The sequence below is a fragment of the Neolamprologus multifasciatus genome, chromosome 7 (assembly GCF_963576455.1).
Source record: "Neolamprologus multifasciatus chromosome 7, fNeoMul1.2, whole genome shotgun sequence".
Lineage (NCBI taxonomy): Eukaryota > Metazoa > Chordata > Actinopteri > Cichliformes > Cichlidae > Neolamprologus > Neolamprologus multifasciatus.
Window position 1 is genome coordinate 44,231,423 of NC_140445.1, and position 144,179 is coordinate 44,375,601.

At 38.9% G+C, this 144,179-nt stretch overlaps 3 protein-coding genes across 12 annotated transcripts in view; 2 read left to right on the plus strand and 1 right to left on the minus strand.

The window, feature by feature from the left end:
* The first annotated feature begins 2,225 nt into the window (after positions 1 to 2,225).
* On the plus strand, positions 2,226 to 117,217 carry LOC146515035 (alpha-1,3-mannosyl-glycoprotein 4-beta-N-acetylglucosaminyltransferase C-like). 10 transcript variants are annotated; one of them, XM_085165620.1, is made up of 7 exons: positions 2,226 to 2,805; positions 26,802 to 27,161; positions 53,982 to 54,052; positions 66,740 to 66,823; positions 112,678 to 112,829; positions 114,141 to 114,288; positions 114,962 to 117,217. In XM_085165620.1, exons 5-7 carry the CDS (start codon positions 112,701 to 112,703, stop codon positions 116,116 to 116,118), a joined length of 1,434 nt encoding a protein of 477 aa, XP_085021746.1. In that variant the 5' UTR covers positions 2,226 to 2,805; positions 26,802 to 27,161; positions 53,982 to 54,052; positions 66,740 to 66,823; positions 112,678 to 112,700; the 3' UTR covers positions 116,119 to 117,217. The 10 variants fall into 10 exon arrangements, 8 of the variants coding, with proteins under 8 accessions (XP_085021746.1, XP_085021748.1, XP_085021745.1 ...); XM_085165622.1 differs by having other exon boundaries at positions 26,802 to 27,043; positions 53,982 to 66,323; XM_085165619.1 differs by having other exon boundaries at positions 26,802 to 27,043.
* A 14,675-nt stretch (positions 117,218 to 131,892) lies between these two features.
* Positions 131,893 to 137,460, minus strand: nts (neurotensin). The gene is made up of 4 exons (XM_085165275.1): positions 137,100 to 137,460; positions 135,710 to 135,771; positions 133,517 to 133,714; positions 131,893 to 132,959 (listed from the first exon to the last, which is right to left on the minus strand). The coding sequence occupies exons 1-4, from the start codon at positions 137,158 to 137,160 to the stop codon at positions 132,816 to 132,818; spliced, it is 465 nt and encodes a 154-aa protein (XP_085021401.1). The 5' UTR covers positions 137,161 to 137,460; the 3' UTR covers positions 131,893 to 132,815.
* Positions 137,461 to 141,187: 3,727 nt separating this feature from the next.
* Positions 141,188 to 144,179, plus strand: part of rassf9 (Ras association domain family member 9) — a 13,861-nt gene continuing 10,869 nt past the window's right edge. The window contains exon 1 of the mRNA XM_085168267.1: positions 141,188 to 141,382. Coding sequence (XP_085024393.1) covers positions 141,336 to 141,382 — 47 coding nt within the window. The 5' untranslated portion in view covers positions 141,188 to 141,335. The remainder of the gene's footprint in view (positions 141,383 to 144,179) is intronic.

Genomic DNA, 144,179 nt, shown 5'->3' on the forward strand with positions numbered 1-144,179 from the left:
ATCTGACACACTCACCTACTTTTAAGCAATAAATTGCATAAAGATACCAGATGTAGCACAAATGATACAAATAAATCCAATTTTTTTTTTTTTTTTTGCATTTGTCAGAAGGTTCAGGTAACACTCAGCTTTTCATATTTAGAGTTCTTTAGCAATTATTTCATGGTTCACACTTTTAAGGGCTAATATGTGGACATGCATGTTAAGAAGTCCTGCCTGTCAGTAGAATATTTCAACACTGCTGTCAGAAGTGAAATACAAAAAAATACAATATTCGGTGACAAAAGATTATATGCGACTCATGAGATACCTTACCCGCATCATCTATCAGTAACCATTTAATTTGTTTCAAAATGGATTAATATTTCAAATGTTTCTGTGGTTCATTTGTTATATACAGTGAAGCAGTTGTTGATGACCGCTGTTGGGGTTGGTGTTAGTCCCTCTGCTGTGTTCGTTCCTCATTTATTATATAAGAGGCTGCTGTAAAGGACCAGCAACAGGCTTGTGTGAATGCATAAAATACAAGGCAGATCCCCTGTGCCCCTGCCACACTGCAAGCATGCCCCTGTGTTAGAACTAAACATGGAAGGCTGTTTACATTATTCTAAGAACCTCCAAAACTGTGAGAGGGGAGGGATATTTCACGTCAGTGTAAGAGTCTCTACCACATCTTTCTGCATTCTCCTCTGGTCTGTTTAGCTGCACAGACCTACAGCACCCTGTCTCTGGTTTAAAAGTACTAGTCTTTGGTGACTTTCCTGGTTAGGAGTCAGATAGTTACCATAAGAATATCAGTCAGTCACATATTATATGAACATATTATATTCTCATAATATGTGAGGGGATGAAATTATAACCACAGAGAAGGCAATTCTAATTTTTCTTGCTACTTTATTTTAATCGGAAAATGATGAATTTTACAAAAACAAAAAAAAAGAGAAGTGCTTGCATCAGTGAACTTTATTAAAAAATGTTTTTTAAAAATGTACCAAAATACACTGAAATGCATTTCTTGAGTAAAGACGTCCTATTTTCCACATTATATCTGCTGGAAAATGAATGAAAACTTTGCCAAAGCCCAAATGTTAAGAGATGTACTGTTATCAAGCTAAACTTCCCACCGTTTTTGTATCACTTGCAGCGCTGATGTGATTTTGGAATATAGTACTAAGTAACAGTGGCTGGTTTTCTTTGTGTACCACAAAATAAATATTTACATCAACAGTGATACATAACTAAATGCTATAATGAAGGCATTTTCATGCACATTTACACCCCAGTATTATTCAGGAGGCTCAGTATTTCCATTTGGGCCATGAAAACAGTGTTTCCCATCTGGTATAAGCTCCCTTCACAATTACGTGCTGGGAAAGGCTCAGGATATCCTAATGTTATTTTGCTGTCACACTAAGTTCTCTATCCATAATAATATCCAAAGTATTCAGCTCAATTATGTGTGCTGAGGTATTTGTGATTAGGATATGAATATGCATATAAACAGCTTAGCCCAAAAATGACCTCAAATGGAGCGTGAGCTGGTACCCAGTATTTTCTCTGAGTGACTGTGTTCTTTCGTGCAAAGTCATTTTCAGTGAAAATTTCCAATCAGCTTGACTTAATAGGCCCACCATGGATACTTGTGATTATAAACAGGCTAATATTTTCATGCTGCATATTTCTTTACTGATTAATGTCAGGGCTTTCACGCTGATATCAAAGTCACATTTTATGGATGATTAATTTTCTGCTTAGATATTGAGCAATTTATACATATAGTCAGAAGTCTGAAACTATACAGGCTCAAAACACAATCAAATTATTTTTCAATTTGACAGCTGTCATCATAAATCAGTTAAAGATGGTTTGAATCCTTTTTACCACTTATTAATGTATTGCGATTTCACTTATTGAATAGATAGATAGATAGATAGATAGATAGATAGATAGATAGATAGATAGATAGATAGATAGATAGATAGATAGATAGATAGATGATATGAATATATGGAAAATGGCAAAAGATAGTGCTTTCCAATCTAGGGCTCAGGGTCTTTTGGTTATTTCTGAGAGGTCACTATCAAATGAGATCTGAATTGATTTTTTTCACATAGAGCAATATGGCTCTAACTTTGGTTAACGATTTCTTCTCTAACCTGGCGCATTCTACAGCATGTAGAGGGTTTCTAAGGAAATTGCTGTTATTTGTTAAACTTCTCCTCATCTCTGTTGGATCAGAGATGGGATCTCCTAAAATGTTATCAGCGCCCCTGGACCCGAGAGTTATAGCCTGTGAGGTATGTCTCATAATCGGTGCATTTTGAATAGGACACATGCACTCTGTCTTGCGATAACGGCTGAATCCTGGAGCGTTCGTGCCACGCATGCACCGCTGGAGCGCACGAACCCAGTCGCACCGCCCTCCTGTCCGCCTGCTGCCGGGAGGAGCTGAGGAGAGAGCAGACCGGAGCGCAGCGGTACCTTAGGGATGTGTTATGTTTTATGCTTAGAAATAACCTTCGAAATTGGCAAAGTTTGTCTTTTACTAGAGCTAAAAGAGAATATCAAACTGTGTGAGAGAAAAAACAAATGTCCATCGGTCGTTAGAGAAATTTCTTACGGTGCCTGCCCGCCTCCCTGGGCTCTGTCGTAGGAGATTGCGAAGCGCATCGGAGCCGGTGTCCGCGCCAGTCTAACCATCAGAAGATAAGAGAGAAACAGAGAGAAAAACAAAGAGATCGTTGGCTGTGCAGAGCCTTAGCTGACACCTGCCTTCGGTCTACGGTAGAGTCTGCCGGTGTGGAGGTGAGTGAAGATGTCATGTTTGTGGGATGTTGGGTGGTTTGATATCTAGTTGAGGTGACGGATGATGAAGGTAAGGCAAAGTGGGTGCACTGATAACTGTACCAGCACGCTTGTTCTGGTTCTTATCAAGCTCTACACAGCATGTCACCGAGATGCGGACCAAGTCATAACTTTTGCACATTACAGCCTCCCTCGCTGCACAGGCGTCACAGCATGTGGGGTTGCGTGTCTGATAACATCAAAAATGCAATAAGTCACACTCGGAGAGCGTGTGTGCAATTTCTATCCAGCCTAGCAACCAGGCAGCACCAGAGGGAAGGAGTTCACATCTTTAACTGTCTTAAAACACGCTGTGGGAGGCTTTTATTTTATTATTATTTTTTTTAATCTAAAGAAATCATTTCTCAAACCGCCACATAAACATCCGTGACATGCGATGTCATAGCTTCGGGCTGTGCCATATTTAAAAGATCATGGCTCAGGATTCGGTAATATTGATATTAGGTTAATAAACCATAGCCATCTATTGGAATATCAAGCACGTTTTAAATTGTTCAAAAAAAATGTAAAAATCTTCTAGAAAAGGCTTGTTGTTATGAAGGTTTGGTATTTTTGTAAAAAAAACAACAACAACAAAAACCCAAAAACAAATTATTATTATAAATTAAATGTCTTTGGACTATTTTCTGACCAAACTAAGAAGTTTGGACAATTTCTTTTGTGTGTCTTCTTGTAAACTTCTGCACATTTTAAAGACTTAGTCATTGTGTAACTGTAGTATTCAGTAGGTTATATAATTACATTTTAATTGGCTGAAACTGTTCTGCAAATCAAAACAGCATTTGCATCACCTGAATAATATAACTCAACAAAAGGAGCAATAAATATGAATATGAGTGTATTATTTCAAAGCATGAACAACTTTGTCCCATACTATGATATCCACAATAAGAAAAACACAAGATGTGATTGCACTTCTGAAAGGCTGAATTAAAACTCTAACAGTAAGGCTTCACCAAAGGCATGCATTGTCCTTAAAGTCATCAAAGAATTGCATCATCTGCTAGAGTTGTTCATGGCCTGCGGTGCGAATGACAGCTCCATGGCTCATCTGAAAGGCCTGTAGCAAAACAGCAGCTCATTACAAGAGCAGCGGCTCGGGCTTCCTCTGGCGGGAGGCTGCTGGCTCATTAGGGGTCACAGAGGGGCGAGTCTCCCACTATGAGCTGCAGCTTGTTACCACAGCACTTTGTGAAATCACTGGTATTTGGAATGAATTCATTTTTACAGAAAAACTGAAGAGACGCACAAAAACCAGTATAAAACTTGTGCTATAAATAGCTTTCAGTTTAAAGCTACAGTAAAAATGAACAAAACCCCAATGTGTGTACACATATATATATATAATTCATATATAGACACCTCTCTTCTAAATCCCTCCCATCAAACAAGCATGTCTAATGAATGTGAAAATAAAGCCGATGCAATTGGCTTCACAGAATGTTCAACCCAGTGTGCGACTATCTTTATTCCATTTGTATTCTTTATACTTCTTTATTTTACTCATCTGATCTGGTCTGAAAAGACCTGTAATTGGCCAGCCTGACACTACATTTTTCCTCAAGTCTGAAAGTAGAGCCCAAAGGAGGAGAGAGAGTCGACTTCTCTCTAAGGCCTCTTGAATAACATATTGCTTCTCCCAGCTTTAACAAGGCATCTTTGGTCATGTGTGTAGGCTTTGAATTAGATATATGGAACAACAACAACAACAAAATAGTTAGAACACTTCATCACTTCATCATGACATTAAAAAGAAAAATAAATAAATGAAGAAATTATCCACTTACATACTGTAGGAGATGCTGCTTCTGATTGCCCCATTCCTCAGTGTAAATATGTGAAGTAGGACATTTCTGATTATTCAGTGTATAATGTTGCAACTGTTATCAGCACGAAAATAAAATAAAATAAAAAAACACTGTCAACCAGAAGGCAGCAGAAGAGACATGGCCAACTCCACAGAAGACATCAAATACAAATCACAGTGTACATACATTTACATAAGATGTCTGACTGGTCACTGACCCACTGTTCAAGCCTAGTACATGTAGACTTCATGAACCTAAACTTTACACTGCCCTGTTTGGTACAGTAATACTAGGCAAATCTCACTCTTAAGTGTGAGCATGGAGTAGAAGTCTGGCTAGAACCAACAATGGAACTACACCCCCCCCACCCCCCCCCCCACCTGCTCCACTCCTCCGCCTCCACCAGTTTAAAAAATTACTAGACTCCTAAAAAAAATGAGTCATGCTTTTACATTCATTTTTACTGTCCAAGCAATTTAAATAAAGTCATACTTCTTTAAAAGGATAGAGAAACTGTGTGCTCAGGCAGAACGTAAACCTAAAATGCTCTAATCCTTTCTGCTTTCTGAATGGAATTACATGCAGGCTTATTTCTGTTGCCCTGCCACAGTTAATACAGACGTTCTATGTAGTGAAGATGGAAGTGTCCATCCTAGTAAGACATTTACACTTGAATCCATTCTCAGCTGTTTTTTTTTCCAAACATTGTCAGTATAACTTCACTCTTACTGTAGCTTATTTGAGAATTTTCTAGAACTGGCAAGCGCAACTGAAAATGCTGTGAGGATATCCCTCCTATCGTTAGACTGTTTTCAGCTTCCAAAATAAAAGAGGCGTTAATTAGATTTTTAAAAGAGTTACTTTATCCCTGTGTAAGATGCACTGAACTTTTAGCTGTCTGGAGACATTGAAAATTGCCACAGCATCCACTCAGATAGTCTGGGCAGCCACTCACTTGATTTATCCGTGAAAGGTTAGACAAATGCCATAAATAATTGTTAGTCTGCCTCCTGACCATACTATTCCCCCTAGTGACTTACCATGTTGATTTTCTGAGGTGGCGCAGGTCATGAATTTCCGGGCAGCTCGAATCTATTGGACAGCCACTGAGCTTTGCTGTGACATGAAGGATGTGAGGCGTAAGCGTTGGAGTATGAAGGCTGCTTCAGTGATAGTGGGATCTTAGCTCTGGTATATGTTCAGTTGCTGTGAAGAAAAATCTTAATGTCAGTGCAATGACTGAATGACTGAGTTGCTGACTGGTTTCCTGGCTGGCTGAATGAGTGAAAAAATGGACTTTACTTACAGCATGCTTTACATCGATGCCAAGATTAGCACAGGAAGGAGATGAAACACTCCAGGCATGAATCCAGACTGTATATTCATACACTCAGAGATGCACTGATGTTGCTGTCAAGTGCTTAACCGGTTCAGTGAGCATTGTGATGCAAAGCTTGAATATCATGTTTATTAAGAGAGGAGAGGAGGGGTCTCTGGCAGTGGGTATAATATTCAGCCCCATGTGCTCAGCATAATGTTTTCTTTGTTTTGTTTTTATATCAGAGTGTTTAATTGAATTCACCTTAAATGTTGGCAGCTGTTCCTGGAGTTAAATGCAAAATTCAAAAAGGACGTTTTATTTTAAATTGTACAGGACTTGGATAGATGTATTTAAGTTGCATGACATAAAAAGTCCCAAACAAATTAAAGCTATTTGAATCGAATCCACTTGCGGTTACATGTGTTAAAAATTTTTTCCACCATAGCAGAAAGAGTCAGCTTTAATGTGACAGTACTGAGCTACAAAATAGTTCAAGCAAGAACAGCTTATTAAATCCATACCAGGAAAAATACTTATACCTATTAGCTGAATTAAGTCTTATGTTTGGAGATTGACCCAAAACTCAGTGAAGTGTTCTTTGCCTTTGTCCTGTCTACAACTATTTTCCTGCAGTTTTTCTCCTTGTGCTGCTCATTTATTATAATGTGACTTCTGGCCCAGTGGTGGCCAAGAAGAGTCATGCTCACAGTTTATTGCTGGATTTAGATTAATGAAGATAGACTATTCTTTTTATAGGAAAATTTAGGTATTTCTAAAACTAGGCCCATTTTTTGGCATTTTTCATGGTCTAATATATTACATGGACCAAAAAACCTTTGGAATTGGTTCTATATTGCGTCCTGTCAGTGTAATCCCATGGAACAGCTGTCCATGTCAAAGTAAAAGTACGTGTTTTTTGCAGTGACGGACTCAGATTGTTGAGCCAAAACGTCAATATTATGGAAAGCATTACTACAGAGATCTGTCTAACATATTTCAGAAGTCAAGCTCATGTAGAAGTCTTGCTCTGAAATCTCACAGGAGGTGAGTTGTTGCAGGAAGACAACAAGACAACAAGCTAAATGTGAGTTAGAGAGTTGCAGAGAGCCAAAAGCTCTCTGCAAAGAGAAGTGGAAAGGTATATATATATATATATATATATATATATATATATATATATATATATATATATATATATATATGTGTGTATATATATATATACATATATCTGTGTGTGTGTATGTGTATATGTGTGTGTGTGTGTGTGTGTGTGTAGAGGGACTACAGTAAAGTCAAGTTAGAGTAAAAAACAAATTGCATGTGGCTACTCTTTTTCAAAATTGTGGCAAATATAGCAATCAATACTGGTTCAATATCCTATTAGCAATTTACAAACTTTGGCCCCAAAACAAGAAATACCAAAATTTTCTTTAAGGATTTATCTGTTGTGTTTGGAATATAGTCATCACCCAACAGTGCCTCTTTGTAATTCTGTTATACAGCCTATTGGGTTTGGCTTGTAGTACCATAATGTATAAAACATTTAATTCTAATGAAAACTGTGCATATTAAAAATCTGATGCAATGACTAACCATACTCTTATACTCATCAAATCAATAAAAATAACCTGGAGTGCATTGTCTCCCAATTATCATTTAACAGTATAAACCCAAGGCAACAGTTCGCCACAACAACACAGATTCCCATCCTAATGATAGTAGTGTTTACGTATGAACCCAAAACATGTAACCCTCACTGCTCATCACTGCCTTTGTTACCTGTTGAAGTTGTGGCTCTGGCTGCTGAACTGGGGTCAGCATTCACATAGCTTTATTATCACTTTGCGCTCTTGGCTAGCTTGGCTAGTATGTTAGCGTACTGTCTGTGCATATGCTTGCAAAGAGCTCAAGTTATGATTGCAGGACAATGCAGTTGCTTCCACCCTTAATGCTGTTTGCCCTTTATCATTGTGCTGTTGTGCTTTTGTGCAATGAAAGTAAAAGTAATGTCCATATTTCCACTCCTGAAAAACTGTAGACCACCCCACTATTACCCCCGTCCTGCACATGAAATGAAATCAGGTGATTGAAGCAGAATGAAAAAGGCAACTTTGTTTGATGTTTTTTTGCTTTCTATGCATCCATCATGCAGGTAACTGAGAAGCTTTTCTAATGCAAGTAACAAATTGTAACTGTAGTGTAATTAGTAAATTTTGTACATTAATGCATTACATTACTGCTTTACTGAAGAATGTGATTACACCCAACGCTTGCTTCATAAAAGGATGTGAATACCAAGGAGTCTGGAAAGCGGCTTAAAAAAGATCTCAGTATGAAGCATTACACTGTGGGGAACATCATCTACAATTTTCAAACAACTGCTAGTTTGTTCAGAAGTGGAACCTCAGTCGTTTCAAGGGCAAACTATTCTGTAGGCACTCTGCTACTGTTATTGTTACCAAACATTCACAACGAAGATATGCATGGGTGCCAGTAAAAGGTTTTTTTTAAGTAATGTGTTCTAAATGGAATGAGCACAGAGACTTTCTGTCACAACAACATTAGACATGTTTGCTGTGGACCAGAAACTATTTTAATATGTGAGGTCTTCTTTCCTAAAGTTGAAATTGATCAAGAAGTGTACAATTTCTTTTAGGGATATAATCATTCTAAGCACATTAACGATGTAAGATTATGACATTTTCTAGTCAACATCGTACCTCTTGTGGGGGATGTTAAAATGTGTAGCACAAGCACGAAAGACTTTAAATATTGCACATAGCTAAATTATTTTTTCAGGTTAGTCAGCAATTTCATGTACTTACTTTGTCACATGTCTCTAAATATTCATTTTTTAAATGCATCAGTTCTGTTTAAAGTGTATGAAATTACTTTAGCGGTGTGTTTTATCCTAACAGTTAGAGAGCATTTTAGAGAGCAGAGCTGAGATGTAATATACAGTGTATTAGAGTTGTAAGAGACTTCTTGCTATCTCTGATAAAGACTGTAGAGATGATAATGGGCACTAATGTATTGCTAGACAGCAGCACCGAAGTGCCGAAGAATCAAAGCAAGACAGTGAATTCCCTTATGAAATATGCATCAATGACAATGAAATAAGACCAAAGGCAAGCTGTGTTTGTTTGGAAAATAGGGTGGAGTGCTGGTTGAAATAGGTTGCATAACCATGCCATATTGCCATTCCTTTTTTGAAAAACTTCACACCAGCTGCTGATGAAGACACAAGCAGCTTTGATCAGCAAGAGTAGGTGCACTAACGTTGACAGTGCAGATGTGGACCTGAAGGCAACTGACGCTGCCTGTCTTCTTGATTTATTTGTTTATTTATCCTAAAATAGTTTCATTGCTATACATTTCTGTTTGGAAATTCAACCGAGGTAAATATTTTAAAGTTGAGTTTGATTGGTTAATTTTGTCCTAAGAAGTTTTGCTTTACTTTTTACCACTTTAAAGTGGTAAAAAGTATCGTGGGCCAGCTTGTTTTTTTAATATTCCGAGTGAATCATTTATATACAAATGCTGCCAGTTTATGCAGGTGTTATGCAAAACACATTCCAGGACACACTAAAGCTTTTATGAACTGCTTGTAGATTTTCTCCTAATAGGGTCACAAGGATTACCAAATAAATGACTGAAGAAGTGGCTGCATGTGCTGGTATTTTCAGTTAATAGGTCTGAGTGAGCTATTAAAAGCTGCTCACTAAAAGCTCAGATTGACAAAAGGAGCAAACTGCAAAACTCAGCATATGCACAAGGTGCCTTGGGAAGGAAATTCAAATAGCACAGTTGATGCACCTGCGATTGAAGCTGTTCGTTGCCATCACTAATTTATCAGTGTAATTTCAGGTAACACAGGTGTTCAGACAGTATGTGTAAGTCTGAAGACTTCTGCTGGATTTGGTTCATAATGTGCTTCTGTAAATCTTCCTAAAATATTTTGACACATTTCTAACAGAATAATTTGAATAATACAGGTCGCTGGTTCGAGGCACAAATTCCCTTTTGGGGTTGTGTTAGGAAGGATATCTCAAACCCAAATTAAAACATGTGAAGTCACTCGCTGTGGTGACCAGGGAGCAACCAAAAGGAGCTTTACAAATAAATACATTTAGTAGGTGATTGTTACACAGTTATATTTGACATCAAGTCTTTAGCAATGTAATTGACAATGACACCTGAAGCCGTTTGAATTTGATATATTTGATTTCTTTTTCCCATTTAATAGAACAATTAGCATTGTAACACTAGTTCATTACTAAGTAACAACATTTAATAACATCAGTCACTATGTACCACTGTGCACTACTTTCACTGTCCAACAAACAAAATATTTTCAGTCCTTAAAGGGTAAATTTTAAGGGATTAAAGAGCTGGCCTCTACATCCCTATTCAGTGAGATTACATTGCTGGATTTAAATAAATATCCAACTGTGATGACGCTGGTTGGAAAACTTGATGTTTTGAAGATTACCCTTAGTATTTAGGGCCTAAACCAAAATAGAAAATGTGTTTAAACATGCCCAGCACCAGGGGAGTGGTTTACATGTCATATTCTTTACACAGCAATTTAAAACAAAAAAGAAGTGCATCTAATGGTTGGAAGGATACTTGAATGACTTGAACACATCAAACCTTAAGAACAAATCAAATCAATAACTTCTGTTATTTTTGATCTGAGGATTACATTAAAAATCACTGATTTACCTTTTATTATTATGCCTAATGACTGATATACGAACAATATATTGTTTTTGTGGAAAGAAGATTTGATGAAGAAATCATAAATGGACACATTTCCTTTACGTAAGAGCTGTTCTACCAATCACACTGCTATTTAACTGCTTACTTGTCTCTTTTTTGAAAAATATGATTTCCCTGTTTGAGCCAGTTACAGGCCACACATACCTCCAGACCTCTTGATGCTGACAGATTTGTTCAGTTGCCAAAAGACTGATAAATGCGGGAGATTACTCGATAGCCTTTCATTTATGCCGTGTATATCTCCAGATACGCACACACATACACAGTGTCAACAGGGTGTCTCTAAGAAAACCTAATATTGCTCCTTCTGCAAGCTTCGCTACTTTAGGTACACATCTGCCGTCACCCTTTAAATTGAGCTCATGAATTATGGATGTCTGTCCCGCTGCTTCAACCCCTAAACTGTAATTAGTTTTGCCCAACACTTCTCATCATGACACACTTTGTGAGCTGCAAAAACAGAGAGGGGGCAGGGTTGAGGGGGTGTGAATACATTGTTCCTTTAAGACAGCAAAACAGGAGACCGGAGGAGAATAAAGTGGAATGAACCAATAAGAAGCCATGGTTTGCAGAAGCTGTTAGTGACACCTTGACGAGGAGAGAGGAGAGTAAGGCTTTAAGGGATAAAGAGGAAGGTGTGGTGGGACTTTTGGAGTGTGGGTGAGGGCTCTTGAGCTAGTCAGGAGACAGACTGGAGGGGGGGATGGAACAGAATAATGAAAGAAAGAATGTCCACGTGCAGAAGTGAGAACACAAAATTATTGCCAGGCTACTCACTGCCATTACAATGAGTGTTTATCCCACTTTTCTGAACGCCAATTATCTGTTCCCGCATGAATCATGGAGATCATTTAGACTGGTGGCGTGCACAGAGCACCAGCAGAGCTCCCTCACGATACAAACACGGTAGGAATGACTGAGTGCACAGGTGCAGTTACATGGTTTAGGCAGGTGAGTGTGTGCTGATTATTTTCATGATGGTGCTGCTCCATATGTATGTTATTCCCAGTCTCGTTGTCTTAACAGAGGAATATCCGAGTGCTCTCTGGCTGTGTGTCTCTATCTCACACTGTGCCTCTGCTCCCTTTCAAATTAAAATCCCTGATGTTCCTGTGGTGTTCAATATTCTGCTCCTCCACTCTGTATTTTCCTTTTGTTTTTTCCTGTTTTGCCACTGACATTGCCAAGATGTCATTATGTCTGATCCAGACGTAATAAGTCATCTGAGACATATGGTGCTTTCCATGCTGCAACAGTTAACCTGCATGGTCGTGCTGCGCTGTGCAGTGTTTGATGACCCAAGTTTTTAGTCTCAGAGTCATGTGCTCTGTTCATCAAATTAATTAAGATGCCTTATTTTACGTCCAACATTTACCTCTGCAAACATGGCTGGAGGCATAAATACAAAGCTGTATCATCGCGTCATATTTGCCTTGTCGTTCCAGTGAGGTTTCTTCATGTACCTCAAGCTCAGCCCCTCTTACCCTGACCTGTACTGGCTCATTCCATACATCGAAAACTTCATTTAACTTTGCTGAAGTTACCAAACAGGTAAACCTCTGCTGTCTCGCCGAGTCCTTTAGCAATAGCAATGAATTGCCTTCCTGGCCTGCTTGACTCTATTTCATACTATTGTCGGCTCATGGTGATTAACTGCCTGCGCTTGTGGCTCGGGTGATTTCTGCTTTGTGTTGAGAGCTGGGCTGCGACCGGAGGACAGGCCTGTGAGCAGGGGACGGCTGCCAGGATTGGAGGGTCAGCTGATCAGCTCTGAGGTGCGGGAGATTTATGACCCCCCACAACAAAGCTGTGTCTGCTGAGGGACCATAAACCATAAATCAGGAAGAAGTGGGTCAGTTTGGGTCAGTGCTCATCTGCTTGCTGCAGATCTGCTCGCTGTTTTCCTAAAAGTGTTTTTTTTCTTTCTTTTTTTTTTTGCAGATGACTTTGTGACATTATAAGTGACTTCCAGCCTTTGCTCTTCAACAAGGCCTGCTATGTTAATCGCAGTTTTATTTTCTCCGCTGTTAAATTCACAGATTTTTCAACTGTCAATCACATTTACTAATGAATTCCTGTTTTCTATTTTAAAAACCCAATAAGCTTCTCTAAGTGAATCACCCCTAATCCTTTTATTATCTCAAGCTATGTTAACACTGTTGGCCTTTAGTCTCTGCTCGTCTTAATCATCCTAATTACACAATGTTTGTCTTTTAAGAGGGTGATGAGAATGAAATGGCATGGCATTGAGGCAGTGACTTGTTACTGATTGTACAAGAGGCATTATACCATCCTCTGTCTGAATCCAGTCTGTTTGATTCTGATCGCTGGTTTGACTAGTTTTGTGATTTGTCTTCCTAAGGGCAGCTAAGGCCAAAGTGAAAAATTGATTTTCTGCAGAAGGATTAGTGGTGGGGTTATAGCTATAGGCATGCATTACATTACAATTGATTTATGCGGCATCTGCACACCAAAGCAAGCAAAACAAATTCTTTATTAGCAGTTGTATAAGACCTTTATTTTACAAAAACATGCACAGGCGTGGAGACGACTGTAGTCTTTACTGTCAAGGCAGTGGGCGATGAGTATGGGAATAGCAATGAATAACTTGAAGCTGTGTTTTCGAAGTTCAGACAGCTTGAGTAGGGAGATAAATAATCTCTGCCAGGAAGGACGGATCTTAATTTATTTGTGTCTGTATTGTTGCACAAAGAGGCATTGCAGACTGCTGCTGGAAATCAAACAAATGCAAATGCTGGCTGTGGAATGGAAATGACTGTGAAACATCAGAAGTCTCTCAGTATGACTGCCATAACAGCAGGGATTTGTACTTTTGTTTACGACAACACTGATAATATTTTCTCTCATTTTAGTTTGAACAGGAATTAAGCGTGAATGCAGAGCGGGCTGTGTTAATGTTTTTCACTGTTATCCTATCACCTGACATGTTTACATTATGTATGGTATTGTCATGTGCATGTGTACGTGTTATGAGAAGAGAAATATTGAAAAAATGTTGCTTTAAATAAGTGTACATAACAAGTGTTGCTCATATCTTTAAAATGAAAAAAAAAATCATTTTCCAAGCAAAATGTTAATTTTTAAAATATTTGAAAAGCTACTGAAATGATTAGAGAGTGAAGTTTTGCTGCTATGATTGCTTTTACTGTCAGAGTTGCTATAATGAGTAACACAAATGCCACAGCCAAGTCTCCAGGGTCAGCTATTTGGCCAGTGATTGCTTTATTACTGCAGTCCATTCTTATAGTTATCAGTAGTTTGGATGTAGGACTTTACTGGAAAACTGTTTTCTTGCCCATTAAAACGAATTCCCACAGCAGTTTAGCAGCATTATTATATGGTAATGTACAGCTCGAAGCTGCAGTGCTTTTATGACCATCTCAACAGTGAAGAGTAAATGAGAAAAACAAAATGGTAACATGTGCACTTGGCAATTTATCATTTTAATGTGCGTTCTCTGAATAGCACACTTGGCTTGTCCCTGCTGAACACTTTGGAACCTTAATCTGGTTTTAGAAGTAGTTTACATATTTCTCCTAGGTGTACTCTTTATTTCAATGTAAAGATCTGAATTTAACTCACCGACTACAACTGAAATGAAAAAAAAAATACTGAAGGATTTTTTTTTTCAACATAGCAGGAGAGTTTACGTTTAATGGGGGAGAATTTTCTGTCACTTATAATGATCATCAGACCACATTGAAAACATGTACAGCACTATTCACTATTCTTGAGCTACCCTTTGTTTCTTTATGTTTTCCTTGAAAAATGGGAACTTGGTGCTGTAGTTTATTGAAACATGCAATCATACAAGGGAATACAATATATATGGCTAAAACAAAGTTGGTACAAGACTAATGAGCTTGAAAGTCAATATTTGGTATCGCCACCTTGTTTTTTCAGTATATCCTAATAATTTTCTTTGGGATTAATAAAGTATTCTGATTCTGATTCTGAAACTCTGTTAGACAAACTTTCTTCTCATTTCTTCAAGTAGTCTTTAGAAATAGATTCTTGAAGGATATTCCGAAGCTCTTCTTCAGATTTTGTCTGCCTTTTTTGTGTTCACTGCCAAGACGATCCCACGCTGCTCTAGTAATATCTGGGTGGGGGCTGGGGCTGGATGTTCACAGTGTTTCATTGCGTGCATTTTCTATCCAGATATGCCTTTACTGCATTGGCAGTATGCTGAAAAAAAACATTGCCAATCTGACATTTTCTAGATGGTATTACACGGTGGATTAAAATCTGATGTCATTTTTCTACAATCATAATTCTGCCAGTTTTCACAAGATCACCATCATCACTGGCTGAAAGCAGCCACAAACCATGACAGAGCCTCCACTGTGTTTTACATATAGTTGTAGACATTCGCCGTTGTACTTCTCTCCTGACTTCTTCTGTACATATTCAGCCAAAATGTTCAAATTTGGATTCTTCTTCCATTTATTGTGGTATTTGGTATAGCTCAGGCTATTTCCTTTCCTTAAGAATGGCTTCTTGACAGGCACCATCCAACTGAGACCATTTCTGATGAGGCTTGAGTATTCAAAAATACTATTTTATGGCTGTCAAACATTGTTATCCTCTTGCCATTTCTCATGGGTTCAGCTAATGAAAGGGGGACAAAATGTGTTTTTTGCAGCAGGCTGCTATTAACAAAGTTCCCAATTGGTACTTTGCTATGTTTTTTGTTATGTGCAGACAAAGCACACCGACTTGAGTTAGGTTATTTTTCTTGAACAATTCATAGGTCAGTTTTGTAAGTGGCTTAACAAGCAAGGAAAACATTCTTCTGAAAATGGTCGGTTACAAGGACTGCACTGAAAACCAGTCAAAAAGCAGCAAATATCCAAAGACAAGCATTGAACTTCAGACTTCAGATATCCTGGAGAATAATTTTTTTCATTGTGCTTTGAATTTAACGTCAGCCCTGCATCACTTCTATGGGTTTAATTCATAGAACATCATAAGGCATCATAATTTCTCCCCAGACAGCCTTGAATGAGCAATAATGTCATATGCGGCAAAGTGATGGCCTTATGCTTAGTGGGGAATAAATCATTGTGCCATTTTAAAATTACAGTGTAAGACAGAGCTGCCAGTAGTCACTTATCTAAAGAATTTTAGGTATTTTTGGACACGTTAAAGCCATGTCTTTCCAAAAGGACATTACAGTGCATTCCAAATAAGTAGCTAATGAATTGAAGTTATTTTAATCACAATTTGTCCTCAGCTGAATGGATCAGATCGACAGGTCAGGTATTATGCACAGCACAAGACTTTAAAAACCTCTGTAGGAACTGGGAGATAAGATAAATGGCTATAAAAGCCTCATTTCAGTACATTCCTGCACAATTGAGCTCAGATTTGCTGACAGATTTTAGCATTACTTCTAATGAAAGTGAAGCAGAACAAAAGGAAGGAATAGATGTAGTTCAAAGTCTTCATAGTTGTTATTCTGTGATTAATGGATTTCTGTTTTAACATTAAAATTAAATGTGAAACAGACTTTACCAATACTATGCTGGGGCGATCGGGGCTCAAGAGTTGGGAGTTCGCCTTGTAATCGGAAGGTTGCCGGTTCGAGCCCCGGCTCGGCCAGTCTCGGTCGTTGTGTCCTTGGGCAAGACACTCCGCCTACTGGTGTTGGCCAGAAGGGCCGATGGCGCAATATGGCAACCTCGTTTCTGTCAGTCTGCCCCCGGGCAGCTGTGGCTACAACTGTAGCTTGCCTCCACCAGTGTGTGTGAATGGGTGGATGACTGGGTGTGTAAAGTGCTTTGGGGTTCCTAGGGGGGACTAGTAAAAGCGCTATACAAATACAGGCCATTTACCATATGAAAACATTTACAATATTGCAAAAAAAAAAAAATTTGACGGGTAATGTTTGCAAGATTCAAATAATTATAGCCATCACAGGCATCTGTTACCTTCTTTGATGCTGTGAATGAATTGGAAGCCTTTAAGGTATATCTTAATTTATAAGTAATTTACAATATTGAAACTTAATGGGAGTATAGTAGTTAGTCAGTTTCACTCATGAGTGCCAATTACGCACGCTCAGAACAGATATCCAACTAAAGTTCCACTAAATGCCTGGACTACTCATTAGACGTGAACACACTGTGCGCTGCTGTAGAAGAATAACAGCAATAAATATATAGCTATAAGTAGGTAAAAATCAATCATTAAATCCAAGACGGCCAATTGGTGAGCTCAAAACTAAATCAACTCTTACTGAATACTAACATTAATAGTACTAGATCTCTCTCTTTTGTTCGTTGTTAGATTTAGTGTCATCTTCTGCATCTTAAGGCTTTGTGACAAGCAAACCATGGTAAGCCTAAACGCATCTTAAGCTGAATTTGCTACAGATTTTAACAGAATACAGTCAGAAAAGTAAATAATATCATGATGATAGAGAACATGTATAAAGTTAGTATACAGCTAAATGGATGATCAACAGGATATATGAACTTTATGGTGTTGTTTCTGTAATTAGATGAGTGCATAGATACCCACAACAATCGGTATGGCTCTGTCTACAGTGAAAATAGCTAGAAAACATGTTTTTGGCATCAATTGCCCCTGAAAGAAAAAGGCCCTTTAGCTTATGCTAATTCGAGTGGTCTGAGTGGTGTATGGGCTGTGTCTTTCGGTTTTAGAAAATCTAGTTGATGATGTGAGACTTTGGGCAATCACAGGTATTTTCAGAGCTTGTAAAGCAAGTATAAAGTAACAGCACAATAGCTATAGCTGAAGGAAATGTCTATATAGAAAAAGGATTCATTTTATTAAATATTAAGCAGGGTTTTTACCTGGAGCAGTACGGATAGAATCAGTTATTTTAGCTTAGCTATTGTAATTGTCAGAAGTTTGTAACTAATTTCAGTCAAGGTTTTAATTTCTGTTTTATCAGTGCTGTAATGTTTCTGGCAGCCTTCAAGTATGTTGGGGTCCTATAAAGGTGTCCAATACTAATGAGTTGAAAGCACGAGTTTTGTTAATTTAGGCTAAATTAGCATTTTTCACATTACAGATTTTAAGCCAAATTATACTTCTCTGCTTGCCAAATTCTAGTCTGCTGCTGAAATAAACATTTTCTCTGCTCTTGAGTAACAGTGGGATTTGACACTTTTAAAAAGAACACGTTAGCGTTTCAGGAGCCAAAGTAATGCATTTTTAGCAAAAAGCTCCTCTTTCTGTATTGATTAGCAGTTTATCCATAATTTGTGTTTCAGCTTCACTGTGTTTCACTTTTGCAGCTCATTCTGAGCTTACATGAACCAAAAATGGATATAAACATGTATATGAAAATAGTTGACAGCAATTAATCTTGTTCTGTATCAATACTACTTACACAGCATTCACATTCAGTCCTCCCCCAAATCTATATTTATAGATTATGAGTATTGAAAAACACGCCGGAGAACTTTCAATTAAAAAAATACCAGTTAAACCTTGGCTGACTTTCCACCTGTTACTACAGGATTAGATGTAAATATTTTGTTTTTATAGGATGTTTTTTGTCTACTTCTCTTTTGCACACACACCTTCACAAATATGTTAATTGATTGTTGGACTGGCCAACCTTAATGTACCCTATATTGCATACATTGCATACATATAACACAGATAAAGCAAATATCTGCCTTCACACACATAGGATGTCGGCCCAACCTATGCAGCTATAACAGCTTCAACTCTTCTTGGAAGGCTTTCCACAAGGTCTAGGAGTGTGTTTATGGGAATTTTGGCCATTCTTCCAGAAGTACAATTGTGAGTTCAGACACTGATTGTGAAGGAGAAGGCCTGGCTTGCAGTTTGCACTCTAATTAATCTCAAAATGCTCTTTTGTGTTGAGGTCAGGACTGTGCAGAGCAGTTAAGTTTTTCCACACCACACTCGCTCATCCAAGTCTGTACGGAGCTTGCGTTGTGCACTGGTATGTGGTCATGTTGGAACAGGAAGGGGCCATCCTCAAACTATTCCCACAAAGTTAGGAGCATGAAATGTTTGAAATTGTCTTACTGAACCATTAAGAGCATTAGGAGTTTCGTTCGTTGGAACACAGGGGCAAAGCCCAACTCATGAAAAACAACCGCACATCACCACTGCATCTGACACACTTGCACCTCATGATGTAAGGCTTGGATACAGCTGCTCAGCCATAGAAACAAACTCCATGAAGCTCTTAACACACTGTTCATTAACTACCCTAAAGGCCACATGAAGTTTGAAGGTCTGTAGTGACTGACTCTGCAGAAAGTTGGCAACCTCTGCACACTATGTGCCTTAGCATCTGCTGACCATGCTCTATGATTTTACACCTACCACTTCGTGGCTGGGTTGCTGTCATTCCCAATCATTTACACTTTGTTATAATACCACTAATAGTTGACTGTGGAATATTATATAATAGTGAGGAAATATCATGACTTGACTTGTTGCATGAGACATCTGATCACGCTGACATTAACTGAGCTCCAGAGAGCGACCCATTCTTTCAGAAATCTTTGTGGAAGCAGTCCTCATCATTAGCTGCTTGATTATAAACACCTGTGACCATGGAAGTGACTGGAACACCTGAATTCAATGATTTGGATGGGTGAGCGAATACTTTTGACAATATAGTGTACATGTGTGTTTCTGTGACCACAACAAATTGGTATGTTCAGTAACAATACCTCGACCGCAGTAGGTTATAAATTACATTTTTATAGTCTAACTGACTTTTTTATAGTCTCTATTTTCAGTGTTTGCTGCAAAGGAATGTTCAGACTGCGCCTCAAAATTCACGCCATGTGCCAGCAGTTTTCAGCAGGTTTCAGATGCAGGATTACTTTGCAGCACCATCTACCACTGAGGTAGTTCCTATTCCTGGGCTTCCCGTTGCCTTTGTATCCTGTGTAGGATAGTGTGAGCAGATAGAGACAGAGCAGCGGAATGAATGGGCGGCAGAGGCAGCAGCGAGGTGGACTAGAGAGATTAACTGGGAAATTGACACTGACAAATCTCATACATTAAGGCTTCCTGGGAGGCAGGTATCGGTTGAATAGGCGGCAGGTACCATATCCCATAAATGGCACTGGGTTTCTTTAATGCTCGGCTCACAGCATGTAAAAAAGCTGAACCACCCTGTTGTCGACAGCAGAAAAGATAAGAAAGCCAGGTGTGCTCAGAGACATTTCATTTGACTAATGTGTTTACTGCTAGAATAATGAATAGAGTGAAGAAGATGAGAGTAATTAATTTGAGCTGTGCTAGCTAAATAACAAAGCAAATATGGGTAAAACTGTTTCATATCCCTTTGGAAGTGATTTTTTTTTCTCACTTTCTTGCCTGTTTTAATGAGATAAAGCCAGGCTTCTTTGATAAGGAGTCCTTTTTACTGTTGTTAGTAGCATAGTAGCCTTTTGATCTGTTCTAAGGGTATTTGTTCACTGTTTCATGATGAAAAGGATATAACCATCAACACAATTTACATTTTATACCCTAAACAATTAACTCCATTTTGGAAAAATAGAAATATGTATTGCTGTTTTCAAATGTAACATTTTATGAAATGTTTTATGAAATGTAACATTTGACCCTAATAGGTCATCATTGTCCTACTCACACACTGTAATCCTTTTAGAAAATGTTGCTATTCTGTATGTTTCATTCCTTCGTAAGGGATACTAAACATAAGAAAACCTCTTTGGCCTCTGCAGCCACAGTACTTGATGTTGACTGAGTGTTATTCCCAGCGACTTAACCCCGCTCAAGAGGTTCATGGTGTCTTCCTTCTATCTTTATTTATTTTGGACAGTGAAGTTGTTTTCCTGAAAAAGGACTGGTACCCTTACTGTTGCCTAGCAACCGCGTGAGTCCACGGACTTAGCATCTTGCAGGATCTTTCTAATACCTTGAAAGTCTCCTCTTTAGGCGTGAGAAGAAAGTTTGAGTATTCATTATTGTGCATGACTAATGAAGTACCATTTACAATAATGAAAAAAAATTAGGCCACTTGATAGTCGCATTATTCAAAGCTCACCACAGGTTTAAACGTGTGATTTCCCTTCTCAATAAAAATTGCTGTGAATTAATTTTATTAAGGCTGCCAGAGTACATGTGTATGTGTGAAGTTTTTAAAAGTGCAAGTCATTTAAAATGCTCCTTGCTGTATTAATAGAAAATAGACGTCTTGTTTTCTAAGACCCATTACTATTATACAGAGATATTGTACAGCACTGTCTTGGTAGCAGCAGCATTGCATTGGCATTTTTTCCACTCAGATAGTGAATTCATCAGACTTTTTACTGTTAGCTGTTAAATATTCATGGCGCTGTTGTGTTGTTAAAATAAGCCTCATTAGCACTTCCAGCCTCTTTTCAAGTTCCGCCTTTCTCTTGTCACTCTCAAAAGAGCAACACAAACATGTTATTCATCTCTCACAATCTCTGCACCCAAACTGGGTTAAAACATAACACCAAGCCTTTGTGTTGAAATCAGACTTGCTGTAATACTGTCACATCATATTTTCATTCTGTTATTTTATAAGAATATTGACTGAATACAGGGTGGATTCTTAAATTAATGTCACCATATGGTCTTAAGAGGATATGTGTGTATTCCTAATATAATATAACCATTTAACCTGAGAACATTGAGATTAGGATTTAACCTATTACAGTACTGGGATGCTATAGCAGGTTGTAGCCCCCTGTATCCTACCAATACTAAGCATAGTAATACAAAAAAAAAATATTGGACAGACATTAAGATTCCTTGGACTGCACTGTTTTAATCCACTGTTTGTTTTTTGCACTCATCAAAATGACTGAAAAGAAATTCTGACATAAGCCCAAAAAATATATTTGCTTTAAATTGAAACAGTTTAGTTAAATATTATTTTAATAATTGATTTCAGTACTATGGGTCTGTACTCCACCATCAGTCCTAGCTATAGTAATTTTATTTCCTTTTTGTCACCCCAAAATTCACTATATGATGAATAACCCATTTTAGGAAAAGTCATACATAAGAGATGATGGAGTTTTATTCTAGCAGAGTTACATCACTTTTAAAATGCCAAGAGGTCAAAATTACCCCCTTGGTAGTTTTAGTTTTCAGCCACTGTAGATGTCCAGATGGATTCCTCTAATGCAACCTTCTCATTTATGTTTTTAGTTGACATTAGTTATAAAAGTTTAATATTACGTGTAGTTTTGGAATTGTGTAGTTTTGCACCTGTGGCTTTGATATCATTGTTTAGCAGTGTGTGAATCTGAAGCCTGTTATTGAGTGTACAATTAGAGAGAGACAGCAATAAGTATGTGGGTAATGACTGTCCATTACTTTTTAAATGTTTTACTAATCCATCTGTTGGATACTGTGCACACTCTACAGCTCCACATTTGTTTCATTAAGGACAGATTTGGTATATTACACAGTTACACATGCACTTGTCTCTTTAATAGTTGTTTCTGCTGGAGAGGGGCTCACCTCACTTAGAGGCTTGGTGCACCCATAGGCAACCTATTAACATCCACTTTATCCGCCCTTCCATATTTCATGAACTAGTTCATCAAACTTTAATGCAGTTCTGCTTCTCTCTCTTTTTGGAAAGCCTTGTCTGAATTGAAAGCCTCACCTATAAGTCATTTGCTGGAATCTTTACCACAGCTCAAAGAGGAAATTATATATATACTCTTTTGAAGCAAGGTTACTTTTCACCTCTTCCTGTGCACGCTGTCAATGGGCTATCTAAAAAATTGGGAATGGATGGATTATGGCTTGTGAAAGAACATGTTTAGAGATGTGAAATGATTTCACAAAGCCAACAACTAGCTGAAAGAAACTGATGGGCCAAGCACCAGTGGTTTCTCACTCTCCATGGACATGGCATTCAAGCTGCTATGCCACACCAGAGTATGTCTGGGATAATGTGCTACTCTCAGATTGTTGGAGTCTTAATGAGCCTGTGGGACACATGATTAGCCTGTGCCCAGACCTGATATCCAGTAATCAGAGCCAAGCACCAGTAGATGAATAGAAAGAACTGGAGAAGATTGGAATGGACAAAAGTAGGCCCAGTATAGATGTATGTGTCCATAATATGTGGGAAACACTGCTGGTGTTTGAGCGTTTTTTGTACTGAAGGAAAAATCCATTTGCCACTGAATTATTGTGTGTGTGTGTGTGTGTGTGTTTGGTGGTGGGTGGTGGTGGTGTGTGTGTGTGTGGGGGGGGGGGGGGGGGGTCTCCAAGACCGTTTCATTGTGAATAAAAATGATTTCAAAAGAGTGCACTGAATACGCCAATCACTATGAACAAACTGCATTTACAGCTTTACTGTATGCTACTGATGATTTCAGTTCGACTCCAGGTCAGTGTGCTGTATTTTGAAATGATTTTCCTGGTAGCAGAGCAAGGGCGGACACGTAGTCTGGAAGTCTAAGAGGTGTTGGGCTTAGTTTATGGTCCCTGCATTCTGGTTACCTTTGATAGCACATTAGTTTTAAGCTTATACAAAAAGAAGAAAAAAAATTGTCTTTGGTGTTCAGACTCAAACAAATGCTGTGTTACCAACTTTTTATAAGCTTCGTTTTGTCCATCCATCCATTTGCTTACCTTTTTCAGGGCCGCTGGACCCTATCCCAGCTGTCATAGGGCGATAGGCGGGGTACACCCTGGACAGGTCGCCAGTCTGTCGCAGGGCTAGCACACAGAGACAGACAACCATTCACACCTTTGGGCAATTTGGATTAATCAATTAACCTATCCCCACAAATTGCATGTCTTTGGATGGTGGGAGGAAGCGGGAATACTCGGAGGGAACCCGCGCAAACACGGGGAGAACATGCACAGAAAGAGCCCGGCCTGAGGGTGGAATTGAACTCAGGACCTTCTTGCTGTGCGGCAACAGTGCTAACCACCGTGACACCATGCTGCCGTTCTACTACGTTTTGTTAATTGATATAATGTTTCAGTGCTTGCATTGTAGAACATAATCACTAAAAACCAAACCTTTTACTGGTTGCACTCATACAAGCAAGAACTAGAATGCCTTTATTAGTAGTAATTATTAATTTAGTTTTGAAATATTGTTTTGGTGCTAAGTAATATAACAGATTATTTGATAACTGATTATTTGATTTGTTTTCAGCGATAAAGTAATTCTCTGCACATACTCTATCAACTGTCACTTTAAAATAATATCTTTGGATTTGGACAAACCTGTATAAAAGACAATGCAGGTTGTTTGTTAGTCCATTTGTCTCGTCAGATATATTGCTTCCCCTGTCGATTATGGCCAGTTAGAGTCAGTTAGGCAAGTAAAGGCATGCTATAAGGGGATTAGCTGTAAACCAACTGGGACTGAAAAATATACGCCCACAATGAATAATTGAGAGTTTAATGAGACGAGGCAGAGCTAAAGAAGTGACCTAGTTGGTGGTTAAGTGAGTAGCGAAATGAAAAACTCAGTATGGCTACCTCTTTGTTATGCATAAATTAGAGAGCCAAAACTCAGTCATATGTCTCAGTCAGTGTTTAGTTTACTGCTTGCTCTTTTTTCAAAGAGGGAGTTGATGAGTTGGGTTAGGAAAAAACAATAACCTAAATGGCCTTGCCTAAATGGAGTCTAACATCTGCTCTGGTAACCATGGCATGAGCTAGGACAATAACTGAACTACCAAAAACACTATTTACATAGCAGCAGCAATAGGAATTAACAGACTTCATTATCCATTATTTCAGAACGATTTTATCCTTTTCACAACTTGACAGTTTAGCTTACTCGTCGTTTTGAAGATTTGGTGTGCATTTGTTCTTGCTATTAGCAAATAATCAATAGAACAAAATGAACAAGGACAAAAATGTTCTCATGCCATTTACTGGGCTCTGGATCTGAAGAAATGTATAATCTTGTACATTGCAAATAAAAATTTCACACCATAGTCAACAGAATCACTGAATCAATAACAGCATTTTATTAAAAAAAAAAAAAACACAATCACATTTTTTTAAATCAGAAACTTTGTTGCTAAAGAAAGCTTTTAGGTCCGATCAAAATGAGATCGAGATCAAAACGAGTAGTCAGAAGTTGAGTAAACCAATGCACGTATTCATATAACAGAAAACTCCTGGCCCTTGTTGAATATTATGCCATGTGACTATTAGTAGTCTGCTTAGTAGTCTGAATAACTAAGGTGATACTCTCAGTGAGGTTGTATTGAACTATAGTTGTAATTTTTCTTTTGTATCCAAGATACAACTTGAATGGAAGATTAGAGAAGAAAATAAAGGCTCTTTTGGGATATTAAAGCAAACAAAGCCGCAAAAGTGTTTAAAATTTATTCATGACTCAGATTCTACATGAAGCATTGGAAAATCTTCTGATTCTGCTTTTCCTGCTTGGTATTTTTATCATTCATTGATTCAACATTCAACTAGTCTCATCAGATCATTTGACCAGTGAATTTACAGATGTAAATACCTAAACAAATCTTAAAATAAAATACTCTTTGATAGAATATAAATTTTTATTCATATAAACAAATTTTATCCGTGCATGTAATCGGGCATGTTTGACTTTGCCAAAATCAGACATGTAATGTAATTTATTTGCAAAATATGCTTTCCATTAGATAAAGGTATGCCATGGAGGGAGAGGGTGATTGGGTTTTAAGATTTGAAGTTTCCTGTTTCAAAGTCTCTTAAGTTCCCTTACAGCTTTATTTGAGATTTTTGACTCTGTGTGTGTGTCTCTATGATACTCTTGTGTAAATTTGACTAGAGAGCCAGGCTTTGTTGTAATTTTTAAAGTGGTTTTGACCAATGAAACTCCAGGCTTTCAAGAAGTTTTTCTTTTGACACGAACTACTTTTCTGCTCATTTTAAGACCAATCTTTGTACTTGAACATTTTTAGAGGAATGCCACTTAACAATGACTTATGCAGACCAACCACGTGTTTATTCATGGACATTAAACATACCATAATATAAAACAAAATAAAACAATATAGCCCAGCGGTGGGACATGGTTCCAACAACAGCCTCTTATGTTAACTGGCAACTAATTGACTCTCACGCCATACCATTATCTGAGGTTACTAAACTTATCACGGCCACGGCGACAGACATGTGGAGTGGCGAGAGAAAGGACCCAAGTGCAGGCACTGACGAATAATTATTGCGAGTGAGCTTTATTCACTGTGGGGAAAACGAAATACAAACAAAAGCTGAACATGGCAGCGACTAAACTAAAACAAAACCCAAACTGGGTGAAACTAAAAAATGATACAAAGGAACAAAAGCCTGGGACTAGAAACCTGCGAGATGGAACAAAAACCTGAGATGGGAACCTGAAGACAAGTGACGAGGAACATGGAGGCTGGAACATTGAGAAATACAACGAGTGGAACACAGATGAACCTGCAACACACAGAGGAAGACACAGGGCTTAAATACAGTTGGGACAAATTAGACATAATGAGACAAAGGAAGCAAACCAGAATACACTGACATAAGACAAAGACTATCAAAGTCAAACAGGAAACACGAGACATTCGCAAAGATGTAGACTCAGAGACACGGAGTTGACACAGAGACATGACTGACTGGATATGAAACATGCAACACAGGGAAGACACAGTGACCGAAACTAGGAGCTAGAACTACAAATATAAAATGAACAGAAAACCATCAACAAAACCAAAGCCATGAATAACAAATAATCAAGGAGTATAACTTAAACACAAAACACTCGGTCACCAAACCCAGGATCGTGACAAAACTAAACTACACACACATCTTATCTAATAACTTTTACTAACATCTGATCAATATTGTAGACATAATTACAATAATTACAATTATTAAATCAAATATTTTCCTGTTTGGAATATCTTTAAAAGGGCACTCAGGATACCTGAGGACTCTTTTTCTGGCACATTATCAAGGTAAGGCAATCTTGTTCTCAACTTATGCTATACGTTGTCTCCCCTACCCATTAGGTTACACATCAGGAAAGAAAGGGGACCGGAGGACCCGGGGGAACCAGCACCCCAGTCTGCCAATCCAGAGGTACCGCCCCTCATCTCCACTCAACATTGTAGAGGCATTGTAGAGGTGTGTCAACCAAGACAGCTCTACAACATCCAGAGCCTTCAGGAACTCAGGTGGACCTCATCCACCCCAGAGGCTCTGCAACCAAGGAGCTGTTTAACTGCCTTAGTGACCTTGCTCCTGGAGATAGGTGAGTCATCCCCTTCGTCCCCAGACTCTACTTCCTCCATGGAAGACGTGCCAGTGGGATTAAGGAGGTCCTCGAAGTATTCCTTCCGCCTGACAATTTTCTCAGTCAAACTCAGAAGGTAGAGCACTTCTTTCTCCTCCTGAGTTGCCTGATGGTTTGCTAGAATCTCTTCAATGCTATCCGAAAGTCTTTTTCCATGGCCTCTCTGAACTCCTCCCACACTCGAGTTATTGCTTCAGCCACTGCCCGAGCCACTTTCTGCATGGCCCGTCGGTAGCTATCAGCTGCCCGATAGGACTCCTTCAGCCTGGTGGCTCCCTTCACCTCTGGTGTCCACTATTTGGTTTGGAGGTTACCAGCACGACAGGCATCAACCACCTTGCGTAGCTCAGTGCAGTGGCTTCGGCAATGGAGGTGCTGAACATGGTCCATTTGGTCTCAATGCCCCCACTCTCTCTTGGAATGCTGTTGAAGGTCCTCCAGAGCTCTGCTGGATATACAGTGGTCCCTCGTTTATCACTGTAGTTACGTTCTAAAACTAAGCCGCGATGGGTGAAATCCGTGAAGTAGCCAACTTCATTTTTAACAATTATTATAGATGTTTTAAAGCTGTAAACCAGACAGGCATGAAAATTTTCACACTTTTCTGTCTTGTTTAAACACTCTCAAAATTCAAACTTTCATAGAAAAATAAGTCCAGTATTATAGAATGAAACCAAGACACCCACAGGTTCCTTTGACGGTGGAAAATGTTTCATCGACATTGCTGTGCTTTTGGGGAGAAAACTTGCAAACATACAGTACAGCACTTCAGAGTCACACTGCTAGCGATAGAAGATGTATGTAATTTTAACAAGCTGAATGCATTCTGTACTGTACAGGACCACAGCATGAGATTGACTGACAATGGTCTACAGCCAATCAGGAAACAGAACACAATGCACTGTAAAAAAAAAAAAAGCATGCAAAATTGCACAAAAAGAAAAAAATCTGCGAAACTGCAAGGCTGCGAAAGGTGAACCGCGTTATAGTTATATCTTCCTCTGCTTGTTCACCACTACTATGTTTGGCTGGTAAGCCATCAACAGTTTGTGATGTCCTGGAGGTCCCACAGGATCTTATTCCGTCATTCTCGACCACCCTATTGGGCATGTCCCATTTTGACCTCAGGACTTTACAGCCATATTTAACACAGATGTCTCCGTATACTATGCCAGCTAACTGGCTATGGCGTTCCATGTATGTTATGTGCTGGATTCTCTCACGGGCAACTTTACACAGCCTGCAGCTGGGGTCTTGCCTGGTGTGGTAAATCCCATCCTCTATCGATCTTGTCCTGAGAGCTTCTTCCTGTACTGTCATGGTTAGTGCATCTGTGCTGTCTTTCAGTCCAGCTTTGTCCAGCCACCGGTAGGATTTCTGCATATCTGACACTTTTTCTATGTGCCTGTCATACATACCGTGCAGGGGCCTGTTCTTTCATGATGGTTCTTCTCCTTCCTCCTCTTCTTTCTCATGTTTCTGCTGCCTGAGGTATTCTCTAATTGCATGGTTGGTTGTGGCCATCTTTCTGATGTACCAATGAATCTTTGTTGTCTCATCCTGAACAATGGTTCTGACACTCACCAGTCCACGTCCTCCATATTTTCAGTTAGGGTACAGTCTCAGAGTGCTGGACTTGACTTGAAACCCTCCATGCATGGTCAGGAGCTTCCTTGTCTTGATGTCAGTGGCTTCTACCTCCGCTTTGGCCACCTTATTATTATTATTCCAGGGGGTTATCTGATTACCAACAGAGTGTAGGTGTTAACTGCCCAAATCTTGTTCTTTCCATTCACCTGACTCCTCACGCCTTTCCCTCTGCAGGTATTTGGCAGTTGCGGCTTTCCTAGAGGCCTCTTCGTGATTCCCATTTGTGGAGCACTGAGTCATAGGCTTTCTTGTAGTTAATCCAGGTGATGAACAGGTTGGTCAGTCTGGTCTTGCAGTCTCAGTCTACTGCTCTACTACTAGTCTGTGGTAGATAGAGCTCATGTATTGAGCCATGTGCCTGTCCATTTTACCCACTATGATGTCTGACAGGAGCTTCTATGTGGTACTGAGACAGGTTATTGGACAGTAGTTGGATGGGTCAGTCCTGATGTCTTTAGTTAGCCATTCTGGGTGTGCTTCATCTATTATCACCTGGTTCATGTGTGCTGCCAGGTGCTCAAGGAGTGCAGAGAGCTTCTCGGCCAGTAGGCATGAATCATGTCAGGGCCTGATGCTGTCCAATTCTTCATCCTGGAGACCCTTTCTTAGATGTCTGCCACTGTGATGGTTGCCCGCAATGCTGCATTCACGTCTTCTAGTAGACCTTCAGAGGATATTTATTTATTTATTTATTTTTGTTTCACACATGGTACAGCCGTAATTCATTTCCCATACACAACCTTCCTTTCAATTAAAGTAAAACCGTTTCCATGCATGAAAAGGAGCAGGAAGAAGAATAAATTCCTATTGACACCTGCCCCCTATCTGTGATAATACAAGTAGGCACTTACAACCAAAATTACACTCTGACAATATTCCGCACATAACAAAACAAAACAAAGTAAACAGAACAATATACTCAGCAATGAGCAATACCACTAAATCTCAAACTAAAAGGATCATTTTTCTACAATTAAATTCTATTATTTTCAAATTCTTCATATTGGTTTATCATTTTATTCTTATAGCAGATTTTAAATTGAGAAACATTTGTACAACACTTAAGATGATCACTGAGAGAATTCCAGTTTCTTATGCCTATGACTGTTGGACACATTTGCCTTTGTGTGGTTCGAGCAAACCGGTGCTTAAAATAAAACTTCCTTCTGCCATCCCCATTTTCTGAACACAATACAAATAAACTTTGTAACTTAAGAGGTAGTGTTTTATTTTTTGCCCTAAACATAAAAGTTAATGTCTGTAATTTCACTATGTCTTCTAGTTTTAATAATTTTGATTTTATAAACAAACTATTGTTCTCTATATTTAACATTATGCATAATTCGAATCGCTCTCTTCTGTAATAAATATAATGGTTTCATATTAGTCACATATGTATTCCCCCATACTTCAACACAATAACTCAGATAGGGTAGAAACAATGAAAAATATAATATTCTCATTGTCTTGTAATCTAATATATATCTTACATTACCCAAGATATAAATACTTTTAGCCAACTTTTTTTTAACATGTTCAATGTGTGATTTCCATGTTAACTTGTCATCCACTATTACACCCAGAAAATGGAATTCTGTCACTCTTTCAATCATTACTCCCTCTATAGATAATACTATCTCTTCCTCCTTTACACGGTTTCCGAATATCATAAACTTTGTTTTTTCCAAATTCAGCAATAACTCATTTACATCAAACCATTTTTTAATTTTTTTCATTTCAGTAACCATAATTTTAGCCAATTCTTTCAGGTTTTCTCCGGAACAATAAAAATTTCTATCATCTGCAAACAAAACAAAATTTAACATTTTTGACACATCACAAATGTCATTTATATATAAATTAAAAAGTTTTGGTCCTAAAACAGAACCTTGAGGGACCCCACATTCTATTTTCATTCTATCAGATACATTGCCTAAACACTGCACATACTGAAACCTATTATCTAGATAGCTGCTTAACCAGTTCGATACTATTCCTCTCACACCGTAAGTACTTAACTTAGAAATCAAGATGGAGTGTTGCAGGGTGTCAAAAGCTTTTCTTAAATCAATGAATACCCCTATAGTATATTTATTATGATGTGTTGCTGATGAGATGTCTTCAATAGCATTCATTAATGCTATTGCTGTTGATCTGTTCCGTTGAAAGTCGTACTGACTTTCGCTTAACAGTTGATGTTTTTCAATGAAACTATCAAATCTTTGTGCAAAGAGTTTTTCAAGCACTTTAGAAAACTGCGATAGCGATACTGGTCTATAATTATTAAAACTATGTCTGTCTCCTGATTTATAAAGAGGGATAACTTTTGCCACTTTCATTCGGTCTGGAAATACACCCATATAAAATGAGAGATTAAAAATATAACAGAGAGGTTTGATTATACAATCCAAGGTCTTTTTTACAATGACCATGTCTAACCCATCACAGTCAGTGGATGTCTTGTTTTTAGATTTTGCTACAATAGCTATGATTTCTTTTTCAATGATTTCCCCTAAAAACATAGACTGTACCACTCTGCTGTCTCCTTTCCATTCTGAATCATCCTGTTTTCTAATTAGGTTTGCCAGATTAGGCCCAATATTTACAAAAAAAGAATTAAATTCATTTACCACTTCATTCATATCACTTACGACCTTATTTTTCTTATTAAAGTAAGTAGGTAAATTTAAAGATGTATATTTATTACCCAATACGTTTTTTAAGATATTCCAAGTACCCTTAACATTATTTTTGTTTTTGTAAAATAATTTATTATAATACTCTTTCTTAGCCTTTCTGATAATTAATACTAACTTATTTTTATAAACTTTATATTTCATTTCAGCAGGCTTTGTTCTAAGTTTTATATAATCTCTATACAATTTATTTTTCTTTTTACATGCATTTTTTAGTCCTTTTGTTATCCATGGTTTACCAGTAGTTTTCTTTTTCTTTTGCTTATATAATACCAGTGGACAGTGATTTTCATACAAAACCAAATAAGTATTTAAGAATGCCTCGTATGCAGCATTGACATCATCTACATAAACCTCATTCCAATCTTCTTTCATAAGACCTTGCCTGAACTTATTTATTGCGTCATCATTTCTAATTCTTATATATCTGTCGACACACACTTCCTCCTTTTGTGTCATTTTATAATCTAAAGTAACAAAAACAGGTAAATGATCACTTATGTCATTTATGACAAGACCACTTATAATGTTGCTCTCCAAGCAATTAATGAAAATATGATCAATTGAAGTAGCTGACTTTTCAGTTATTCTACTAGGTTTAGTAATCAGAGGGTAGAACCCTCTTCCAAATAATAACTCAAAAAAAATCTGATGATGCCTTATGATTGGACATTTTTAAAAAAAATCAATATTATAATCACCGCAAATACAGAATGTCTTGTTTCCCTTTACCTTGCTCAATAAAACTTCTACTACATCTGTGAATTTTTCTATCAGTGTCCCAGGCCTCCTATACATACAAGAAATTATATTACTCTTTCTTTCCATTTCTATTTCTACTGTCACACACTCCATTAAATCATCAATAGCCACAGACATATATTCAACCAGTTTACATTTCAAATCACTATCAACAAAAAGTGCCACACCTCCTGCCTTCTTATTAGATCTGTTTATATGATGTAATTCATGCCCATCAATGTGAAAGTCCCAACCCCTTTCCTCATCTATCCATGTTTCTGATAGTGCTATCACTTTAAACTTGCCTTTCAGATTATTCAAAAAATCATTGATCAGAACAAAACTTTTATAGAGGCTTCTACAGTTGAAATGAATTAATGAAAATGTATTGCCTAAGTCAACATTATCCCTAAATTGATTCTCAGTATAATACTCGCATGTAACATTAATTGCATTAAGCACATTCCTTTCTGGATCAATATTATTTTCAAAATCATGTAATTTGTAATCTGAATCTTCAGTCATTGTGATTGGGTATTCTTTAAATGTCTGTTATCCTTATGACATACCCAAGTATTTCACAACATATTTTGGGAAACCACTCATAGCTATACAGTTCTTTCTGATCCATACATAACTGCGGCTCAGATCTATATCTCGTCTCCGCGCATAATGGTAACACCGTCGGTCCCAGTTCCATATCCACCTGCAGCTTCACAGTAATACTCTTCCAGTCTACTGTCTCATACCTTGCCATTTTCCCCTTCCGACAGTCGGAAATAGTGTCTTTCTTTGAATAAGTTCGGCTAGTTGTTAGCAAACACATCATAACAGACCTTCTGCCATCCGACCGCAACAGTGTAATCATCCTCCGTAGTTGTCCAAATCATGAGTATCCCTGATCTTGGCAGAACCTTGGCTTCTTCTGGTGTTCCATTGAGCTTTATCATCACTTTGCAATTTCTTGTCCATGTTGCTTGGATTTTCTTTTCTTTACGCATGATACGGGCTTGTCTGGCAATATCGGCGTTCTGATATCACATTGTCTTGGTAATGAGCTATGGAGGGTTCAGGTTTGCAGCTTTCCCATGATCTTATCTTTCCGGTCACCTGCTCTCGCACTCAACAATCCTTCTGTTGTACTTGAATCTTGGTACCCAATCTCGGGTGGAGTGAGGACATCCCCCCCCTCCCGAGCTGGCGTCCTGGCTCCCTCTTGCCATGGCATTTATATTGTGCATTTGTTAGTACCTCATCTATCTCAGCTATGATATAGCTATATCTCATCAATGTGTCCTGGTTCCTTATCACCATACAAGGATTTTGTTAATCCCGGCAAAGTCCGACCCGGTGTGGCTTCAGTTATCTCTCTCTTGCTCATATCCGAGGATTGGTTAGCAGGGAGGGTCTAACTAACCACCATGGGAGATGTCATGTTAAAATGCTCCATAGCTGCTGATTCTTTTAAATTTTTTTGCCTTTTTGGTTGTTCCATAATCTGTTTACAATCTCTAAAATAATACATTTAAAGAAGTTAATGGTGGCCCCAGACTTGTGCATAGTCTGATTTCACAAGTCATTGCCAGGTTAAAATAGAAAATTTCAGTGATTAGTGCTTTTGTAAGAATGAACATAATTGACCAAAATGACCAAAACCAAAACAATTGTCTGTTCAGACATCCTGTACTTTGAATAGAATGTATGTAAAAGTATGTGTCTTTATCTGATACCTTTTGTCTTTATCTTTTTTTTCATCAGACTTAAGACATCAGTATTGCTTTTTTTTACACTTTCTCACCAGCATTGATAAAAGTTGCCTCCCATGCACCTTTTAACACCCCACTCTTTAGTAAACTGTCATTGTCAGCCAGCCTGTTGGTATGTTTTTGTTTTCCCAATATCCCTCTATAGGCTTTAACCATTTATATCATTTATAGGCAATATGCGCAAGCACACAGACATTCACACAAAAGTGTCCATAGGGAACTGAAGACAATAGCAGTTAAATGATCTGGATTCCTCCAGGACACAGTGGCATTCAATCACCGGAGACAGTCCTGCCCCAAGAAATGCACACAATGATAGCACATTATGGAGAGGAAAATGGAGAAATATACAGGGCTTCACAAACAACAGTTTGCTCTGATTCCATGATGCCCTCCGACTACCAGTATAACCCATTAATTATCATTGTGGACTCATAACATGGTTGATTAGTGCCTTAAATGGGCTCTGCAGCCATGGACCCACAGTTGTTTGTATGTTGTTTATGAACACAATGAAAAGTGTGGCAATAGTGGTGATTGATGGTGTTCTTTTTCTTTGAGTCTATTCATGAATCCATTAGTTTTCAAATGTGCTTAATGTAAAATTGAACTGGAGAATTCTTTGAAAAAAGCAAGAAAAAAAAAGCTAATGCAACTTAGGAATAAAAAGGCCATAAAATATTGCAAAGTACCATACTTAAAATAGTTTTTTCTCCATGCCGTGCATTGGGTCATTAAAATATAATATTAAATTTATACAGAACTCCAAACATGCAATTTTGATATTATCTACTTTATTTTGTTTCTTTTGAAACACTGTTACTTTGCCCATCTTCGTGTTTTATATTTCTAGATTTTCTAAATAAAGTTCTCTTAACAGACAAAGATGCTGTTTATTGATGAACAGGACTCCTGCTCCTGCTGGTCTTTCCATGCCACTGACCACCACCTTCTGAGCGCCTCCTTACGCCTCATTGCTTCCTTGTGGTCCATGGTGTGGTAACTGGCATGCCACTTCCTCTCATCCCCATATCTACCTGTGGGGTGATTGAAACAAGAGTGAGCTCTTGTCAGGGCCTCGGCCACCATGTAATTGAATTCTTCCTTGTTTCACAGAGTGCAACAAAGCATAGCACTGGATAGAGGGTAAATATACTCAGTACTTAGAGGCAAACCTAGATGACTGTTCAACAACAAACTGTACTACAAAAGGGTATTGCTTGGAATCATTTACAGACTTGGTGTTACCTTTAGAGTAAAACACTGACATAGGGCTGGTAGAGATAGTAGTATAGTAGTGACAGATATAAATCAATAGTCAATATAAATAAAATAGCTTTTTCTGTCAAGCTTAAAATGTCATTTTTACTCCTAACTGAAGTTATACTTTATAGTTAATTTAGATTTTAAATATTTGTTTTCTGTTCTGTCAGAATTTGAACATGATGAGTGTGCTGTTGAACATTACAGAACACTATTTTAAATAATAAAATTAGGTATTAGTTATATATAATAAACAAAATCCTAATTCTGGCTGGTCTAAAATGTGAAGTCTTTCTTTGGTCAGTTTCAAATAAATAACCTAAATATGAATACAAAATAAAATCACACAAAAAATTATACTGTGTTAAATTGTTGGAAAACAACCCCCCCCCCAAAAATTGATGAAATCTTTCTTTATATATCCTCTTAAAAATTCAAGAAGCTTTCAAATGTAAACAAAGCAGAATATTAACAAACCTGAAATAGTCACTCAGCTGTGCTCCGCTTATCCTCCCAGACAAAGAATAAATTAAATTTTAAAAAATAAATAAAAAGACAGCTATTCAGTGGACTCTGCACACCATGTGTAAGTTGGAAAGGCCATTAGAAGAGAAATGTTTGTAGAGTTGGTAACAACATTTAATTAATTTAATCAGCCCGCTTAAATCAGACATTTTTGCCTGTGCTTACTAGGATAATGTATTTTGCAATACAGTAGGCTGTTAGATTTGTGGTCTCACTATGTCTCTTTTTTAATACTCCTCTTAGTTTCTGAGCCATGTAAAATCATACTATGCAGCTTTGGGCAACAGAAAAAATAACCATTAGGTATTGAAAGTATTTATTATCAGTTACTGACTATAGAAACCCTAAAAATGTGATGATGGGATGACACTGAGTTGAATATATAAATGAGTAAGTCTGCAATCATTTGTCTTCTAATTCAGCTGTATTTTAGATGTACAGTAGATCTACAGTATATATATGTAAAGGTTTAGATAACATTCTGCAACAGCTAAGGTCATACTCACAAGCAAAGTGACCTTCAAAGTCCAGTTTGTTTGTCTACTGTGATCTCTGTGTGTCATGCCCAGGCACAGCAAACTGTCCCCGGTCGGGTAGGTAAGCCCCGGAGAGCTTCAGTTGCACTAGAGCACATAGATCATATAGTGTGATCGCTACTCCACAAATTCCTAGACAACAGCTTCCTCTGTGAAAACTGATGAGATTGGTAAATAACAAATCTATAGTACATATGAGAGGATGGAGCCGCAAAGTGCACAAAATCATGAACTTGATTTTGCTCAGCATGAGGCCTTTTCAAGTGTGTATACACGAAGAGAGAGACGGAAAGTGCAAGAGCGACATGCATACTTGGCCTGGAAGAAGTAGAAGTAGCGCGATCTTAAAATTTTCCCATTTCAGTCGTTAAGGGCTGTGTGAGGCTTACGGGCAAGTGGCAAGAATAGACAATGGTACAAACAAATTGAACAAAGCAACTGTGCCTAGTGCGAGCACAATTACAATGTGGTCTAGTCTTATCTTTGCCTAGTGGGAAAGTATGTATCCTTTGTATGTTTTTGTAAAAAATAAAAAAAGGTTAGATGGAAGCACAACTCCAATTCTCAGAAGGGAAAATGGTACTATATTGTCAAGCCTGCTTCAAGGCATTGCATACGTCATTCCACCCAGGCAGGAGACAGGAGTCATTGGCCTGTTTGCTGTTGGCTAATCTAAAGAGATGGATTCTCAATGTGGGTCTCACTCTGGCTACTGTGCTTAATGGGTCTGACTCCCCAGGACATCGTTTCAATCTAAAGGTCACCGTGGTCTTAACTCTAACTGAGCACCTCAAAATCCAGCCTAATTTGCTTCTGAACCATACTTCCCACTATACTTGAGAGGGTCATTTTCTGTTACAACTTTTGAAGTATTTCTGAGAAAATTACTATGATCTTCAATATATGAGCGGCAATACCTTAAAAGCATTTAGAAACAATATCTTTATTAGAATGATAAGTCAGGACATCTTATACTTTTGGTTCATTTCCAGTTGTTAAGTCCCCTTAACAACTCTGACCTGTCACTAAAGTACAGCTGATTTCAGTACTTGGTCATTGCATTACATTACAAAAACAGAAATGAATAATTTAATTAACAAATCAGGTAGCACTGCCTGAAGGTTGTCAGTAAGACACAGTCCAGTCTGGTAAGTTCAGTGTTAATAAGAACAAATTATTAAAAAATAAATGAAAGTTATATAACAGAAACGGTCGCTGTTCGAATTACTGACCACTGATTTGTCAAATCAGCATACTATGTGCAAATTGTTAAGTCAGATTGCTGCCAGACTTTGTCACTTGTATCAGAATTATGGCATGAGGTGTAAATTGCCTTTATCTAGTATAAAAAGGATGAATTATGCAGAGACAGTGGCTTAATGAGCAATAAACAGAAGAAGAAAGAGAAATGATTGTCTTCTCCACCTGCTTATTATTTTAATCCTACTTCACTGAGGAATTCAGAGAGCACTTACTTTGTGGTCAAAACTTATGTGAATATGATTCATTACATTTTTTTCTTAGAATGCAGATGAACAAGAAACTTTATAGGGGAGCTTTTAATATTCTTGTTTATTACTTGATTTAATACTGTGTTATATCACTAGGTAGTTGGGAGCAGGAACAACATTAGGTTTTGTTTTTCGCTGAATGAAAAACAGAACACGTACGTCATTACTTCATTCACTTCAAGTACTTCATTGGAGGAGTAATTATTTTCTCTTAAACAACAGTCTAGCCATGTATTATTCCTGGAAGTCTTTTCTTTTCAAAAATGGCAAAAATAAACAATCCTAACTTAGTTGGTTGCTTTGAAACTCGACTGTACTGTACAGCTGGGTTTTCCTCCTGTCAGGATGTTGGTGCACCGCTCTTCTTTTAGAAGTCTCTCACTGCTTGGTAATAGAACTCAGCTGCTTTCTGCCATGTTTTGGTTTCATGCCACCTCTAAGGTGACATGTGGCTTATACGGCCTCAAATAAAGGTCTAACAGAGTCCACTTGCCTACTCTAATTTATCTAAGGGATTTCTTGTGCTGCATATATTTTGTTCCTTGAGCAGTCAAGCATTAAATTGCTTTCCATTGGGAGCAGCTCGTATGCCAGGGTCGCCAAAGCTGTGGCTGGTTTCCAATGAGATGGTTTGGCAGCAAAGCCAACACTGTAATTAGGGTCACCCGGCTCTGGAGCTGCTGCAGGGGTAAAGGGTCTTCATGGTTGCATAGTGCATTTGAAAGTCACTACTAAGCTGGAGGATGATAACACGTAACTTCTTAGATCATAAATCAACAGAACACTAATGTGGCATATTATCCAAACTTTTTTTCTATTAAGGAAAAAAACTTAAAAATATATGCATTCAGAGAACTTTTCAGGAAATAATTATTTATTATCTCAGATAGTTATGTAGGCAAATTCTTTGAATTTCTACTATATAACAATAAAATGAAAGGAGGAAGACTAAGGTAGATTTGACAGATAGAGGTAAGGTGTGAATATTGAATGTGCCATATATAAGTAGTAGCCAGCTTTGTTGCATTTTGCCAGAAGCGGACTTCAGCAGCCTCTATCATTTGAGCTGTCAATAAAGCGTCCTGCCTGTAGAGTGTACCTCCCCAAATGTAGCCTGTGGTGCTTTTTCATAAGAAGGCAACACAGCATGTGACCATCTGCAAAGCTCTTCAATGTGTCCAGTGGGATAAAATAGAAGTCACTGTTATTCTTAGGCAACAGAGAGTGCAGGTGCTTCTGCAAAACATGTAGAGAAGAAACATTTGAAGAGCTGCTCATAAGAATTTTTAGTGTCTTGACTTTGTTGTAACTTGTGATTTTTATGTGAAATTGGATAAGCAGAAGAAAATGGATGAGGTGGATGGATCTTAACCATAAGTGTTTTCATAAGTTTCTTGAAATATGTCTTTTTTAAAGGTACAGTGTGTAAAATCTCACAACTAGATGGCAGTAGATTGCAAATTGCAAGCAACTGAATTCTGTTTTATTATTCCTCCCAATTTAATTTTTATAATCCGAGCTACGGTGGGCAATGTAGGACAAACAACTATGGCTGCCATTAATCTGTCATGAGTGTAGGACGAGTGTCCACATCTATTTACTCTGGAAGAAGATGTAAAACTTCATGAAAGAATCCCAAAACACGTCTAAGTGAGTCACTGAGGTGAATTATTGAATTTTCCTGTCAGTAAGCGCTGCTGTGTTAGTGAAAATTTCTTTGAAGTGGATACAATGAAATCAAACTGTTTACCATTACCATTGTCAGTGTTGTCGGAGACGGGAGGGTCTAAGTAAGTTCTGCACAACAGAACTGAAGAAACTGGAAAGGACTTTAAACTGTGAAAGCTTAACTAAATGGACTGAGAAACAAAGACTGTTGAAACAGCTTTACTGCTGAATTGTAGTGTTGAATTAATGTGTTCTGTTTCAATAAAACAAGATACAACAAGATCAAAGATCTTAGCTTTCTCTTGTAGAATTAGTGGTTAAATATACATTGTTACACAATTTGACTTGATTTGAAAGCTTGGAAATGTAACTCAGTCACCAAAGAATTTTTGTAATTGGACAGTTAAATATCCCAGTTAGAATGGAAGTCACATTGCATTATGATTTATTAAATATATTTTAGCTTAAACAAATGCTGAAAAGCAAAAATGAATTTTGCTAGTTGGCAAACAAATTTGTAGGGAGCAACACCTGCACACCCCTCTAAAGCAGATAAAAGGCCACCTTCCTCAGCTCTGCCGTGATTGTTCTAAGGAATTCAGCTTATTAAAAAATAAATATTTATCACCTTTCAGAAAACCCACAACACTGCACACCAAGCATATTTTAAAAACTAGCTTGCGTTCTCTAACAGCTCTTGTTTTAATCCATTCATTTTGAATGGTACCAGCCAGTGTTTAAAGTTGTGATTATTTGCGGTTACAATATTTTGACAAAACCATTCTGACATATTATCTTACCATAAATACATATAGTGGTGTTCGACGGTAAACAGATGCTCATATAAACGACACCATCCCAAGTGGCTGGCTTAAATTAAGCAGCATCAGAGGAGCAGCAATTTATTATGCTTTTATGCTCAGATATCTACACACCCACACAACATATGTCTGTTAATACACAGTGACAGTAATGGTGGCTTTAGTTGTCTGGGCAAATCGATGAACACAAGAGATTACTTTGCATTATTGTCAATTTATAATGCTAGAAATTACATTACCAGGGTCATTTTGACCATGCCCTGTGACAACAATGGCAAAGAGGTCATTTCCTGAGGAAGTTGCATTTTCATTTTCATTGGATTTTCTAATTATCTAATTATAAAAACGATTAGATTAGATTAGAAGTATTTAAGATTTAAGATAATGTTGCAGAAGGTTTATTAGTTTTGCAAATTTTATATATTATTAATTAAATACCATTGATTATTTATTACATCATAAAGTTAAATATAAACTTGAATTCACTAATAAAAAGGTACATCACAACACAATTGCTAAAACAGCTAAAATATGTAGTTATTGTAGAAGAAAATATTATGGAAAAGTTAAAAAAAGAATTTTAGATTATGTGTCATTTTGGTTGCACTAAAATAAAGAGGGTATAAAACCAGATCACTCACTGTGAAATAGATTAAAGAGGTGACATGCCTATGCTTTAAAAACACCCTCACAGTTGGCTGAAGCAAAATAAAAAAATAATTAATAAGTTAATTATTGCAACTAATGAAGGTTTTTTCGAAAACTCATCTTTGCCACACCTCCATCTCGCTCATCATCTATCCCCAATGCTCCACCTCAGGTCTGCTCCTCTGACCGACTCGGCTGCTCTCCTTTGGTTTCTCTGTTTATTTGCTTGGATTAGTAGTCCAGACTCTGAACTCTCTGCTCAGTTTGGCTAAGGTTGTTCTGATGCTCTACACAGCCTGCAACTCTCCCTGGGATGTGTTCAGATAAAAATTATCTGTCAAGACTGTCTGGAGGAGCAGCACTCTCTAAAAAAACTTCTTACATTTCTCACCATGTTCCATAGCCTGTCAAATATATTTTAAAAAAGAGCTGTCAAACTTGTGTTAGTCCTCCCCTCTACTAGGACTGGTCACATTAAGGTTCAGCACTTCAGAAGTGAGATACTTTATTAAGATATGTTATTTATTTCCTCCATATTTAATGAGGAGCCACCCTGGGAAGCAGATGGTACGTTAGCTGTAATAAACCAGAGTTGACTTAAGTGGTTTTGTGAGGAATTGAGCTGTTAAGCTTTGCTATTTCACACCCCACATTGTTGAAGGGTCAAAAGGTGTGCAATGTGTGGGTGTGTGTTCACTCAAAGAGTGTGTGTTCATTCACCAGGCACAAATAGATTACTTTTATAACTCTGGACAGGTTCTCATTGCCCCCAGTGAAGCATCATATATTGATGCAGAGAGAACAAAAATTACTGTAAGCTCTGACCCCATTGTTCACAGAGCCAGCATTAAAGTTGCTGAGTAAGGGTTTCACAGTTCAGCTGTGTTTTATTGTTATGCTCAGCAGAAGTGATGCGAGTGTACACACATGCACAAACTCAGACGGAGATTCACCGAGAGCACACGATCACACGAGTGTCCTCTGAGATTTCTGTGAAGTTCTGGAAATGAAGGAAGTTACAGGTGTTTTGGTCATCAGAAAATAAAACACGATTCTTTATTCTCACAGTGAGAGAACTAACAGATGAATCTTGCTAATCTATGGCTTAGTCCAAAAAAATTAAAAAAATACATGAAACAGATGGTCTTTTATAGGTGCATCAGGATGAAAATATGATGGCTGCCAATTCTTAAAAACTACATCTGGCAATGAGCATTTTCCCCTAAAGTTACCTATGTGATTGGTGATTTCTTAGCCCACAGTGGGTTGTAGCTTTCTGTGATGTCTGAGTATATTTCACGTCTTCAGTTCACTCTGAAGACTCTGAGAGAGGCTGGAAACTGGCGGCAGCTGTCTGAGCCTGAATATTCCCATCGTCTCTGGCTAATGTCGATAATTAAGGAGTAAATACATTTTAGAAAGTCCCTGGTGTGTAGTAGCTTCTACTTTCAACCTCGACCTGTCGCAGGGCACCTTGAAGGTAAATCCGAGCAGGTTTTGGGGAAGTTGGAAAGTGAAGAGTGGGTTGAAATGATTCCTCATCTCAACTAGGTGCTTTCACAAAGTGAGGCAAAGGATGTGTGTGGAAAAAATACCCACTTAGTGCTGCATATTAAATAGAGGCCTGATGAGTAAAACATGAATGTTTAAGCTCATTCCTACTGATACAATCCAGCACTTACGGCCCCAGGGTTGCAGATAGAGCTGGGCGATAGAACGATAACGATATGTATTGCGAAATAACTTTTTCTCGATAGAAAAATTAAACTATTGCGATAGGCCTCACTGCTCTTGTCCGCTTAAAAAAAAAAAGAACAGCCAATCCAAATTAAGTAGCGCAGAGCCGAACCAATCACAGCCACAGCGTCACATGTGTATTTGTTTGGCAAGCAGCCAGCCGCCGTGCCACCCAGGTAATGGAGGAAATGAGTGTGTCGACTAGAGAAAAATCAACCGAGAGCGTGACCGAAGGTTACCGAAGAGAAAACAGATGATGGTTCCAATGCTGGGGAGACTGTCGAACGGAAGAGCCATAGAAGTTCCGTAGTGTGATGGTATTTCGGCTATTTCAAGTCTGACAAAAAACAGAGTAGCGCGCACTGTTGTTGTTGTGCCGATTGTGCTGAAAGCAAGTCTGGAAATACAATAAACCGGTGCATGCTCAATCTCAACAAACTAAGATTTATTTTTAGAATTAATATTTTGTTTCTAAGTGGAATTGACAATTTAGTAGTCTGTTTTGTTTGTTCTATTTTGAAACTTAAACGCTTTAGCGGCTGCCTTTTGTGTAGTTTGCAATATTTGCCTTTATTTATCTGAAAAAGTCTCATGTTCCTTAAGTACATCTACCCTGTTGAACTTATTATGGGAAAAAAATATTTAAATCAAAACAAGCTGCTGATTATTTCACATTTTACTTGTGAGCAACAGCACATTTAAATCTTACAAATATAGTTGTTTGGCTTATATTGTGATATATATCGTTATCGCCTGAAATGAAAAAAACATATCGTGATATGAAAAAATCTTCTATCGCCCAGGTCTAGTTGCAGACTGCTGGGGCTGACCGTGTGTACTTATTTTCAGACAAATACCATTGTTAAAGAGATTTTAACAACTTAAAGGAACCTCCCATGAGATGGACTGGGAAAGAGAAGGAGGGCTGATGGGATGGAAAACAGGGGATCACCACAGTGTGCTCATTGAGAAGAATGAATGAATAAATTGGAAGCGATGGCATTCCTGGCGATCTTCAAGGCAATGAGACATTATTGATTTCGAAGGAGAAAACGCATTCTTAATGTGTCCAGGGATCCAGGCCTTCTTTTTCATTCTGCTTGTTGTCCTTGCTCTTTTTCTACAGCTTTGTATTCCCAAAAAAATGTCTGAGGAATGAAAGCATGATGTAAAATCCTAATGTAGCTCACGACATGTCAGTCTAGCTGCTGGAACACTGAGCACTCGTCTCAATTGACAGTGAAGGTACTGTATACTGCACCACAGCCATCTGTTCCCTTTTGACACAATGCAGTGAATCAGCACTTGAGTTTTTTGAACGGGTGCATCCTAAAAGCCTTTTATCTGCAAGGATGGAGGCAGGGAATGGCTGTGAAGACGGTAATCTGTGTTGATATTAAGAGGAAGGGAACAATACATTGTGCTATTGCTACTGCACCCATTTTCTCAAAAAATATTGTGAGGCAAACAAGCTTTTTGTTTTGATTTTTAATTCTCAACAACATGATGGTCCATTGGTATATGGTTATCACCCATCCACTTTCTTCTGCTTACCCTTATCAGGGTTGCAGAGGGGCTGAAGCCAATCCCAGCTGTCATAGGAGGAAGAAAGAGTACACCCTGGAGAGGTTTCCAGTCTATCGCATGGCTAACACAGGGAGACAGGCAACCATTCGCACTCACATTAACACCTGTGGCCAATTCACCTCTTTGGACTGTGGGAGGAAGCCAGAGTACCCGGAGAGAACCAACACAAACACGGGGAACACATGCAAACTCCACACAGAAAGGCCCTGGCCAGATGTTGGAGTCAAACTAAGGACCTTCTTGCTGTGAGGCAACAGTGCTAACCATGCCACTGTGCTGCCCCCCACCGGTATATGCTTACCTCCAGCAAAATAGTATTTTTAGCATTTAGGATTTTTTTTCAATAAAATGCTTCTTGTGAATGATTGAATGAATATATGATTCTGACATTATCTGCCACAGTGTGTACATTTTACCATTTTATGATGCTCTGCCTTGGTTCTGAGTGTTAGCTGTACTTTTCATTCTGGGCGCCGCTCCAGGGTAAAAGATTCTAATGTGAGGTGGTAAGCCATAGATTTAAGATCATATCAAACCCAGCAAATAGACAAAGTGTCTCAAGTATGATAGCACAGTCAGGAGACGCAGCCAAAGTTTGAGGTGATATGGAGTACAGCCTCGTATTTATCATGTAGAGCAGGGGTAGGCAACTCCAGGCCTCGAGTGCCGGTGTCCTGGAGGTTTTAGATGTGTCCATGATCCATCACAGCTGATTTAAAGGGCTAAATGACTCCTCAGCATTTCTTGAAGTTCTCCAGAGGCCTGGTAATGAACTAATCATTTGATTCAGGTGTGTTAACCCAGGGTGCGATCTAAAACCTGCAGGACACCGGCACTCGAGGCCTGGAGTTGCCTACCCCTGATGTAGAGCAACAATAGCCAGTGTATAGCAATCAAGGAGATGGTGTGCTGTGTGGGATGGTTTTGCCACGGACTCAGAAAATGTTTAAGTTCAAGGACACAGAGTTATGTAGGCGTGTAAAGCCTCTGTTTGAGGCTGTAATATTGTGCCATTTTTCTGCCTCACACTTTTTATATGGAAAGATACAAAAGAAGAATGGGGGGCTTTGTTGCGGGACCTTTAAGTCGACTGCGGAGATATGGACATTTGTGTAAGTGGAAGAGCTGACATCTCCGACTGCCGTTGCTGTTGTGTAAGATGTTATGCCCCCTATATTCCACATCATATGAAAAATTGCCCACTGGAGAGGAATTACACTGGCTTGGTGTGGGTTAGTCTGAACAAGCTAAGGCCTCACGAAGAGCTCTTCTGAATGCCATTATGCCAAAACCTCTGTATAAAAAGGAATTAAGTAAGTTTATGGTGTATCAAAGCATCATTTAGTACACAGTGGTGAGTGGAGTCTGTATAAGGGGCTTTGAAGTAATATTAGAACAGTATGTACCTAAAAGGCAGGGAAATGTTTAGTACTTCATGCTATATTAGATTTGGAGACAATGCTCTAAAGAAAATCCAGAATCGTTAGCTACATGGTACGGTATACGGTATTGCTGTTGGACAGTCTGATGTGTTTAATGATGTGTTTTCTAAAGGAAACTGATTTTATGATGTTGACTGAGGTCTTTATGTCAGTCAAGGTGGCCCACTTGGAACTGGCACATAGGGGAAACTTGACATTGGTAGTGGCACTTGGACTCAAACAAAGAGCACTTGATGAGTACTTAGCCTAGAGGGGCACTTGGGCCACTTTGATTCCCATCTGATGTGACATAAATAGATAAAAAGAAATCTTGGTCAGTTCAGTCCAACAGTGCATTAAGTAGCTGTACTATAACAATTTTGATGTCATCATGGAAGAAATTCCTTTTCATGTATTTTGGAAGGTGGGTAAATTCATTTCCCTTGAATAGCTGTATATCCAAGAATCGCTTAGCAAAGAGAAGATTAAGTGCACACATTAATCCAGGAGTCAGAGCAATCTTGTAATCCACTCAGTATGCTAATTGCCTGTTCTTTCTCCAGCAAAGGGGTTTACAGGCCATTAAATGGCACTGAGCAGTTGACAAAGGATAGCCAGCATGCTCCCCCACCCACTTTCCTTCTTTCTCTATTTCTCACTTGGACAGGCTGTTGCACACCCACACAACGCTCCTCTAAAGAAATATGCAGAATCTAAAAAGTGTGCCACTGTGTGATTCCAAAGCACTTATTTATTTTACACCGTTAACGTAGAAATACCAAGCCAGGTTTCTGTTGATTCTGACAATGACAAAAGTGGATGTCTTGGTTGCTGCAGAAACTTTTTATCTTCTTGATTTTGAGGAGTTGTCGTTGGGCAATCTTCACCAGCATGCCAACGTTTTTGTTTGTTTTTTGTTTGTAATATTTGTCCACATCTGACAGTTGGACAAGTAAATAATGAAAGATAGTTGCTATTGTCTCCATCACAGCGCACATGCCTCTCTTTCTCTCCCCACAAGGGGATCATGCCAAGGTAAAGTGCAATTCGTAGCGCACTACTGCCTGTGTAGTCCCTCAAGTGGCCTTGGCAGCCTTAACATGATGGATGTTGTTCCAGATTGGGTTTCTCGCTACACTGATAAAACAGCCTTGTCAAAACACATTCACTACCAATGTAAGCATATAAAGATAGCTGCAGATAATTAGAAGATTTGTGCTTTGCGTCATTTCTAGTGCCAACTGCCAAGGAACAGGGCTGTGACGGATGACTCAAAAAAGAGAATTCGGCTTGAAGCCTGACTGCAAATGTTGCTAGTAATGACCAGAGTGTGTTTTTCAGATGCAGCTAATGAGCACGGCCATTAGACATAAATGACATTTTAAAAACCTGGGGAGTAAGGAAATAAAGAAATACTTAACAAATATGGCAAGAGCATCTGGAGATGCAGTGCTCTGTTCACATAGATGACCTCCATCCAGAATGTTGATGCTGTCAGTCATTGTACTGCTAGTAACTGTGAATATGAGCGCTTGTTACAGTGAAATTCTTTAAGCCGTGTTCCTGTCAGTATGTGCATGGCCTGTCAGAGATATGTGAAAGTGACACTTATCATTACATGACTGCAGAAAACATGGACTGCCCAACGGCAGCCCCAAAGTGAAGCCAAAATGTCGCCCCCTGGTGTTTGGGTGCAGTATAGGTCGTAAACCCGCTATCTCCATGCTAGTGGATGAGACTTGGATCAACTTAAAAGAAAAGAAGGTTTCCCAAAGATGCTTTCTGCCATTGTTAACAGTGCTCATCATGCTGATTTGGGTTAACTGGGTCACTTTTTCTGATTTGATTTTAATTGTTAACATGCTGTGAAATGTCATGACGACAGCTTTGATTAGCAGTTGCAGTCACGGAGAAACTTGCATATCCCTGTTCAGGAATTGCAGATAGAGTAGGGCCACTGAAAGAAGGTCCAGTGTTTACTTTCCATAACCACCACTGTGGGCTTCAAACTGACAGACTGAGGTATTCCGCACTAAACCGGACAAATCAATATAAGGGATCTAAGGGATCGTCACAGTTTTTCATTAGGTAAATGTGTGATATCTAGCCTAATCAGTAATTAACATTATTGGCTAGTTAGCTAAGATGACCAGTCAGCTATTGGGAGGAAGCTGATGTTTGGAAGCTAATCTGTGTACATTAATGAATTTACCTTGACTAAAGAAATCTCTGATGTGCTTAAATGTTAATTAAAAGTCAGTGATGTAGTTTAGATATTAACGCTGTATATCTGACTACAATAAACTGAAGGATGTTCAGACCTGTAGCAGGCAGCCAAAGATGAGGCACTGCAGTGATTTATATGTGAAGCAGAGAAAAATCTGCAGGCCTACACAGTCACTAGCTTACTCTACTGTTACTCTATTTTTATTATTAGTGTTGCACTGCAAGAGCAACAGGCTGGACTTTTTTTCAGCTGCTGTCCAGAAGAATATTATTACATATCTAAAAACAGCTGTGTGAGCATGTCAGTAGAACTGCAGACTGGAAAAAAAGGAAGCGCAGAGCTACAGAACCTGAAGTCTGTGAGATGTTCTACAGTTTGTGATGGTTTTCTCTTTCTGATTGAAGGAGATCCTCTCAGATTCAGACCTGAGTACCACCCAGTGACAAGAGACAAAAGTACTAAATACATTTATTTGTTGTAATATTGGTGTAAATTTGCAGTAACTCCATAGTTAATTGATTTAAACAAAATAGTACATATACTAAGCTAACATATTATGTACTGTCAGTGAAACTGGCAATACATAAAATGTTATGTAGATTTTTTTTTTTGACAGCATAACTAAATAAATAAATAAAACAAGAGGTAAAAAGTATAAGGTAAAAAATTCTTCATGTATATAAGCCAAAAAGCTTTAATATGAAATTCTTTCAGAATGTGTTTTGCTAATAGTGTGTTATTTACCATAAAGTAATTAAGAAGCATTCATGCCAAAGTAACCAGGGAGTATAATAGACATTTTAAATCTATTATTTTCTGCAGGAGGGAATAACATAATTTGGCAAAACTCCAGAGCCTCTGTGATGATGTAACAATGTTCAGTATGAAAGGTTGCTACCACACTGTTCATAATGCGATTTGTCCTTCTTCTCAACTGAGCCTACGCTGGGGCTCTAAAAAAGAAGATTTTACTTTGAGTCCTGCTTGGTACCTGCAGTTTCAGTTCTCCTGATTTTTCTGACATGATATCTGCCTCACTGGGTCAACAGATCATTTAGTACAGGAAGTCTATGATGAAAAAAAGGGAGGGCATTTCTGCAAACCTCTCAATCCAGGAATCCAGGCTCGGCTTGGTGCCGATGGTCTACCTCACTCATTTTTACCCCCAGGGTGTAGCTGTTAATAATAATGTGGACTCTGGGTCCTGTTGTTAAATGGAAAGAACAAATTACACTTCTTTGAAACTTTTAACGGATGTGCTTTTAAATGTAACATTTTATTTAAAGTGTTCTATTTTCTATTTATATGGTACCAGGATACAGAGTGCTCTGTGAGTGTGTAATGGATGTAAAGCTTTTTACGTCATCCTCAGTCTAATATTAAAATCTCAGAAATCAACATTTAATTTCCAGATAATTCTAATATTTACAATAACTCTGGGCCTCATCAAGGTGCCAGTGATGAGAGAAACACAAGTGTGTAGACTTGCTGACTAGCTAACAAATGTTTTCTTACACAGTGCATGTGCTAACTGCTAGCTTAACTGCTAGCTTAACACATTAACTGTACGAGCTACAGAATGATTTTAATGTTGTATAAAACTATTGTATGTTAAGATTTTTGTGTTTTTAATTCTAGTGTCATGTTATGTTATATTTGTCGTGATTTAAGAAGCTGTCAATTGCATAAAACTATCAGCAGAAATCATTAAAAAGCTGGGTGTGTCGCAGTCACATCCAGCAGGTAAGCGAGTGGGCTCTTGCTCCAAAAATGCAAGATAGTAGCCCCCATAAGATCCGACATCACAGTTTATAATTTGAGTCAGTATGTTGATTTGGTCGCAAGGAAAATGCTGCCTCTAGAAATACAGAAAAGAGAATGCTGCACAAAAGAACTCACCAGATGGACTGGTTTTCTTCTGTTTAAACAGTACCTCTAAAGCATGTGCTACTTAATCTCAAGAATCTGCAGCTAATTTTTGCAACCAATCACCATGCACACCCATCTATAACTGAATGTGTGCACATAAGGATGAAAGCAGGCAGGTTTAACTTTTAAAAAGGTTGCAAATATATAATTCTAGTTATGTAGTTCGTTGTTATGATGTAGGTTTAACAATACTGATTCTGGTCTGGTGAGATCTTTTAAAAGTTTTTTTTTTAAAAGAACAGTGGTTGTGATATTTTTCTTCACATAAGGCTGTTCTGTTGTGTTCATAACTATCTATCTCCTCTTTTTTTAATTTGTATTTCTTTCTACATTGTAGATACAAACTGAAGATGTGAAATATATCAAGTAAGATATATGGAATAATGTAGCAAAGAAAATAATAATAAATAACTCTAATAATAACTAAATATGTCTTATATTTTAGATTCCTGAAAGTAGTCACCCTTTGCTTTGTTGACAGCACTGCAAATCCTTGGCTTTCTCTCAATTAGCTTCATGATGTAGTCGCCTGAAATGGTTTTAATTTCACAGGTGTGTCTTGTTAGGGTGTTTGTGGAATTTCTTGCCTTCTTAAAGGGGTTTGAACCATCGGTTGTGTTGTGCAAAAGTGCATAATCAGAAGAGATTTGTTTGGGCCAAGAAACACAAGGGATGAACATTAGACCAGTGGAAATCTGTTCTTTGGTCTGATTAGGGCCTTTGGTTCCACCTGCTGTGTCTTTGTGTGACGCAGAAAAGTTGAACGGATGGTCTCAACATTCATGGTTCCCACCGTGAAGCAGGGAGCAGGAGGTGGGTTGGTGTGGGGATGCTTTGCTGGTGACACTGTTGGGGATTTATTCAAAATTGAAGGCACACTGAGCCGGCATGGCTACCACAGCTTCAGCAGCAACATGCCATCCCATCCAGTTTGCGTTTAGTTGGACCATCATTTATTTGTCAAGAGAAAAATTACTCCAAACACACCTCCAGGCTGTGTAAAGGCTGTTTGACCAATAAGGAGAGTGATGGAGTGCAGCACCAGATGGCCTGGCCTCCACAGTCACCTGACCTAAACCCAATCGAGATGGTTTGGGATTGGATGGGCCGCAGGGTGAAGGCAAAAGGGCCAACAAGTGCTCAGCATCTCTGGGAACTCCTTCAAGACTAGGCAATTGCATTAACAAGCAGTTGAGCAGGTGTACAAAGTGGCTGCTGAATGCATATTGCTAACAAGCGCATTCCTGTGCCTACATTTAGACAACATCCACTTACCATAAAACAAAAGTTCTAGCATGCTGACTGCTAGAAATATGTTTTGTGCATCTGTGTATTTGTTACACCAGTGTGTAACAGTATCACAGTAATAATAGCAATGTAAGACATGGAACATGTCTTTTTTGCATGTGTAGGTGTATGTGTTTTAATTTGTTTTGCTCATGAAACCCTCGCTAAAGGATATTTTCCTGAAAATGATAACCTTCAAGTATTCCCTTGGTATTTCTGAAGGTATTCTGAGGTGCTATCTTTCTGTTGCTCTGAATAAAGGGCAGTGGGTTGGGGGTATTATAAAGTGCAGATGAGTTGCTAAGGTAGGACTGTATGTGGGTGGTTGTCTCTCAGGTTGAGAGTTTTTCTGGAAGCTATGGAGGTCACAGTAGAAAGGTGCAGTAAATATGCTTTGTGCCAGCACAATGTTGGGAGTAAAATCCTTCTCTGCTCACTCGATGAGAATATGATTTTTTGCACTGAAGCTTGCTTAATCCATCCCACATACCTTAGCTAAAAACAGTCAAGCCCCTATTTATCATTTGGTTCAGTTCAGTTTAAATTTTATACCTCCAAACCAGAGCATAAGCAAATTTTAGACACCTTACATATGTAAAGTCAAAAGACCCTAAATATTGCCAAAGCACCCGTTAAAGATCCAAACTTTCTAACATGAACGGACTACGGAGACCTTGCTAACAACTTGTACTAACAGGTGGAGAAATAATAACAACCCAACAGGGACAGCTCACAAATTTCTGACAAGACATCACAAGGGTAGAGATTGTTACATTTTAAAAACTACATGTAACTGTGTTTTAGTATATTGCCATGGAATTAAACATTTCTGAGGTCTGATTGGTTCACAGTTGCATCCTTTATACCCTGACTGTAGATATTAATGCCACAGAATAATAAAACACCATTAATTGTAATTTGTAATTGTAATTTACTTTTTACAAACACGCCTCAGGACAAAAGCTGTTAAGTGACAAATGCAAGTGTTCAAAGGTTATATAATTTTCACTCAGAACAGTGGAAAAGGAGCCTATTAAATTACTTGTGCATTTTACAGTAAAAATCTCACATTATCTTACCTTGCAGAGACATTAGGCCCAACTGATGGTCCCAGGGACATGCTAACAAGTAGCTCCTTAGCAGTGTTGGGAAGGTTACTTTTAAAATGTATTCCATTACAGAATACAGAATACAGAATAAATGCCCCAAAATGTATTTTGTAATGTATTCCGTTACGTTACTCAATGAGAGTAACGTATTCTGAATACTTTGGATTACTTAATATATTATCATGCTGTTTACAACTACGTGAATGTACTATTGCTGTGATTTATTACTGTTACTGAAGGTTCGCGGCTCCGAACCGTAGTAAAGGGACCTCTGACTAATACGTCGGATTCCGTGTCGGGCTCGTAGCCGAAAACTAGCTTTACTTTGTTGTCTGGGTCAACTTTGCTTGCGAGAGACAGAGAGAGGCGTTGAAAGGCTGCTCCAACGGAACTTATTGTTTCGGAGGAAAACACGAACACAGCGTACAGTCGAGTCTTAATAGCTTACTTACAGCTGGGCTCGTCAGGCACACTTCTTGGCTGCAGTGGTTATTATCGAGCAAAAACGGGAGCTGGACAGCTCGTACTTTTCCTTTTTCTCCCTCGCTCACAGAGACATAACGTGTATGGCAGTCCATTCTCCCTGCAGCACAGACTACACTGCCTATGAGGCTACATTCTTTAGAGCTATGCCTGTAGCATTCTGCCTGTTAGCTTAGCACAACAGCAACAAAAAAGCCTCTCTCACCCAGGAAACACAGAGAGAGAGAGAGAGCGTCACCCTGTAACCATGGCAACCGTAATGCTGCCGCTTGGAACAACAGGACATAGCTGTCAAACAAAACCCAAACAGTCCTGACCCGCCACAATATGAAACAGGGAAGTACCACTGTGTAATCCATTTATTTCAACAAAGTAACTGTATTCTAAATACAACTTTTTTAAACGGTAACTGTAACGGAATACAGTTACTCATATTTTGTCTTTTAAATACGTAACGGCGGTACATGTATTCCGTTACTCCCCAACACTGCTCCTTAGTTAGCAGTGATTGAAGCTACAAAATAAAATACACATAGCACCTTTAAAGCTTTCAGGCAGTTACAAAAACTGATCTGTCAGAGAGGTCCCTCTTAAAGACAGTAGCATTTTGTATAATTCTGAAGGTACTGCGCTCATTTCATTCTCCCTGACAGTAATCCCAGCCTTAACCCTTTAAAGAAAAACATCAGATCAACAGAAATCACACAAATTTGGATTTGAAACTGATTTTCGCCAAGATATGACATGTTTGTATCCCAGCGATTTAAACTGATACAATGTAATGTGTAAATAAAAATACTCCTAATATTGCAAATGCAATATGTAATGTCTATATAAATTATGTTTTAGAGGGAAAAAGGAAGGAAGAGTACTGTAGAAACAGTAACCACCTTAATTCTTGGGCCACAAAAACCAAGTGAGTGAGAAGCACTTTGTAAAATGAGGTCATCCCCACACATCCTTTGATCCCTCCATTCTTCATCTTGGAGGCAAGTGGCATATAAGAGGATCTATCTTTGTGAACAGTTTTGAGCCTCCAAAATTACAAACAAACTAAAGGCAGGGGATCGATACAGTGTGTCTCACAGAATGATGAAGTGGCACTTCAGAGGGTGAAAATCAATGTCGCGTTCCCTTTCTCTCCTTTTCCTTCTCTCGCCATCCTTCTTTGTGGGTCCTAACCTAGCTTCACAGTCCTTATACCACTGTGTTAAAGTGTGTATGTTGCTTGGAGCTTGGTCTCACACTGTGATTTAATAGTCCTTTGTTTTGTTTTTTTATTCCTTTTTAGCCTGGAAGACCCCTGCCACTATGATGTGTGAGCACACCCACCAATAATGGCCCATAGGATACACAGTGAAAGTAAGTGCTTCTGGTCTGATTTATGATTAGAATGTTCCTTCACCCTTTACTGTCCTTCTGAACCTCACCTCATTTGTTGAGGCAGTATCGATCAGGATTACATAGCAATCATTAAATCATAGCATGGCACTTTACATGAAACTGCCAGCATGAAAGCACATATTTAGTACAACACATGCACTGGACAAACAAGTTCATTTCTGTGCATTTTTATAGCTCATGAAGTGTTGGAAGTGAGGAAGCCATTTACAACTTTGGAAAAATAAAAGGAAGTTCATTATATATATTTAACAAAGAATTAACAAAGCTTCCCAAGGAGAAAATTGGATTTCAAGTGCTCTGGCAGTGGCTAGAAATTAATTGTAGCACTGTGGCAACTTTTGAAGATCACATTCACAGCAGAAGGAAGCATATTTTGCGTCAATACTTGGACATTGTCCCCAAAGAAGTATAGGATTAGGTTTTGTTATGTGTTACTTACTGCTTGAGTTATATAGTTTACGTATCTGTTTTGCACTCACTGCTTTCGGTTAAGGAGGAGTTTTTCAATTACTGGAGCATGATTATCTTTGGGTTGGGATTTTCAGGTTATGGCATAGACTAATGTACATCATTCATGTTTGTCTTAGTAATATTGTCTCAATATCAGTGCCCACTTAAATGTGGTACTTTTTGTGATGGATTCTACCAGAAACATTGGTAAGTTGTTTGATGAGCATGTACTGTACAAATATGTACAAAAAGGAAAAAACTGTCTAAAGTAGCTGACAGTTTGTGGTGCAGGTCAACATATGGCAGTTTCAGGCTGCTGGTTGGCACAACTGTAAATTTGATGAATATCTTTATGGTCCTCACAAGGATAAGGGTTCATTGATTAGAACAAATATATCAAACTGAAGTAATATAGATAGTTCACTGGTGTGTAAACTGTTTGCCCACTTCCTGATTTCCTGTTTTTTGTATGTTTGTCACACTTAAATGCTTCAGCTCATAAAGCAAATTAAAATATTTAAATCACCTTTTCACACAGGGCCATGTAAGATTGGATTTTTGTTTCCCACTTAAATCATAAACAACTTCATTTAGAAACAGCATTTTTGTTTTTATTTGTATTATCTTTGTCTGATATTTAAATGTGTTTGATGTGCTGAAAGATTTAAGTGGGACAAACACACAAAAAAATAGAAAAAAAGGAAGGGGGCAAACACAACTGTAGATTTTAGTTGTGGCTTGATGATACATCCCTATAGTTTCAAGAGGTTTTATCTAACAAAACCAGCAGGCCAGTGTATGCAAAAAGAAAACATTGCCAGCATTGTGTACTGCAATTTACAGTTCTTGTAGTGATGAGTTATTATTTGCACTGATAACTTCACTGTGTCACTTCATCATCATCAACATTGTCTCAAAATTTCTTTAGTACCTTGAATGTAGTCACGTTCCCTATTTCTTGTACAGTCTTTGCATTACTTGTCTCGATGTGTGAATGTATAGGACGTAATCTGCATGCACATAATCTGTATGAGTGAATGTATTCTGTGTTTGAGAGCAGTCTGCAATTCTGTTCAGGGCATTACTTGCTTTTGTGATGTTGGTGAGCTCTGAGACAGCCCCTGTTGGTGCTGGAAGGCAGCGCTGTCAGCTGTGGAAAAGTCTTCCTGTCAGCCCTGCCTCAAGTTCTAGAGCTGAAAGATGAAGCCTGAGACAGGTATCCACGTAGTGAAGTGGTTGGGGGAAATAGATATGCATTTATCTTACTCTCCATCTATAGTTATCTATATATTGTATGTAGCTACAGAGTCTATTTGTCTTCTTTTGTTTGTCTTTGTCTGTCTCCAGGGGTGCAGCATGGGGTGAAAGGCTGCTGTGTTTCAGCAGTGAAATATTCATAGTATGTGCAGGGAGTTTGACGAGGAGCACTTGACACTTCCATAGTCACCACCCTCATTTTCATTTCCTCTCTGGCGCTGGCACTTTACCTCAGAGCTCCGCTGGTCTTTCATTCAACACTGTATTATAGAGGCTCAGTACATGATGAAAACAAGCCCACAGCATGCTGCTTTCACATTTGAGTGAATGTGATGTTAAACAAAGAAAAATACTGCATATTAGTGAATATTTTAGCTGTAAATCTCAAATATGAATTTTTATTACTATTCTCTGAAGGTTTTCATGGTAAAACTGTTACTTGAGATGCTTTTTGCCATCCCTCTTGTGCTGCGATAATAGCAACTTGGGAACATTTTCAGTTTAAATTCTAAACGGATGATATATTCAACATCGGTTGTACCTGACTTCCAACATTTCCCTGTCTTACATCATCAGTCAAAAAACTCAGCCAAACACACCCAGTCGGATTACAGGTTTAATTACAGAATATCACGATAAAATAGAAATAGAAATCATATTAACAAGACAGGATTGGTCTGGTGAAAAAAGTCTGACCTCTTTCTAAAGCTGCATTGCACCTTGCCCCTGAATTATGGAATTATTGATTTGGTGCATCTCTGTAAAGAATTCAACATTTTCTACCTTTTTATTCTCTTGTATAGTGATAGTATCTTAACAGCATCTTATCTAAATATAGACATCTATCCCAGAAATAAGGAAGTAACTCAACCAAAAAGGTTTCAATATAAATAACAATTTTTCCAGTTTAGATTTCTATAAAAATTCATGTGAGAAGGTTTAAGAACAACAAACCACAGGATCATAAGCTCCTTTTTTAAAGGAATTATGTGCAAAAATCTCATTTCATCTTTCATTTCTTTATATTTTGCTAATAAAATGGGAACTACCTGATTTTTTGAAACACCTGCAGACATGCATCGTACTACACATATAAAGCAAAATATATAATATAGAAGTTTGTACTCATTGGAAATGGGGAAATAGGTTCAATTAATTAAAATATATGTGGCACAATAAATGATACAAAATGCAGTTCTAATGACCTTGTAATTTAATATTTGGTATGACCACACACACACAGGCCGAACCCTCTTAGACAGCATTCTTGTAAATTCTTTAAGTAATCTTCAGGAATAGTTCTGCTGTTGTGTTTTCTTGACAGACACCCATCCACCGAGAGCATTTCTGATGATGTTTCAGAATCACAGTCATCTTTAAAATCAGAAGACTATGATTCTGAGTGAATAGAAGATGGATGAACTGAAGTCCCAGATGACTTTAGGTCCTGTGTCAGGTCTTTACAACATTCTTTTCCCCCTTTTTTAAAGAACATAACCTTCAGATTCTGTTCATCTACTGTAGATATTTTTTAGGCCCAGCAGTTCTTTTGTGCTTCACATATCTCCACATAGTACGCTGGGCTGTGATATGCCAAATTTTTGCTTAAAAGCTCTTTGGGATTCACCTTGTTGGTGCAAAAGTACTATTTTGTCACTGTCAAACTGTTATCATTTTTCATAGACTAAAGATATGGACATAAAATATGTGTTTTTTGACAGAGGCTGCTGGTAACAGAGAAGTACCTGGAGATACAGTTTTTATTTGGTTCTTTGCCAAGTTGTCTATTATGCATAGACACAACATTAGTTCATTCCTTGATTTAGGTGCTTTTTCTTGAATGATCTATAGGGCAGTGTTAAGTGACTTAAACCAAAAACAGTGGTAAGGTACACAGAATGGACTAAAATGAGTAAAGAAGCAGTTATCAAAAAAAAAATTATAAGACTTTGTGGCTTTTTGGAAGCAAAATCTAAAGAAAGAGGGTTGACTCAGGAGATTTGCACATTACTGTATGTAAGTCATTCTGTAAAATAAAGTTTTACATTTGACAGTGTGTGCAACAGTTTCAGTTATTTCGTTTTGTGTAAAGTCTCATGAAATGACATTTAATCTACTGATTTTTGTTAAGAGACCTGACATTTCCTTTAGTGTGTAAATGCATACAGATATGTTTCATGTCATAAACTCAAACCTCTTGTTTTACTTTATGCCCACTGCACAAAGTGATGCAGGCTCTTGAGCTAAAACAACAGTGAGCAGCTGGTCGGTGGATTTTACCAACCTGCTGAGCATCGGCAAAGACTGTCGAGAAGATAGTCAAGTTCATACATACACACTTGCTCAAATTTCTCATAATGTGCCTAGCAACTTCTCTCAGTCCTGCTACCATTCACAAACACACGCACTTCCTCTTACAAGGCTCTTCACAATAAAACGAGCCATGTATAATGCAAATGCTCTTTTAAACGTATTAAACATATTGCACTCCTTTTAAAAGGAATTGAAAAAATTTTTTCTGAATACTTTAATCATGATTATTTTACCATTATTATTACAAATTATAAGTTGATTAATAAAAATAAATAAACCAGTTAAAGAACAACAGGAAGATGTGAAATAACAGATAAAAACAAAAACCCACATGTACTGAATAAATCAATAGCCTAACACATAATAGATATTGTTTTTTTTTATACAAAATCAGTATTCATATGCATCATGTTGAAAACAACAATGTTGATATTTGTAAATAAAAAATATTACATTTATTAATCATGTAAATTTCCTGCACCTGTCATTAGGGATGGGTACCGGTGTCGTAACCAGACCGAAAAGCAGCGCACATTTCGGTGCTTTATTTCGGTGCTTTTTTTTCCTGAGATGTGATACACTTTGAATTCTAGCCAATCATTTTAGGTTTCCGAGGATAGTAGGCGGGTCCAGGTACGTACGTTCTTTTAGAGCAGAGCTACAGATTAAAAATGCCCAAGGCGAAGCGGTCAAAAGTCTGGCTGTACGTCACAGCAAAAGATGCAAACTCAGCAGCCTGCAACAAGTGCTTTAAGCTGATACTGTGATACTGTGGAAAGGAGGTAGCTGGCGACACATAGCGTTTTTTTAAAAAGCCGAAAAATGCGCCGTATTTGATAGTTTGCTGCGAGACCTCACACCGAGCACATCTACTGCGGGTGTGGTGCCTGTTATCCGACCCAGAGTTAGCAACATCCCCCAAAAAGCCGAAGAGTAGAGTCCTGGCCCCTAGCCCTGCCAGTGTAGCAGAAATGATGAGGATGATGATGGCAGCAGCAGCCGTTCTTCTCTGCGTGAGTAGCTTAATGTTGTTCGTGTGTAATTTACCTTGAGTAGGCTAACCACGTTATTAAATTAATGCATGTAAGGTGAACTAGCAAACACCGTCGTAGTTACATGCGGCTGTCTTCTTGTTGATGGCAGATACTCCCTTCACCCTGGCCAAAAAGGCTAAAATGACCAAAGAAAAAGTGGAAAACAGTTAAACATGAGAGGTTTTTGGACAAAGTTTTTGTTTTTTCCATTGTTTAAGCACTGCTTCCAGCCAAGAGTGATACCATATATGCCCTATAGCTGCAGAAAAGGCTAACATTGTTATCTTTTTACAAAAAAAACCCAGCTGAACATGAGAGGTTTTTGGACCAATTTTGTGTTCTCCATTCTTTAAGCACCGGTTTGAGCACGGTTTAAGCACCAGCACGTTTCAAAAGTACCGGTTTGGCACCGGTATTAGATAAAACCTAAATGATACCCATCCCTACCTGTCATAGACGTCCACATGATGCCCAAAAAAGTTACCCAGTCCAAAGTTCAAATGTTGAACATCTTGATGTCGAGGTTCTGTCATGGTTACATGTCCAAATTGCGAAGTTCGGATGTCGTCTAGATGTCCAGAATTGGTCATGGACCAACGGACACAATATAGACATGTTTATCCAACGTCCATTGTTTAGCAGGTAGGAACCTGAGCCAATCTTGGTTTGGATTAAAATAAAATAAAAACAAAAAAACAATCAGAATATTACAGTCTTGGGAGATAGAGTATCTTAATCTTAGCTGGCACAAGAGGTGTGCTATTTAAGCTGCTTTAGTCTGCTTACAGCTGCTGTGCTTCTGCAACTCACTTTGCAACCCACTGCAAGATCTTTAGTTCAGCTTTGCTTTTTACTTTGTATCTCCTGTAATCATTGTCACATCTGTTGTCACTGATGCCTGCTTTGTTGCTGCTGCTCTCTTTGCTTCAAGGCTTCCATGGTTTAACATGAAAGGCTGGTGAGGTCTGCTATCAGGACATCTTGTAAATATATACTTTTCACCAAATAAAAATAGCAGTCGACCATTCGCCTTTTGACTTAACTCTGACTTTTAGGTTTCCTGGGAACCTGTTGGGTGTCAAGTAAATATACTTCCAATTTAATTATATTTAGTTTCAAAGTTTTTCTGACTGTCAAATAATATTTAGTACAATAGTATTCATGTACACAAACAGCAGTATTACCCTTTTGACACTATCATGTTTTGCTAAGAGATGCTGTGCTTTTTTAACAGGTGCTTTAGTCTTCTATCCATCCACTTTCTCTTAACAATACTCTCATCATCACAAGAAGATATGAAATGTAAACATGAGATCCGAGGTCAAATGTCACATGATATTTCAATGCAAACTATAACGTGATATTTAGAGTCCTCATATATTAGCATAGTTTCCTAAATGTTGCCAATACAATCAAAGGCAGCTAAATTTGACGCATAGGTTTAAACATATTTTTTTTTATAAAAGTTTGACCTTATTTCGAATAATAACTTCGAATAACTGACTTCGAAGATGAAATCAGAGGTCTAAAGTTACATATTTAGAGACCCCATAATATCATAATACCCCAGCATGCCTATATGTTGTCAATATAAATAAAATAGATAAATAAAATTGTTCTGTATAGCATTAATATCACGTTGACCTTTAAATCAGTCTGTTGACCATATAGGGGAGGTCAGAGGTCAAATGTAAATATTATAAGACACTTTCTTCATGTTGGCAATATACACCTGACTTGTAAGAATCATAGTTTTTAAGTTATAAAAAAAAAGCCTTTTTTCAGTTTTAAACCAATAAATCATTAAGCTAACCTTGAAGAAATTGGTGTCTGTGAGCCAAATTTTAATGGATTGTTAACATGACCTCACTCGACATCCCTTTCATTCATAGCTTTTTGAGCTTACAGATAGACACACACACACACTTAAACGCTAACAAATCCTTAACCCACTTGGCAAAGGTAATAAATATAGAATTGAAGTATATAAAATTACATTACATTTCTCCACGTGTCAAAAGCAGAAAACGAGCTTTCATGACAGGAGATTTGTTAAAATCCACGACTCTTGCTGCGAGATGGCATTGATCTGCTCTTTGCTCGCTGCATAATTCTCAGCATCGTACTACTGTAAAATTAGTCTCAGAGGGAAAAGTAAACAGAGCCTGGTAAAAGTTAAAAATCACATCGTCATTATATTTTTATGCCGCCACCCTCGTAAGTCATCCTCACAGAGCCCAGGCCTCTTGTTCTGAACTCTGCAGAAATATCAATATGGATTTAGGAGACTCCCTGAAGCAAGGTCCTCAGCTAATTAAATCTGTAATCACTTTGTACTGTAAAAACACAAGCAGGGGAGGTGAACAGAGGGCTATGTGGTGGTTTAAATGCAGGCCGGTGGAGTTTTATTTAACAAAGACGGCTAATTGGGTCAGAGCTCTTTATCCTCATAAAGTTCCAAGGTTTCTTGCTATTTGGACAGCTTATGGCACTTCTGACGACATCTAAGAAAGTGAGAGAAAAGAAGAGAGGTTAAGTCGGAGATGGAAAACAGCCACTGTTGTCAAGGCTACTGCAAACAGCTATCTGATATTGTCTTCGGGGTTTGAAGTCTGTTGTACAATGTAGAATGTAATGAAATACACAGGAGCTGCGTGGCAAGAATACATTTAGCGGGAGATGTTGCAGAGATGTACAATATCATGAACTCCTTCCATCTTTAATTTCTAGAGGGAGAACCATTCAGCCATGTTGTAAATATGATCCAGTCATTATCAGGTCAGCTTCATTCAGTCTTTAGACGTCTCAAAATTCTCAAAGATTACTGCCTTGTGTGGTATCTGCATTTTATCACACCTCCTTTAATCACTTTATAGGATGATATTTGTGCAAAATCAATGAATGAAATTAAAAACTATAAATAAATGATAAAGTGATAAGTGATAAATGTTTAGGGATATGAAGTATAACTAATTAAAGTATTTAAAACTAACTGATTAAACTTTGTTTCTCATACTAGTTGACACTAGTAATACCTGCCTTGGTTTTTTTTTTTTTTTTTGGCCTTTTAACTGGCTTTATTGATAGAAACAGAGAAGATTGACAGGAAAGCGTAGAGAAAGAAAGAAGGAAGACATGCAGCAAAGAGCCACTGATCGCACTTGAACCAGGGCTGGCTGCTATCAGCCATGCGGTATATGGGCACCTGCTCATAACTGAGCTGAACCAGCGCCCAAAACCATCTTCTTTAGCTAATTATTAATATCATCAATACACAGTAGTAGTTAACTATCCACTGCAATGCAACTGTTCCAGTAGTAGGTTATAAATGAGGAATGTGGATTATGTAACAGGTGACATCTTATAAAAGCAGCATGATTTAGCATAATTTTGATGTAATAAATATGGCTGTGTGCATAGACGGGCATAAAAACCGAAGGATTGTGTGAAAGCCTAAGTATTTTATATTTTGCTAACACAGAGACAGACCTTTTTAAAAAGATCTTGAGCAGTAATCCTGCAAGCTTTGTGATAGTCTTTCAAAGTTTTTCTTCAGACAATGGCTGCTTTTTCACTTCTTTTCAATCCAGTCCTCGTACCTGACCATTTTCAGCCAGATGTTTGTTTGTTAAGCCACTTATCCCTGATCCATGAAATATGTTGTTCCCATTTAGTTAAATATATTATACATGAGTTAAAAAGGCATAAAATATCATTTTTGCACCAAGAATGTGAATCCTAAACAGCTATTAGCTGAAAACGTGACATGACATGCATGAATGGTGTGCAGCGTGTTCTTAAAAAATATGAGGAATCTGGACAATGACAACAGCAGATGAACAGTATCTGTTCTCACAGAAATAGAAAAAAAATACAGCCATGACACAGAGCCAAAGAGATCCATTTGGCCTTTCAGTTGATCCATCTACTGCTTGTGGATGAATGGCTGTCAAGGAGTCATTCTGAAGTCTTTATTTTAGAAGCGAGACAAAATTTTAGAGAAAAAATCCAAACAGTTCTGGAAAGAAGAGAAGGCTAGCTTTATGGGGATATTTAGTGTATAATGGTAGCACAAGGTATTCACAAGGTACTACTGTCTTAAAATGGACAAAAAGAAATGAGCTCTGCCTAGATTTTACCTTGTGCTCTACATATTACCATACTCCTTAACCATTTTGTGCTAGAGAAATATTTAAAATGGTTCCTCAGAGATGAGCATTTTCTTTCTTTTTGCATTTTACAACCAAAATCCAAAGCAAAATTTCTTGTTGTTGAAGACATTTGCAATTCTATGTAAGCATTTTAGATATTAAACATGTTTACAGTAAATAGCTGCAAAGCACAGAAATACTTCATTAAAACTTTAGAGCGAAGTCAAATTAAGAAACAAAAGGAGGCTTTTTCTATGGACGTTCTCACTATTTGCTCTCTTTTCCCTCTGAATTTTAAGCCTTAAGGAGTCACTATGTATCTGCGATTACTATTTGAGCTGCAGCTCTGAGGTGCTGACCTCATGCTGCCTCCATTCTCTGTGTTACTCACATTTGTGTCTGTCCCCAGGGCTCTTCGTCTAAAGAGCCTCGACTGAAGAGGCAGGCGGGCCAAGCACAGTATGGCGGGGTTAGACCTGCCCTGGAGAAATCTTTACAGCGACCTGATTTCACTCAGTTGCTCCCCTTATTCCCCAGATCTCACGCTCATATTCACCTGATCCTGTGTCAGAGCCATTTTGGGTGGAAAAACTTCTTTAACAACAGTTAAACTAGAGCAAGATTTCAGAATCCAGTGATTGTTCATGTGCTTCAGCCACAGTCCTTGTCCCCGAGATCTTCGTTTCTGTTTAATCTAGCACATAATTTCATTCATTGTTCGAAATCTTTCGTAATGTCTGAGAGATGTGATCGTGACCATTTTCACGAATCTCCCTCAAAATTGCACATTTTCAGTATCAGCCCAAAAGCAATGTGTTGAAAAGAATCTCTCATCCCAGCTTGTTACATGTATCTCACAGGGATCTGAATTAATATTAGCGATTGGTCCCCAAGTCACGTTCATCCCCATCTTTTCACTCTAGCATCTGGATTTAATTGGTGCTACGCCGTAAAGCCACAGCTGCGCTTCCTGTTAGAACAATAAATTATCCCAATTAGGAGTTGAACAAAAGAGGCTGTCTGACACAGCAGCCCACTGCCATGCCTAGAGATTGGACTGCGATGGAATGAGGCTTCTCGCTGACATGAAGCCGCACCAAAACACCTGCCCCATCATATCTCTGATCAAAATACAGTTCCAGTCCAGGGAATATATAGAACAGGAAGAGACTGCTTTGCATGACTTGCAAACACGAGAGCTTCTTGTATATAAATTAAACAGAAAAAGAATCACTGTGTTCGAAATCAGTGAAAGGTATATTGTGTAATTGCTGGGCGGATGATTAATTGGTGTTTGGATGATGGGTTGTGGATACAGCCGGGTTTTCTGGCAGCTGCCTTCCATATTGATGGCACCAGTAATGAAGGCAATATTGACGTAGGGTTCAGAAAGATGTGGAATGGGAGGAACAATAGGAGCATCTGTGCCTCTCAGTAGTTACGAGTATAATTGAGACCATATTTTAGCTTGCTCTTTGAAAACTAGCCTTACTGTATTTACCATCTCCTTCCCTGACAGACGAGACATATTTATTTGCCACTGTGTCACGTTCAGGAGCTTTGGCAACTCGGGCGATCTACCGTTTAAAAGAATGTAGGCTATCCACCACTACGATGGCGGCCTGTGTTGTGATTGACACTACTTCCACATCCTGGCTTGGCCACACCATCTCTTTGTCTCACCACTTGCTGTGAACATGCCATTAAGCCAGTCGAAGTTTGACAAGAAAAATGAAGTGTGCCGGTTCCTGTGGCCTCGAGTGTCTCTCTGAATAATGAGCACATTGCCTGTACCCCCCTGTCTCTTCCACTCCGTGCCATCAGTTTTACTCTTCCCCTTGAAGTTCTAGTCTGCTGAGAGAGTGAAGGGGTCTTTAGGTTGTCGCGTGTCCAGGAAAAAAAATGTGGCCATGCAAATCTGTCAAACTAAATCTGTAAAACCCAGAAAAGAAGCGTATGATGAATGAAGTATATTTTTATTGATATAATTCCCCCATTCCATTTCATGGCATTAGGACGGGGAGTGCTGTTTCGTAGGAGCTGTCCAATATGAGGGAGCGTCATGAGATGTCGCAAACAGCTGCAATTTTGCGAGCCAAATTAGCTGGCACTGTTTTCCTTGTTGACTTTATTTCGTTGCTTTTTAAAACACAACAAACGGCTGAGCAGCGCTGCTGGATCATAGCATCATAGCTGCCTTGCACAGCAAACACTGAGAAGAAAGGGCAGCTCCACTGCTACTTCCTTACCCAGCCTTATTTCTCCCAATTACCAGCGTGTGAGCAAACAGTATGACATGACTGACCTCCTCTCAGAGAGCTGTGGTCATGACTGCGAGGCTCTCTCAGCTTATTATGACAGAAGTGTTATGGTAATAGAAGGAAAGTCTGTGCCGTGGCGATAGCACCTCAGGAGCGGATAGCCTATTATCCTCCACTGTGTAGTGGTAGTAATGGTGAGACAGAGGGCATCCTATCTGTTATGGTGATGATGCATTTTGAATGGGTAGTGCCTATTATATATCAGTGGATGATAATGCCAGGAAAGAGCATCCTCTGGGTATGGTCATGATGCCAAGAAATGGGTGAAAGGGTCTGAACAGAATATACAATGTGCCATATCAGGTTTATGGTGATAGATTAAAGAGAATGGCAGGATCTTTTTTTTTTTTTTTTTTGAGTTATGAAAATTGGAGGCTAGCCCCTGTGTTCAAAGAGCGTGAATATCCAGGGAAAGGAAGACAATGAGGAGCATGTGTGTACGTGTGCATATGACAAACAAGAGCCACGCAGTCGAAGGAGAATCTTAGTTAGCTGTCTGCTTGGCGCTTCGCCGCCCCTGTGATGTATGTTTATGGCCCATCATCTCTAGCCAATTACCCTGCCTCAGTGTGGGAGCACCGCACCTTCTCATCACAGCCGTCAGTGTCTGAGTGTGGAGAGAGACGGTGACAGTTAACGTTCCTGGACATCTCCTGGCAAAGTGCTGTTTTCCTTAGGGGACCCTTGAGATTCATCTTTAAAAGTAAGCCACTGGGTAACAGAGTGTGTTGAGCCTTATAGCTGCTTTGGGAATTGAATGCTTGTTTATTGTATGTATGTTTGTGTGTGCATATGTGTGTGTGTGTGTGTGTGTGTGTGTGTGTGTGTGTGTGTGTGTGTGTGTGTGTGTGTGTGTGTGTGTGTGTGGACGGTGGGTGGGGGGTGCTAACGCATGTGTCTGTAGGTGTGCATGAGTGCTGTGTGGGTGCTGTAAGTTGGAACAGTATCTCTGTAAACTTTGTAAATCTCATGTTTCCCACGCACTCCTGTTTCCATCATTATGGCATTATAGGATATGTGGATAACTCACTGCTCTCTATATTGATGTGTGCATAAGGCTATATGCTGTAAATGATGTGTGAAATAACCTTGGCATTTTGGGTGTCTTTGTTTTTCCAGATATAGCTGAGGTAGACGTGCTCATGTATCCTGTCCATGTCAACCTGCAGACTTTCTCCTACAGACACATCTGACTTTTACAAGGTACGTTTAAATGCCTTTTTTGTTTTTGCATGTGTGTCGCAAATCTGCAGTGTGCTTGTGTCTAGTCATAGTAAATGTAAATCCCCTGCAGAGCAGTGACATTAGAAAAGGTAAAGCAAATCAGACTCGCAGCTCAGGAGCAATGAAGGCTAATTTAGTTTTAGGAGAAATTGGAAACATTTTTGGGAGTGCTTAAACTTTGTTTCGATGATTCCTTTGTAAAACTGAGAATGCACAGTGACAAGAAAAGGATTTGCAACGATAATATTTATTTATTTATTTTTGGCTTCATATTCATACTGTGTGACAGATTGAAGCTGCAAAGCTGTGTTTGCGTTGGCTAGACTAAGGAGCGCTTCTGCCCAGAGGGTTTATCAGGGAGAGAAAATATTGACCGCGAACAGTTGCACTTTGGTGGTGTTATTGCTTTTCACACTTGTGTGATACAGACAGCAGTCGCCAAGTACAACAATTGTAAACCCGCAGCCATATCAACGGTCGTATTGCTCTTCTGTACAGGACAACATATTCCACTTGTGGTGTTTACATTTTAGTTTATTTCACTGGAGTGCTTTTTGCAGATAGATGGTGTACGATTACAGGAACCTGGTAAAAAGAAAAGGAAGTACTTATTGTTTAGGTGAAATGCAAAAACCCAAAGTGGCCTCTTAATTTGATTCTGAAATATGAATGCAAAACAACGTAACAAGACAAATCTGTGTTTGTGCACATGGTGGTGTGATTTTCCATTAATATATACTGGGATTTCACCTGTTAAATCAGCTTTGTTTACTTCCTTATTATTATTATTCCTTACTGGCTAGTGCACAGTTGAAGTTTATCACCTCAGTTTTAGATTAGCATCGAGCTATTAGCTATCTCCGCAGGTGTGCATGATTCTCTGAATGAGATACTGATGTTACTATGATTATATGACACTGGTAAGTTTATTGGTACTGTAACAATGTGTACTCTACAATAAAAAAGCCAAACTGTTGCACCTAATTCTTGTTTTTTTAAGTGATATAATAACCGATATATGTACATATGCTATTACTAAATCTAAGAACCATTTAATGCCAAAAACTCATTCAACAAAGGCATTTTAACCCATTAATCATTCTTAAATTCTTCGTTATTAATTCTTTAATAACGAATCATGCTTCTTAATTGTGTGGCACCTCACATGCAGTATCAACATTGCTCGTTATACTTCAGAAAATGAAAAAAAAATTAAATAGACAGATGTTAAATACGATATGAAAACGTGTTACCACAAAAGTTAGCGTATTATAAAATTTTAAAAAAGTATTATAAAATATGACAAATTACTTTCCAAAAAATTACTTTCCAAAAAACTGAAGAAGGATCTCCCTCTTGCTAACCACTTCCTCCAGCTTATCTGGGGAAATGTTGAGCCGTTCCCAGACCAGCCAACAGATTTGTTTGCTCCAGTGGGTCAAGAGTCTACCATTGGTCCTGCTACCAGTAGGACATGCCCAGTCGGAACACCTTACCCAGGAGAAGCCCACCTCGGCTGTCTCCTTTCGATGTGTAGCAGCGGCTCTACTCTGTGCCCCACCCAAATGACTGAACTCCTCTCTCTATCGCTAAGGGAAAGCCCATCCACCTTTCAGATAAAGCTCATTTATGATGGTTGCCTCCGAAATCTAATGTTTAGCCTTTAATTGAAGTAGTGATAATAGTGTTAACAAAAAGGCCACGTTGAGATTTAAGGATTCATGGCGTTACTCACCAGTGATGCTCCATCTGGTGGCAGATGGCTGCATAAGATAAGAACGCAATTATTTACCTGCCTTGGGTATCAATAAAAATGCAAAACAATTAGATTAAACGACTAGTATGTTTCGTACAAACTACAATATATATACGTATATCACTGTACTGTATGTGCCACAGTTTGAGTAAACTGTTGTTGCTGTTGTTGCTTTGCTAACCTATAACATTTTTAAGTGGCGCTCTCCAGAGAATGAGGCATTTGACATTCTGAAATGGCAGGGACTTCAAATAGCTTAAATCAAGGATTGAGGTGATCCTCCACATTCTCATCTGTTGAAATGGCATACCAGTGTGGGTGTACATTAAACATTCATGCAAACAGCTGTTTCTTCTACAGGACAGCATGGCACAGAGCATGGCTTAGATTTCAAATCAGGCAAGTCTAGAAGAGCTGGGTTTGAAGAATATCACATGCAGTGTCGTGTATGAGGACAGGAAATTAACATATGCTTGGCTCTACTATCAGCAAAAGAAACACATTTTTTGAAACTGGCAGCAGGAATCCATAAATTTCCTGCAGGAAAGAAAATTGTGTTTACAATAGAGTTTGGTAAAACTGACTCAAATTTGCTAAAACAGACCAATTAAGCAACAGTCTACTTTATGATCCTCAGTGATTCTGATCTGAAACCACTGGATGAGTGAAACGTATTCATGGAAACACAGATCATAGAGCTCAAATAAGTTATTTTCACAGAACACATTGCAATAACATTTTAATTTATGTTAAATTGATGCAATATGGTCACAGACAGCTTGAAAGGATGCCATAATTTCAATGCATTTCCAACACGTTTCAGCTGACATTTTAAGGATGTGTCACAATAGATGCAGTGATAATGAATGCTAGTTCTAGGCAGCTATGTTGTGAGTGTTAGGTATGAGGTACACATTCACAGCAAATGCATTGCTATCATCATGCCTTCTCTTTCTTGTGCCCACATGCACCCTTACTCTCATGATTACTCTCATATTTGTTCAGTTTTCTGTCCCTGCGTGAAATATCTGCATCAGTAGCGCTAAAGTCCAAACACAGCAAAGATGAAAACACAAGGTGTGTGTTTACTTTTCCATATGTCTGCAATCTACTCTTCATACCTCCCAAATGATCTTTAAAAGTGTACCATAGGTCACAGGCCTGATCTCTTCACAGGAGCTTTACAGTGACCATTTGAATAGCACGGTGACAGACAGATTACCAATTTACAGCCCACACAAAACCAGCACACCAGTAAATCAAAGTGCAGCTCTGTAATGACAAACACACACACACAAAGAAAATACAGCTGGCTCCTGTTGAACATTATCTCCTTTCCCCCTTCTTCATCTTTAAAATTATACTGAGTGTGAAAAAAGATTGAGAATGTTAGTGACTAAAACAAAAAAAGACATTGTCACCTATTACCACAAAGTCACACCTCACTCTAAACCACCCGCCATGCCAAATAATATGATGGCAAGCCATTCCTGCTGCATAGTGCAGGAATAAGCAAATGATCCCCTTTAGAAATAACAGCTGGTTGTGTTTTTTCTAATGGTGAGTCTCCATCACTGCCCGTCACTCCTCATTCATCAGCAGCTGTTAGCCATCACGCTCACTCTTCTGCTTGAGTACAGTTTTTCATTGGCACATATCAGTTTGGATAAATGCATCATAGCACAAACATTAAGGTGGATGAGGACAATTTCTGCACAAGTAGTTTGCAGAAACATGGCTACCTAGTCCGTTTCTAATAACAGTTGATCAACTGAACAAAGTAGCTGTTTCTGATGAGGTTATGAGTAGAAGGAACGGTATTGATTCCAGCTTTTGAAATTACATGTCTTTGTTAGAACCTTTTTATGCATGCTGAACCACCAGACATAATAGAAACCCTTAATGTTTGTTAAGCTTTTCATTTTCTAATTAAATTTGAACCCCACCAGGAGAATTCATAGCTTAGACATATAACATGCTTTCATTGCAAATTAAAATTGCCTCTAAATCTTAACATTCCCATTTTCAGCTGAGTGAAAGTTACTCTTGAAAGCTATTTCTTTTTTCTTGCTTTTTTTGTGAGTTTTGTGAACTATTGTTCACTGACTATACTTAAATGTCTCATTTTTAGTGTCAGTTACTCATACCCCATGACTTCTGTCTTAACATATTATCCACATTCATCACTCACAAAGACAGAAATTCATCATAAGAGGAGACAAACACATTTTTACATTATTTGCAACCTCATAGTCCCCTAATGATTGTGATGAAATCTTAACAAGACTTGCTACTTTCTTACTTCAATGTGTCTTAACTGCAGGAGACGGCCTTTTATCGGGGTTATTTAGTTTCATTTTAGAAAAATAATTTAACAATATCCGTAAGTGTTAAAGTTAACGCATTAAAGTGTGGATTTTTCTTGGAGGTGCACATCAGAGATGTGTAAAGCTTGCCCCTAGATTGTTGGAATGGCGCTATCTTTAGCGTACACCCACATATTTTTCTGCATGCTGGTAACCCTCTCAGCCTTCTTCATTTCTCTCAGCTCGGTGTGAGAAGAGACTTGACAAGTCAACCCCAGACAAATCTTGATTCCCACCAATGCTCGTTGACTCATGGTAGCATCTTGCTCCAGTGTCAGGGAAAAGGAGAGGAGAAACAGAGCGAAGGAGTGAAGACTATGAGCTTAATGTAGATCTGTCATCAGCTGGCTGCAGATCAAAAGAGCAGCATTGGCAGGCGGAGCACAGAATCCACCGGAACCTCCTCTCTATGCCAAGCTTTAGCTTCTCTGAGGTAGACTAGCACAGAGGGGCCTGGCTTCAGGCGAGGCGTGTGCATATCTGCTTTCATTGTGTTTATGTATGTGTATTTTAGGAGGTGGAGAGGTGTGGGCACATGCACGCTGTCTCAAGGCAAGGATCTAGCACTGTGAAAATGTTACAGAAATCCCAGAAACACACAAGAAAAAAGAAAGAAACATGAAGAGAATGGAGAAAGTGTGATGAGCAGACGCATTTGCTCTGGGAGGTGTGGGATTTGGAGACTATGAAAGGCTGAACCGTTCTCACAGAGTGGGAGATTGGGAGGAATAAAAACAATAGCACAAAGACAGAGAGATGCAGGCTGTTTTGGGCTATACACCTTTACAGCACCAGTGTGCAAGTGTTAAGTGGATTCAAGGACGTATCTAAATTTCAGCCTTCAGAGGGTTGCAAGTGATTTCTTGCTTTCAACTTTTGATATAAGAATTATCTTTGAATGCGCCGGTTCACTGTGCACTTCAGTGTGTCATTTTAAAATCAGACAAACCAGCACATACGTTTTCTGTCTGGATTACCAAATTGATTTCAAATATTTAATCATTTGTTCATTAGCCAACTCTCAAATGCAATTTCTGTAACATAATACCAATTTGATACATCATCATGCTTCAGTTTTGCTGTGAGTGAAATGGCAAGGGGTATTTCAATTCAGTGCTTGGGTATTACATATTGTGCCCATAGTGATCCTCAAAGCAAAACAGGGTGTAATTATGTCTTTCAACAAATGGATCCATTCTCATAAATTTAGAATTAAGTCATTAAAAATACATAAGAGTGGATTTGCGGTTTGCGAACTCCGCCATGTTCCCCCACCATATTGGAATACAGTAGATACAATAGGTCTTTCTTTTGACTAATCAAATTTTATGTGAGTGGCTAGAGACCAGCCACATATGAATAACATTAAAGATTGAGAAGAAGAGAATTCATAGGAGCTGTGGAGGAACATTTCAATTTGTGTCTGTAGGAACGGAAAGAAACAATGCCAGCAGCAATAAAATCCTCTTCCTTCTCACCTCATCCTCATTTCCTGATCTGAAGTGAGGGCTTTAAACAACTACTACAGCAAGTTATAAGCTAAACATTATAAAATTATAAGCATTATAAGCTAACATTATGCCAGCTAATGGAAGGCTTGAGTGTCCTTAAAGTCACACTTTCCATCTGATAAACCGTTTGATTACTTTCTCACATAGCATAGTTCATTCATTTAGTGTCAAAGTCGAACAAAGTTACATTCACTTCAAAGACAGTTTCACTAACAGCTGCTAACAGTGGCTAACAGAGGCTAATAATAGCAAAAACAGCCGTCTTACTGACAGAAAACTTCAGCATATCCTCAGCTACTCACCTCACTATCACTGTCATCATTTAGAAAAGAGGTAAACATTGGACTGACATCTTTCCACAGACAGGGAAAAACGCTGGAGCGAATGTAGATCTGGATCCAGTCTTCGGCTGCGGCTATCGGTTATTTTAGTTATCGAGTCTTTTGTTGATTATTCCATCGATTAATTGAGTAATCGAATTAGAGATGGCACGATACCACTTTTTTATGTCCGATACCGATACCGATATCATAAATTTGGATATCTGCCGATACCGATATGAATCCGATATAGTGTTTTTTAATCAATAAAACAGTTTTTTTTAATATCTTGCTGCATTTTGTATAAGTTTATACTCAAGTTTAAATAAATAACAACACTAAAGCTATTCTGTTATACCTGTATGTAAAAAATACACTGCGCCCAAAATATTTCATAGTTCAGCAATACCAATCTAATAAACTTAAACCTGCTCCATACTTCCTATTCTGGTATTTTAAAGAGTACTTAGCAGAAATATTAAGCAACCTAACTAATAGGGTTGCAAACTCCCAGCAAAAAAAAATAGGGAACCACCCACACCCCCCACCTCATGATGCTTAATCGATGTAATCAAATTTAATTTGATGCAGGGAGGAAAATGCACAGAAATAAATTATTTTTCAAGAATAATTAAATAGATTCAACATCTTTCTTCAACAAAATTGCAGACTGCACAGATGGTACCTTCCCAAAGGAAAAAGTACTATAGCTTACTAGGGTATATTAGAATTAACAGTTACTATATACAGTAATGGACTTATATATATTTTTTACATCAGATTAAAACTTTGGGTGTAAGAGTCAGATAATTATTTATTAAAAGCTAGACATTTTAAATGAGAATAAGAAAGAAAAGCATGTCTTTGTGCCCCCTTTTCCCTGTTAATGCCCTATCGGCCCCCCTGGCTAAACTTTGCTAGATCCGCCCCTGCACAGTTACCAGCGTCAGCTGCATAGAAAAGGATCCTGGTGTAGAAAGTAATATTAAATAAATTCTAACAACAGCTTATCAAGCTTAAACGTGCTGCTGTTGTTTAGCCGCTGGTTTCCTCTTTTGGTGCAAAGTGGGCCAAAAACAAACAAGAGAGACGGACTCGCGACAGAAAAGCCGATCAGCTGATCATTGATCAGTTTCACGTTTGAAGTAGCAGCAGGAGAGAGAGAGAGAGAGAGAGAGGCAGTCGCTCCATATATTGGTTGTTAATCTTAACGCGGGAATGCTTTACAAACATTCAGAGATGAACTTACACACTTGCTTTACTTCTCTCTGGGAAAACGTCCTCGGAGATGAAATGCTGGTTTGGTAGCACACAGCCGCTCTATCACGTGATGCACACTGGTTATGAGCCGGGTTACGCCTTGTAGCAAGTTTTGTGAGGTGCTTTTTTGATATTTAATGGATCGGATTACATTTTTTATTTCTCGCCGATATCCGATCCAGGAATTTGGGTCAGTATCGGACCGATACCGATACCTAATATCTGATCGGTCCATCTCTAAATCGAATAAGAAATACATTGGTCTTGTTAATGAGCAATAATAAATATTCAAAAGAGTTTAAAGGCAGAAAACATCTGTAAAAAAAAAAAACAACTCAACCCTTTGAATGTGTGTTATGTGCTATATTAAATTTTAATGAAAACATTTTCTCAACATAATCTCAAGGACAGTAAAAGGTCAAATAAAATATAAGCAATCCAAACTAAGGCAGAAAACATTTACCTTTACTCTGACGTTAATAGGAGGGAAAACGAGTTCTGACAGTGTTTTTTCCTCCTGGATGAGGTAGATTGGTGTGTGTTCATGTTTATGAGTTTTTGTGCATGTTTTAGTGTGTAAATGAATAAGTGAGTTTGTATCTGTAAGCCTTTAAAAGATAATGTGGTGGCTACAATGAAGAAAAGTGAGGATATCAGCATTCTGAAGTTTGCCCTGTGCTTTGATGCAAAGTTTTTGTGAAGCTGAAGACATAAAATTATGATAGTGTAAATGCTAATGAATATTAATAATAATTCAATGTCTAATTTAACAACTTACTAGCAACAAGTTGTCCGTAGCTCATAATTACTGGCCTATTTACAATATTATTGGTTTGTGAAAAAGGCTTTTCACACACAATTTGTATTATGTCAATTTCAATCTGAAAATGTTTACAAAAGCCTTGTAATTAATATGGTCTAGTACACCCCGTGGCCCCCTTTAGACTCACCCCTGTTTGCTGCAGGTATCGCTTCCATGTAAAATAGGATGGCTACCGTGAGCCTTCAGCAAGCTGTATAATTTAAACATGGAGTTAAACAGTAATCTGCATATTTGAATACAAATTCTGCCTTACTGCTGATTTTTTTGCTAACACAAACAGCGGTGGATGAAGCAGCTACAAAGTTCACTTTTCTTCACGCCAGTGTTAGTTGATCGGGTGCTTTGATGAATGACTCCCACTGGCTTTTTCCCAGTAAAGGTTTTAATGGCGATTTACAGGAACAGCACTTTTGTTTTAGACGCTAGAAAAAAGTTTTCTTTCACTCTATCTGAGCTCTCCATCACCATCTCGGTAACACGTCTTCCTCTTTATCTGTTTTTAGTTGCAAATTTAGGTGAAGCACTCATGTTTACATCAAAGCAAAACGGCCAAAAAACTTCTACAACTGTCTTAATGTGAGATTTTGCAGAAAGTTGAACAAGTAAGGATGGAGTATGTAACAGGGCGGCCCTTAGTGGCTGGAAACACAGTGAGATGGACCAAGGCAAGTGTAGTGGAACAAAGTATTTATTTTTTTATACAGCTCTCCTTACATTAATTAACTTGTCGAGCTTCTTCACAGCACAAAAATCCACACTCTAATGACAACTGGCAGCCTTAAATATGTTCAGCTGTCACAGACTTAACCATTATTCCACTCTCAGGTAAGTTATTAAATCCCAACCTTCCACCACAGTATACAATATATCAATAAGAATAAATAAATACATAAATACATTTCACATTTAGATATTAATAAATATTTCACACTTTAATATTACACCAAACCCAATATTATAAAAACCCAGAAACCCAAGCACAAAAAGATTCACCACACTCTCTTTACCAATGGTCTCTCCCGGAACCTTTAAATGGTGTCTGGACCCCCAGGGAAACAATTGCCCAAACACCTTGAAGAGGACACAGGCAAGAAAGGTGAGTAATCATTATCTTACACTTATTTGCACCACTTTTATCCCTAGATTTCACACACACATTTGCATTAGTTTTCTTACTGGTAAACCTTAATCACAATTTCAATCACCATTATTTTCTCCTGACAGACAACCCCCACATTCCTTGATGAGGAGCAGCTGTGCAGGATCTGAAATAAGGCTACCAACTGATTTTAAAATTCCCAATAAATAGTCAATAAATATTTAAACTTCTTGTGTGCAAATGTTTTACTGTGCAAATCCGTGCTTAAAGTGCAATGCTAAATAAAGTGCTTGATAAGGTGCTTTTAATAAAGTGAAAGGTGTGCTCTAAAGTGCTATACAGATAATATAATATAAATAAATGTAGCAAGGGAGTCCTCTTCCTTACAGAGTAAAATGGCAACAATTTAAATACCTAATTTCCAATATACACCTTTAATAATGATTACTTCAAATGAACATTTTTTTATGATTTTCACACTGAAATATCTCAGAAAACATTTCATTTCAGAAAGAAATTACAGGTAAAACAAAGTTTTAAGGCAATTTGTGAAAATTACAGAAAATCACTTTTCTGTAGGCCTCAAATCTTCTCTTCAGTGAACTGTATTATTGCATATATCAAATATTTGAATCAATCAATGTTTGAATCGTATCAATATTCTGAATGTTTAACAGAGGGATTTGATCATATATCACTCAGAGCCTCATTTATAAAATCATTAACACTTAAGACATTTTTTTCTGTCTATTGATAATATTTTATGACTTATCCAGTTAAAGGAGGACATTTCCAAACTTCTCTCAGCAGATAAATTTAATTTTCAACAATCAGCAAAATGAAGCTAGAATTCTCAATCTGGCTTTTATTCTATTCAATTCAATTCAATTTTATTTATATAGCGCCAAATCACAACAAAAGTCGCCTCAAGGCGCTTCATTGATACAGAGAAAAACCCAACACTCATATGACCCCCTATGAGCAAGCACTTTGGCGACAGTGGGAAGGAAAAACTCCCTTTTAACAGGAAGAAACCTCCGGCAGAACCAGGCTCAGGGAGGGGCGGCCATCTGCTGCGACCGGTTGGGGTGAGAGAAGGAAGACAGGATAAAAGACATGCTGTGGAAGAGAGACAGAGGTTAATAACAGATAGGATTCAATGCAGAGAGGTCTATTAACACATAGTGAGTGAGAAAGGTGACTGGAAAGGAAAAACTTCATGGCCAGATTTCTGTTCTGCTCAAATGTAGGCAAATGCTGCCTAATTTCCAAAAGAATGTTATCAGTTGAAGGTTAGAGTTAATGTTTGCTGTTGGCAATTTTCTGTTTTATTATTCCATGCAATGTGCATCTGTAAACTGAGCAAATAATCGGCAGGGATTTGAGCTCTTTTGTTGATAACGTAGATGTGCAAGTTAGGCAAATTACTGCTGTAAGCAGCAGATACTAAAAGGGGAGAATCTCTGACAACAAAGATGTGTGAGCAGCACACTGTGTACATGTTTATCTCTGCCCGAAGAGTTTTTAAAGAGTTGGTTGCTGAAATCACAGCTTGTCCTTACCAATCTTGCCCCAAAGTGTTAGTGTAAAGGTGCAACAAAGGAAGTGTGTGCGAGGGAAAATGCAGACATTTGTTTTTTAAAGTGTGTGTGTGCGTTTGTGTGTGTGTGTGTGAGAGACTCGGAGTGTTCTGACGTTTACTCGAACTCAATGTCAAACCTATTTCCAAACCACTGATTCAGCTGGTTGTGGAGATATACAGTGGTGCTGCCAGTGCTAACCTTTAGAGATTACGGTGACATTAAAAGCTGCATATGGCGAGTGGTGAGACCCAACCACTCGGCACCTCATCTGATGCAAATGTCCTCTCTCACCTCTATCAGCAAAAGTAATTATGGCAAACCACTGTGACATCTCAGGCTGCACAAAAGAGGGGAAGTGTACCTAGTATAGGTCACAGAAATACACCCGTCTCGCTGTGTAAGGAAGTGACAATTATCTTTCCACGTGGAGAGGATAGAGGTGTGGTGGGAGGAGCTCTTTAGCCCTCCAACTCCATCATTTCTCAAACGGAAGTATCTTTTGTGCCATCAGCCTCGAAGGACTCTGTTGAGAAACTGACACTGATGCTAACATGCTCGGGGCTAAGAAGATGCATCTGTATATTTGTACTTTCCCTCTTGGTTACTGGGGTTCATTATGTTGCCAACAAATGTATTAGGTGTAGATTTTATAATGCATATTTTTTTTCAGTCACCACACAAATATGAAAATGGAAAGCACTCTGGCAGTGTCTCTGCTGCAGTAATCAAATGTTGAAAAAGTGTCTGAGCCGAACAAACATGCATGTGGACATATCCATATGCAGCGACTTATCCATAAGAGAGAGAGAAAGGAGGAGAAGAAAACAAGCTTATTAGATTTGCTGTTTTCTTTGCCTCACTTGTATCTGCTTTCTTTGGTATTGTATTTTCTCTTCAGCTTTTATTTGTGATAGAAAGTGTAAGTGGGCTTTTAAATCGAACATATTCTGACAAACAAAGCATTTATTTGTAAAATAGGCCACCTTTTCAATAGCTTCGGGCATCTTTTTGAGAAAACGATCTTAAAAAAAAAAAAAAAGGGTAAACATTTGCAGCATTTACTCGTGTAAATTGTACGTTTTGAAAATCTTTTGTTTTTAAGCTGTGTGATAAATAGATAACAGATAAAACTGCACATTTTCCATGCTCGAAGCAGCCATAATCCTCTTGAAAGGTTTTTTTGTTTTGTTTTGTTTTTTTGTTTTACCCCCTCCAGTTATCATGTTTGTATTGCTTGTGTGTTTTTTGTTGGAGTGCTTTATCAAGCAGAGGGGTTCTACAGCCCCGCCGCTGACCTTGCGGTTCAGAGTCAGTGGGCTGTAGTGGCCCAGAGTGGCTTACGCTAACCTCTAACCCCCTGGCAGTCGCTGCTGGCTTTGCCAAACAAGTCAGCTGGGCTTTGTGCCCGAAAGATCCGACCTGTGTAAGTGTCATCTGCCCCTGTGGCGAGATCCCCTGCACCTGAGGGTGAGCCTCAACACATTATCCAATTCACTCGTGAGACAAGGTGGCTTGGTACTTTACAAGGCTGGCCTGTTCAGCCAGTAAATGTAAGTATAAATATATTATTTTTTTAGTCATAGCTACATTTAAATTAGTTAATGTTAATGTAAATGCACCCAGGATATATCATCTTTTAGTCCAATGCAATTGTGGAAAACTATTACATGTCTGCATTTATTTCAACCTCCTCTATAAACTAAGGAGTACTGCATTTATGCAGATTATACCTAAACTATCCGGAAAATACTGTAAGCTTTGGTTTTCTGTCAATGGCTATATGCAAAAAGTTGTGTAACCGTAACTTATTAACTGTAAATAAGTTGAAATTTTGAGAAAATAACTCGAGATTTCAGGAAAATAACTCGAAATCTCGAGTTATGGATCCTTTTTTTTTTTTTTTTTTTTTTTTTTTTTGTGGCGGAAAACGGGCTTCCATAGTCGCTTGTGAAATCAACTTTAGCAGCAACAACTAATCCTTTTCTGTGAGACTTTGTGGCATCTCTGCCACTCTGCTTTTAAGCCATTGCACCAGTTCATTGAGATTTGCACACATTCTTTTATGCACGTCTGTCTTAAAGTCCTGCCACGGTATTTCTGTCGAGTTGAGGTCTGGACTTTGACTTGCCCGTTGCAACAGCTTGATCCCTTTATTTTAGCCATTCTATTGTAGATTTGCTGCTGCGTTTGTTGTTGTTGATCTGTTTAAATAACTCACACATGTATTCAGTTTAATTGTCACTAAGCCAATTTAGGCCAAGCTTTAGCTTTGAAACTGACTGATGACTTCAGACTGATTAAGCATAACTGAAGATTTTATGGTTGTGTCTGCAAAACAAGCCCAAATCATCAGCTCTCCAAAACTGTGCTGGACAGTCTATATGAGGCGTTCGTGCTGGGTGTTTGATTTTTTTCACCAAATTGTCTAAAAGACATCGTTCCAACAGTATTGTGGTTTGTTCAGTTTAAATTGGCAAGCATGGCAAAACTAGGCCATGCTGCTGTTTTTCTAAGAGAAAAGTGCTAAGATGCACCTGAATGCTCCATACAAGAAAAATTCCAAAAGTTCTGTTCTGATAGAGGTGGAAACCAGCTGATGATTGGTTTATCAAATGCATTCAATTAGCAGCATCTGGCTGCTACTTACTCTTAATTCCTACAGAAGCAGTAAGGGTGCAGTTAGTTTTCACAGACGTGCACAGAGTCCTGTGAAAACTTTCTTTTTCACGTGACTGTATATAGTACATGCCATTTTCCTCCAATTCACATTGTTCTCTTTTTTTTTGGTAATTATATTAGTTGCATCATATTAGTTCTGCAATTTCATAAATGCAGTAAAAAATATAATAAAATATTGTAAATGTGAAAAGCGCCAAATAATCATAAATAGCTCACTGCATAAAAAGATTTTTATGTCTTAGTATAATTTATACTTAATAAGTTCTTTATTGGCAAAGGGAGAAAAAGTGTACGATCTTATTTTTTAACAACTAATTCGTTTTTGTTTTACACAGGGACTATGTTTCAAAACTTTTCTGCTTTTTCTCTTGCAAAATTACAGTATGCAAAATGTTAATAAATGAATAAGAAAACTAATTTTATCAAGTCAAATAAAAGTTTACTTCACTAGTGTTTTTTTATTTGTTCTGCATGATTTGCCCCATCTAAGAATAATTTGTTCAAGCTGGATATGGAAAGTTATACATTTGAAACCACAGTTAATGCAGAGGCTGCCTGATAATAGATTGTGGTTAATCCGGTGTATTGTTGTGTAGAATAAACACATATTTCTCATGTTCGGGTTGTCGGTTCCAAGTAAAACACTTGCCATATTAATTTTGACTGTGTTGGAAGAGTGGGGGCGTTCAGGCAGTCTGTCCAATTAGTTATTGCAATGAGTGAGGAAAAGCATCACATTCATTATGTGAAAATATGGCCACCATGAAGGAGCCTCTTGAATTGTAATGAAGGAGGTCCCTTGATAGCCATGAATTCACCAATTAAGGTTCTCATATAACGTTCAAATTATGTGCATTTTAACGACTAGTTTTGCCACGGAAACACTTGCGTTTTCCTTTGGATTCAAGGAGCTTTCCTGCTCGCAATTGTACAAGTAATTAGAATAATTAAAGCTTTTGATGTTCCACATAGAATGTGACGCATGACAATATAGAGAAAATGCAAAAAAGTTGTAATTAATTTTAAAGCTTTGTGCTCCTGTTCTCTCCCAGTAAAGCAGCTCTTATTGTCTGAGATCCCATTTTCATTCAGTGAAACAATTCTTATTAGTTGGGGAGAAAATGGCAGCTTCATTTTCCAGAATTAACCACTTTGTCTCTTTCACATGTCAACTCAGTAGCTGAAGTAATTCTATTAGAGGAATCCAAAGTAAATTGCTTTTCTTTAAACTTTTTTTCTTCTGGGAATGTTTTATTTTTCTTATCTATTTATTTTTTTCTGAACACACACTTATTTCTCCCACTCAGGCCCTCTTGATATGTGGTTATATCATAAACACAGTCTGACCCCACTATTTCGCTGCTGACAGCAGAACAAAGCATAAAGTTTAGCTGTGAAACAGCCAGTGCCAACCACAGGTTTCACTACATGTTTTTTAACTCAGTTTTGTCCCTGAAATGTCCTTATTTCCATGCTTTGTAACATGATGGCTATTTTAAAGCAAGAAATAACATCTTCCTGAGATCAGCTGAACGTATAGGCCTACATCATGTATGCGTGATATATGTGTGAGAAAGAAAGAGACAGCAGAAAGAGGCAGGAGAGCTCCCTGCCTGAGTTTTTATCATCCTTAAATATACCAAAATGAGTCTTGGGGAAAAACGAAGCTGTGTGTCTTTTGAAGAATTAATAAGCCTGTCTCATTTGAATGTGTGTAGTGTCTCGGACAGTGTGTGGAAGCCCCAGTTCCACACTTTCCTGACAGCGCCTTTGATGAGCACTGATAACGTACAACGACTCCCAGGGAGTGAGGCATCCAACAATGGGGGTAGAGTCAGTGGAGGCTGGCTGCACTGATCCTGACTGAGCTTTATTATCTGGCCTCTCTCCAGCTAAGTAGTGCATTAGGTATTCCCGAGACAAAGTATTTGGTACAGAGTGTGTGCCCATTGTTCTCTGCTTCTACTCAAGGAAATCTCTTACTCTCACAAAGGTCATTGGTTTCCTCACCTGATGAGTGCTGTTTCTTTATCACATGGGTATTTGTTAAATCCTCTTTGTGTAGCATTGCATCCTTAGCATTGTTTGGGTTTGTCTTGAAGCTTTTTTGCAATTTGAAGAAAAAAAAAGTCACATTTTCAAAACAGAATCTACTTTGACATGAATTTAATTGGATGGCTTTTGCAATTTAAAGGGTTCTTTTGGCACACTATATAGATTCAGAGGCCCTCTCCGTTTATTTATCCGTCCTCTCCCTCTATTCAGTTCCAAATTATAGTTCACATCCACTGTTGAGTTTTCCCACTTGTCATGTCATGTCTATTTAGTGTCACATTAATGTGGTTTGAGGAAGGGTGTGATTAGTGCTATTGTGATAAAAGCTACCATCCAGAAAATTTCATAAAACGCGATGAGTCAGAGGCCCAGAAATGGGTTTCGGCAAACAAAATGAGTGGGCAGAGGTGCCACTGAAGCAGGTACATAACTATGAGCCCTTGCCAGGTAATTTTCTACTCTGTGACTCATAACCTACAGGAAATGACAAAAAGCATTATCTGCCTTCGTTGGGGACAATTTTGTGATTATGGGGTTGATAGGTACATTTTGCCATTTGATAGCAGACACATCTGCTCATTTTAGCTCTAGTTTGGCCAGCTCTTTTTGCACCAGCTTCACCCCCCAAAAGCGCCCCTCCATCCTTTCATCCTTACATGTTTGTTACTCTAATTACTGCTTTCTGTGTTTAGAGCATGATAAAGTAGCCAGAGGAGAAGATTCAGCTTAAAAGTTTTGAAAAGCACAATTTCTTTGATGTGAGGCTCTCGGTGAAGCTGCACTGATGGAGTTTGTGCATCTCCAGTGTGTTTATCTGTATTTACTGTACATGTGGCTAGCTATATAATTTGGGCGGTTTTAATATTTATATGTGTTCTGACTTCCATATAGTCTTTGATGAGCTGTGACGATAAGCAACAACGATTTGATCCAGTTTTGAAAAGCTAGAAGATGTGCTTGTGTGTACATAAGAAAACACATTCATTGAGTACATCTGCTCAAGTTTCTTCATCTATGTATCTAAACTCCACCAGGTTCTGGCAAAAATACTAATGAAAGCAGTGGGGTATTTTCCCAAGGTCAATTAAAGTATATCTGCATTTAATTTACTGATGCAGCCAGACTCTAAATATGATCATTTCTGAGATGGTTCGCTGCATACATTTCAACCTCACCTGAAACATACTTGTTACATCAAAACGAAAATTTGACAAGGAGCCCTGGGGAAAGCTAGCCTGTGACCCTGTTTTAATATGTTGCCTCGGGCAATTTCTCTGCTGCAATAACATTCACTCACACTGGTAACTTGACAGGTGATGTGAAGAAAAAAAAATGCAATCTACCCGCAGAATGCTGGGAACCATCCATAGGAGAAGGACAGTACATATAAATAAGCCTTGAGGGACATTTTTAAAGAACTAAACTTTCTAATTGACCAGAAGAGAGGAAAAGTTTCCTGTCTGGCCAGATACTTTAACATAAAGCTGAAGTGACTGGCACTTGTTGGCGGCAATGTTATTATAATAAACTAAAGTAAAAACTTCAATTAGACATGAAAAATCATTTTAGTCAACTAAAATATGTTAATAAACTATCAGAAATCATTTTATGAACTTGGAAAACTAACTAAAGTAAAATCAAAATGTAGAGGAAATATTCTTTTTACTTTTAGTATCTGTTAGTTTGGTCAACACTAAATTACAACTTGCCTTGATGAAGCGTTGAGTGAGATGTTTATTGGGACTCTGGGTGTCTAAAAGACCAATTTCAAGAAGTTGTGTTTTATTTGAATATTACGTGAATATTTATGCAGATTTTTCTAAATCTGTCCTCTGATATATTTCCTCAGGACAATAATAATTAAAAACACTAAACCTAACAATGGAAGAAAACTAAAACTAAACATTTTCAAACAATAAAAACAAAACTGAAAAAAGAAAAACAAACTCTGGGAACCAACTGAATTGAAACTGAATTAAAAATAAAAATTCATAAATTAAAAACTATGACTATGTAATAACTCTTGCTTACTTGCTTAAAGTAATCACGGCATTCCACAACTTGATAACCAGGAAGTTGTTATCATGTAAATGAAAATAACATAACCAAAGGCCTGGATAATGGGAAACAGCAAGTATGCTTAAATGAAAGTGAGCCATGAGCAGGATATTGACATGAAGAGCAAAATTGGAATTGATTTGTGGGGAAAATGGGGTTGCCTTCTTCTAGAAGCAGCAGCTCCTGTGAATTCCTAATCCAGCAGAACCGGGCTCCCATTTCTCTCACTGACAGTCCTGCAATCTGTAGGAGATTGGAAGCTTGACAAGCATCAGCCTGTATTAAGATTCAACCCCTCTGCGATGTTGGCAGACCACAGGTCTGACAGGAGTCTTGTAAACAGGCAGCTCACCAGCGAGCATCTGGGTACAGAACATTTAAAACTTAAAAAAAGAAGGGGAAAAAAGAAAATCTGTCCATATAACTCATCGGCAACACATATTTGCTCTGAGCTGTTTTACTTTGCTGTGTTTAAATGCGGTTTTCTGTTTTGCTAATGAATATTTTTTAATAATACACATTGAGAAAGACTCAGTGGAAAGACTGTTCTACTGCTTTGTGTCAACATCTTGCAGAGACACGGGCCCTGCTACTCAGCGGAAAGTTGTTTTTTAATCCCTTGTCCCCTACAGTGTTAATTGGACAGCAGGTCCACAACAACAGACAGAACTCCCACCGCAGGAGCTTTAGTGCAAGGCTGCAGGGAGGCAGTGAAATCTAAACTGAAGTGACACTGAGTGACTGGGCCATGGGGAAGGGAAAATGAGCTTTTCCTGGAGAAAGGGGAAATCTTTGAATAGGCAGATTGACAGGTTGAGCAGTCGGAGGAGATGGAAAGCACTTGTTGCTGCTCAGATGCACCGAGAGGTCAGATGCCAGGGTTGACAGCTTTGCCGGAGTGGCGGCCGTTTTCCATGTGACATTCTTGTCAAATGTTTGGCTGCTGGATCTCTCACAACAAACACAGCGGTAAGCTGACGGTTAATCTAATTTCAGCGGCCACAATCATGCGCGTGGCCTCAGGGGGTTGTTTTGCCTCGATAAGATGTTAGAGGGGATGTAGACAGAAGTCTCGGCTGTGCTGTGTGCTTGGCGGTGGTTTGTTTGAGAGGAAACCTTTAAAGTGATACGAGGAAGTATATATCAAAATGAAAAATTCACCTGTTATTGCTCCTGTGTGTCAGACTGCGTTGATATGACAGAGAAAATTGCTTTTATCATGGAAACACCACAAGCAATACAGTGCAGGGAACAAAGAAAAATCATGACACATGTCACTTAGAAGAGAATAAAGAAAACCGCTGTCAGTGCTAGTGGCAACCTGCACTCAGAGGAGGTGTCGGGTACGACTCCAGTGTGTAAGAAAGGAGATGGGATTTAAAAGCAAAAAATCCCACATTAAAGTGCGTTTTGTGAAAAGACAAATTAATTTTTTCCTGACTGTTTGTCAGTAATCCAGCAACATCAGTCAGTACTGTTGTATCTAACAATGGATCAAAAAAATAAATCCTCCATTAGAAAATCAGAGAAAATCACTAAGAGACATTTCTGCATTTTGCTGTTAATACTTTACTAAACCTTTACTAGGTACACAAACACAACAGTCAGCCACATCATTAAACCTATTGACATGGCACTGCCCTGGCTTCCCCAGCAGGATATTACACCAAAAAAGAGAGAAAAACTACTCTAGAACATCATGAAGAACATGACAAAGTGCACAGGGCTCTGTCTCAGCCTCCAACCCCCCCACTAATTTAACCTCTGCTGGAATCATGAGAGCACAGAAATGCCACCCCCACAACCCGCAAGACCAAAACCATCGGTCAGAGAAGGTTGATGACACAACAGAGACCCAGACAATATTAGACTGGTGCTTTTAAACGTTGCGGCTCGTTTGTGTGTATTGGAGCCATGTGTCTGCTAGCTTGTTTTAGAGCTAGTCTGCGAAACCGTTACTGAGAGGTTTTTGACATTATTAAGTTGGTGGATATTAATGGAGTCACATATTGCCATTGCAAATATAACATATTTGCAAAAATGCAGTCACAAATGGTGTCACTCATTTGTCGTAATTGGGTCAAATATGCCCTTGGAGGCAGGGCAGAGGAAGAACCTAAACAAAGTAATTATGTTTTAGTTTACTTGGTCGTCTGCTTTTCCAGCAGAGCTGCCAGGGGATGTTTGATAAACAGCAATGAGACGACTGCTCCAGGTTCATTTGATACAGCGCTGCCTCAGCCTCTGAAATAAGCTGATAGTGGGAATGGATGCCGTCCTTATAATTTATAAAGCCTCCATTATGTTGTGTTCTTGACAGGATTTACCTTGAAAGTGTTCCCTTGGCACTGCACGGAAGTTGAAAACCTACTTTTTAAATGACAAATATTCCCAAACATGTAACAGTATCTCTTTCATCTTTTCGTGCTCACAGTTCAATGTTGTACACCTAACTCTTAATCTGAAAACAAACAGAGGACATAAAGGGAGGAAGAAGAATATTTGTTGCTCGCAAAGTGCATTAGTGACCCGCTGATACATTAATCAAAAGCATTAAAGGAAGGAGGTCTTTATCTTCCACTGAACTTACAGTTTATTTAATTTGCAAACACTGGAGGCATACAGCTCTGTATGAAATCGCTGTTGAACAAAAAAAATGTAAATTTAAAAAAAATTAAAAAAAGATTTGATAGAGCATATTTTACATAAAAGCCATAGTGCTGAGAAATTTAAGAATTAATATGCATAACTGATGCACTTACAACATCCCAGATTGGCATTTTAATACTCCCATTATCTGCTGAGGGAGAGACAGCTCCCATGTGCAGCTGATCTTGCTGACTTGCGTAAAACTATGTGTGCTGATGCTGGATGAAAAGCCAGAAAGGCAGAAAACAAATCATGAAAAATCTTTAATTAGTAAATAAAACAGTGCTTTGAATGTTTCAAGCATAAGAAAGTCAAATTATTGTTATTTAGAGAATCCACCACTGATCCAGTGTCTCAAATATGAACAGACTCTTTGCAACAGTTAGCAACTTTAATGGTCATCAGGGATCCACAGTGTTTCCATTCAATCCAAGTCAAATGAGCTATTACAAAAGCATAGGCTACAACTGAGGCATTTAACAGCACGATTAAATTCCAATTGCCTAGTATCTATTGAGCAATTAACCTTTGGTAAACCAATTATTATTTAGTGTATGATGACAAAAGTTAGGTCCTGGAGGAGCCATGTCCTGTTTTAATAGACGGTCTTATGCCCTATAAAAGATGGAAATGTGGAGCCATTTTAGTACCCCATTAGCTTAGCTGTGCTGAAAGGCTGCCAGCTTACTTCAGCCGTAAGTATTGATTAATCGGCACAGAACGTCTCACTGTCTGGGTTGGCAGGAAGGAGACAATGAATAGATTTTAAAAAAAACAACAACAACAAAAAATGTCCAATCCATCCAGAGCTGGTACAACGCACCAAACTCTTCTCATTCCCAAGGTAACTTATATTGCTATTTTGTTACAGCTTCTGCCATCTCTGATCCATGTACTGACTATTGCAATATTTGACAGCGACACTTTGAAAGTGCCACCAAGACTCTATAAGACGGCATCAGTCAGCAAACTGTCCTCCTCGAGACTGTAGGATCCACCACCTGTTTTTACACTTAGTTTGGTTTTATTTTCACTTGCTTTTTACTTTGGATTTCATAGTTGTTGCTTGGTAAGACATAAATACATAAAAAACCATGTACACTGAAAAATATCACAATGCAATAAATTGCTGCCAATGGGGTCTGACCAAGTGTCCATATGTCAGTTAGGAATAAAGTTCACCAGCTGTTCTGTTGTCCATCAAGGGCCGTCCTGTTAAGTAAAGTTTCCAAAGCCTCTTACATCAAGTCTTTGGAAGCAGGTATACTCCCCTCTTGTCTTACTGACAGCAATTCCGTAAGTTTGACAGCTCTCTGTACAGCCCGTCTGTTCACGCGGCATTGTGTAAATATAATGCATCGACTGCCATTACAGCACACTTAGTCATTTCAATGACATTGTAAATGACGTTGTTGATTGTCACTGGAGGGTCATTTGTCATTTTAGTTGTGACTCCAACAATCTGGACAATTCCCAGCCCGTTATATCCCTCATGGAACATGGAGGAGCTCAGCCATAAATTTATCACCAGCAATGCCATTACCTTTAGCTTGACGGCCCTCAAGCAATGGCAGTGCAATAATAGAGAATAGATTTTATCCCGTACGGAGCCGAGGCTTTCGCTTGTGCTTTATTTCCTCCTTCCAGCCTCCGAGATAAAGGAGAAAATAAGGTAGCCACTGAAGTGTTATACCTACCTTAATGAAAGGTTTTAAACTGATACTGATATTGACTCAGAAGCCCCAGGAGCATCCCTGTATATCAGATTCAGTGTCATAAATGAAGATCAAGAATGCTGTTAACTTTCCCCTACACTAACCTAAAGGAAAAACAAATCAAGCACTGCACTGATGAGCCTTCTAATTATATTTTCTGTTGCGATACGCAGTAATTCTTCAGTGAGATCATAAGAGACGATGAAATGCCTCACATCATGAAAATGTTTAATCTTGTGATGGTCTGTGACAGCTCACAAAATCGCCAGCAACTCAGATTTCTGTTATATAAATGGACTTAAATAGCGGATTTTGATCCCCCCTGATTTGTCTTGTAGATCGATAATGATAATGGAGGATGATCAATAGCTAACCGTTGGGACTCTGTGTCAGAGTTGATGTCTATTTGTGATGCATTGTGTGTGAGACGTCAGCTGGGATATTGATATGAGTGCTCATTTCCTGTGTACCACCAGCACTTTGGTGACGATATGAGCCGTTAATGAAAAAAATCAGTGGAGCTTGTCAACTGTCATCATGACCAAATGAGGCAAAAAAGAGGAGTGAGAGGTGGGGGATTTAATAAAGCACACATTTTCCTTTTAATCCATATATGTAGCATAATCTAGATATTTGTTTTTAAAAATAGAATTTGTGATGCTATTTTTTATTTTTTCAAGTGGAAATCCTTTCAGAACTTTAAAGAGAACCTGCTAAGGCACATAGTTTTCTGCCAACACAAATTACAACATCTAAGATTACAAGATATCCTTTCATTGCTTTATTTGATTTTCTGGGTTCTTTTTTTCTCACATTTTTAGGCTGACTTGCAAAGAGATTTTAGATGTGCCATGATTACATGATTATGTTGTTTCTGAGGACTATGCGCTGATTATTTTTATAGGGGAAATACTGCAGCCACCCCAGACCATTTTCTCCAGCCTGTTAAATGCTTCTCCTATTGTTATCTCTATCTGCTGTTTTTACTCCTAGCTTGCTGTTCGAGATAGCAAAACTCTTGCTGTACTTCCCCAAAAACTAATCTGATAATGTATGTGGGCAGGAAATAAGACACTGTCCACTGGCCAGACTCAAGAGCATAAGAATGTGCACTCTCCATGTCACACTTCTTGCTGCCTTATTAGCATAAATTCATTTGTTTCTTGTTAATTATGCATTAATCTCAACCTACTGATGAAGGCAAGGTCAAGGCACTGGTAAAAGATTCCAGCAGTGAATACACCCAAAGGAAATTAAGAATTTCAAGACAGGGAATTCTTGAATATTTCTCACATTCGGTGACTGCTCAGTACCTTCGAGTGCAGGCATCATGGGATGATAGGTGTGCTCGTTAAAGGTTGCATAGAGCTACCGGGCTCGCTGTCATCACAGCGCCTGTTCTTCCATTCCTCTCTCTATCTCCCGTATTCTTTTTCTCTCAGTCTGACTGAATCTGAACCCGGTGCAGAGCATTCGCTGCCGTGCCCTAGCCTAAAAACAGCACGGCTTCTTTCCTCGCTACACCTCTACACCCTCATTATCGGCCACCATCTGCCCGACCTTAGCCGCACATCACCCCCCCACCCCCCCTAGCAAGCCCATCAACACTCCCCTCTCACTCTCCACTGGCACCTTGGCTCACAAGGCAGCCCCAACTGCCATTTCTCTCCCAGTCACACATTTGTCCTCTTCAGCCATGTTTTTTCCCCTCTGTAATACCTCTGTTTTGAGACCCTCATACATGAACAAGCTGTTTGTTCTAAATTAGTCTCAAGACTTTTTGTCAGTACTTACAGTTTTTTACCCTCCAGCCTGAAAGGCTCATAACCCCACCAGGTGGATGGCCAGTTGAGTGGCTTTTACACCAAACTCTGAGAACACAGTAACTTGAGTAAAAGGCAATTTAGGATTTTCAAATTAATAAAATAGCTTAGAGGCTAGAGCTCATTTTACTAAATGAGTCCCTTATGGATAAATTTTGACTTCTAATACCTATAAAGAAAACCTTGTGAATAAGTTAAGTACATTTCATGAACTCGATTTCTAAAACAAAAATAAATAAATAAATAATTATTATTCAGTGTTTCCACTTTTAGCTAGTCTAAATGTAACACACAGACAGGTTTTTTCAAAAAGCAGCACAGCCGGGTGTCTACAGTCTAAGAAATCAATCTATAAACGTACAGAAAATGTATGTAATGATCGCTGAAGTCATGGAAAAAGTCGTATTTTTCCTGTTGAATGAAATCGTATATAGTCCATTGATTCATTCATGATGAAAACCCACCTAATTCTATGTTTTTTGATGGTGCGTCTACTTATATTGGTGTAGCATGGCAGGCCAGTGATGGTTTCTTTGACAGTAAGAAGGTAAAAATGATGAAGATTCAAGCCTGTGGACCATCAGTTTGGACTCTGATGACACGATGTATTCTTAAGGACAAAGGCCAAATACATCTGTGACACCCCCATCACACATGTATCTATTAAAAACCTCGGAACACTTTAATTTTTGGTGGTCTTGGCGTCAACGTTAAGGCTAGAGGTCAAGTCTACTAAAAATCTTATGAACATAAAAGCTTGAGAGAACGTCCTGTGCTGTCCTGGGTAAGCCACAACTGACCAAACTTCTTGGTGTCGGGAGTGTTGATGGCACAGCCACTTTTTCTATCAGCCCTGTCTTTCTGTCTTCATGTTGTCTAAGACTTTGTCAACCCAGAGAGCTTACAGGCAGAACTGGGAGAAAATGGGGCCCTACAGCCGCTCATCCTGACAGATAAACAGGATTTTGTGCCTGGCAAGCTGAAGATTGTCAGCTCCAATCTCTGTAGAGAATTACAACCGGCAGTCAATGCTGGGACACTGGCTCAACAGACAGAGCATCAGACCCTGTGTACCAACGAGTGGGCGACGCTGACTCCTTCATCATGATAGCACAGCATGGTTTATTCATGGCTGACAGAGCCAAGGGTACAGTTCACAGTATCAACAGCTCTGTTTTTCAGTGCCCAAACGGCCCTTTCAGAAATACATTAGAAAAGGACAGAATGTAAATGTCACCGCGTTTGTGTAAAAACTAATAACTTGGGCTTGAATTCAAGAGAACAGGTAGCTGACAAGGCATCGCAGCTCATGCTTCATGATTTATGAGCTTTTTATATTTTAACCTTTCATCTGCGCCTCTTTATCTTCAGGCACCGTCTACTGTGCCACCTACTAGTCTATACAACACTGGCAGTGAAAGAACAATGGCTTTAATTGCATAACTAGCATTAACGTTTAACAAATAGCCTTCACAGTCAGAACTGTTCTTTCTCAGCTTGTGTGCACTCGATTCAAGCTTTTGACCCCTTTTTCTTTGAATGGAGCCCTGGAGGTTGCATTGTTGTCTTTATTAAATGCCAGCAGTTAGCGTCTCAAAGCAATGTCGGCAGTTTAAACTATGCAGGGTGGATAAACGCTTGCCTCTGTGTTACTGAGTACTTTAACCAGGTTGTTGCTTCCTTTCATAAAGGTGGTGAGTTTTTGATGCTCTCTAAATCAATTGGAACCAGTTGGCTGCGAGGCCCCTTTGGTGTTGAGTGGCATTACTCAGAGATAAGGGAGCTCAGACGTGACAAGCAATGTTAACCAGAAAGCTCTCCTCCCAGTTGGATCATTGCTGTGCAGCTCGTGTGCAGGAGGGAGCCTACTGTCTAATTGAACAGTCTGAATTTCTGTTGACAAGACTATAATTTCTACATATCAGCAAGGAAAACACTTGCCTTGTTTCTCTGCTCGTGCGCCAAGGCTCTGATAAATGTGGGCTAATTTCTATTTGTGAAGACATACCTCATTCACGTCAGAAACAAGGTTTGGTTTGAGATAATTTACTGGAAAGGGTAAGAGGGCTGTGGATGGGGGCTAAGCGGATCTATATCCATATCTTTAGCCTACCCAAAGCTCAGATGTTAATCTAATTTGATGTCTGGGGGGGAGGAAGCACAGACTAGACTGGAGGATGAATTATATCGGATGCCATCGGGAACATGACACAATAATTTCGTTACCAACGTGTGGAATGATATTTATTGGATTGTGACAGGCGTTTTTTAGAAAGAGTAGTTAGTACCTGTCTGACCTTCCACTGCAAAAATGTTTATTATGAAGAAGCGAAACAGTCATGAAAGTTGTCTTCAGTAGCAAGGAAATGTCAATTGAGCCACAGTTTTACAACACTTCATAAGACAGTTGCTTCTTGTCACCCATGACCAGCTGTTCTGGTTGTTTTGTTGTTCAGTTCACCAAGCAGTTGGTGTCATTGGGAAGGAAGAAGCAGGGAGGGAGGGGCAGCCATCGGCCGTAAGTGGTTGGAGGGGAGGGAGAAAAGGCAAAAGAAAAACTGTGGAAGAGAGACAGAGTTTAACAATAACAAATGATTAAATGCAAAGTGGTGTTTAAACACAGAGAGTTCTGGCTGGATGCTATTTTTTTCTCCTGTTTTCAATTGAAACCTGGATGGATTTTTTAGTACATCTGTGTGTGCGTCTATGTGCGTGTGCCTGTGTGTGGGTATAAAATATTATTTTTCATTTTTTAAGACTGTTGTGCTTCCTCTGAAGGTTTTCTTCAAATAATTAACGTAATCAAAGCATTTATGGTTGTTATTCACAGTTCAGTTCGTTTGCCAACACATTTCATTCCTAGGCATCACAATCCAGTCGATTATAGTAAAGTCAGTCATAATCATTTGCCTGCTGCTGTTGTCGTCTGCTAGCTTTTTATGATGTAATTTATGAGAGCATGAGATTTTTCACTCCTCAACAGAGGTGTGGTGCTATTTGTTTGAGTAGCGGAGTGCATCGGTCACGTGCACGCCCCTACACACGCGCGTGTTTGAGTTGTAATTTGTTTCTAAGGCTGTTTCCTCACAGTGACAGGTTTACAATATTCAACTATAAGTGAGCAAAGTGGTCAAATGTCAGTCTGAATTTAAGAACATAAAGATGTCTTCATCAGCTTGCAGCTCTGTCCTCCCTGGTCTTCATGGCGCTCTCTCGCTAACTTTGATGCTGCGTCTCGCTCCTTCACTTATTTTCTTGTGAATTTTGAATTTTACCATTTTTCACAGAGTTAACGTCACAGTTACAGATATATCTGTCAGCTGTGGTCGAAACAGGATTTATCCAGAGGTGAGCTGCTTCATGACAAACTATTCCACTGTATAAATCCTCAAATCTGTGTTACAGCTGACCTGTACAGGGTGCTGTACGTTGTTTTGGTGTCTGCTATGTAAACTTTTTCACATTGTCTTTGTGGGGTATTGTGCGTGTGTGTATGTGTGTAGTGTATATTCAGAGAAGTGAATAAAAAGTCTGATGGCCACACATCCACAGCCTGCTATGGGTAACTACAAAGTTGTGTGTGTATGCGAATTAATGTGTGAAGTCCTTGCTTTCAAGCTGTCAGGCTCAGGAAAGAAAGCTATCAGCACCATCAGACAACTGTGTCTACAGCAATGTTTCAATATTTTGCATGCTCTGCCTCCCATATGGCGTGCTATTTCCTTCATGAAGAGCCCACCATGCATATTATTGTCTTCTGTTTTGAGAGACTCCCCACTGTGGAGTGTGTGGAGTGAAATGTAGGGGGTTTTACCAAAGTCTGTCCCCACCAGGGCCAGCCCTACAGCAGCTGTGACTGATAAAGCGGATCCTCTCCACAACAGAAAAAAACGTGTTCTCTGCTCCCACTCGACTCTCAACCCACTCCTCCTGTCCTGTCCCTGAGGCACAAACGTCCAACTTCCAAATGCCAACTCAGTCAGGAGTTATTGCCACTATTTCCCAAGTGAAAAATGTCAGATGGATGGTGATTTTCTGCTTTATGATTTCACAGGAGTGGTGACTGTACAGTGTGAGGGAGATACTCTGTCCCAGTTTGATAAGTGGGGCATAATAATGAAAATGGCTTTTAAACAACTAAAGTAAACCTCATTTAAGTTCTGGCAGGGGTCATCTGAAACGATAAAGAACAGTGTTTACCACACATTTCCAATTGTTATCCTTTTTTTTCATCCTTAATACTGCGTGCACATCTTTGCTAGGATGTCATAAATATAGCAGCGGCCTTCTCTGAGCTTTGTTGTCGCACAAATTGTTCGTTATGGGTATATTTCACAGCCGGTGAGACACAAATGAAACACAGAGCAGTCCATGGCTCAGCAGCCATTCTCACTCTTCCTGAACACAAGGCAATAATCGCCCATGCATCCACAAACTCGAGACGAGAATAAAAAGGTGTGAAAATAAGTGCCAAGGCACCACTGCAGGGGGATGAAATGTGAAAGGATACTCAATGACACGCCTTCTACATTTAGCATCACTGCACTTGTTAAAAGTTATATATTTCGCAGTTATCCGAGCCCAGCAGCATTAGGACCCTAAAAACAAGACTGCACTTTTCTCCTGATGGCTATGCGGAGTGAAGTGGTCACAAAGTGAATACAGTGATTCCAGTGTAGGTTAATATATACTGTCACAGCGGAAGCTACCTAAAGCTGTTACAGTCAGATTTGACTGCTATTTGTCACATTTCTTTTTAAGACATGAATGGAGCACAGAGAAGAGGCTTACTGGGTATTTTTAGACTCTCTTTGATGGCTTATTAGCTGGACTGGTATGCTTTGACTTGCTTAAACCCACATATGAATATATCACAATGATGGAGAAGGACTAAAAATAAATTACTATTTCTGTGACTGTCAGCGGAAGAAGGAAAACGAAGGAAATGATTACTTCAAAATTAAAAGAATTTCTATTCTCTGTGATTGCAAGACCACTGTTAGCCTTGAAACACTGGTGTATTTGATGTCCAGTACATGCCATTTTGCTTGTTCCAGTGCTTTTTAAAAACCTTTAGAATCTTAAGAGCCCTTTGGTCTCCTAATTCACAAAGGTCTTCTCTATCCACGACTTACATTGTAAAAATAATTCTGGATTCACTAGCAAAGACCCCTAATCCCAAGTGCCAGTGAAAAATATTTAATAATGCAGCGAGCTTGGCCGGAGGCTGCAGTTTGAGGAAGGCTCATTGAGTATCCCTCTGATACCTTTGAGACAAGTGAACAAACAGGAAAAAAAGAGGATGGACAAGTGAGCGGCAACAGGTTTGTGTCCAAGTCTGCTTTTATAAGGTTAGGTTGACCATCTGCTGCTTCCAAACGTATAAACCTTTCTTTGAAGTAAAGTTTGTTACATTTGTGTGATATTGTTTCATGGTGACTTGTACAGCCTATACATGCTTGGAGATGGTGCAAAACTGATGGTATTTGTCAAGGCGAGGTAAAACTCCTCTGCTTAGGGCTAAGACTGTCACATTTTTTTTTTATTTTACCTCTATACGTCACCACAGTGGATTTCAGATAAAACAAACAAAACAATCTGGAGTGCACAATTGCAGATTTAATTCAGTGGTTTAAGAAATGTATTGGAATAACTTTTAAAGAATTACAGCCATTTTTATACAGAGTGTCCTATTTCAGATGTAAAAGTAACTCGGCAGTTGACTACCACAGGGGTCTCCAGAAATCTGGACCCTATATGCAAGCATTCTCTTTGGGCCCCCTTATTAAAGTAAATGAATTAAACAAGAGGGAATTTTCCACAAGTTCAGTTTATTTTATACAACGCCTAATCACAACAACAGTCGCCTCAAAGCGCTTTATATTGTAAGGTAGATCCTACAATAATATTGTAGCAAGGCCCACGATCTGACACACTGTTTCGTGTTCATTCTGTCAATTTATTGGTGACGATACTGTTTTTGCTGTTCTTCAGCTCGGCACCTGCTTCAGCTTTTCAGCTGGCCTCCAGCACACACGCTGTCTCTTCTCTGGGCTCCAGCTTCACTATATAAGGGAGAAACGTCATCAGTTCGATTTTGTGCCCCTGGCACCGCCCCTTGAGTTAACTGCCCCCCCCCCCCCCCCCCCCCCCCAGCTCAGCCAGGGACCACACCTCCACCACTAATACATGCAGAGAGAAACCCAACAATCATATGACCCCCTATGAGCAAGCACTTTGGCGACAGTGGAAAGGAAAAACTCCCTTTTAACAGGAAGAGCCCGGCTCAGGCAGGGGCGGCCATTTGCCGTGGCCGGTTGGGGTGAGAGAAGGAAGACAGGATAGAAGACATGCTGTGGAAGAGAGACAGAGCTTAATAACAAGTATGATTCAGTGCAGAGAGGTCTATTAACACATAGTAAGTGGGAAAGGTGACTGAAGAAGAAATACTCAATGCATCATGGAAATCTCCCAGCAGCCTACACCTATTGTGCGACCGTGTCCCATTAATGATGACTTGAACTAGGTGAGCTGACCAACCAGCAGCTTTTTTCTGGTGGTTTGCGAATTCACGTTGTCGTTAAACTTGGAGTAAACTGATGGTAGACCAGCGTCCCAGATCAGTTACGTTCTGCGCTTTGTATGAAAACAGAGCTAGCATTAGCAAGTAAATGGGATCCAGTGATTTATCAACATAACAGATGACTTTCCACTTGCTAACACCAAAATGTGTGATGTAGAAAAAATGGAAATTTGTGTGATGATAGTATCTAAAAAAATGGAGGTTCAACGGATACTAATTGTCAGGCCACATGCCTGCTCAACTGATCTGCCAATATTAGCTATTTCTCGATGTATTAATAACAGGCTAAAAAAAAGTTAAGTAAAGAAACAAGATGAGAAAAAAACCACCCTTCAACTATGTCATGAGTTATGGTGCATAGTTTGTCTAGCAGAGGGTATCAGCAGCTTCCCTGTTGGCAACTGATCCATGCAGTTACACAAAGTGTACACAAGTTATCCACAACTTTAAACTGTGTTGTAATATTATCTAGAAAGAACTCATAAATAGCTGCATAAAGCAAATGTTAAGGAAATCTGTTTATGTTTTGTGTGTCAGAAAGAAACAAAATTAGAACTAAGATTGCAAATTTTTAAAGGTATCACTTTAATTCTTGAAAGTTCTATAGGCCACAGCCTGTTTACCTAACCTCCACCCATGAGCTCATTTCTAAAACAAAAAGAATAAAATAATAAATTACCCACCTATTTTCCTGTTTTGTGATTGTTTCTAGTATTTATTTTGGTGTAGCATAACAGGCCAGGGAGGATTTCTTAGTGAGTAAGAAGGCTGTAAAAACAACAACAATTCAAAACTCTGACCCATCAGTTTGGACTCTCATGACTTGATCATTTCTTCAGCACAAAATGCAGTGAAGAGTTCACATTTACACCTTACTCCATACTTCTTCTTCTTCACAATTTTCACATTTTTACTTCCTTTTCACAATTTTCAAAGCCATCTACTGAGCCGCCCCAGGCCATATGTTCGACACCCCTGCTACTAGGCAACCCCTGAAGACCTCTCTCCACCCTGTAATAGATACACGGTAAAATACCGGAGCAGTCCAACTCTGTGCATTCCTTTTCATGCACAGATCACCCAGTACACTCTTATTATCTCTCATTTAGTGAGTGTCTCCCTGAATACCAAGCAATCTGGAAAGAGTACAAGTCAGATTCTGTAGCATAACATGTGGTACTGAACCACCCAGTGAATGAGAGGTATGTGACACTTTTCTAAGATGATGCAAGAACACCTCCCACAGCTATTCAAACCTGCACCCTTTATGTTCTTTTCTTTCTGTGAGGGCAGGTGAGGATGCAGTGCCTTTGCACAAATGCATATACAGACCACACAGCCACAGAGTAGAGATCATGAATATTTGAGGTGGGAAGAATAAAGCTTTGAGAACTTTAAGGCGAACTCACTGGTCTCCATGCATATTTAATCGGGTCTGTCCCTCTTGTTGGACAGCAGGAAAAGGATAACTGCGGGGACCCAGAGTTTGAGAAAGTGATTGGCCCTCTCCACCTTGATGAATAAGTAAACACATTCAACCAGGCAGAGATGCAGTCAGCAGCCTTTGAGTCAATAACAAGTAGATTTGTTTTCTTCTGAAAGCAGCATTGTTTACAAGCTACCGATTAGCCCTCAAATTTGATCCGTCTCTTAACAGTTTTAGTCCAGCCGCCTTCTCCTTTCAGCTTGTCCACACAGCAGCATTTGAAAGGTGTATTTCATGGTGCAATAAAAAAGAAATTAGGTTACAACTTCTCTGAGCTCGTGTTTATGAGGTTCACATAAATATTTTCTGTCTAAAGTCGTGTCAGTTCTAAAGCTGTTTCCTCCTATGGAGACAAACTTGAATTTCTGGAGCCAATATAATATTCACAGCATATACTTGAGATGCACAGCACTCAAGGTTATTTTCAATAAATGTTTCAATGTTAAATCCGTCTCTGCATAAACTGAAAAAAAGAAAACTTTACATACAAGTGTGCATTTCTACTCAAGTAACAATAACCTCTGTGAATTGTAAGCTGCACAATTCAAGTCAAAAGGCACATTTTCTTCAAGTCAGGCATTGATAAGTGTTTTATTTTTCCCAAAATCCAATTCGTTCCATTGCCTGCATGTCATCAAACAAATAAACAATAATGTTTACCAAATGGCTTTGTTGTACAACATACCCGCTTATTAAAATGGCATCTCATTAGAAGCATTGAGCAGCCGTTTTACATGAGATTAATTGGGTTTTTTGAAAGCACTTTCTCCTCATTATCATTCCGTCTTGTAAATGGATTCACAGCAAAGGCAATGCATATTCATTTTACAGGAAGCTTGAAAATTGTTCAGAAATGAGCCAAAGGTGGAGCTGGGCTGGTGTGCAGACTTATGTTGAATAATAAACCACTAGAGCCTCTGCTCTGGAGGTGAACGAGAATGGCTGTCTGTAGAATATATTTGTGCTGGAAACACGACTCTCCCCTTCTGTAAAAAGGTTGCAGTTAATGTGCTTAAGCCTTTACATTTGATAATTTTATCAGGCCTGATGCGATTTTAAATAAAATTGTAATAAAATTGTGTACGTTGTAAACATTTGTGAATTTTAGACTCAAAATGGTCAAAATGTTTGTTTTTTGTTTCCCATGAAGCCAAAAAAAAAGATTTGGATTCAAGGCATATTCTTGGATACTTCTTTCACTATACAGGCATTAATAATGCAGACAGACAAGCTTTTAGTGGATTCTGATTTGCTTTTTCAAAAGGCAGGAGGAAATGTGCAGCATCCTTTCTTGATAGAGTAGGAGTTGCGCTTTCATGATATGAGCGGGGTTGTTTCTGTGTCTCTCTCTCTCTCTTTGACATACTATTTTGTATGTGCAATGTGTATATTTCAACATCAGAGGAGCCCACTTGGTTTGAAAACCTGCCCGAGGCAGGGAACCAAACAAAAAGTTTTCCTTTTTGCCAAGTTATGGACACTTTTACCTGAGGCAAGATGAAGTACTTCAAAGGCAAAGGGCATCCTTTGTCAGCATCTCAAAATGACAGAAACAGATCCTCCTCAAGAGTAATTGTAGACAACTGCTGTTTAAAAAAAACACTCCCATTGGCTCCACATTCATAAACAAGAGGCACAATTTATCAGAACCATAATGCACATGTATATCATAGATGCTTGACCTCAGCAGGCTCAGTGAAGACTCGTTGGTGGGAAAAGGTCATTTAATAATACTCACTGTAAATTGGATGAATTAACATGCTCACATGCAAACATGTCACCATCCATCCATTCTCCAATTCAGGGTTGCAGTGGGGCCGGAGCCTATCCCAACTACTATAGGGCAAGAAGCAGGATACATCCCGGACAGGTCCCCAGTCTGTCGCAGAGCTAACAGACAGACAGAGAACCATTGGCACTCACTGCAGGGCCATTCAGAATCACCAATTAACCTAAGCCCACTCACTGCATGTCTTTGGACTGTGGGAGGAAGCCAGAGTACCCACTCACACACGGATAGAACATGCAAACAGCACACAGAAACACCTTAGGGAGGTGGTGGATTAGAGCCCTGTTTGTTTGATTGTAATACAATCATACAAACAACTGTACTGAGAATTTTAAATGCTCTTTTAACTGACAGGATGGCCTTCAACCTGAGTTGAAAAACGAAAGGAATCAGAGCTAGAAAATGTGCCAGTGTCTTCTTTGTGGAGACATCAATGTTTAGTGCTTTGCATAAATGTCACTGAACAGTAAAACTCATTAATTAAAGTGTAATTGTGTTACAGTTGGTTCGGTGCCTCGTTTACTTCGATCTGATTATAGCCATAAACTGCCACTATAGTTTCATATATGACTGACAAAAAGGAGCTAGACAGCCACAGAATGAAAGCTTTTGTGTTAGTGTGTAACAAGGGATGCAGTCAAACAATCAACATTATGTTGAATCACACAGGACTTTGGGTTTCTTTCCCCACCCCTTACAGGCTTTGATGCATTTGAAGTCAAATGATAGAAATTAATAAGAGTGGCTTGACGATGGCCATGCTTTTTCAGATTTCAAGAGAAACTAAATCTGGCAGGGGAAATGTAACATTTTTCCATATTATTTCACAGTTTTCCACTCTCACTCTTTGTAGATTGGAAGAGCTGCGTCAGAATAGTGGCGAAAGGTGCTCTATATAAGGATCGTTAAAGGCCTACAGAATCTGTATCAGGTTTTATGAGGGCCTGTAAGCTCATTTCTCTCAGCAGAAATGCCAGTGTTTTGCATAACCAAGGTTATAAAATGATGGGAAACAAAAGGTCTGAGGAATGACTGCAGGAATTTGCTGAACATTCTGCAATGTTGCTGTAGCACAAACAGGGTCGTTGAGGTTGAATGAGTACAGACACAAGTCCAAGAATTGCTAATTAATAGACAACATGTGCTCCTGAAGACTCATGGGAAGCCAGACAGCAAACAAAAGCGGGTTAGCTGTACAATAATATACGTCTCACTTTTACATTTCCTTGGTAGAGAGAAATATGAATCTAACATTTAAAAATTTATATGTCTCATCTTTGTATCAAGTTTGAATCCTAATGCCTTCTCAGTCTTCCATGCATATATTGTAGCAGTATCGCTGATTCTCATGAAAAGGCCCTTTTTTCATTCATGAAACGTTTGTTTTTGATTACCAGCAGAGAAGCTCAGCAAGGGCTGCCCAGTCATGGGTATTGGAGATAAACGTCTTTTAGTGATTGGCACACACATCCCTCATCAAATATTCATGATGGAAACTTGGGAGAATTCAGAGGATGCAGGGATATGGGATATTCTCCCATCAGTCTAGCACTGGGATAGGTAGTCAATTGATCAACAGAGAGCTGCCTCCAGGAGAACTCTGTTATTCAAGACTGGTGAGGCTGGCAGGAAACATGTGCTTCTCTGCTCAGGTAATGTGCTGTTCATCTCACTTTCTGCTAGTTTTTCATTCTCTTGCTTTCAGGAGGAAAGAATTTGTGATTCGCAGGACTGTGGAGATTGCTTTTGAAGTTATAAATCTTTAAAGATTACAGATTTCTTGATTCATTCCTTGATAAACACCGCTGTGTCAGCCTACTGTAAGGGGTGATATTTTGCTTCCACAATCCACACAAGATGCAATTTCCTCATTGTGACAATAACAGTGTTATCAACTGAAGAGCTATTAAAGATTTTATTAAAATGTTGAATTTTTACATCAAACTGCTTTCACTACAAATGATGTTAGCTGCTTCAAATGTATCTGTGTGCTCATTAAAAATGAACAAGTTCCCATCACCTTTAAAGCTGTGTTTTAAATGATCACAGAGATTTGCTGTGATTTATTACTCGCTAGCTAATCCCGCAGTTGCTCAACAGAACATCAGTTAACAATGAGGAAGATGCTGGAACACTGCAGCCTTAATTAAACATGACTAGTACAACCTGGGGGTCATCTTGTAAGTCAAGGTCGCAATAAGCACTTTTTGGATGCTACACAAGCTGAAAGAAGAGAGCTAATATTGCCCATACAGTTGCTGCAGCTAATAGTTTAGCAAACAGTTATCACTTAAAATGACATTCTGTGCTACTTCCTCTGTTTAGCTGTTTGTCATCGGCTAATTATAAATATATCTAATTCTCTAGCTTTGATGCTGTGTTATGGAGTGAGTGTACAAAGTGTAAGTACAGTAGAAAAGAAGAACCCTAAGAGTCTGACTGCGCAAGCACAAGATAAGACCAGTATTAGATGACTTCTGTTAAATGATATATGGCTGATATTTACGGTGGCCCTTAAAGGTCAAACATTATAGCTTAAGAAAACACCAGAACACAAAAGCACACAAAACACAACGGAAGTCACATAAAAACAAAAGAAATTGAAAAATTGCACCACTGCACAGCAGAAGTGTTTTTTGGGAAACAATAGCATCACAGAACAGCTGTACTGTAACTGTAACTGTAAACAGCTACTAGCAAACCTGTATTAACAGTATTATATGGGTTAAAAACACACATTACTTCAGTCTTTTTCTCCCCAACGACACTGATGAATCCTCCGCTTCTTTTAAGCGTGTCTCAGTGCAGTCTTTCATATGTTTTGGTGTCATCAGAGTGAGGTGATATTGTTTTACACACAATAGACACTACTGAGTCACACAATGATTAAAGCAGTGACGTCCATCTGCAGCTATTACAAATCACTGTGGGACTCCAGGTGATGCTGCTGTTTTGTGCAAACGGGGCTTATATGTTATGGGCACATTTTATGAGTCACAGCTGCAAGCCCTGTACTTAAATAGGCATAATTTTGTTCGTATATATTTCACAGAAGTTCATGAGCCCCCAATGTCAAGAGATAATTCAGCATCAATGGCCCATTTCCAAACACCTGATAACATCAATTCAGGTTTTACTACTCCAATTTGCACCTTAGGGAGAGAGTGAATGTTCACTCTATGTGACTCTGAGAATTTCAGTTGAGTTCTAGGATCCATTTCCTTAATGGTAACAACAGTTCCTGACTTAAGTTGAAGGACGAGGATGTGGCTTTAAATTTACCTGAGTGATTAAATGCAAAAACCCAGTTGTGTGAGCTCACATTCGGCTCTTTGGCTCGCCACTATCTGCTTGACCAAAAGCCTCATTCTCTAAGAGCACTTCAATGTATGCGCTGTCATACTTGGTGAAAGTGGGCCATCTTATTGTGTCTCCAGTCCTTATTTCAACCTCTTTTGTTTTGAAAAGTCTGCCAGTGCCTCATCCTCCACTGCACTAAATGTGTAGGGGAAAGATAGTGCATTCTCATGTTATCTGCTGCTGGCCTATTGCCCCTTCAGCTATTTTCTCATTTCACAGATTTGACCAGGAGGTGACCTTGGTTTTTTAAGTGCTTTTAAGGCAGAGCCAAGTCTCCTTTTTGCTGTCTCCCAAATGGAGACAGAGAGAGGGGAGGAACAGGAGAGGGGGTTTCTTCCTGGTACTTTTTTTAAATGGCCGTTTTCCCTCTATTGTTTTCCATTCTCTGTTTTGCCCTTGGCACAGTCCAGTTTTCTTTGTTTTTAAGAATAGACACGATGACAGGATGCTGTCGGCTAATTCACATGGGTCTGTGTTTTTTAATGTAGAAAATGGCCTTAGGGGAGCAGCAGCATATGTTTATGACACATGACATCAGGCACAGGGGATAGATGTGGAGTTTGAAGTTGAGATGCCGCACGGTCCATTAGTGGATTGCGGTATAACAAAGAACTAATTGAATATCTTTGCCCTGGAGAGAAATTCACAGTATCCAAATACTAATCATCTTGTGTTACAGATAGAGATACTACGTAATACTTGATATCAAAAATGAAACCAGTATGCAAGCGTCTGCATGTGTTCAGGGAGCGAACATATGTCAAGAGTGTTTTCTTGTGGAAATAAGCAGACAGTATCGCAGTCCTCCATTGCCATGCCTCCCAAGTGCACCTCTGACAGAGTGCTAATCTAGGTCAAAGTGTTAAGTGGTTAGAAGGGCCTGGGAGAGACCAAATTATTTCTCACACTTCACTGTCCTCTTTATGTTCACTGCCTCTGGAACCATAAAAAGCTTTTCAAAATTCCCTCTAACCTTATATCCAGAATATACTTCAAATATACGCTGTTTAACGTAGCTTCAGTAGGAGCCATACATCATAAATCTCTGTGTATCACTGTAGAGTGTGAGTGCGTCTATGTCATGAAGCGTGTGTATGTTGCCACCTTATCAGCACATTACGCTCCTTGATTGCACTCAGTTTGTGTTTCGTGATAAATGCAGTCTCTCTTTCACAGTGCTGCTAAAGTTAAGGGTTGGCTGCACAGAGATGGCACAAGTGGATTGAAAGCTATAAAATTATGAGACGCTTCTTCTCCATCCAGTAAAATAAATAATTTAAACAAAATATATATGGACCGATCTGATGAGGCTCTGCACAATCACATTTCAGTTACGGACCATGAATAATCTGCACAGTTGTACTGCGGCAGAGCAAGTGCCAGAGCTGTTTGTTCAGACTGTTTTGATGCTTGATTGCTCTGAAGCTAGCATCAATGGGATGCGCATGCTTAACATTTCATGAGAATGTATTCGAGTAGCTTGCGCCACCTGTGCCAGTGCTGATGAATTGAAAGCCTTCACTGGCGTCTCCAACACATACTGGAACTAGAACAATGGACTGGCCTCTCACTGTGTGAGCTTACAGAGGCAAGAACACGAGGGTGGGTGTGCGAGGGGTGGTGGGGGTCTTGGTGGAGGCTGGAAATATTCTAGTGTCAGAGCACCTGACAGGATGACTAGCTGAGACCATTTGGGGGGTTTTAAAGCGTCATGGCTTGTCTTGCACACCAGTTCCTTATGAGGGAACAGCTGGAAGTGCCATTGTCACTGGTCTGCATGTTTCTCCCACGAGGGCCGCGGCGGTGGTAGCAGTGGCAGTCGGTGGTGGTGGGGGAGGGTGGCACACTTGGACAGTATGTCCACGGGGAATGCATCACATTCAGCACTCTGCTGCCACCGCAATACTCAACCCCTCCCCCCCCTCCCATTAGAGTGAGTGAGCTCAGGCTGCTGACAGCAGTGACAGGCCCAGCACAGGGAGACAATGGGGGGAGGGTAGTGCTGCCTCTGTGCTGGGGTGTTACATCTGTTTGGATCCTTGGCATAGCAGCCTGTCCTCTGGAGTTTGATGCAACCAGGATGGGCAAAGCGAACCATCTGACTCGGTTTTACGATCAGAAATCTGCTTGGCAGTTTACAGAGGGAAAATAGGAGTGTTCTCCCTTTGGATGAATACCTTTGTGGAGATGACAGGTTGTCAAACGTGATTGGCTGTTGTGATACGCAGGGTTTGTTGGAATTACATTGTGCATCTCGATAATTAAGATCATTTCTGTGTTTCCCTAACAGCCGTGGCTCTCTGACAAGGGTCTGTGGACTTTGTAGATGACAGATTCCTTTCTCTGGCATGCTGCGAGAATGCAGTAATTGGTAAACTGTTTGACCAGTTAGATTAAGAAAAGACTCATTTCATAATAAACAGATTTATTATTCCACTGCATGCCACAATTTTGTTATCAACAAAAGCCTCTGTTACTCTCGGCTTTTTATCGAGAACGAAAATCCATTGAAAGTGGCTGAAGGCCTGACACAAAGCAACTGCTGAATACCTGCAAATCTCCCGGCTTAATTGATTATTTGTGCAGAGCTGTATATCTGCAAGGTGCAGGATACCCAGGGGAAATAATGTAAAACAGATAACAAGATGAAATGTGGGAGAATTGCTTTCTGCTGCCCATTTTATTAATCTGTTCCCCTTTTCTTATTCGCAATAAGTTTCCCATTTAGGTTTTCCCATTACAGAAATGCTTCTTCACACTTCTAAAACCGTGGCCTAAATTGAATGTTGAAAGTTGATTCAAGCTGGCAAGAAATGTGTTTGTTAAGAGGTTATTTTGATTTTTGAATAGCACGTGGAGGGGCTCGCTGCTGTGTGTACCTGAGATTCCCAGAGGAGAACATTGTATTTTCAAATCTCTTCTTCATTATTCGGCCTTTTCCCAGTTCGCTGCCTGCATTCAGAAAAATAAATTCATTAAGCTGATAGTATACACCAACTATGTTTTTTTTTTTTTGTTTTTTTTTAAAAGCTATCCATTCAAATTATTTTCAAATTCAAGTTAGCAGGTGTTACGCTTCAACCAAGCTACGTGTCCTCCAAGGTGCAGTGGTATCGCCACAGTGGAAGTGACTTTGAAAAAACAACCTCCGGAAGATGGGATGTGAAATTACTGTGGAGTTCAACTCATGTTTGTGTCACTGCCGCTCTGCACCGTCCTATACCTTGTTTCGTTTACTCCGGCCGAGCTCTTCGTTTTCCTTTCACAGCACTTGACAAAAAGAAAGTGGTATCGTTGGCATGCAGGACTGCTGCCACTCTGCACCAATCAAGCCACTGCAAATGGAGGAAGACAGGAAAACCTTTTGTTTTTGTTGTTTTTTCTCTATTTTTTTTTCTTTCTGTTTTTTTGACATCATATCGAAAGCTTGGCATTAGAGCTGCACATCAGGCTGGACCACACAATTGCCTTCTTTGCGCGGGGCAGCTGCTTGGTTTCCATTTGCAGTTGGCCTCTGTCAGATTTCACCATTAGAGGATGTGGAGGATGGGGGACAATTTCTGAATAAGTCATGTCGTATGCACTGCCACAGAAACGTGGAGGACGTTGAGGATGAATGCAGAGATTGCTTGTCAAGGTAGTTTAAGTCTAGATACATGAAAAAAGGGATATTGCTTACGAAACATGTGAAAGCTCGTTTTAAAATTCTCGCCCTTCATGATATTGTTTCAACTAATAGAAGTGTTGCATAATGAATCTGTTATTTGTTATGTGTTTTTTTTTGTCTCTTTATTGTGGTAAATTTTACAACTTTTACTTAGACTGTGGATTATTATTATTAATATAATAATAATAATAATAATAATAATAATAATAATAATAATAATAATAATAATAATAATAATAATAATAATAATAATATCCTCATTGAATAAATAAACCAGTTCCAGCCTATAAACCTTTATTATTACTCTCCATCAACTTCAGTGTATCGATGCTCCCATTCAGTCAAGATTCACTATATGCTCTCAATTGTTCTTAGTGGTAACACTGGGAACATAAATTTTTCATCTTCATTTTGTGACCGGTCCACATTAGAGGTCTTCTCATAATTTTCCAAGCCCCTTGTTTACCATTTTCTCGTCCTTTGGTGCTCATCTTTCTGCACAACAACATAAGCTCGCTGTGACGTCAAGGATTGATGGGCGAAAGATTTCCAGCTGAGAGCCATTTCCAACCCCTAAGGCTCTGGTGTGATACAACCAGGTGATAGTTTCCTTGGAGGATTTTTGAAGGGGCATATTTTCTATCTTATCTCATCCAGGAGCAACCGAAGCATCAATCTTAAAGGATTTTTGCAGACTGCTTGTTATAGAATACAAAGCAAAGTATGCTGAACAAAAATTACAAGGCTTGAGAAGTTTTGATCACGCTGAGCATTTAGTGGCCTAATGCCTAAATCAAATTTGGGAGGTCTTTACGGCCAGAGTGCTTGGCTTTTGTGACAGTTTTGTTGCCACCAAGCCCTTTATGCCTGTGTAACAGGATTTAACTTCTTATTGAGAGCACGGTTTTCAAAAGGCGTTTGGGACAGGCAGTTGATGCGACTTCAGTGCACAACACACTGCTAGGCAAAAGCAAGCAGAGGGGCGGCATTGTGGTTTATTTGGTCCAGTTCACACACAGCGCATAATGGATATTTAACAGCCCCAGCTTGCTGGAAGTATACTGTGTCCCAAAATGGTGCTGGGGACATCCGAGGGGCTGTGTGACTGCCAGGATGACACACCCATTAAAATACACTTAGTGCATTTCACTGCTGCAGCTCCACTCTGGATTCATGCCACAAGAATAAACACAACAAGCTGCACATCCCAACCACTTGTTATTGGAAGCTATCGGTGAATTCATACAGCATGCTAGCGTATACCTGGTCTATGTTCTAGCGTATTCTCAGAGTAAGGAGGTGACACTGTTTTAGATGTTCTGCTATGTAAAATAAAATAAAATAAAACAAAAGAGTGAAATCTAGGGTGGCAGAAGTGAGCATGTTTCCCAGCTGTGCCTGTGGCAGGAGGAGGATCTCATCCTCTTCCTGCTCTGAGACCATACTGAATTATTGAAATAAGAGGCGCCTTTCTTTGTCTTGTAACTTGATGACAGACACTCAAGTCTCCATCCAGAGGCATAAACTCCTCCCCAACATTGGAATAGAAAGTTGTCTAGTTGTAGCGTTCACACGGGATTGTGCAAAGAATTGAATTTGATTTAATTGTATGCAAAACGTCCCAACACAGCTTATGTTTGTGCAGATATCGAAAGATCTGCTGCTGATTTCTCACTAAGGAGGTTCTAAGAAGCAAAGAGAGTTACCTGAGCTGTGCCGTCAGGAGGACTCTTGTACTTGTAGCCATCAGCTGAGATTTCTCCAGAGTCGGCCTAATGATTCTTCTCATCATCGTGCTCCACTCAGCTTCCTCACACAATATGCAAGCTGTTTTGCATCAACCGTAGTTCTGCACGGTTATACAAGATGCATTTCAGACAGCTAGCATATTCCTTTCAGATATTATCTGTACTGCAGTAGCTCATGAAGCGTTCATGAAGATTGCAATTCCTCTTTTTGCAGATAAAATATTAACTCAGGTGTTCAGACTGCATATATTAGAGAAATATCTAGCAAAATGTTTCTTATGTGATAAAAGATATCGCCCCCTACAACTCAGGCTGAACTGATTACAGTTCATTCAATAATATCTCAAGATGTGGTCTTACTAGAAGGATGGTGTGTTGCTGCAGCTCAAACAGCACAGTTTGTTAATCTGTTATGACGTCATAACCAAGCAGTTCACAACAAATGCAGATGTGTTCATCCACATCAGTGTTTTTTATATATAAACTTATATATAAAAAAATAAGGAAATTTGTGTTTGATGAGTTATTTCTTTGTTATAACGATGCTTTTTTTGGCATCTTAGACCATTTTCCTATACTATTCTATTCCTATACTATTTCCTATACTATCCCACATTTGTGAGGAGAATGCATTTGTGGGTTGAGCAGCAGACTTGAGTATGTGGGTTGCGCCCATTAAAACCTTGCCAAATCTTCTCTGTCAATGCCAGCCAGCCTATTCTGTGACCAGCACAACCACATTGGCTGACTTGCGATAAATGCTGGTTGAAAAATGGGATGCCATCCTACAGCAATGTGTGACCGAGCTGGTGAGCAGCATGAGGAGGAGGTGCCAGGCTGTTTTGACTGCGTATGGTTCTTCCACATGCTTCTGAGGTCCCCGTTAGTTAAGTTAGTAAAACTTCAATCATCCGGTCCAATAAATAACACCAAACAAGAGGCAATAGTAGAATAAGCTGGTTGGCACTGACAGATAAGGTTTGGAAAGTTTTACATACTCAACTCTGTTGCTCAACCCACACGTAAATGTTCCTTACAAATGTAGCACAGCTTAAGGGGAAATCAACCGGCTTCCCGATAGTGTAAGCCGCATTGTTATAACAAATAATTAATTGACCAAACAAAAAATGTCCTTGCTCTTTGTGCTAAGGAAATTTAGCACAAAGAGCTATATATATATATACATGTGTGTATATATATATATATACATGTGTGTGTGTGTATATATATATATATATATATATATGTGTGTGTGTGTGTGTGTGTATGTATGTATACAGTTATGTCTGAACCACAGTGAGGTGAAAATTGCAGAGAACAAGCCGGACAGATATGTTAAATTTAGTTTTCAAGTGTGCAAAAAGAGGTATTGACTAGTCAAAACCCCAGTGAAGCTGACTCTTGGTGTGGGTGATCGATTTGTACGTGGTCATTGAACTGAGCTTAGAGGTAGTTTGTATTCTATTAGACATCTCGTGGGCTTTGCAACAATGGAACAAAAGGGAATGCTGATGCCTAATTGCTGGCAAACAAAAGGACAGACACCACTTGCATCATGTCTGTGGACTGTTACTTCTGCTGCCGCTGTTTATAGGCTTTTTCTCCCTCAGTAGGTTTCACTTGTACATGTGCTTTGAGAGCTTTCTGCTCCCGTTGTGACTGAAGCTAGTGTGTATGGCTCTGTTCTAGCTGAAAGCTGTGTTTGATGTAGCTTTTATTTGTTGAATTGTTCATGTACCAACATTACACAAACTGTGTTCTGTATTTCTTGTACTATTAACGGCAGCAATAGAGAAATGCCACACTTCATACAACAAAACTGATTTGTTGAACGGAGAAATTGTGTGCGGAACATGCAACACATAAGTATAACTTAAGCTTCTTAAAAGTCATATTTAGATATATATATTAGATTTGATTGCACAGGTCTATACATGGTGCTATATTGTGCTTCTCCTCTTCCTTCATATTCCCACTGTTGTCCTTGCACTGTTAGTAATAGTAGTTAAAATAGTAGTTAAAAGCAGACATTGAGAATGGTTTACAGGGTTCAATAAAGATTGTGAATGTGAGTGCTTGCTTGGCAACCAAGGTCACCATTTCCCAATCCATCATAGTACTAAAATAAAACCTAAAATGTCTTTATATAAAATTATAAGTTTTTGACCTGAAGCCTGAGATTTTGTTGATAACTAGTAGTTATAATAAATAATTGTAACAATACAGACTGATAGATAGATGTATCTATAGCTATTAAAGGATGAAGAAACTGTTTTGTGCATCACCATTAAAAATGATTCAGTTCCTGACGCGTCACTCTGGGAACCCATTGGCTAATCTGTTAACTCAGCAGATTTTGGGGGCTTTTGGGCCAGTGTATCCAATCAAGATTTGTTTTTTAAGTTCACTAGTTAATGTTTAGGAATTTATGATGCTATACGCATGTGCTGCTTTAAGGGTGGCTGTAGCTCAGGAGACAGAGCAGGTCATCCACTAATTGGAAGGTTGGTGGTTTGATCCCTGGCTGCTCCAGTCTGCACGCAATTTGAACCCCAGGTTGCTCTCTGATGTGTGATTGTTAGATAGAAAGCACTTAGGCGTAGAAAAAATTGCTTTGGTGAATTTGGGAAGGTTGTATAAAGTGCTTTGAGTGCTATAGACGAACCAATCCATTTACTGCATGCAACCAAAGCTGCCTTAAATCTGATTGGTTAATTGAACAAAACCAACAGTGATGTCCTTTGGATAAAAACCAGTAGTAGTACCAGTAACGCAGAACAGAAAATGCCGTGACAGTAAAATGTTTTGACTTTTTGCCCTTTTTAAAGATTCAGTACTTTTGAATTTTGCACTGACAGAAAGGAAGACTTTACCTACGATGGGAAGCAAAAATATGTCATTGTAGTTAATAGATTATTGAAAGTACTTATTTTTTTGCAGCTTTAGAATATACCTATGTACTGACTAGCTATGAAAAACCTTTCACCCATTTTGCTCTCTCTTCTTTTGCCCTTTGTGTCTTTTCATTTCTTTCTTTTATCGACCAGAAATCGGAAATAAAGAGACGTGATTGAAAATTGAATTTTCCTCTCCTCTTGAGTGATGGTGGCCTGTAATCTACAATCATTATTCCACTATGAAGGAGTTTGCTAGCTGATGAGAGCAGGCAGAAGCATTTTTTTCTTTGACCAAGAAAGCACTGAAATGTGTGCTGTCAGAAATGGCATGAGCCTTCATCACTGAAGACCTAAAAATAGATTAAAGGGGAACGGGAACTGAACAAATTTACTGCTCAGTGTATATTAATGTATTTGTGTACAATAAAAAAAAATTACCCATTACACTTGTGGGGGATAATAATACATGAAATATGGTCTTATGTTGCTAAAATCTCACAACAGTCTGCTAAAGGCAAATTATCTGCAGAATCGGTGGCTGATGAAATTCAAAGCATACACTTCTGTCTTGTGTGATGTGTTTTTGCTCATGTTTATTTCGTGCAGATCTCAGCAATACTGTGTAGAGCATGAGGCTGATGTGGAAATCCCTGGACAAGATGAGATGTCTGAGGAAACGCTCCACTATTCCCTTCCTCGGCTTCCTCATCACCTTCCTCCTCTTCCTGAACCTTTACATTGAAGATGGCTACGTGCTGGTTAGTCAATTGTTCTACGTAGGCGCATTTGCAGAAGTGTTTTTTACAGAGCATTAGACACTTTATGTTTGTATTTCTTCTGGATGTCTTCTTGATGAACACTTGACCACATTTCCAGACGTGCTTCCTGTTTGATGTGCAGTTGCTCTTTTGTAAGAGAGACATATTTAAATTTTAATGAGGTGGACACATCGAGATCATCTTTATGATTTATCATTTATTCATGATGCCAGCAACTCTTGTTGATCTCAGTATATTATCAGTGTTTGTTCTTTAAAATATTAAGGTGGTTTGCTTTTTCTCCTCACTGCCTGCGGGGGTTTAAATATTTCTTTCGTCTTCTAAAATGGAGGTTTAGTTGTGTCATGTCAATAGATTTGATATCAATATAAAGCAGAAAGAAATGTGTTTTCCGAGGCACACTTGAGAAAATAGTGTTTTAAGCTACTTAGCTAAATTTGAATACTTGAAAAATGTATATAATATGAAGTTTCACAACACAGGGGTATGTCTGCTGAGGATGAACTGCACAAAATAGTCAAATGGTCCTGGTCAAACACAAATTTGGGGTGTGTGAGGGGCTGCACTGTCAACTGCAATGTTTTTCATGAGTTTAAGGCTGTTTGAGTGGTTCTGTATGTTTAGAAGCCTTGTAAAGTTTTACCCAGTACTGAAATGATCAGCAGTATCCTAATATACACAAACCCTAATACACATACTATACATAGCTAGTTTTCTCAGCTATCCATCAACCTGGCTCTTCACAAAATGTATTTAGTTCTTCTTCTTCTGATCAGGAAAATAGGAAAATTGTTCTTTTAATTTGTGCACATAAAGAAGCTCAATTACAGGATAAAAGTACTGCTAGCTACTAAGCTATACACTTTAAAAACACCTTGAAGCAACTCTTGTTGTGATTTGGCGCTGTTGCGATTGTACATAAAATTGACTTGAACTGAATTTAAACTGAATACTCTGAAAATTAATAGATGTTAATGCATGTCATAGAGCTTCAATAATGATGGAAAATGGTTTCAGTCTTAAACTTAACTTAAACAGGTTTTCCATGTTTTCTGCGGAAATGTTTAAATATGTATAATATGCCAAGACACAATTTTTTTACTTTTCATTTACTTGTAAAAGGAAACATCTGACGTCCACCTTATTTGATGCTGAGATGTGAAATACTTTATTTATTTGATAATTGGGAACTTTAATAATTTGCATAATTAGATTTTTTTTTGCAGAATTTTTTTTTGTGTACATCAGTTCATAATGTGTGTGTGTTTTTTTTTTAATGTTTTGCTCCAGGAAGGGGATAAAAGGCAGCTTAGGGAAACATCAGTCCACCCTTCAAGCTCAGAACGATACGTCCACACCTTCAGAGACCTGAGTAATTTCTCTGGAACCATTAACGTCACATATCGCTATCTCGCTGGTACCCCACTGAACCGCAAGAGTAAGTTTACTGTTTCTTTTTAATAGAAATTTACATTGAGTCTTTCATGGGCCGGGGCAAATTACAGTGAATTGTATTTGCAAGCAGAGGATGCAAAATTAAATTTAAAATCTGTGACATTGGGATTTAAAGCATAGCAATAAAGCGAAACTGCTCCACAGGGGCTTCTTTACCTCAACATTAAATTCTTCTTTAGTGCTTTGTGCTTTATTCACAAAGCTTTTATGTCTATTTTCCCTCATAGACAATAACTGTGTGCTGTTAAATAAGTGAGCACTGAGCACAATTGTTTATTCAGCAAAAATATTTAGAAAATGTTTTAGATAAATACAAATGCATTCAAAAATTTGTATTACATTTATTTTCTCAAATACTACTGGTGGACTTTGACATAGTTTGAATTCAAAGTGACTTTCAACTACGCTGGAACTTTGGTCATGTGATAAGGGCTGATTGTAAATAGAGATCAGCTGATGACCATTTGAAGGCTCAGGAAGCAACTAATAAGCAGACCTTGAAATGAATTTACTTAAACTCTAATTTCACGTTTACAATTTTAGGAGTATATTTTCTCAGACAGCGTTGAAACTTATGCAGTTCATCTGAAACCTGTCCTTTAAAGATGTTTTTGGAAATAGTGATCAAAGTTGACATTCATATTTTTTATTCACAGAGTATCTCACCATCGGGCTCTCATCTGTCAAAAGAAAAAGAGGAAACTACCTCCTGGAAACGATCAAATCCATATTTGATCAGTCCAGTTACGAGGAACTGAAAGAGATTGTGGTTGTCGTCCATCTGGCGGACTTCGACCTGGTCTGGTGTGAGAACCTGGTGCAGGAAATCACCAGGAAGTTTGCACACCACATCATAGCTGGACGTCTCTTAGTAATCCAAGCTCCAGAGGAGTACTATCCGTCTCTGGACGGATTGAAAAGGAACTACAACGACCCAGAGGACAGGGTCCGTTTCCGCTCCAAGCAGAACGTGGACTACGCTTTCCTGCTCAACTTCTGCACAAACCTCTCCGACTTCTACATGATGTTAGAGGACGATGTGCGCTGCTCCAGGAACTTCCTGACGGCACTGAAGAAGGTGATCACCTCCAGAGAAGGTTCCTACTGGGTGATGTTGGAATTCTCCAAGCTGGGCTACATCGGGAAGCTGTATCACTCCAGAGACCTGCCGCGCTTGGCTCATTTCCTGCTCATGTTCTACCAGGAAATGCCCTGCGACTGGCTCCTCATCCACTTCAGAGGCCTGCTGGCACAGAAGGACGTGATCCGCTTCAAGCCTTCACTGTTCCAGCACATGGGCTACTACTCCTCTTACAAGGGTGCCGAGAACAAGCTGAAGGACGATGACTTTGAGGAAGACTCCATAGACATTCCCGACAACCCCCCCGCCAGCCTTTACACAAACATCAATGTCTTTGAAAACTATGATGCCACCAAGGCTTACAGCACAGTGGACGAATACTTTTGGGGAAAACCTCCCTCCACTGGAGATTTCTTTATTGTAGTCTTCAACAAATCTACCAAAATCAGTAAAATTAAGATTGTTACTGGGTCTGACGATCGGCAGAATGACATTCTTCATCACGGAGCTCTGGAAGTAGGAGAGAAATTAGTTGGGACTAAAAAAGGCAAACAGTGTTCCTCTTATATCACATTAGGAGAGTTTAAAAATGGCAACATTGAGGTCCATGACGTAGACCACAAAATAGCCTTTGACATTGAGTGTGTACGCATTGTGGTCACAGGCAGCCAGAAAGAATGGCTCATTATCAGAAGTATAAGTTTATGGACTACACAACCCCCCAGCCAATGATGACTATACAGAGACTTTTAATATGTCATAAAGGCAAAGGTTTTTATTATTATTTAGTAATGTATGTATTTCCAGATTTATTTATTCATTTTATATGTATTTATTGATACTCGTTTTGATTGCCAAATCAATCTATAGTTTTTTACCTGCAAGTTGTACTCTTAGTGGAGCATCTTCACAGTCATTCTCAAGGACTGTTCAGCTGACCTCAAAGTGTTCATCAACACATGTTGAAGTGTTACAGGAGTTTATCCATTTCAGCTTTTGATAGCGATCCTTGATACACGGCTGGGTGATAATTCACTGTTATTGTTTAGCAGCTTTAAGTAATATCATGTCATAATGTTCTGATTGTTGGGTTTTTGTTTTGTTTTGACTATTCTCCTGCCCAAAGGAAAATATGGTTTACAATTTCAGTATTTTGTTTCTGTAACAAAATCCCATGAAAAGACTAAAACATACTATTTTGTACTCTCTATCTCCAGTCTGATACACAGCATGTTGTTTCTCAGTGTCGTTAAGCTCAGTTATCCAAAATATAATTTTATCCTGTTTCTGCTGTTACATGGTTGCCAAAACACTAAATACATAATAATGTATCTTTTGCTTACAGCGCCCAGCAGTAACAGCAGTGGAGTTCAGGCATACATTTTTAAAAAAATGTGGAAAGTTTTGAGAGATTGAGCAAAGTTTTTGTGTTGGCTTTTTTTTTTCATGGGATTTGTTGACAATAACAAAGTTGTGGGGAAATTCAATTGAAAGTGTAGTCATTAAGAGTTTTTCTTCATACATTCACACATTTAATATGCTCAAAATGATAACTGTGAAAGACAAGCACCGCATTGAACACCGTCTAGGTCATAAATGCATGATTATGCGTCCATTTGGTGTACAGTATCATTCATATTTAATAACTGTCAAATTTTAGAAACTGTAGAGCTGATACTACGCTCAGTCATCACACCCACTCACCCATTAGTAATTAAAATAACTATATATTATTTAGGAATGTTTTTGAAAGCTTTTCAGGAAGGCACTTCATGTAAATGATGAACACAAATTTTATTTGTAGGACAGTGTACTACTGATTTGCTGCAGTTTTTTGTTTCAGAGTATTATGAAGTACTAATTTATAATTGAAGGACTTATTATTAAGTGTAACATGGTATTCTTTAAACAACCACCTTATTGAAAATCCTGTAGGGTTTTTTTGTTGTTTGTTTCTTTGTTTTTGTTTTTTTTATCATGACGGACAATGAACTGGCAAAAGTGTAGCCCTTGGATTTCTCTCTGAGGATGTCCCCTCTTGACCCTTAATCATTTTCCAGCTCGAAATCTCATCAGGAAGTGTCAGAGGTCATTGTTGCCTTGAATATTCATCAAGTAACACCAGATTTCTCTGCTTTAAATATTCTTTCCTGTTTAATCGTCTTCTTAGTTACGGGTAAGGCAGATGTGTGACTGAGTTGAGCTCTTTTTCAAACACTGTATATCCTGTCAGCGCTGCTGACGGGAGAGCACTGTTTGTGTTCGCCCATCTTCTCCAAGAGCTGAGATTAGATTGCACAGTGAGAAATGGGCCAGGTCTGCTCATACGACTCTTTCTTTTTTTTTCTTTCTTTTTTAACAACACAGTTTTCCTCCTAGTAAATTGGTCTGTGTTTGCCTCACTCTCTACACCAGCAAAACAACATCTTCCCTGGAGCTATAAGATCTCAATTCGTTCTTTCCCCAGTGCTGGGCTCTCACTCCTTCACTGTTTCTGCTCTTACATGGTTGCTTCTCCGTGATCTTTGATCTCTGTTCATACAGTTTCTTTTGGGGGAACTTGCTTGAGTTTCCCCTGAAGATGCTTTTGGGCTCCCCCTCATTGCTCAATATTGTTAATCTGCTAACCTTCTAAGAATTAAGCAGACACATGGCATGTTAACTTAGCATTGCCATGATACCCAAAGCAGTTCAGTACCATGCTTTAAAAGTAACCTTGTTGTGTGATCAGAATCTGCTATATGACACATTAGTTTCTAAATTGAAGTGGTGGCAAGAAATGTTTACATTGTACCGATGTTCTTTAGGAACATGCAGCGCACGCAGGTCATCATTAAGCATGCTGGAACAGTTTTGTACAGCTTTGTTCCGCTTGTGTGATAGCCACCTGTTTCGTGTTTTCCCTCAAGGTCTTGTTCAGTGTTACAGATCGAGACCTTTCACAGATTGGCTTGTACTGCAATCTTGAAATTCTCCCTGAGCAAATCCCCCATGTACTACCTGAAATGAAATTAGAATGCCCACCACCTTACAATACGGCTTATTGTTTTTCCTCAACATTTCCCTGAGAAAACCACTATTCATTTTAGTAAATGATTCCAGGACCTGCATGGATCAGCTCCTTGGAGGGGATGTTGTTTGAATGGATGATGCTTGGAAGCACAATTTACATTGTGCTGTGTGTGTGTGGCATCCTTCGTGACACACATTGCGGTGCCAATTCAACCCAGTGTTACCTGCTTATTACCTGCCTATGAGCTATAAACACATGATGTTACCACAGGGCAGTTAGCTGTTGCACAAGTGATAATGGATAGCTTTAATAAGCCTCATCTCCAAGCAGTGCAACCATGTTGTGAAGGTGATATTTCTGGAAGAGAAATTGCTGTCTGGTCTTTATATGAAATAAGATGTCAGCTAAAAGTAGCCGCACACTGCAGAATTATGGACAGATTTACATCTTGAGGATCAACAAAGCCTGAATAAATTCCTCAAAAGAATATCAGCAAACTGCTGTGCAGAGCATTCTTTGCTATTGGCAATATGTTTGGAAACCTCAGTTCATACTATGGCCTTGGGTGAACATGAAAAGGATCCATTATACGTTTGTCTTAATACTTAAAGGGCCCTTTAATTTTCTTAAGGTTGCAATTGTCTAAAATCAAAGAGTAACTGCATCAAACCTCACCGGACCTGTGAGGGAAAAAGCAGAACTTTATGATTCACCTGCAGGAAACTAACTATCTAAGTTGTTCAGTTATATTGGCTTTGAAGGTCTAGTCCCCAAAGCTCTGAGCAAATGATGACTGTGTGAACGTGATGTGTGGGAGTTATATGAAATGTGAGCTGTCTTCCAGTGGAGCATGTACAAAGTGCATGAACAAAAGCATTTTCAGTGGATAAAACAACTCCTTTTGTATGTAAGGATCTATGAATTATTGTTCAACTTCTGCTAATGAAATTGTTCTGAGTCTGTACGTAGAAGCCTACCATTCACAAAGTTTGGAGTTGACATGCTGTATATTGTTAAGTGGAGCGGGTGTGTTAAGATGTTGTTTCTGTGTCTGTTTTACTTTCCATCGTTCTCTAATTGGTACTGTATTGTAAGATGACATATATTTTTTTATACATATCATTTCAAATGTTGTATTGTAAATGCTGTATTTAAAAATAAGTTAGATTAAACAAATGAATGCTTACTTTGTTGTGCACTGACTTCTAAGACACACCAGTGAGCTCAATGGATCACAACATACTGAATATATGTCTGCAGTGTGTCGGGGCTTGAATCGTTGCTTTGAAAGCCCAGCGGATAACTAAACAGCATTTACATGACTCTCGATCAAGAATGTTGATCTGCTTTTACCTAAACTAGTTTTGCTTCAGTGTGAAGAACGACATTAAAAAAAGATCATACTCTTACAACATACATTTTCACTAAAACTAATAATTGACATTTGAAGTTTCTTTAAATTTGCAGCAAGAGCGAGCCTGCTTTACTCAGATGCAGTTGTAGCTTAAAGCAGAAAACATACATTATTCATTTCAATATTCATAAGCTTTCTGCTCTTTTTACTGCATACTTAATGAAAGTGTACCGATGATCCCAGAGAAATTGGGGGTGGTGTGTGAGGGGGTACTGTAACGTTTAAAGCTTTGTGCTCTTGGCCCATTGGTCAACACGAGTCACATATTTTCTGAAAATGCACTGTCAGGCAAAAATGCGTTCTGAAGCAAACAGTGTTGTTAAAGTGGCACTTTATACAGTCTAACATGCTGTATAGGTTTTATGGCCGGTGTAAATGGATACATAAGCCTCTGTACGGTAAGTGTCTGTTTAACATGTGCCCAGTGCATTAAAAACAACACCATCTTTTTTTATATATAAATACGGGCATTTTACAATTTACAGTGTTATCAGCAGTGTTATCTCCACTTAGTAGATATACACTTAAACAATCTATTTAAACCCAACTTTATTTTGTAGAACGTTGCACAACAAAATGTACAAATTATGACAAAAAATAAAACTAATTAAATAAAGAAAAACCCATGTTTGATTATATGAATGGGTGAATGAGGCATATTGTATAGGGTGCCTTAAGTGCTCAAGTACAGTAGAAATCCCCATATAAGAACCAGCCCATTTACCATTTAATATGGGAAAATAAATGGGTTTTCCAACAGTTATAAGATTAATTGCCAAGAAGCACTGTTACAACAACAATACAAGAAATGATCAACCCAACATAAATTCCTTTACTTTTTCTAAGTTCATATGAAGAGCCAAGATAATATCGTTCATTTTACACATTCCTAGGCCATAAAATGATACATCAGCACAATCTGCTAGAGCTGATTCTACTTTTTTATTTATTTTTTATTAGTGAGTGACTTTAGAAACTAAATGTTTATGTATGTTTAAACACATGCATACGTACAATTAAAAAAATCAAGTTCAAAGTCCATTTCCCTTCACTTCAAAGAGAGTTTAATTCATCAAATGAAGACAATTAGTGATCATCACTTGAACAAAATATGGAGGTGGCTGTCATGAACATATATTATCTCATATGTATGTTTTTTATGTATGTGTTGTTGGTTTTGGGGTTTTTTTTAACCAGAAATTAGTAATCTTAGAATTCAAGAGATCACATAATCAGAAGTGTCTCGGTAGCTGTAACCTAAATAAAGCTGAACTACAGAAGAAAAAGCCACACAGGCATGTAAAGAACATGCAAACTGCACACAGAAGGAGGCTATCCTGGATCAAACTCTCTTGCTGTGAGGCAGCAGCAGCACTAACAGCTGAGCCACCATGCTGCTGTCAAGTTAAAAAAAAACATGTTTAAAAAAGCATTCTTGGGGGATTTTCACTTTTCTGCAAGAATTTGATGAAACACGAGTGACAAGGTTATTTCCCAGCAGTGCGTGAGTGAATGAACATTTCATAAAATTTTACAAAACCAAAATGAACAATGTCACTCTTATCTATAAAACCTTTCACTGAATCAATGAGAGTCAGGGAGTGCTTTTAAAATATAGAGAAGCATAACATATTAATTAGAAGGAGTGGAATAATTCTCACTGACAACTGGAGTTTATTTAATCAGTAACGTCAAACAATGCTAAAGATTTAGATTTCAAATTTGAATGCAAACTAACTTTTTTTTTATAGAGGAATGGTACGGAGTCAATAACTTCAATCACAAATATTAGGAGTTTCATGACATGTTTAATAAAGGAGTTGGGACTTGATAGCACTGGCCCTGTTTCAGAGCCTCTGAGTGTTTTGTCACAGTCGTCTCTGTCTCGCTCCACATGCTGCCCTTCAAAGTCATCCAGAACCAAATGCAATACATGACGACCCGGCACCCGAGAAACCACGGCTAATACACACCATGAAGGAGCCAGGGAGGCAAGTAAAAAACCAATATCCCACATAACAAGACCTGAGCTGTGCACAGTGGGAGACATCGGCCAATCAATGCTGTGGTTGCCATGGTGCTGCCAGCACGAACCTGCACAGGAGGAAAAACCCCACATGATATCAAACTGATATGGATTGTGTGGATTTCCTCATTTGCCTCTTGATCTGTCCTGCACTCTCTGGGAATTCAACATTGTAGATGGATTTTAATTCCACCTCACGTGTCTATTAAGAAGCTGCAGCAATGTGTTCAGCACATCAAAAGAACAATGGGCAAGGCTTGTTTGTTATTTTGGCTGCTTCTTCTCTTAAGGTGCAGATGCAATATGCTGTCATGCACACAGTAGTGCAGCATCAAAGCTTGTATATAGCTTTTGATTGGGTCCATTTTGTGCCTTGTGTTTTATGGAGCTCTTACAGCACAGACCCACGAGCCAGGTGCACTGGCTGAGGTTGGGCCAAGCTGGGGAAATGGTGGAGGAGAGATAAAAGACATATTGAGGAAGCTGAAAAGAAGTGTAATGAACAGGCAAATGGGCAAGTACGGGGAGATTTGAAAGCATTGAATTTGAAGCGAAGCTTAAGGTAGAGAAACACAAAGCAGGCGCAGATGATGAATGACTCGTAATAACCTGGCTAGCAACCTGTGATTGTGTGCCTTTCACTGATGGAGGGGTCCCCGAGCATTTTGGTGCTATCGTGTTGATGAGAAGCCAGTTACAATAGATGCTGAGATGCCCGAGTCAGCCTGTGCTGCTGGTTGTGGAATCAGAGTGCATTCCTAACAGCCAAAACTATGATGAAAACGGCTGAGGGTAAACAAAAAAAAAACATATGACGCATTTGATCATCTTTTGTTTTCAGATGGTGGAAAAGCGAAGCAATGAGAAGTAGAATCTACTTGTGCTGACTGGAGGCTTCAGCTTTCATCAGCAACTGTATGTAAACAACAGTATACTGGTATTCTTAACATGAGAAGCACGCTTGAATGACGGCATGAATAGAAGGAGTGGTGGAATGCATCTATCTGGCATGTAAAGTTTCAGTGTACTCATACTTTCTATGCTATAATACTTTTCACTATATTTTTGGATGCAAATATTTCACTTTCTGACCTCTGTGCAGATTATTCAGACCTAAAATTGCTGCTCTTACATTGAAGTTTGTATCCCAGTATCAGGTGGGTCTCACACTTTGGATATGACAGGGTAGCATTAGCAATTTATAGCCATGAGACTGTGTTGTTTATGTTGTTTTGAATAAAAAATTCCCAAGTATCTTTCTCTGTCACACCAACCCTGTGCATATCCTCCCTCAATACATCTATGACTCTTCTCTGTGATCTTCCTATTTTCCTTCTGCCCAGCATCTCTATATTCAATATCCTTTGTCCAATATATCTACCATCCCTCCTCTGCACATATCCAAACCATCTCACCCTTGCTTCTCTAGCTTTGTCTCCAAACAGCTCAACCCTAGCTCTCCCTCTGATGTACTCATTTCTAATCTTGTCTATTCTGGTCACTCATGGTGAAAATCTTACCATCTTCAGCTCTGCCTCCTATCTTTTTGTCACCAAACGTAGATCATAGCAGGTCTAGCACCACTATTATCTTGTAAAGCTTCCCTCTCACTCTTGCTTCTGTCCTTCTGTCACAAATCCCCTCTGACACTCGTCCTCACCCAGTCCACCCTGCCTGCACTCTCTTCTTTCACCTCTCTTTTGTAGTTGGTTTGGGTGGTTGACCCCAGGTATTTAAACGTATCCTTCATGACCTCTGCTCCTTGCATCTCCACTGTTAGTCTCATTCGCACACATGTATTCTGTCTTGCTTTGTTTCCTCTTATCTGCAGAGCATACCTCCACCTCTCCAGGTTCTCTCTCACCGTCTTTCTACTCTCAGTACAAATCCCAAAGTCGGCTCCAAACCTCAGTACACAGAGACTCCTGCCTGAGTCTCATACTTTAATACTGTTAATATACAGTTTCATCACGTGAGTTCTTTATGCAGTTCTCTGGAGGAGAGGAGTAGCTCTAGTTTTGTTGTTGTTTCTGATTTTTAAAGACTCGTTTATTTCTGCTGTGTATTTGACATGTCATCATGAGAGTCTGGAGTGGTTGATTTACTTTTAGAGCAAACTTCAAGTGACCAGTAGAGGAACTGGCTGTCACACATGGGGGGGGGGGGGGGGGGGGGGGGGGGGAATGTAACGGCATATAACTGTGTAGGTCATGAGTTTAATTACATGGGCTAAGCCACAATCTCACTGCATAGATTATCCATTGCAAGGGCAGGCAACCTCAAGAAAATTCTTTTCATTTGCCGTCATGATGTTGAACATTAACCACGAACCCGCCCAGCAGAACACTGCGTGCTTCCCTTTAACAACTCCCATGGCATTTACAGGGTCTTCTTGAGGAGTGGAGATAAAAGGGACTGTGCTGCAGGCGCTGCTGGAGCCAGCTTCTGCCTCAAAGTGTATAGTCCCTACGGCGAATGAGAGTTTAATCGCTCCCAATTGCTTTGCTTCACAAAGGTGTGACCCCCACCCCCCCACCCCCACCCCCGTCCCCCCTCTCCTGTTCCCACCACCACCCTCCCATCTGTCTCTCATTGTTGCCAGCGAATAAATCTTGCCGCAGGGAGATGTGCTGCTACTTTTCCTCAGTCTCCTCTTCCCTAAAACCTTCACTTTCAGCTTTGTAATGCTTTCATCCAACTGGGAACAGGGAAAGGAGTAATCAAAACAATTACCTAAGTCCCATTTCGTTTCATATGAGACTTGTCTTTTTTCATGTGAATTGTCTGCCAGGATGAAACAGGTTGTGTCTTGGGGACTTTTTGTGGAACATCACACAGGCAGCAGCTGTCACAACACAAGAACAGCTTCAGTGGCATGCTGGTTTTACCAGCAGGTTTATCACTTGGCTCTTTCGACAAACAATTACCAAAAACAAAATGAAAAAGAAGAAGTGCAAAAAAAATTCACTTTAGTTATCAGAAGACCTTCATGGTAGAACTTATAGCACTGTGTAGAAAACAGACAACGACAGTGCGCGTTTCGCTGTTATTACCTCTGGGGATTGTTATCTATTTTCTCAAATGATGCAAAAAAAGCTTCCTCGGTGACAAGCTTACCTCACAGTTTGCCTCGTGATTAGCCAAACAGATGAGAAAAAGGAAAAAAATAAATATATAAAAAAAAGCCAGGCAATATTTTGGCAGATCAACAGAGCTTTGACTTTGATGAGACAAAATGAGCTCACCACAAGATATAACATATTTCCTGGCCCTCCCCACTGCTCATATCTATCCACTACAGTAACTCTCACACTCTCAGGCATGTCGTCCGAAATTGTAAAGGCCTTAATTAAAGATTAATGTCAGGGTTTCTTGCATGCGCCGCTTAGATAACACATTTCCCAGGGCGTAAAGCTTAAAATCGCACAGGCTGGACACCAGATTTTTCAGCTTTCAGAACAAAAGCTCTCAGTTCTCTGGCCAACCAGATCTTTTCAGCTGAAGGACAAGCAATAACAGCTCCGCTACTGTCTTTTGCAATGCCACCAGTGTGACTGAGGATGGGGGGGGGGGGGGGGTGTTAATTATCACAGACAGTCACAGTGACACAATCAGCCAGTTGAAGACCCACTGCACCACCGCACGTCCCTCTTCCCCCTCGAAACAATTACTGATCCTTGTCTTATTCATGAAGCCTGCTTATAATGCCAGGGCATCCTGCAGAGTGGAGGGATCTGTCTGTGAGAATCAGCCTTGTGAATGCCTTTCCACACACAATGGCGTACATGTATGCACAGGAAGAAATTCAACCACATGTATGCATGTGTGCTTATGTAAACATGTGTTTCAGCAATGTCAGACAGATGTAGATGAGATCTGACCAGCTCCAGTGGAGCGCCCCGCAGTGCCGACAGTGCTGCAGTGGGGCTTGTTGCTTTAACTGTCACCTGACAAACAACGTCTTGTCCCATCATCTCTTCTTTGAGAACGATAAGATCCACAAACAGTGTCACAGCAACCACACAGCGACATTAACTTACATGTTCAAAATCAATATACTAAGTCTTATTGTGAGAGAGCTTGTGTAGGTGCAAGTGAGATAACTCTGATGGTTTGAAAGCCATGTAATATAGCCCTTTCTGAACACCTACGCTGTAGCCGTCTCTAAATAACAAGTGTTAAAAGAACAAGAAAGAAAGAGACTTTCATAAAGTAGCGAGAGAACTCTGCAACTCAGTCATTAGTTTAGTTTCGTATCGCCTTTGTAGCTGTTAAGGTGATGGTTCAGTTTGCCCCGTTCAGCAGCGAACTATCTGTGGTACTGGCATAATTATACAGGTGAACTATGAAACTGTGTCAGTGATCATACAGTATCCATAGCTGGAGTTCTATGGAGAATGCATATACATTGCCAATTTGCTTGTTTCATTAGCAATAACACCAGGAATAGAAAAGCCAGAGATGGCGTTGAATGGGTGAGGTCCATTGGTTTCCTTTATCAGAATGTGTGAAAGGACTTTCTGATAAGCCACTGACAATTACCAAAGAAACAGAGAATAGCCTTTGTTTAATTAACTCAAGTCAGATTAGCAAGAACATTTACTGAAAACGTACCTAGTAGACCCTGGTTGTGTTATCCTTGCAAAAAAGACCGGATTAACACTCTGCCAAGCCAAATACCCATGGCTGCCTAAAGCTCAAAACTCATTATCTGTGAACTGCTTAATTCGATTAACATTTGCTTAAATTAAATATTTAATTAGTTATAGACATGTGATAGTTGTAGACATATAAGACATCCTGGGTAATATGTTATCCAGGCATGCAAACAAACATATCAGGCATTTCTGGCATCATTGTCTTGCTAATCATGTCAGTCATGTCAAGTTTCTCCTAAGTATTAAAGCTCCTAATCCCATCTTAGCACATCTTAGTAACATCAGTTGAATTCAGTTTTATTTATACAGCACAACAGTCGTCGCCTCAAGGTGATTAAAGTAAAAACCCATTTGGCTAGGGTGAGAAGGAAAAACTCCCTTTTAACAGGAAGAAACCCCTGCCAGCCATCTGCCACAACTATTTGGGAGTAATGGATAACTATAGGCCAACCCTTAAAGGTTCTGACTGCCTCTGTTAACTTAAATAAATGTCATGGGGTGTTTTTGACTTGGCATTTTGTTTGTGTTCTCGAGTGTTGGCGAACACTGAACTGAGTCTCTTAAGCCTTTTTTTTTTGTTGCCCTTTGTCTCTGTCTGCTGTCTAACTAACCAGGGAGCATTATTCACAACTGACATTGACAGTCTTACCTGTGACAATAAACTGCATTGACATGACTCTCCCGTCACTGCCCTTGCTGAAGGCTTCGGTAATGCAGCCCATATGCAAGCCCTAATTACTTTCTCCGATGGCCCCTGCAACAAGGTCACACTTGTTATGCCACTGTCCCATCCACACAATCAGATTTTTTACAAAGGAAGCTAATCTCATTCCTTCACAAGCCATTATCTTGATCGGACTGGCTTTTTACGCAATTTGCAACGCTGTCCAGATGAGAGAATGACTTTCCTTTAGGAGTGAAGACGCTCCCATCAGCATCCCAGTGAGAAGCTTCAAACTGTCAGCCAACATCCACCAACTCCAAATTGGAGTTAAATTGAAGAGGCGTTCGGCTGGAGAAAGGCCAAGACAAGCAGGCCAGAGCACTGCTGCAGCGGCAGATGTCGATGAAGGTTTTTAATGGAGTTGAATTAATTCACGCAGGGTGTAATTTGTCCCGTGGATGTGGGAGGCGTACTAAGCCTGAACTTTTTCAGGGTCACAAGAGTCGTTATATTGATAGACATCTGCTGAGGCAGCCTGCAAATTTGCAAAAACTGACAGATCTGTTCTGATGTTGAGATAATGATAAATAGCATTCCTCCAGCGCGAGGCTTGTTGTAAAGCCAGAGCTGCACCCTCACATATGTTTGCCCAATACTGAGTAAATAGAGAGCGTTAAAGTAAATAACTGCCGATTTGCTCTCCTAGTTAATTTTCCAAAATTAAATTGGCCAATTTATTGTTGAGTGAATTCTGTGCACCATACCGTGGAAAGGTTTTGGCTCTACAAGTAAGGATGATTTCAAATGCATGTAAATAAAAGAGCTTTAATCTACCAGTTGTTAAACAGCAGAAGTTCTTCTAAGCAGTTTCTGAAAGTGTTTAGCTTTTAGCTCTCTAACTGTCTAACATCAGCCACCACACTTCTGTTACAGGAGTCCTTGTTCTTGTAGTTGAAGATAGTGTATTACTCTGGTTGTATATCAGTGACCTCCTGTAGACAATTACATGAAGAATCTGAACATCTGAGGTGCCAAAAGCCTTTGCATAGTACTTTATCTTTATATTAAAGCTAAAAATCCAATCCACATTTGTTTTTTTCTATTCAGAAACATTTGAGAAAGGTTGTCTGTCTCTATTTGTTACCCCTGCAACAGACTGGCTACCTGTCCAGGGTGTACCCCGCCTCTCGCCTTATGGCAACTGCTGTGTTCCCCTCATGTTTGCTCACCACTCTTTTTTTTTTTTTTGTGGTGTACATATTGTGGAGCCTTCCCGTCATCCTTTGTCATGTCATCCACGCTGCCTTCTGTTTCCCTTGCTCTGATTTCTCTGAGTTTCCCAAGCGTGTTTGGGATGTTTGGATTCTTTGTTATCTTTTGGATTTGGAACTTTGTAATTTTCTGGACCAAGGAGCATTAAAGCTTGTTTTAATGTTTATTCTTGCCCTAAGAGTCAAGCATTTGGGCCCATAAAGGTTTGTCAGCCTTATAGTGTTTCATGGCACTGCACAGCAGTCAAGTGTCTGTAGCATTTATGAGGCTTGATGTAACAGTACCAATCTAAAGAGAATTTGTATAGCTCTATTTGACACTGAAATAAAGTTCTCATTCTTAATAGTTGGAAGTACACTGTTGCAGAATGTGATTAAAATGGACCAGTTGTAGTAATCACTGGAGAAAGACAACATTTGTTTATTAAGAACATTTCTTGTTCCTTTGTTGTGTGATTGTTAGACTTCTCTTTCTAATAATTGCAGGATTTGTATCTCACAACATACATGCCTTGAAATGGCTACTGCTGTTACCTGACACTGTATGCATAAAACTGAATTAACTGAATAGAACTGAATTACAATCAAATGACCATTTCAGGATTCTGACTAAAATCTATTTAAGCAGGGAATTATTATTAAAGAAGAACCAAAGGTTAGTCTTGAAATGGTTCGTGGTTCGTGTCATCTCCTTCCCTCTTCCCACACCAGTATAGCAAGTGGTCTGGATTAGCTTTGTAATGTACTGCCATCTGCTGGTAGTGAACGTGCATGTGCACAACTAACAAAATGAAGCATTTTGATTTGTTTACAATCCATCTTTTGAAATACATTTTTCCTGACTGAAGCTAGGTTGGAGTATTGTAAACCAAGAAACAGACATGTTTAATATAATCGTAATATCTGTTATTATGTATCGTGATGGGTAAAAGCCTGCAGGATATTGCTATTGCTTTTTGAACTCTTAGTTTTACAATATCCACAACTAAATCACTTAAAAGGTTTCCTTGATCGCAACACAAACAAGAAACACTGCAAAGAGACAACTTACTTTGACCTTTGACTAGTTTTATTAAAAATAAACTTGCAGTTAAAATGTGTTGCTGAATGTAAGTCGCAAGAGCCTTCACAATTGTGAACGTAACATCACAGGGTCATTTCTTGCATTGATATGACTTATTTTGTTAAGCTTTGAACATTTTTGTTTATACAGAATATTGACAGTCTTTCCAAACAAGTATAAGATTATAAGCATGGTTGTAGACTTAACTGATTTCCAGATGTTAACAGCTGTGAGGCTACGAGGCCACAAAACACCACAATACTGCCCTGCTACAAAACCTGTTTCAGTTTAAAGCTACAACTACAATTACAGAAATGTGTTTTCACTGACGTGTCATAGTATGTAAAAAATGATCATTCCAGTTTTTCTTAAACAGCATATACTTTTCTGTTAAAAATTTAAAGTTGACCAAAAAAATCCCAATTCTCTCATTTTATGATGCAGATTTCTACAAAGATTTTGTGACTGTTCTTTCTTTTTTCTTTTTTTTTCTCTTGATATGTGACTCTTCCCCCTAAAGGTATACTTGAATTTCTATGACAGCAGCCATTCACACAGTAAATCTGAAGTAGTTACACAACACCGCCATCCACTGCCTGTGATGGGCGCATACACTGTTGGTGGCCACTGACTTGAAAAGAATAATAATGAAGGTTGTCTATATGATATATTTTTAACCTTTGTTCATGCAAAGTTTGACCTTTCCTTGTTACACCTGATGTATTTGATGTATTCAAATGGAGCTATTTGAAACATTCTGGGGCATTCAGCTGTGCAGAACTACCTGGTTTAAAGGTGCGCCGGCAGTAATTTTGGTATGAAAGTTTAAATGGCAGCTTTAAAACTAACTGACTTGATAAATACCTGCAGTAACTGGAGTGAATGAAAAGCTAGAACGATGATGGTTGCATATTATTTCATCTCAGCGATGTAATTTAAGTTCAGAGGACCTTTTACCTTTTTTGTGTTACATTCAGAAAAAGATACCGAATGAACTCAGTTGGTGAATATCATAAAAAAGAAATTCGACATCCACCTGTATCCAGGAGCACAGTTAGATTTCGTTTCACATGTGGGACTTTGAGCTATCTGTCTCTGAGATTTCATCTGTCACCCCAATACAAAGGAGGTGAACATCATTTTCCTTTTAGGTACTCAAAAATTGAGAAATTACATTTGAAGATTTTCTTGTAACCTTTCCCTGACAGAGAAATGGTTCCACTGAAATATGACCACATCAAGGTCTGGGGATTATCCCTGTTCTCTAAAACGCTTTTTTTTTAAGGAGATAACGAGTCCATACCCAAGTATGACCCTTTACTATCAGCAAGGCTGGACATAGCTGTCCCTCTTAGAAATGCAGTTTTGCTTTTTGATTCTTTTTCGTACGGGATTACGTGTTGTAAGCATGTTTTGAGGGGACTGAGTTCAGGTGAAATATCAGGTGTTGATGGTAACATGAATTTTTTTGTGCCTGATTTCTCACTTACCTTCATCTCAAAAAGTGTTACCAAAACTTTTGTACAACAAAGAAATCCTTTGTACCTAATTGTTTGGCTCAAACCTGTTTTGAATAAAAACAGCTTTTCCTTTGCATCAAACTCCAAATCTAATCTTCTCACATCACCTGCTCTCTCAGGCAACAAGATGAAGCCATCCCAAGTGTGTGTTTGCCTGTGTGTTGCACGTCATCCAAGTGCTTTGGCTGTCAAGGTTAAGAACCAAGTTTCAAAGAACACCAAAGCTTTTTGATTTAGAGAGGAAACTGCCATTTATTAAGGCCAAGACCTCTCATTCGCTGTAGTAAAGGTGTATTTCATCTGCTGAAGTCAAAGGGCCCCTGTGCTCCTTTGAAAAATGCTCAGCATAGCACATGCTATTAAGATCAATGTGTTGACATTAAAGGCGCCACAAGCTGAATTTTAACATCAAGAAATCATTACGGCATCAGTGTTCAGACCTGACTGTAGTTGCAAGTGGATCCCCAGTCAAAGAGTGGCAGCATTTTTTCATCATATTATAGATTTTTCACCAATCTATAAAAGTTCCTGTTGAAAAACACTCATGAAGGAGACAAACGCCGTTAATAATAAATTACATTGCAACAATGCTGCTACTGGCAAAGTCTACTATTTTTTCCAAATTATAAATGTATCTTAGGGTATGTAAAATTCCATCACTGATATTTGTATAAATGATTGATTTGAATTCCAAACAAAAAAAACACATAAATCAAGATTGCAGATTGCATTATTATACATAAGAATGGATGTCTAAAGAACAAGGTCATTCTATATTTCCATACTAAGAAATATAGAATAAGCTTTATGGTCTTATGGAAGACCAAAAATCAACAGCATGTTTGTGCTTTTTTTAAAAAAAAAAAAAAAAAAATGATTAAGCATAGCTAACATTTTAGGCACTATTTGTGTTTCATTTCTAATTTGTTGGGATTTTTCTAAGTGCATATCAATCCATATTTAGGATCCAGCAGCCCAATTGTAATTTTATGCACAATAAAGTACTGAGTCCTAAACTAAACTGTGTTCACTGAGATTAAAGTTGATAAAGAATGAGGACAGATGAGAAATTAAACAGCTCCCACAGTATGGGTCCACAGAGACATTTTTCTATGCTGATGAGAGTGATCTTTTCCAAGATGACAAAACTTCTATCCATGGGGCGCAGTGGGACTGAATTAATGATGAAGGTGAATAATATGCTGTGGCCTTTGCAGTAACCAATTTTCAACCAGTTGAACAGTGTTGCTTCTACTCTGTGTTTCCATGCATGTCAAAGTAGAGTTGCAGAGACTTGGAGAGTTTGTGCTAAACCGACTGAAGCTACTGGTGATACGTAGGGAGACATAAAGTGTCTCCTGGTTGATGAGTAATTGAGGAGTAATTTGTTGTAGGTTGTGATCCCGTGAATGCTAATTAGGTATTATAAAGGATGAAATATGACACAACCTAGCTAAGTCGTTACATAAATAGAAAAGGCAGATTGTCACATTGCACTGGTTTTGTATCATGAATCCTTTAATTTCTGAAACAAAATAGATTTATTTTGCAGTGAATAAATAGCATACATAAATACAGTTTCTCAGAGATACTCTTTCTTTGATGCTAAGGATTTTATTTTCAGGAGCAGGATAAAGACAGGCCTCTCTGTTGGACATACAATCAAAGGGTCTGATTGGATAAAAAGGAACAGGAAAAAAAAAGACTGCATCTACAAGAAGACAGAAAATAAACACAATCACATAATTACACAAAATATGTGGTCCGGTCCCTTAAAATGGTGCTGCGGTCTCTGGGGTGTCAGTAAAATGTACTTCGTTTTAAGATGTACGGCCGCCGAGTCTTAGTGATGTGCCCCACTTGCCTCTTCAATATGTAGGGTGACTTTCGTTTCAGTGGAGCGTCGCTGTTCTCCTCTGAATACTCTAGAGAGTCTTGGAGTAGCTGTGAGGAGTGAAGGGAGACACAGCAGTGGATGAGTGTCACACAACATGAGGGAGTGTGAGGGGGGCGGGCGGCAGGCAAACATGTTTTGGTACTGACTGCTAATCTGCAGGTGTTGTGTTAACATTTAAAAAAAGAGAAATGCCACAGTGCGAGGAGCCAAGAGTGGTGAGAAAAACGATGACAGCGAGTGAGGAAGAGATGAGGAGGCGAAGTGGGGGTGAGGGGAGATTTAATGAAGTGTGTTTGCTTTAGGGGAGAATACACATGCTCCTGTGTGTTCTGGCGATGTGAGTGAGTAAGTGTGTATGTACACAAGTCTGTGTATTTGTTTTGACTGGGCTTTTGGTTGACAGTTACTTCTCAACAAGTAGCTTAGGTAGGAGATTAGGACTTTTGAAAATTTCCTTAGCTATCCATAATTTATGCAAGGCGCTAGTGGAACCTCTGAAAGTTAGATTTTACCAGTAAATATCTGCTTGTGCTTATGCAATTTGTTGTTATTTGAAAAGTAGCCCACACAGCAAAAGAAAGTAAGTTAAAGATGATTGTCTGACCCTCTCCTCCCGGCTCTGCAGTACTCGGCAGATGTGTTGCAAGTTGTACATCTCATCCAGCAGCTGGAGGCTCCCCTCCCTCAGACCCCCATCCTCCTCCTCGCCACTCCACGCCTCCTGGCGCAGGGCGCTCAACATCTTACAGAGGTTGGCCAGAGACACGCGCCAATAGGGGGCACTCTGCTTATTCTGTTTCATCTGCACAGAGGGCACAAGATACCAGGATGAGACAGTTAAATGGATTGAGTGGTTGGGTTTTTAACACTCAAGAGTGCATCACTTAATCAGATTCCTGCTTTGAGCAATATTTTTGTTGGTGTTTTAGTGTATTTTGTGAACTTGGGTGAAGTGAAAACTGTACTGACCACTCAAGAGGCTGATGTTTCAGGTGGTTTAGAAGCTTTTTGGTTTAATGGGTATTGTTTTCTCTCATGAAACATTTATATCGACAGAAATGATCTGACTGAAAAACGACATTTTCAGCTATTACTCAATCCGCGTCCACAACACTGTAAGTACAAACTGTGGCCATCATTTTAAAATTCAGCCAAACTGTTGATTCGATACCTCGATCTGACTTAATCATTTTGATATTTGTCCTTTCATAGCTTATTTTTGAGCAAACAGAATACAGTCAGTATTGTGATCTACACCTTAGTCTCACTTTTAATGTTGTACATTTTGTATTTGCAGCAGTAAACACTCAGGTAGTTCCTTTAAAAAGGGACTGAGGATTCTGCATGTGAGACGTTTACAATGTAATCTAAGCACTGATTATTTCTTAAAGACACATGCACTCAGAGTGAACAGAGTGAGACTACTGAGTTATAATCTAGTGTCTCTAGAGTGCAGTGAGATGGTAAAGAGCCCCCAGAGTCCTCTGTGTGTACTGGCTGTCACGTGCATGTTGCAGTCAAAGATGTCAGTGTCAGGGAGGCTCACTCATCATTTATGACCAGTGGAAGTATCCTCAAATATAAAGACGAAAACTCTTTTTGTTTGCCAGGCAGGAGACGTGGATAAAAGCTTTAGTGGCGTTAAATGAACAAGCGTCAGGATCAAACATAGGCAGCTGACATTTGGAAATTGCCCATGCACAAAAGACAAACTAGCTGAGTTAGTGTGGCCATGCAATTGTGCTGTAATGTCATATGAAAGATTGTGGCGCTTCACTGGAAATTTCTACCTTAACGTTAGTCTCCTGGGCTCTTTAGCGTTCACAAACTTGTATTTTATAGAGACGTTAAAGCAGTTACAGCAAAAGTTCAATCTAACTTCCAGCATCGGAACAACTAACGATACTGAACACAGAGGTCAGTGACTCACTATGCAGAGTAAGAAGGTAATTTAGTCAATAGAGAATGAAAAACCACAATGGAGCATTAACCGTGGTATCTAATCAGATGAAAGGAAGGGAGGTTATATCAGTCAATTTTATTGTCAAATATATAGTGTGTAGATAAAGAGCCACAAATAGGTCTATCTTCCACCATACTGCACTTTCCAGCCTCTTGAGCAGTCTGTCACTCATGCAGCAAGTTATTATTACAATCATCACCCCTGAGCAACCTCTGAGCATCGGCAGCCATGAATCAAATGGCTGATTTGTCACCGTCATGTCTCCGTGTGAGCATCGCGGTTTTTCATCAGCAAGAAGGGTAAAAGATGTGTCGTAACTATACTGCCAGGTCCATCTGAATCCTATTAGGATCGGCCATCCGTCTGTGCGTGCCCTTGGTTCCACATTCACTGATTTCATACCTGATCTTTGCATAGCCTCAGGCAGAAATCAGATAAATGTGATAAAAAGCTCAAAGTTACAAATGAATTAGAATGCCCAATCTCAGCTCTTATTTTCTCCTCGTTTCAAAGGACTGCAGCAAATGGAAAGGTGATTATTTGTTATTTTTCTGAGCACATTTGAATTGGATAAACTTTTAAAAAGAGCAAATTGACTTAAAAAAAAAAAAAACAAAGTAAATGCTCAGGCAGCCTGAGTGGCACAAAAAGCCTCTTGTGGTAAATTATTTATCTCCCACTCAGCATGAGCACAACCGCAAGCCGAGTTTGCCACTGAAGCGTGGATGTAGATTTCATGAAAGAACACCTGGAAAGCCTTTATCGGCGAGGTCAGAGACTGACCCAGCAGGATGAAGCTTTTCTTTCCAGTCTCTGATATCACAGACCAGATACCTTGGAAGTGAAGAGACTGCTGAGTAGTTCCTCTTCTAGCGCTCGCTGCTCCTGGTCAACATCTGTCAGTTACAGAAAAACAGCTTTACAACATTCAGATTTCACACAAATAAAAACACAAAACAAAAGATTTTTGCCCTCATAAACATAAATCAATATAATTAAAAGAAATATACTTGGTCTAATCTAAATGTATACTGAGTCGGTTTCATTTGAACAGATTCCATTAAATTTTATGTTTTACATTCTACTTGTGTAACAACATAACAAAAAAAATTGACATGTAATCCAACTACTTAAAGAAGTCAGTATTTTGGGCATAAATATTTTTGGAGTGTAGTTTAGTTCAGTCCTCAATGAAATGTTTACATTTGAATAGTTAAGTGGCAAAGAAACCCAGCCCTCGGTATCTGATGGTGGTCATCTTCATCACTATTGATAACAGAGTGCCTGTGCACCCTGACAGTGACAAAAACAACGCATAATATCAATAAGAATTCCATGTGCATATCTCTCTCTCTCTCCCTATATGTGTGTGTGTGTGTGTGTGTGTGTGTGTGTGTGTGTGTGTGTGTGTGCGTGCGTGCGTGTGTGCGTGCGTGTGTGTGCGTGTTATGCGCGCGCATAAAGGTTGTCCTTTATTTGCTTATTGATCCAAAAGTAACTATCATCTAGTAACAATCCATTCTCATGGATTTTGAGTATTGGAAATAGTTTAGTGTAAACTGCATTTAATGTAAAATAAATGAAACTAATTAAGTTTCATTTCCCTAACATAAGATCAAACAAAGAATGTGAACAATAGTGTAAGTTACATTAATAGTTTTTTCTGCTGTGCCGTGTTTGGAAGACCTGAAGTGAAACTGTCATAAAAGCCCATATTCACATGTGACTATGGCCACTTTTAAGCTTTCAACAGGTGACACTATTGATCAGCCTGAGTCCCAGTGCACCCTGACAGTTAAACAAAGCACAAATTATGCATGGATTTGAAAGAATGGAAGAGGCAATTGATCTTTGAGGGGGAAAAGGGTTTTATAGTAGCCTAAAAGAGCTGTAATCCTTGATCAAAATTAAGATTTTCACTTATACAGTTATTTTTTTTAATAAACCGAGGTTTAAAAGTTAGCTGTGTCATGAAGTCACACGGCATTGTCTGATTTTTCCCTAAAGAATAAATCATTTCAACTGCAGGTTATTTCAGTATTTAATCTAAAGGACCAAAACCATCCTGTTTAACCAACTTTGCCATTCAAGGTTTTTCAGAAATATTTGCAGTATTTTTTCCTTCTTTTATGCACATGCAACATTTCAGTATGATGCACCTGTTTTGTGAATAAATCCATAAAGTTCTACACAGAAAACCTGTTGAAAGAACACCAGTGCTTACCTGTACAAAGTGCACCACATGTTAAACAGAGGAGAAGCATACATGCCAACTGTGTCTGCATCTTGATCAGAACAAAAAAATCTGAAAAGAAATACCCCAAAAGAACAAAAATAGGATCCCACACTGAAGAATTCACCTGAGGAGGAATCTAGTCCATAAGGTTAGGGGCCAGACACAGACAAAGAGAGGCTGGAGACAAAATTTAGTGAAGCTGCTGTTTTGTTTTTTTCTTGTTCTTCTTCTTCAGATCTATACACACTTAAGCAGTTTTCTGCTGCTGGGATGTGAAGCACAGTGGGCTCCATTCCCTGGGTATATAAGAGCCAAAGTGATGTCACAGCATCTGCCCCCCCTCCTACCCCACCCACACAGACACACATCTCCATCCCCACCTTCCCACCCATTACCACATCCCACTCATTCTCCCTTCATGGCATCTCTCCACTCACGTCACTGTGTCATCAGATGTTTCATCCGACGACACTCCGGCATCATGACGTGAAAGGTTTCTGCGTCAAGGTTTGGAAGATGTGGTTATTTCCCCTCATGAATGCACACAGTCCGAGGTTAGTTTTGCCTCATGTTCCACTGATGGGTACCAGCAGTGATGAGGCAGGATGAACGAATCAGCCTCACTTTTTGCTTCACAGTTTGAACAGTCACTTCATTTTTTTTCTAATTCACCAGGTTGTTGTCTTGGTTAACAAACAAAACCACTAAATGCTAAAGGCTCAAATATTGGTGACGATTATAATTTAATTAACGTGAAGGCACAACTCTGTCCATGTTTCTCTAAAGCAGGTTTTACTTTGTAATAGTTTTTTTTTTCTACTATAAATTCCTGCTGACATAAATGTAATCCATTAACCAACAAATAGCTTGAATTTTATTACTGCATTGCATGATCATCACAATCAGTCCACAACCTGCAGACGTTGGGATTTCTATTTTTTGACTTTAATAATAAAAAGCTTTTTCACTGGAGCTTAACCTGGCTTTCACAACTTGTTAAGAGGACCTTGGAAACAATAACTAAGAAAATACTCTTACCACCAGGTCTGTTTGGTAGCTTTTTGAAAGCTTTCCATCAAATATCTTCCAACTTTATTTCTCTTTTTTAGGGTTATATTTTTGCATAACTCCATAGAAAACACTTTTAAATCAGCATACTTACTCTATGAACTTAAGAGCAAATATAAACTCATGCACTAATTTCTGATTCATTTTGTTAATGTAGTTTAAATAGAGCTGTTTTCTGGTTTTGTTGCACAAAATTGTAAAGGGGAGCCATTTGTTGTGACCAGTTGAGCCTGAGGAAAAAACATGAGATGAGGTAAGTGAAGAAGAAGCCTTCTGGGAGCCTAACTCTATTGCAGCTAACCAATGGATGGTCCATGGTCACCTAATCCAGCCCTTACTATAGGCTACATCAAAAGGGAAGTCTTAAGCATAATTTTAAAAGTGAAGAACCTGTCTGTCTCCCAAACTGGGAACCGATTAAGGTCAAATTAGTTCAATTTAATTTTATTTATATAGCATCAAATCACAAAAGTTGCCTCAATGTGGTTTATAGACCCTCCGATAATATAGAGAAAAACTTCTCAGTCAGATGTCACACTCTGGTGACAGTGGGAAGGAAAAACTCCCGTTTAACAGGAATAAACCTCTGGCAGAACCAGGCTCAGGGAGGGGCGGCCATCTGCCACAACCGGCTGTAAGTGAGGGGAGGAAGACAGGGTGAACACATTCTGAGAGAGCCAGAGATTAATAATAAATAACGATTAAATTCAAGGAGACAGAAGAGGGACCTGATAGCTGAAAGTTCCACCTCAAATTCTACTTTAAAAGATTTGTATGTGAGGAGAAGAATTTTAACTTATATTCTTTATTTAACAGGGAGCAAGTGAAGAGAGGCCAATGTAGAAAAATAGGATTTCTCTTTCTAGTCCCTGTCAGAATTCTCACTGCAGCCTTCTGATGAAACATTTAACTGCAAATGTGTCTGCAGAAGCAGACACTGACAACCATTAATGTGTTTAACGTGTTTATTGAACAGATAGTAAAGGGTAGGTGAATGACTTAGAATACTAGAACCTTTATGGGAGTCTCTACTGAAGGAGACAGAGTGCATGCAGGTAAGTCTCTGTAAGTTATTAGAGGTGAGAGAAAATTCTGACATGTAATTTGCTTGAACAGGGATTTAAGAGGGACTGCTGGCATACAGACACAATACCTTAGGAGAAGTGAGTGGGTTGGTGGAAAGTGGGGAGGCAGGTTAGATGAGGGTGAGTCCTTCTGTCTTTAAAGCTCAGATGATGTCTGTAGAACTCCTTGGTGAAGCATGGATCAGGAAACTTGAACAGAAGAAAGACAGCACTGACCGAGAGTGGACATAGGGAGGCAAAGCAGAGAGAGAAAGAAAGAGAGACCAAGAAGAAAACCCCACATCTGCCCAACCATAACATCTGGATCAAATGAAAACCTTTTCAGGGAGCTTCTGAGCGAGCGGATAATAATAATTTACAGGAGTCCAGTCATTGTAGGTAGTCCTATATATACCTTTAATATGCACACTGAAGGATATATGAAAGAATATCTGAATATATCAAATATTCCTTGCAGTGTTATTTGAGGCCAAGGTAGTACCATCAAGGCTTACGTGTCTATTAGGCACACCTGAAGATTCAGTAATTGATTTGTATCTCCTGCCTTCATGAATAAATAAAACTGAGTTTTATCAACATAGCAATGAAAATTTTTGCAATTATTTCTACTAACATTGTCTAAGGGAAGCATGTGCTGTCAATAGTATTGATCCCAGCCCAGAACCCAGAAGAATTTTCCCCTAATGGTTAAAGTTTTATTTGTATATAAATTCATGAAGTCATTGGCAGTTAAGGTCAAAGGAATACTTGGGTCAGCAGAGGGTAGCCTGGTTGCTCTGCTGAACAGAAACTGTTTTCCTCTATCAGATGTCTAATCTTTGAGGGCTTTTTAAAGAGTAGCAAAGTATTTTTTCCAGATCAGAAGGTCTTCTAATTTAGTGAAATGCCATTTCCTCTCTAGTTTAAAAGTGGCCTGCTTTAAGACAGATGTGACTTATACAAAACTGTATGTTTCTCTGATTTGTTGAGTCATAGTTGGGCTGTTACATAGGTAACGAGATAATCTGCCTCTGAGGGGGTAAGATTCAGGTAGCTGCTCGCATCATGAGTCAGTACATGGTATTATTGAAGATAACAGTGCAAGGATCATGTCTTTAAACTTTGTTACAGCACTTTCAGAGATACATCCACTGTAATGAAATGTATTCCCATTATTGTAAATTTAAATTTAAAAAATGGTCAAGACATGTTTTCAGGGAATACTGTTAAATCCTCCGTTTCTATGATGTACCATATTTCAGCACAAAATTCAGAGTGTTTTTAAAATGACGAGTCAGTTCATTTACGTTCTGAAAGAAGCTAATTGTGTTTAAATCATATGCAGTGTGGAGGCTGTTGTTCTCAGCACCTACACTAATGTTAAAAATCACTTTCAACAATGAGTTTAAGTAATGCTCAGTTAGTTGTTTTAGCTGTGTTTTTTGTGGCTACCCTATTTCGTAATTAACCCCCAAAAACAATTAAATAATTTCAATATGTGTTAGGACAGCTTGAAAAACCACGTGCTCTTTACAGCATCAAACACTCTTAGACTTTTTTTTAAACAGGCTGTTTCATCTCAATGTCACATTTGTTGATCCAGAAAGGAAGACCATTTATCAAAACCCAACATGTTACATTTTCCTGGGTTGTAATGTAAACATGTTGTAACATTACGTTACAGCTTTTTTATGTCGTCAGCAGGGTGGATACATGAAAAAAATGCTGTTATTCGGTGCCTTATCTGCTCTATATTTTATATTATAGTTCTGCTAATATTTCAGCATAATCTACAATGTTTTCTAATTGTTACGTTATTTCGTATTTCTGCAGAGCTGAGTATCTTTTTGAAGAAAGTGTTTCGTTTAGTCGTTCAGGTTGTTCCTGCAGGTGGAAGGGGGCAGAGTTTCACCATTAAATCTGGTTTGGCTGTAGGAAACACCTCCCTCCGCTTTTCGGATGGGGCGGATAGAGTTGCACCCGGGACACCCGTCAACTTTTCTGAAACATTCCGATAAGTGTCCGACGTCCTACCATGCCTGGACTGTAACTCACTTTGGATCGCCGGTCTGTTTTCTTGTGCTCCTGAGTCATGGCTCCATTTGGAAAAAACTTCCTTAAAGCCCGACAGAAAAACAGGTAACTTGATCAGATGAGTATGAGCTTTCTTTAAACCTGTTGAGTGTGTTTTCCCCCAACTTCGAGCGTTAGAAAAAAAGACGTTACAATGAAACGCGTGAGGGAGACGATTTACCCACAACTCGGCGCGCATCGAACTACGAATGAACAGCACAAAATAAAACGCAGTTAAGTTGTTAATTTAGTTCTGTATATCATCTTTTTGACTATTATTATTGTTTTTAAATGATGTCTGCTCGGTCCAGTTAGAAAAATTGACAAACCCCCATACTGAATTCCAAGGAAATAATATACACTTCCGTGGAATATGAGATTTTGAGTGTCCTTTTTTTCATCAAGGTTATTACTATCTTAAACAAATTCATTCTTGATTTCCTTAATACTATTTAGGGAGTAATATATATTAATCTTACTAATTAAAAGCCAGTTTTGGCGAACCTGTCCGTGTGTGCACATGTTAAGATTTTTCATGTTACATTTTTAATGTAACTGTACATGAACGATTTTATCAGTGTGCCAATGAGTGATGTGCCTTTTAGTGGTGGTCTTTATTGTTTGTTTACAACACTGCAGGCCTACTGTACATTAGCTTGTAAACGTTTGGACTTTCCTCTGCTATTATAAAAACACGCACAGACATATGTACACATACAAAGTAGTAGAGATCATGTCATCAGTATTACCATAATTTGCTTTTTGCAATTTCCCTAAGAGCGTAGCTTGGCCTTTTGATGTGCTTCTCTCTGCAGCTGGGGTCCAGCTACAGTTCTGTAAAGGCAAGGAGGAAAGTAGAATTACTGAGCCACAAGCTGTAGTCTGTTATTGGTGTAGACATTCTGCTTCTTTTGTTGACTACAGACTTTTGTTGTGCAGAGCTGGTAAACAGAGTTCTCTTTCTGAGTATCTAGGTCATGATTGAATCCCTTGCTGCCAAGATCAAGATAAGAATAGTTAAAGTGTTTTAATTAGCTTTACTCATTAAGGGTCTCAATTAACACCAAACACAGCAACAACGCTGAGAGGTATGGTAGTGTACAGTGCTAAATTACAACACTTTGACAGAGGCACCATCAGCAGAATTGATGCATTTTCACATCACACAGAGCTGAGATGAATTATCTTTGATAACTTCAAACAGTCTGACTGAAGTTGTCTCCAGTGGCTGTCTTATTTTTTTTTCTTGCATAGTAATTATCATCGAGGCCCCTATAATTATCTCAAGTGTTTAGATCTTTAGACATGTCAAACGCTTCACTTCGGAGACACCTGTGGCCGGCTCCTACTCGAGGTGAAACTTTGAGCTGGATGTTGACAACATGTGCAGTCGGATCAAGCCGAAGCATCAAAATATTCACAAAATAAGAAAACGTTAATGTTGATTTGGTAAATGTAAAAAATATTGGAATATTCCATACTAAAATCAGGGAGTCTGTTCCTTCAAACAACAGGAAATACAAGCCTCAGAATTATGCGACCAAAGCAATGTAGTGACCACTTGCACTAAGCCACCACTATAGCATTGTGTTAATTCGTTTTTAACATTGCTAGATTAATACAAATTTGCAGGCTGCAGAAAGCAATAAAAAAAAGACAGTTTGTGTTTAAAAAGGACAGGGGAAGTCATTTCTTTTAATGAGAAAGGGTTGTTATGGTGATTTAGATACTTCCTGTGGGCAAAAGATAATAGGGGTGGGCGATTTCACATAGGAAAGGAACAAACAGGGTGTGTTGTGTCTCTGCTCACAGATGCTTATCAGGGAAGGAGTCTTCCCAGAGATCAACATATCCAGATAGAAAAGTCACGTTATTTCTTCAGCAATCCCTCATTCTCATCCTCAGATAAGAACAAGAGGAAACGTCTCCTGTCCAGCATCCAATAGTTTCTCTTCTGCATTCTCTGTGTTATGCAAGCCAGACAGACACTTTGTAGATACTTTAGACTAGTATGATTTGTTTTGGCTTGGATTTCTATATCTTACCTTTTTTAGTAAACCCCTATTGTTTTATATACACCAGTCAAAACTATAATTTGTTAGATAAACTACAAGTGTTGGTCTCGAAGAAAGAGAAACTTTGATTAGTGTAGGAAATGAAAATGCAAGCTTGTTATTGTCCCCTTTCACTTGTCTGATATTATTGACATTTACGTTTTTGAAGAAAAAAAAAGTGCAGAGGTCATGAGTCTGCAGTGCATTGTGTCATATCCTGCAGCGCACATTCAGTTTCCTTTTAAAGGAAATACAGCTGAAAAATGTCTTCACTTCATCTCTAGTTGATCCAGTCAGCCACAACTTTTTAACAGAACTTGTTCTTCCAGTTAGCATTAGTTTAGTCATGAAATCAGGACAAGTAAGTAAGAAATGTTGGCTTGCACATAGGCCTTTTTTTCTGGTTTTAACTTGAGGTTAACATTTGTGATTTGAGGATTTATGTTTACTTATTTGATTGTACTTAGATTGGCTTAACTGAACAGATCAAGATGCCAGTAAAATTCATGACTTTTTCATCAACCTCGTGTTAAGTGCTAATTAAGAGGTATTACAGCTATGAAAACCACAGACAAAATGAAGGAGTTAGCATAAAGCACACAGATTTTAATTTTAAATTGGTTGATGCTGCATAGAAGGTGAATTAATCTATCAGGAGTAAGTTTGATAGTTTCACTCAGGACTGTTTTGAGCTGTAAAAGCAAACCTGTGATCTTATCAACAGCAAATATAATCAAATCCAAATATACTCACGATTCCATAGTGAGACGTGTTGACAGCAGAGGCTAAAGGACATGTTTGCCTATCTG

Excerpts from the sequence above, each read along its gene's own strand:
- LOC146515035 (XM_085165620.1), top strand. The coding sequence starts at position 112,701 with ATGAGGCTGATGTGGAAATCCCTGGACAAGATGAGATGTCTGAGGAAA. Across the intron at positions 112,830-114,140 it reads TTGAAGATGGCTACGTGCTG|GAAGGGGATAAAAGGCAGCT; the intron begins GTTAGTCAATTG and ends GTTTTGCTCCAG. Across the intron at positions 114,289-114,961 it reads TACCCCACTGAACCGCAAGA|AGTATCTCACCATCGGGCTC; the intron begins GTAAGTTTACTG and ends TTTTATTCACAG.
- nts (XM_085165275.1), bottom strand. The coding sequence starts at position 137,160 with ATGCAGACACAGTTGGCATGTATGCTTCTCCTCTGTTTAACATGTGGT. Across the intron at positions 133,715-135,709 it reads GCAGTCTCTTCACTTCCAAG|ATGAAACAGAATAAGCAGAG; the intron begins GTATCTGGTCTG and ends CCCTCTGTGCAG. Across the intron at positions 132,960-133,516 it reads TGCAGAGCCGGGAGGAGAGG|CTACTCCAAGACTCTCTAGA; the intron begins GTCAGACAATCA and ends CACTCCTCACAG.